General features: G+C 25.0%; 9 protein-coding genes across 14 annotated transcripts in view; 3 read left to right on the forward strand and 6 right to left on the reverse strand.

The window, feature by feature from the left end:
- Positions 1–1150: 1150 nt before the first annotated feature.
- On the forward strand, positions 1151–14781 carry LOC113560906. 2 transcript variants are annotated; one of them, XM_026967030.1, is made up of 9 exons: positions 1151–1381; positions 9998–10242; positions 11608–11897; positions 12246–12458; positions 12516–12824; positions 12893–13117; positions 13215–13544; positions 13608–13811; positions 13992–14781. In XM_026967030.1, the coding sequence occupies exons 2-9, from the start codon at positions 10020–10022 to the stop codon at positions 14184–14186; spliced, it is 1989 nt and encodes a 662-aa protein (XP_026822831.1). In that variant the 5' UTR covers positions 1151–1381; positions 9998–10019; the 3' UTR covers positions 14187–14781. The 2 variants fall into 2 exon arrangements, with proteins under 2 accessions (XP_026822831.1, XP_026822832.1); XM_026967031.1 differs by lacking the exon at positions 1151–1381 and having other exon boundaries at positions 10020–10242; positions 12531–12824; positions 13992–14186.
- Positions 14782–16756: 1975 nt separating this feature from the next.
- On the reverse strand, positions 16757–23182 carry LOC113550241 (thymidine phosphorylase-like). Its single transcript, XM_026951964.1, has 7 exons — positions 22877–23182; positions 20532–20804; positions 20259–20417; positions 20064–20182; positions 17512–17674; positions 17214–17435; positions 16757–17037 (listed from the first exon to the last, which is right to left on the reverse strand). The coding sequence occupies exons 1-7, from the start codon at positions 22989–22991 to the stop codon at positions 16757–16759; spliced, it is 1332 nt and encodes a 443-aa protein (XP_026807765.1). The 5' UTR covers positions 22992–23182.
- A 7859-nt stretch (positions 23183–31041) lies between these two features.
- LOC113550240 (UDP-N-acetylglucosamine--peptide N-acetylglucosaminyltransferase 110 kDa subunit-like) lies at positions 31042–43171 on the reverse strand. Of its 5 annotated transcripts, XM_026951959.1 has the most exons (9): positions 42727–43171; positions 42629–42658; positions 40246–40344; positions 39060–39142; positions 37463–37598; positions 37377–37395; positions 34219–35365; positions 32603–33565; positions 31042–32268 (listed from the first exon to the last, which is right to left on the reverse strand). In XM_026951959.1, the coding sequence occupies exons 3-9, from the start codon at positions 40261–40263 to the stop codon at positions 31167–31169; spliced, it is 3468 nt and encodes a 1155-aa protein (XP_026807760.1). In that variant the 5' UTR covers positions 40264–40344; positions 42629–42658; positions 42727–43171; the 3' UTR covers positions 31042–31166. The 5 variants fall into 5 exon arrangements, with proteins under 5 accessions (XP_026807760.1, XP_026807761.1, XP_026807759.1 ...); XM_026951960.1 differs by lacking the exon at positions 42629–42658 and having other exon boundaries at positions 43014–43171; XM_026951958.1 differs by lacking the exon at positions 42629–42658.
- Positions 43172–45305: 2134 nt separating this feature from the next.
- Positions 45306–45869, reverse strand: LOC113549284 (coiled-coil-helix-coiled-coil-helix domain-containing protein 1). Its single transcript, XM_026950511.1, has one exon. It carries the CDS (start codon positions 45777–45779, stop codon positions 45414–45416), a length of 366 nt encoding a protein of 121 aa, XP_026806312.1. The 5' UTR covers positions 45780–45869; the 3' UTR covers positions 45306–45413.
- A 4647-nt stretch (positions 45870–50516) lies between these two features.
- Positions 50517–62707, forward strand: LOC113561180 (vigilin). Its single transcript, XM_026967454.1, has 24 exons — positions 50517–50670; positions 52872–53178; positions 53318–53533; positions 55292–55498; positions 55580–55795; positions 55994–56177; positions 56238–56368; positions 56492–56660; positions 56765–56877; positions 56986–57139; positions 57209–57387; positions 57453–57584; positions 57652–57798; positions 58644–58799; positions 58867–59217; positions 59351–59569; positions 59649–59867; positions 59943–60072; positions 60330–60490; positions 60593–60721; positions 60982–61092; positions 61450–61650; positions 61736–61966; positions 62061–62707. The coding sequence occupies exons 2-24, from the start codon at positions 52945–52947 to the stop codon at positions 62313–62315; spliced, it is 4245 nt and encodes a 1414-aa protein (XP_026823255.1). The 5' UTR covers positions 50517–50670; positions 52872–52944; the 3' UTR covers positions 62316–62707.
- Positions 62708–75773: 13066 nt separating this feature from the next.
- LOC113549355 lies at positions 75774–86578 on the reverse strand. The gene is made up of 4 exons (XM_026950613.1): positions 86441–86578; positions 81692–81898; positions 79570–79719; positions 75774–76112 (listed from the first exon to the last, which is right to left on the reverse strand). Exons 2-4 carry the CDS (start codon positions 81869–81871, stop codon positions 76032–76034), a joined length of 411 nt encoding a protein of 136 aa, XP_026806414.1. The 5' UTR covers positions 81872–81898; positions 86441–86578; the 3' UTR covers positions 75774–76031.
- Positions 86579–113041: 26463 nt separating this feature from the next.
- On the forward strand, positions 113042–127774 carry LOC113549423 (prohormone-1-like). Its single transcript, XM_026950705.1, has 3 exons — positions 113042–113155; positions 124117–124347; positions 127468–127774. Exons 2-3 carry the CDS (start codon positions 124129–124131, stop codon positions 127621–127623), a joined length of 375 nt encoding a protein of 124 aa, XP_026806506.1. The 5' UTR covers positions 113042–113155; positions 124117–124128; the 3' UTR covers positions 127624–127774.
- Positions 127775–135871: 8097 nt separating this feature from the next.
- LOC113561004 (ATP synthase subunit d, mitochondrial-like) lies at positions 135872–136837 on the reverse strand. The gene is made up of 3 exons (XM_026967169.1): positions 136605–136837; positions 136318–136486; positions 135872–136236 (listed from the first exon to the last, which is right to left on the reverse strand). Exons 1-3 carry the CDS (start codon positions 136724–136726, stop codon positions 135976–135978), a joined length of 552 nt encoding a protein of 183 aa, XP_026822970.1. The 5' UTR covers positions 136727–136837; the 3' UTR covers positions 135872–135975.
- Positions 136838–142779: 5942 nt separating this feature from the next.
- Positions 142780–144179, reverse strand: part of LOC113548502 (UDP-N-acetylglucosamine--peptide N-acetylglucosaminyltransferase 110 kDa subunit-like) — an 11676-nt gene continuing 10276 nt past the window's right edge. Inside the window, exon 5 of the mRNA XM_026949408.1 lies at positions 142780–143854. Within this exon, the coding sequence (XP_026805209.1) occupies positions 142783–143854 (1072 nt within the window). The 3' untranslated portion in view covers positions 142780–142782. The remainder of the gene's footprint in view (positions 143855–144179) is intronic.

A 144179-nucleotide genomic window follows, 5' to 3' on the forward strand; every position in this document is an offset into this window, starting at 1 on the left:
ACTCATAACTTACAAGATTAATAATTAGTAGGTATAGGATTAAGGACTTCTAGATGCTAATATTTACTTAAAAATCTCAATATATGTTTATGCACTAAAAATATATTCAATATTCATTAACTTCAAAATGAATTTTTTTCCTCGAACGAACGAATGAAAATACATCGTAGGTGCGCACAATAATTTCTCGATAAATAGTTTTGACCGACAAATAAAGTTAATTTCCTACATTACTACATTCGCTATACGTTGAATAATATGTACGTATAATAGCAGTGTTATTAGCAATTTTGCTTTATCGGCCCGGACACAATCTCCCATTAGTAAAATTTATGTTATGTTTGTATACATATCAGTAATTTTCCAAATGTGTTTTTATTTGTGCTAACTTCAAACTATTTTAATTAATTACTGAATAATTAATATAATGAATAATGACTAATAGGAGTGTACTGTATAAGTTATCAAATATTAATATATTATATATCATTCTAAAAGCAGGATGATGTATGAACATTATAATATTATGCAAAAATGTATAAATATTTAATGTTTCTATAATATAAATAATATAATAATATATGTTTAACGACACAGATTTGAATGTGTTAAAGACCGCAGTGGTAAACGGTAGTATATTATTATGTGCATTATGTGTAGTTATTACTTATTATTATTTATTATTGTTACGTCAATTGAGAATTACCACGTATAGGTTTATACAATAATTTTTCTAGCATGACTCTTTAATAATAATAATTATTCATTTATTCAAATTGCGTTTTTTTTACTTGTGTTTGGAGAACTTTAAAACTTATAGATAATTATATAAATAGTTAAAAGTTCACTAATTTAGTATACTTTGGTCTTTCTAGTGCTTAATAATATAAAAAGTGTCTTAAAATAGGAAAATCGGGTATTTTAATAAAATTAATAATTAATAAACAATAAAGGAAATTTTCACCAAATGTATATATAATAATATAATCATTTTCTATAGATAATATAATTTTTTAAATATTTCAACTTTTTTGAGTTATTATTAGAAATTTTAAATTTTCGAACATTTTCTTCTGTACCTATAATACGCATGTATAATAATACTGTAAATTATGATATTTATTTATTTAATATATTAAAACAACTCGAAAGCTATTCTATCCTATAGGACTCATCCTGCAGTGACGGCACTTCCAGTTTGAAGACGACTCAAACTGATTTTTCGTTGTTTGTTTTGTCGCCACGTTTGGTACACGCTGTGCGCGTTGCGTGTACAGGCCATAATTTAAGTTCAAACGCGCCGAGTCAGTAGTACGCGTTCGGTTGTCGGCTACCGCGAAAGTTCAACTGCGCTGTTCGCGTGCGCCGCACACACATGCAGGTAAAATCTCATCACGTTTTTCATCCTCAGTTAAATCACTTATATACTAGTATTTATTCATACATGTATATATTAAATTAACCTTGTGTAGCTTATGTATATAGCTTGAATTACGATTTTGTAGGACTATGTATGTACTTATACGTTTTCGCGGGACCAATACACATTATTAATTATTAATATATAATATTATAAAATATATTGTATCTGGAAGATTTTAAATTTAAATATGTCATATTTTCTAGACAAGTCATAGTAATTACCTACATTAAAAAATACCTACATGGTTACGTGAGTGTGATGAGTATTATATAATAATCGTATTGCTTGTGATTAGACTATAATATATAGTATTAACTCATATACTTTAATAATTAGGTAAGTAGGTATAGTGTAAATTTGAAGTTTTTACAATAGGTATATAAGTATTTTGTATTTATCATCAATGTAACAACGCTCAAGCTTCATGCGATCATTGGAAACGTCTGTGTATAATAGGAATACGACTGAATAATGCATATTATTGTTAGAAATCCGTTATATCAACATATTATACCGTGCTATATATTAGATGTATAGGTGCTTTTTTTTACTAAAAATATTAATAAATTATTATTTGTTTGCTATATGTATAGTATAAACATAAATATTTAATTTAGTTTTAGAATAATATGATCAAATATACCTTACAGTCTACAATTAATATGACGAGGCTATGATTTATTATGTAATATATATATATGTATGTATGTATTACTACTATAGTGTTTCAGTGTTGGGTTGATTCGTTAAAGGTCAGATCATCGCACGTGTAATCGTGTAGAACGCTATAATTAGATATACCTAATTATTGAGAATAGAAATTTAATTGGCATCTTGTTGAAATATATGCACGTTTATTTATTGTAATATTATGTTACGCATGTAATGTTTAGAACATGATATAATATTGTTTATAGGTACCTATACTATTGTCAAATTTTATGTGTTAATCTATATTATATATTTATGAAACAAATACATTTACTATCCACCCTATTATTAGTTAGATATTTGATACAATATAATTATAATACAAATTAATGGTAATATAAATTATACCTATATGTGTGTGTATTATACGTTTATTAAATACCTAGTTATGTTTTCATTATTACGTCAATCAAATTTCATGTAACTTAAAATAATGATATATTTAACATTTTATTGAACCATTTTCAAACCCATTATACAAAGTTTTTAGGTTATTGTCATTGAAAATTGGAAACGTTTAAATAAATTAAGTTTTTTTATGTAGATAAGTAAATATATAAAAACCTATATACATTACAATGTTACGCTTAAACACACAGTAAAACGCAAACACACATATATATATATATTGGGTTTCTAATAAATGTGTGTATAATTATATACATATTAATATTATAGTTTATAGTTACTACTTAGTATTTACTAGTTGCTAGTTATGGGTTTCGAGTGAATTTTACTACAATATATATTAGGTATGTAATATATGACATATTATGATATATACATATTACATATTAGTAGTAGTTATCTACTTAAAAATGATAAAATCAGTTCCATTTCATTTGTATTTATTTACAATACAATACAATATACACAGGAAAAAGCTTTTAAATCTGTGCCGACTGCGTTAGATGATAATAAATAATAATAATATAGAAATACATAAAATATTTGCTCACACACACACACACACACACACACACACATATTTGTTTATAATAAATAATAGTGTTAAAAAGTAAATCAAGATTTAAAAAATATGTATATACATAAAACATCCATTAGGAAAAGCTATGTATTAATTAACTTGCTGCAGCGACGGACTGCCTTTGTGGGTCATGCACAGCCGTCTGGCCCAGTAATATTGATCTCGTTTCAGCATTGCCTCTCACCGGTATCTAATCTATTATACGAGTCTCTTTCTTTTATATATAAATATATATACATATATATTTATTGTATGAACAACGAATAATAAATTTACAAATTATAAACATTAGTTTTAAAATCAGTTTTAGTCATTAGAAAAGTATTATATTAGTGTGACATATATTAATAAGTTTGTCATATAGGGGAATTCATCAAGTATCCCTATTTTTCCTTTTAATATAATTTATTTATTTAAATTATTCTAATTTATGGAAATATTAAGTTTATGTCCAATTAAACACCATATTTTAAAATATTTAGTATTTTCATACTCCTTGGTGATATAAAATTATTTTTACAAATTAAAACTACACTTATTTTCTGTATATTTTTAGCAGATGAAGTTTTTTTAAATGTTAACATATATAAATTGAAAATTGTACAAATAATTTTAGAATTATTAAACTGTATAATAGCTATAAAGCCCATCATAATATGATTATATCTATAGGACTGTGAGAGCTGTATTGATTTGAAAATTATAGTAATTACTAATTAATATATACTATTTTAGATAATATTAATGTATTATAGAATTTTATAATATTTTTAAAAATTATCTGAATGTGATATCGAATAAGTTTACTAAACTAAATATTGTATGTAGATTGTAGTTATATATATAGTACACAAAATTAATAATTCAGAAACTACTCGTTTAAATTTTTTCTTAAACAAATAAATATTTTAAAAAAAACATAAAAACATATAAATGATTTTACTTACCAAATAGCCTGTATAATCACCTACGTATGAACGCTCGTATGCTACACTGATAGGTGTACTAAATAATTAAGATTAATGATAACTTAACCTATATCTTTATTTTTCTCGACAGAAGATTTATATTATGCATTTATACGAACCCTTATAACGGGTTAATAAACTTCCTATACGAATATAAATTCTATGGTGCAGTTTTAATATATTTTACTTAAATGATTATTAAATCTCACCAGTCTCCGCTATATAGAAATCTTATAAAATAAACATTAAAATTCCTCATAAATAACATAGTGTGTGTGTGTGTGTGTGTGTGTGTGAATGTGATTTATAAAATTTAATAAATTAATAAAGTTAAAATAACTATCATTTTGTAAACTTTGTAAATTTCTGGTAGTACGCGAGAGTTGTCTTGTTTGTATTGTAGGCCACAGATAATATGTTTGTTTAATCGATAAAAAACGAAAAAAAAATCGAGAAAATTACGCGTTTCAATTTGCGACACAATATATGCATTTGATTATCGAATTACTCTATTGCACGCTATCGGTGGCGCATGTGTATGAAAAATAACTCGGTACTATGTTTTATCGAAAAATAATATTAGTACAACATACCAAAGCATACTATATACATTCATACAAAATATAGCAAATTATATGTATAATACAGTATCGTTGATTGTATCGTATTTATGTAACAAAAATCCCACGTTTTATTCGTACCCATTCCATATGTTTACGGATAAACTATATTTGTACTACAGTATATATAATATTACTATATTACTATAGGTACCTACATAAATCATTATGTTATAATACATTTGAGTACTTAAAAAAAAAACGTTTACTCGTTTCACTCCAAAATGGTATGAGTTAGTGTTAAACAAAACACGACCTATTTTTTTTTAACAGGTCTTAGTGTAGAAAATTTAATCTCGCGCACCGATGCTCCGTAAAATATTTCAGTCATAAGTCAAAATACCAAATTAAATACCCTGTTATTTGGTTTGTAAATATTAAATATGTTTACACTTTGCATGAGTCCTCGACGATGGTTATTGACTGTTTGATTACGAATAATATTCTACATTCGCTGAATCGCTGTTCTTAGAAATCTTATCCAACATTAAATTGTTCATTGTTGTTGTTGGCAGGGGGTAATAATTTTACGAAAATGTAATCGTTATTTTTTTAACGAATATAATAATAATACATAAACTACTAAAAAAATATATATATTTAATCATGTATGTATGTATACACAGGGGTGCACATTCTGAGTGCGTGTGATGACATAACAATAAATGAAAATACTTTAAAATATCTGAATAATGCATACGTAGGATTATATAATAATATGTAGTAATCAGCAACTTCACTAGTAGTAGTTATTTTAATTTATATGTACGCATTTACCCTGTATAATAATAATATTACCAAGTCCCGAGAATAATCGAATTCCTAAGTACCACACGTCCACCCAGACCTTATTAATAAATAGTAAATAAAATAAAAAATGTAAAAAATTCTTGAAATGTAACACCTAATCTTAATACTAACAATATAACTATGTAAAAATCTTATAGGCTAATAACCTTTGCTGTTGAAGCTTTAATTCTTTAATGAAATAATAATATTAGTATTTAATAACTAATATCAATGTATTATATTATATGTAGTATGTACCATCATAGGTCAGTTCCACGACAAAATATCCCCGCAAACATATTCCAAGACAAAATATCATGCGTAAATAATAATTCAAAATGTTAACCTTTTTATAAAAGTTGCGATTACAAGTAATAATCACACTTTATGTAAAGTGAATGTGTGTTGATCGAAGATACCATGAAACTAATAAAAATAAATATTTAAAATAATGCACACTTGATAACTTGATATTATAATAAATACTTAAATTGTTGACAAAAAAACGTAGGTATTTTTTTATTATTTTTTTTTTGTATTCATAATATATTAATAGTAATTGTATTGTATTAATATCTATGTAAATTTTTACTTGTATAAAAAGGTTTACATTAATATTTACGCGGGATATTTTGACGTGTCACGTGTCACCTTGTAGATCATTTAGGTACAGAAATACGACGTATGTAATTTATAAAACATTATGTGCAGCATATTAGTAATGATAAAATAAAATATTTTTTTTAATTAAAATACATAATGAATGTCGTGATAGTTTGTGCGTATGTCCCTAATAATACGGTCCCTAAAGTATTGTTGTCCCGGGCGCATTAAAAAAATATTATTATGAAATAGCTCGCGGGACTGCGGGAAGAACGATCGGCTGCTGACCGGGGGTTGCCTTGAACGCAGTTCTGCGAAAAAGCCACCCCCTTCTGCAGCATAGATTTTATAGGTCACGCAGTATCAGTGTGTATCACCCGTCGACAACCCCGGCACAATATTTCAATATTCATTATATTGTATTACAGTAATATCGTATTTACATACCTGACTTAACCTACATAATATTCTTATTATGTACCGATATAAATATGGCCATATCATGATACTTGAAAGTTTATTATATTATTATATAGGTACTTATAGTTGAAATGTTTGTTTATACTGAACATAAATCTCGCGTTGATCGTTAATATTAATTCTGACATTTCCGTAGTTATTCAAACATTTCAAACTATAGCAGGTACACGGTACACTATAGTAACAATTATAATCAATATTAAATTGAAACATAAATTATAATAAATTATATTCGACAACAAAACAATAGATTTGATAACGAGTAAATTAATATAATACTAATATGACGATTTGAATGGATTTATTAACCGTATTGAATAAAAACAATTTAGTAACGCAGCTTGATAAAATATTTTTTAAACATTTTTAGTATTTTTACGGTACCTATGCTGCAACAATATATTGCTGTCATTTTATTATTTTAATCAAAAACCTTTAAGTTTGTTTAGAACGTATATATAAAGTATATTATGGGTCGCTTATTGGATAATAAAATCGCGGGCGTCGCAAAGTTTTTATATTTAATAAATTTCGGTAGGCATTATTTTTAAGCTATTTATAAACATAATATTATCGTGGTTCATGAATCGGAACACAATAATATGAAATGCAAATATATTTTTAATCTAATATTTCGACCGAAGTCTAAATCAATAAAACGTAAATTAATGTAATATTAATTCAATACAACAAAACACCATGATGTTGTAGGTATATTATGTAGGTCGTAAAGCAATTATTTAAATTATTACTTATTCGTAACACTAGTAATTAACACGGTTTTAGATAAAACAAAAATGTTTTTGATAAATTACTACTTGATTGTATTCTGTAATAATTGTATTCAGCTTAACCTGCCAATCGTTATAGAACTATATAGAAACTATTTTGTCTTATATTTTGTATCATTAATTTATCTCATTGTGTATATGATTATATAAATATGCCGTATAGGCACTTACAATATTATATTTATAAAGTAAACTGTGAAACTTTTTTAATTTTATTTAAAATTATTAATTAATTAATGCAGACATCAATAACCCAATCTTCCTAATCTATAGACAGGTTGTAAATCGTTACACGGAGGACAATCATATAATATTACCAGGTTTCTATTGTAGATATGTATGTATTATTTGAAAGTAGTACTTACGTAGTAGGTACACTTAAATAGTTTTATTAAATCTACATTTAGTTGTTTTATTTCATAGCTACTTTTTATATGGTACATATAATACATTAATACATTTTATTTTATAAATTGAAGCAAAATATTTTCTTGTTATTGTTTTGATTTATTTATATTTTATAGAGAATATTGAATTTATAAGCAATAAAGAGAAAAATAATAATATATATATTTATTTATAAGAATAGAGAATTAGTGTAACTGCATTTTGCAAAGGATGAGGGGAATGGTATATTTATACCGCGATAGTAATAATTCGTCCCATATCTAAACTTTAAAATAAATGCTTTAGTTATAAATAATAGATTATTTGTCAATACTTCCATATTAAATACTACTCACATTGGTTACAACTTAGAATTAAATACTACAATACACTTTCAAACAGCTTTTAGTTATCAAAAATTATTTTATAAACGGTATATAGTAGTTCGTATCATAGACCACTTGTTATAATTTAAAATTACCTACCTATCTTTTATGATAATAATAAGTTACTAAAACAATTTTTTTATAACTTATAAGTAAATACCTAAAAAAAAAAAAATAACACTAATCCATTTTTTATAATGTGTTAGGTACTACCTATAGAACTTCAACGTTAATTTGTCATACCTATTATGAGTATGCTTTAATATTTATAAAAGTGTACTATAATTAATTCGTATAGTATTGCATGTGTATATCCACTTATAGCTTAAACACTATAGTAATGTATTTGCAAATAATTATGATATAATAATTATAATATATATATATCTACCATTATACTAACGTAAAATATGATAATTTTCAATATTACATTATTGACTATAGTAAATATTAAAAGCTACCTGACAACGTCAACTTTTCACCTTCCGAAGGGTTTCTTATTATATGTAAAGTGATGTTTAGTTATGCTATTATAGCCGTATGAATATACGTTTATTGATAACAATCAATTCTATGTATAAGATATTTAATATTTCTATGTAATTCTTTTTTATTGTATGTAAGTAGAATATTTATTCAATTCATAAAAATAGTTCTTAAGAAATAACATTGTAAAAAATTAACACGTAAAACATTTAATTAAATTTATCTTTTTACTGTGTTTTGATAGTGATATTATTGAAATATACATTTATACCTAGGTATTTATAACATTTATAAATTTTATAGTGATAATTGCATGGATTGTATATAAGTAGGGCCAGGATTTTTATGCATTTGCATGTTTTTTCCCTAAGTCCAAATTGATTGGTTGTCAGATATGCCCATGATTCGACTTATTCTTGATTAAATAGAAAATTTTTAGAACTTTAAATTAAACAATTTATAACAAAAACTAAGTAAATGTAATTTATTGTAATATAAATATAATATGTTCATAGCTTTGAATTTAATAATAATTTGAGAAAATAATTGAATTTATACATAAATATTTTGTATATTGTTATAATTTATTTATATTTAAAGTTATACCTATCAAATCAAATAAGAAAATTATTGTTTTTTGATCATCCATAGAACAAAAAGTAGAAAGTATAAAAAAAGTGAGGTTTGTGTAATCTCGAGAGAGGTTTAATTTGTATTTAATTTATGTATTCACGTGATACACAAGTACACAACAAAATACATACATTTGCATTTTAAGTCAAAATTTTAAACCTAAGATTTTGTGATACAGGTATAGTGTGTCTAAGGGCACGGGTACATATATCATGTATGTATCATATTAATGCAAGTACTAAAAGTTTGTGAGTATAAATATGATTTTACTCAAATTGATATTGAATTATATTCGTGCAAACATGATTAAAATTTAAAATAAATGTGATCAGTAAAAGTATAAAAGTTTAAATTTAATTTAATTTACGATTCGCGCTTACACGCACATGCACACACACAAACCAACGTAGCAGTGTATCAAGGTTTAACTTAAGTCTTAAGTGATCTTTACAAAAATTATATGTAATATCACTAGTATCTATAATAAATATTATAAACTTTACTATAACTCATCACTATATGTTGTTTAAAGTGCAATGTATATACTTACATAGTTATTAGCGCACAATAACAAAATAGTATAATATTATTATTTGTAACAAAGCAATATTCTATGCACAAATAAATAATAAAATACATTGAAATTATTTAACTAATCTTATTTTTTGTGTGTGGGTTTTCTTCATTATTTATTTATTATTAATATTATTCCATTTATATTATAATTTTCAGGGAAGTTTCATTTACCACCCCCATGTACTATCAATTACGACGCGGTAGTAGACCGAAACAAAGTCCTATAAGAATATCGTTTAAAAGATATTCTAAAGTATGGAGACTGATTACTGCAAGTTTTATGAAAACTATCAATTTCACTATCAGCTTTCCGATAGTTGTATTATTATTCCTTATCATACCAATCACTCTTGTGTTCAAATGGATCGTGTCTTTGGCTCATAGAATTGCTTGTCTAGGAGGTATGTGCCTATATAAATATAGAATATAGAATATACGAGTAGATTATAAACTCTCTAATACTAATAACTTATAACTTCAATAATGAATTTAAAACAAGTCAAGTATAACAATACCTACTACATGTATTAGCCTTTTTTTTTAAATTTTAATATATTTTATTTAATTTTAAGAATTTTTCAATTTTTGTTTTGATTATATATACTTTAAAATAAATAATGTGAAACTACCTTTTTATAAAAAATTAATTATGGCCATATATGTATATAATATTGTACATTATTTCCTATGGTTATTCTAACCCTAAATTTAGTAAAATTAAGATACTCTGTGTTAAATTTGAATTCAATGATAATCATTGTAATAAAAACGATTCTGAGCGGAGATGATCTATCTGTCTATATCACTAAGTATATTTTTTATTATTATAATTTTTTTTTTTAATATTTCTATTAAACGAAAAATATAAAACTATTTATTTTACTAATACTAATTCAGTAGATTGCATTAATTTTTTCCATTTTGTATTTGAAAATATCATTATTTTGTAAGTATATAAAATATAATTAACGTTTAATGTCTACAGTAACAATGTGTTTATTGAAATATAATAAAATAATAAATATCATTATTCATAGTTTAAATATATAATTTCGTCCAAATCAGAACTTAAATGTTTATAAAGAATACTACTTATATATATTTTTTAAGATTTTTCGATTTCAATATGAACTACTTATGGGGAACTTTTTATTAAATTTTCATGGCTCAGCTAAAAAAAATTAAGCATAATATGATTTTTAAATTTCAAAACAATTTTTAAATTTTTGATGATTTTATATTGAATTTTTATGGATTTTGATCAGGTGAAAATATTTTTATCAACATTTATAGAAATAAAATTAAATAAATGAAAGCCCAAAAGAATTGAAATATTTTGAAAATTGTATTATGTATAAAGAAAAATATGCAAGATACTGTGAAATTTTCAAGTATCTACAGTTATTTGTTTTAAAGTTATATAAAAAAAAAACAAATCAATTTTGTCAAAAACTGAGTTTTCGTAAAAATTTCTGTTTTCTTTATTATTTTTTGGTCTACCCATTATTTTAAAAAGCTCTGAGAATTTTCACTGCTTTTAAAAATGATGACAAATCATAAAAACACACACTGTAAAATTAATCAGATTTAACAATTATTATAGATAATTATGCCTTCATTGTAATTGCATGATGTATATATTGAAATTAGTTGATCTGTAAATTGTAATAAATTTATATTTATTATTATTACAGAGCCACAAAGCTAATGTATATCTATAAAATTACGTTTTTTTAACTAGAAAATGTGTAATTTCTTATTAACAGTTTTAGGAAACGTAATGACCAACAACGAAATACGTTGGTTGGGTGGTTCTTGGCGTCATTCTACCGTGTTCACAATTTTCATTCTTGACAACGAAATGGAATTACAATTTTTACAACAGCTCATCATTAAAAAAGTATTACCACAGTGCCCACGATTAACTGAAAAACCGGTAGTCTTGACAAATCTATTTGGGAATTCATATTGTTGGATGTCTGACCGTAATTCATTCGATATTAACCAACATGTGTTCAAATCGTGTGAAAACACAATGGAAAAACACGAACTTCAAGTAATATATATTTTAATATTTTATATTAAAATGTTAATCATTACACGTAGCTAGGTCATTATAATACTTATCAACTATCGTTTTTCGTTGTACAATTTTGTTTTTGAGCTACGGTACACGATTTTTGCAGTTAATTATAATTAATTAATTAATAACTGTAACTATAATATAATTATTACTTATTAGTTACAGTTTACCTATGATTGGTTTTCGAAAGTATTTTAAAAAAGCATAACTAAAATAAATAAATTAAATATTTCCTGGACAATAATGATCTTTTTTAAGTTAAAAAAATGTTCTATGTATTATGTGTAAAATTTATTAATATTTTTTATACTTAATTTTTAGAGATATATAGGAGAATTAGTTTCTGGAGGTTTATCAATAGACAAACCACCCTGGGAATTGCATTTATTGTCTCAACGTGATGAAGTAATGCCGGGAAAACGGGATGCAGTGATGGTATTTCTTGCTCACCGGTGTTTAGCAGATTGGATATCTTTAGCTAAATTACTGTGCACTTGCTTGTCAGATACAAAACCATACTACCATACTTCAGAAGTAAAAATTTAATGTACCTATTACTTTAATAATGCGACAACGGTGATTAAAATATAGGTAATGGTATTCCAGAATCCAACAAAAATTCGATATTGGACAAGTGTAGCAAGAACAATAATGACTGGACCTGCAGAAATATTATGGAAAATGATTACCCCAATTAATGATGAAAATATAGTGACTCCAGATCCACTATCGTTAAATTATAACATAAGTTGGTCTTGTTTTCAAGGTACTCTATCCAAAGTAAACCGAATTAATCAAGTGACTAAAACTCCAAACAGCTATGTGGTTTTGTCAGCTATTGCCGGATCATTGCATGTCATGATGAAAGTTATTGGACTACAGCAATTAGGAAACATGAATGTATTACAGTATTTTCAATTAAACATATTAATTTAATATTTAAAACTAATTATATTTTTCCTTTATAGATTGTTTACCCTGTGCAAACAGGGAACACTGATCACTCATCACCGGTTCTTATTCGTTTACCAATAGGCATTGAAGGTGCCATACCAAGATTGTGGTTTACTAAGAAAGCAATGCAAAATATGTATCGATCGGATCAAGCTTTATTGCCAGCAATAGTTTCTTTATTAATGCCACTTCATTCTTCGGGGACCAGAACATTGTTATCTGGACTCACAGACAATTTGGTAAAAATATAATACTAAACTATAGCAATGCTATATATGAATGTGTAATGTGCTATATAAATATACACATTTAAAACCTATACATTATTTTTTTAAGGCCTGCTTACAGTTTAGTTGGATATCTGGTCCAAGGTCAAGAATTATAATCAAAGGATCTCCATTAAAAACAGTTTACTCTGTATTGCCGTCTCAACAGACTATTGGTGTTTCAGTTTCAGTATTTACATACACCGATGATATATTTATTAGTGTTAGTGCAGACAGTGCGATTGGTGAAGGGTTTGGTGAAACTTTATTGCTCAACATAAAACGTCAAATTGACCAGATGTACGAGCTATTGAGATACAGAAGAATACCAAAGGATTTAAAGAGCAATTTTTTAATATCAAATCATTTTAAAGATTTATCGTCAATAGATATTGAAGGGGTAAATGTTGAAATAATAATACACTTAGGTATTGCAGTTAAGAATAATATGTATGTATATTAGCTTATAGAGAAAATGAAAGATATTCAGTTACAACTACAAATGGCTAATGAACTAGGTGTCTATAACGATGACGGAATAAGACATGTAAATCAGTTAAAAGGCGAGTACTCGGTTTTACTTCGAGAACTACGTAAAAGAAAACACAAAAATAAAAGACATATTTTACAAAAAATGTTGGGATGTTCAAATCCCTTTAAGTCCAAGGTATTATTATACATTATTATTAATAAAAATAAATATATGCATAAGTATTACATGATATGAATATTAAATATAATATGTATAGTGTATAGGACATAGAACACTGAGATTTAGAAACCGTAATAATTATGCTTCAATAGAATATAATTGGCTAACAAAATTATGTTTTTTCTTTTAATTTAGTTAAGTTGTGAAAAAGAAGAAATTAAAGCAGTACAACCTACAAGAAAATTACAAGAAGCAACTAATATATTTGTCGCACAATCTGCTCAAGATTACCGTCCTAAAATACATATTTGTAGGAGTACTGTTTATGCTAAAGACAATTTTTTAGGATTATCTAAATTACCTAGGGAACAACTGCTCACTCAGATCTAAATGGTGTTTCAAATTTTGAATTATTCTATGTGTAATAAGATTAAACATCTTTTAGTCTGTGCTTCCTTAGCTCAGATATTTTTTCTTAAATTGAAGGGCTAACTCTTTAAAAGACTTATCTAATTTACTTTTGAGTTTTTACCATTATTCTGTAAAACATTTTTGACGTATTTCTATGAATAATGCAAATCATTTAATAGCGTATTGTCAACTAATAAAAGTATGTGTAATTTGATGGCACGAATTCCTCGAAAACTGTTGGTATAATTTCATTAAATTTGTAATTGTGCACATAAAATTTAGATTCTTTTCAGTAGGTTTAAAATTGCAATAATTGCATTAATTATATGCTATCTTATTAGTGCACGAAATACAATTATATAAATTATTTTCAAAAAATTTAAATTTTATGACTTCCACTATGTACTAAGTAGGATATTAAAACCAATCAAACGAAAATGCTCAGATCTTGAATTATTGTTATTTAACACCAATAGTTAAATTTTATTTAAAAACTTTTATCTAATTTAATTTTAAAATAAAAAATAGAATACATAATTCATTGTATAAGGGTACTTTGATAATATATTATACTTATGGTTTGCTTTTTGTAATGTTTCTATTTAAATTAGGTCTCTTATATATATATATTAGGTATTATATATTAAATTGAAAACAAATTTAATATTTTAAATTTTGAAATATATTGTTTTGGTATCTAATGTTTCCTATTAGATTATAATATATTAACTTAATTAACTGCTCATTTTTGAGGAGTCTTCGAGATAATCATTCACTATAGGTACGTATATATATTAACTATGTGTATTATAGGTACCTATTTATATGTAAGATTCAATCTTGTTATTAATTAGTTTACATTATTATTTGTTTCATATAAATTAAATTTGCACACGTAGTGCATGGTGTTTTAAACAACACTTGAAATGTAAAAATCAACTAGTCAAAGTCTAAAAATTGGGGATCAATATCTATTAAATATTTAATGTAGGTAGGTAGTATAAACGGACCTATATAGTATTAATATACCTCTGTAATAACATGTTAATTGTTATATAATTGTAGTAATTTATAAGCGCTTATTACTTACTGCGTTAAGAAAAATGTAGGAAAAATGTGATATTATGTTAAATATAATATAATATATATTATAAGCCATAAGGTCCCTCCACGGACAAACAATGCAATAGGTATAAAAATGTTTTTTTTTTTTATAATTATATTTTACAGTTGTTAAATATTTAAATAAATTTAAATTACCTATATGTCTTTGTTATAGATATGAATCTAATGACTATATTATACTTTTGAAAAAATTAATACATGTATATTTTCTGTTATATAAAATATTATATTATCTATCTAAATAAACTTCTTGGTACCAATGTGATTTGTCCATAAATAAATTAATAAAATTGCTTATAATGCAACCATGTTTTATTGCAATTTGCATATTTATTAAACATCCAAACTTAAAATTATAAATTTATAATATCAGTTCATGCTATTTTAAACTAGTTATTTAATGACTAGAATGTCAATAAAATTAATGATTAGAGCAAAATTAAGATAGACCGCATACTAGCCAATATCTCATATATTATAGATTGTAAATTTGTTATTTTGTTATTCAATTACCTATTCAATAACTTTCTAAATATTTAGAGAATAATTCGCTATAATTGTAACCCTATTTATTCGCTTTTTATTTTTATTTATATTTATATTTTACTTTTGGTATCTAAATCTCTATGAAAATAGGCTAATTTATTTTAACCCAGTGTTAGTATACAATAATGGTACATATTATACAGATTATTGGTATTAAACTCTGTGCGGAGCGATGGATGTATTGATTTTACAATGATGTGTTTTTTTTTGTCTGTCATTAATTTTTAGACTAGTAAAAAAGCTACAATTTTCAACATTGAGGAAGGAAGGATTTTTGGTTGAAAATTAGATCTAATTGGAGTTTCGACCGCTTTGGGGGATTAAGGCTAAAATATTCCTAGTACTTTTAAAAATAACGTATAAAAACCAAGGAAAAGTGGGATATTTTACGCAACAAAATTTATTTTGCTGTTTTAAATAACTCAAATATAAATAACCTTAGATTATTTTCAAAATAATTAGGCTATTTGTAGATATATTTTGAAATTATTGATTTTATTTAGTTTTATTTCGATAAAAATGTTTAAAAAAATTTCACTAGATCAAATAGCTTGAAAACTAAATACCTGCAATTTACATGGTTTGCATAAATGGTCATAATTTTTATTTGTTTAAAAATATTAAAGATATGTGTATCTTTAATATCTGCCCAGCGAGAGAACGCGCCTCAATGATAGGATATTTAATAGCTTAATATTTCAGCAGCGTTATCAATTGTTTATTGGTAACTTATTAAAAAGTATAAACAAAATTTATAATAATAATTCATATTATTTAAATCAAACGTAAAAATAGTATAAATATAATAGTATAAAGTATTATAGTATAATTTATTAGGTCTTAAACAAAATTTTAAATTAAAATTATCACGACAACTATTAATTACAATTAATAACTCCTAGCAAAATATCTTCTGGTTCTACAATTTCATCCACCAATTCAATCGATTGTTGTAATAAAAGTAGATATGATTCATTTAAATCAGTCTCATTGTGATACAAAACCATACAAACAGTATCAATTTCCACATGACTGCCTTTTTTTACAAGTAAACGAATACCAACTGCTGGATCGATTGTTTGATTAGAAAATTGTCTTCCGGCACCCAATTTGTTACAAACATTAGCAATAGTCATACCATTTATGTCGTTCACGTAACCTATAACGGTACATAAAAAGTAGATATATTATAATTTTAAACTGGAAAATGTTTTTGAGCCTACTAGTTTCGTATTCAAAACAGTTTTTAAATAAATACACAAGTAGACTCATCGGTCTCATCGCTCGTATCAATACAAATTTATTAGAAAATTTATAACATTTCATTGTATTTACCTGAAGTTAAAGGCTTTATTTCGATTTCGTATTTGGCCATTGGTAAAACGGCAGTTGTATTACCATAGCATAACTCATTTGCTATCCATTCATTGACTTTCAATTCGATTAACATTTGTTTAAACTTTTCTAAAGCTGTTCCGTTAGTTAACGAGTCGGCCATCCGCTTACGACCTTCATTCACCGAACTTACTTTATGAGTCATTTCTAATAGATGTCCACCTATTAAATTAAGTGTAGTAATAACAATTATATAATCCATTAGTATTAGATATGCTAATAAAAAATGTATAAATACCGATTAGTTCAATGAGAGTTTGTAAATCACTTGGCCCTTTTCCCTTTAAACAATTTATGGATTCTAATATTTCTAAAGAATTACCAACATAATTACCAATTGGAGCTGACATTCTAGTCATCAATACTCTACATTCAATACCCAACAATTTAGCCACTAGAACCTAAAAAATTACATAAATTACGTCATATTATGTAAAGTATGACACATAATATTTAAAATTAAGATATTTTATGTCCTATAACGTCAATATTTTTTTCCTAAGAAACATATACAAATGGAGAAAGTATAAAATTGAATTTAATAATATAAGTACACATTGGTCATTATTTACTTCTCCCTTCCAAATAACCATAATACCTATATTATATCTTGCTAATTTCTATAAATGGGATTGGAATTGGTGATTTGCTTAATGTGTCGTCTCAGTACCTTACACGCGCAGTGCTTATAGGAATATACTTATTATGTTTTTTTTGACGTTTTCAACATAGCGATTGAATTAATCAATAAAAATATATTTTAATGATCATTCTTGTTGTTAGGAAAAATATGGAATCATAAATATATATATAATTTTGATAGAAAAAAAATTTTACATTATTTTTCGTATTTATGTGTAATAATTTGTAATATGTGTTATATAGTAACACATTATGTCACTAATCCCCCCCCCCCAAACATCATTAATAGACAATAATATTATAAGTGTAACAAAAAAGCTTTTTAAAAATGTCAAACAGGCTATTGACGAACATTCAAAAGACATGTTATAATGATATTAAAATGGCTTCAATCAATAATATAGTAAATTCTTTAATTAATTGAAATTAATTTTATGAACAAAATTAAAATTTATTTTACCTTAAGCCTATTATACAGTTTTGTCAATAGTAATATGTCTTTATAGTAAATAACACATTATTATACAGCGACTGCTGTATAAGTATCCTTAACCTTTTCCATAAATAACAATTTATTTGAAATTGACTTTATTTTTGATTTTACCTTTAGTGCTACACCAAAATGAATACAATTATAAATAAAAATTAAAACTTAATTTTTCATTATTTCAAAATCATGTAAATTTTTTCAATTTTTTCAAAACCTAATATAAATAATGGTGACTTAAAATTAACAAGAAAAAGTTCATCCACAATTCACTGTACCTTCACTCTCCAACAGAATATATGCCAGGCACTGACTCTTAACAGGCAATCATACCTATAGGCAATAGCCAAATGTTTACTATATCTTGGTATTCACATCGACCGCCGTCTTACCTGGCTACCTTATACATATTAAAAACAAAGTTCAATCTCTAAATAATTGCATACGCCTCTTTCGTTCCTTGCTAACTTTTAAAAATATAAAACTACCAATCAAATTATTGCTTAGATCCATCTGGACATATGTCATCCAGCCATGGGGTACAGTAAAAATGTATAATACCAACCGTACCCAAAGGATCCAACCAAACATCCTTCGTACTACAAAAAGCTCTATTCTACGTCTCCAATAAATCCCACCACTCCAATTTAAAAATTTCTACAGTCACTGAATTAGTTATACTACATTACAGGAACTTCAATAATCGATTAAACCGTCACCCCAGTCCACTTATTTCTTAACTCGCATCCATAACTATATTTTGGTAATCCTCAAAAGAGACTAAAAAAGCAGTGTTGTCATGGCCTGCTGATATGAATATCAAATACATAATACATAAGTTATTTTATAAAAAAAAATGTAAATATAAACGCATATAAGTTAGTTATAACTATTTCTTGACGATGTACCTTCAGTGGGAAATATTTTCACTCTGTGTTTCTTGTGATGTGTAAATATTGTATCAATTAAGCTTTTTGTTCAATAATTGTTACAGATTGCTAATAAAAAAAAATTAGTTAAAGGAACATTTTTCATTACATTTTTTTTTATAAGCTAAAAAAAATCGAAAATGCGGAAAAATTTATCTCGAGTAGACTTCACGACAAAGATTCAAATCTGTTTTTTAAATGCTTGACACATGATTAAATTGAAAATGATATTTTAAAACGTCTAAATTTCTGTATATTATGCATTTAGTATCGTATATTTGTTTGACATACAGACATAAAACCATCGTTTCCAATTCCCATTCTCTTTAAATATAGCAGTTATTAATACCTATCACGATAAACACTATATTACTAAACATACTATTAAATATATAACCTGTATAAATGTACTTTAATAAATATTGCAAGATGAATAGTATAAATTATACATAATAAATGATCATCTATATTCACAGTAAATTAAGATTCTCTTTCGGTTTTATTATATATGAATTTTATTTAATTAGTTAATTGTTAAATTTAAAACCGACATAAGCCATTATTATTGTATACTATTTTACAATGTTAACAAATATCATATATTTTATTTTGTCTTAACCATTGGACATTGATAGTAGCTCGCTTTATTTGTTTATTAAAAATAAAAGTTGTTTCTCTCTGATTTAAAATATATTCGATTAATGAGTAGATACAATTATTAAAATAACTTACAAATTGCTTTCCAAAGGTTTTAGCTTCATCGATTGACTGGAAAAAACTTGATATTCCTACTTTTAAATCAAGTATTAAATATTTAATACCAGCGGCTGCTTTTTTAGATATTATAGATGCTAGTCAAAGGAGGAAAAACATGTATCATTCAAATAATTTTTATTTTATATTGAATAAAGGTACTAAATAACTTACCTATAATTAATCCAGCATTGTCAACCGTGGCAGTGACATCTCGAGCTTTATAAAGAACAGAATCGGCCGGGGATAAATCGTCAGAACCAACGATAAAACATCCGAAATTATTAGCTATGCCCAGCAGATGTTGATCGTCAAAACTAAACGCAGAAAATCCTAAAATGATGTAATATATTATTATTTATAATATATATTATTATATATATAATATTTGATAGGTATTATTAACAATGATAATAATCGTTAATATATTTAAGCTACTGTTCTAACCAGGAATACTCTCGAGCTTGTCTAATGTGCCACCGGTAAATTCGAGTCCCCTGCCCGACACCATAGGTATGATAAAATCTTCTTGCACGGCGCTCAGTGCAGGTACGAGCGGTATCGAGACTTTATCACCAACGCCTCCGGTGCTGTGTTTGTCCACGACAATTGCGGACGATCTAAATTTAAGTGTTGTGCCCGAATTCGCCATAGCCGTTGTCATATTAGAGACTTCCGCATTAGTCAAGCCGTTTAAATACAAGGCCATTAACATCGCTCCTGCGCAAATAAATACTTAATGATTATTTTATAATCTTTGCATATTGTTGGCCTATAGTCATTTTTTCATCTAGGAATGTTACCACCTACAACTAACCAATTGCGCAGAGTGAAAATAAATAGTCTCTTATTATATAACATTCATACTTGATATATTATATAGGCCTACGTATTGTTTGCATGATAATTTTTTTTTCAAAATCAACATTTATGTTTATAATTTTATAACTTAACAAGTTTTGATGATAAATAAAAAAACTACTAGGTACTATGAAATCGGGTGTAAAATAATGGGATCATGTAACATAATTTGTAACACCAACTCGGGCGTATATCTAGTGTTAAATTAGAAAAAAATGTGTGACACATAATTGTATAGTCACGATTACGGACTAGCTGTTTGGTAATATCTACTCTAGAACTTTAACATTTTACTTTAATTATTATTTTAAATTTTTAATTGTATATGAGTTAAATTGTATTATAATTATATTTTTTTTTTTAAATTAAACGTATATTTATTGAAAAAAATTTAAATTCTCATTCACGACAGCCACATATGTTGTTTTAAAAAAATGTGGTTGTTGCTGTCGTGAATAAGTATTTTAATTTTTTTAATAAATTATATAACCCTTATTTTTTTGGTCAAAACCCTGACACAAAATGTTATAGCTCAAAATTGGAAATGTGTATTAGTAAGTATACATAAAAAAAAAAGGTTTATTTAAGTTGATCCCTTTGCCTTAAAACAACAATGGTGATCCAAAGGCTGCATACTAGTTGCGGTCATGGATTATTTTTGAGTTAAGTACATATAACAGTTGCGGTCACTGCAATTGAAGGTAATATTTAAGTTGCGGTTACAGCAAAGACTGAGCTTTTACAGTGATAATAAAATGAGTTAAATTTAGAATTAAAATTATATATTAGTATTAATTAATATAATATTATAATGAGTATACCTAAAAAAATTTAATTTGAAATTTGAAGCCCACGATTTTTAAGTAGTCCAATCTGGAGATTGTTTTTGTTTTTTGTATGTACAAGTTCCTTGCTTTTATATTGTAGTTGACTTTAGAGCTATTAAATACCATGTTATGTAAGTTTATACTATATAATATACTGTATAGTAATCTTAAATGATTATCAACCGTCACAGTAGTTTGTTTCATAAAAGACGATATGATAATTATAAATTTATAATACTAAACTTAAACTGAAGTCGATTACTGTTGTTTTTGAAATATAAAAATACAATATATTTAAGAAATTTTTATTTATTTTTGTACTTTTATCCCACTATTGAGTTATAAAAGCACAAACAGTGACCGCAATTAGTAAGTAACCTTTTAGTTAGTTGATCGCAACTAGTAAACACCGGATCCAAACATCAAGCAATGAGAATAATGAGAAATCAATAAATCTTGGGTCATTTAATTTTCAAATAAAATATCCTATAGATATATACATACAATTAAGTAACTGTTGACTGCTTAGTTTTTTCTAAGCTTTCAAAATAAAAACAAAACAACTAAGAACCTACCGATATCAATAAGCAAATAAAGCGGGTAACTTTTTTTTAGTTATATAGAAGTTAAACGAGTTATACAAACAGTTACAATTTGTCAGTTTAATATGAAAAGTTGATTATATAGTTTAGATTAATTCACTTTATATGTATATTTATTTTTTAATCAAAAAATAAATTTGAATAATCACAATTTTATTGGCAATTCATTTTCAAAATTTATTTTTAAAATATTAAGGCAATTAGAAGAATAAATTAAAATTTAAGGTAAATCGATTAAATAAATAAAAAGACGGTTTACTTATCATAAAAACTCGATTATAAAATAATGTTCAATATTGTGGAACAAAAATACCCTATTATACATTTAATTACTCCAAAATATATAAAATTAAAAATATACGTTTACATTCAAAAACGAAAAAAATCTTAAAAATGATAGATAAAAAGTAATAATAAATAATTTTTTTTTAAATGTTGTTTAACAATGACCTGAAAGTTATATGAAAAAAATATTTTCAAAAACGTTATAAGTTTACTTTACCGATTTGACATTGATCTATACATCCGTCCACTGTACTTTTTACAAAAAATTTGATCTCATCGTCGGTCAATTCTTTTTTTTGGCATTTTTTTTTTATTATCGCTACGATACTCATCGCGTAATTTTAATGTATATTATAATTGATCAAATAACGTTCGTTTGCAGTAGCCCACGCGATTTAAACTACTATTGAAATAATATTATATAGCATTAGGTAAGTAGGTACGTGTTTGTATCAAGCACCGTCACTATTGGTTGGTGTGGTTAATCTTTTATTGGATTTAATGATAATATATTGTATGTAGGTATGGGCACCAATATGTACACTAATCACGGTCATAAATTATTACAAATATGTTATATCTATATCGATGCATACTTATAATCTGTTCTTGTATTGTATTTTAAGAGATAGTTAATATTCATATAGCTACAGGTTTGTTGTACATTTGATAATATAAAATGTTATCTACATAAATATTAGGTATGCGTATTTTGTTTTCGTTTAAATATAATAATAACAATTTGAATTGAATTATTTTTTTAATATACATATAACATATACTTTTATTTTAAACATTAAGCTCTACCCAGTAATGCACATATGTTTAGTACAAATAGGTATACGTTTGTTATATATAGTTATTAGTTAGATAAGATTATTTATTAATTTTATAATTTAAATGCTGACATAATAATAATATACCGACTACCAATATGTACTATAATATGGTATAGGTACTGTATAGTGCGTGAAGTGAATAAAATAAATTATTATAAAATTTTTATAAAATTAGGTGCATCGCGAATAATTTGGTTTTTGAAAACAGAAGAGTGTGTCAATTAATTAATTTTATAATTAATATACCTTACAGTCAAATATTATTATTAAAATAACTTGGGCTCAACGTTGGTCTGGACGCCCAAATATTTGGTGGAAATAAAGCATCAGGTTCCATGTAATTTGATAAAACGTAGTCCGAAAATATATATCCAATTGCACTTGGACATATTGTCATAAGCTCCACAAATGTATCCTCAACTTCCAGACATGGTATAAACGGTGAACCAAACAACTTTAACCATTGACCGAGTTCATTATTTTGATTATTATAATATCTTACACGCAATTGCGAATCTCAGTTTATCTTTAAATATAAAACTATTATTAGTACTGTTTTATAAAAAAGATACAAACATTTTACTGAAAGATTATATATTATATTATAAATTATATTTAATTAAATTGTTTTATTAATTAAAAACAGATAAGATTTTATTAATTGTATAAATATATTACCTTTCACCACCATGATTGGCCAAGATGAAATCTGCAAGTTTCAATAATTGCATCGGGAAATATATTTTTACTGCCTTATGTGCTCCAATTTCGAATCCAAATGTAACTGTTTGATGATAAAACTACGATTTGAAAGTTTCAAACTTGTCTTCAAAAGAAACCTCCACATTTCAATATATGTTTGTTTTGATTTATCAGACAAAAAGAAATAAACGAGTGGTACGTAAAATTCATATTTGTAACAGTGAATAGTGTATAATTGTAAAAATAATCTAGGTGCATAATCGAACGTCCCATCTACAAAGAACTCCGTGCTCTCCGTTAGTAAATTAATATTTGCTAAAGTTGTTAAGCTAATAATATTTTTATCATCGTGAACATGGACAAATTGATTACCTTTAAATTGAAAAAAATCGTCTTAATGCAAATTTTTTAGACGATCAATAGCTTCATCTAATGATTTCGTAAATGTTGGGTAATGTTTTCGTTTCTTTTCATACATAGTTTTCATCACAGTTTTTATGTCTTCGTTAACTATCTCTGTTACTGTATTATTTAATAGTTTCGTTTTTATTTTTAACGGCTTAGTAGAAAATCTTCTTCACATTTTCTTTTACAATTTTCCCTTATATCTGTCACTCGATTTTTTTGTACAGAGTTCTCAGCGCAGATATGCTCACCGAAAAATTCACAGATCGATTTTTTTATCTGATGTCATCAAAATACTTGCACTACATTACTACAGTCTTTATTAATTATACATAACCATTTTATAATTCCATATTTCCGCAGTCGCCTAAATCGATATTTATCTGTTTTGTGTAGAATTAACTCTTTACCTCGTTCTGATAAAATAATTTGACAGTTTTCCATAGTTTAATAAAATTACTATATAAAAGGACACTATAACAACGAGGTTGCAGCTATTACTGCAGTAATTAACAAAAATGACTTAAAACTGCTTACTAAATTTAATAAGCTTTGAATTTCCACATTCCCACATTATCGAAGTATTATTTATAAATTTGGCAACATGGGTCCGCAATCGTGTAACTTTCGGTATAGTCTAGGAACTATAATCGTTCGCAATCGTGTTATTAAAAAGGTCGCCCCGATAAGAACCGTCCGCAGTCATGTATCGCCGAAAATTATATTTCCTTGGGCCCATATTTCTTAAGTTGGGCTCTAACAAGTTCAAATGAAAAATATAATAAAATAATTAATTATTATTATTACTTTATAGTTTATACACCACATGTGTTAATATTGTGTGATGTAATCTTTATAAAAATTATTTATAATATTAACATTTTAAATGCCGCCCTAAGCGTGTGCCTATGTCATTGTCGCCTACCACTTAAACCGGGCTTGCAACGTAGATACTACATATATTCTTCACCAAATTTTATATCACTGTTAATTGTATATTTATTGTATTCACTTAAGTACAAATTTTTTTTTACTGAAATCTTAAATCTTAATTTCGTGGACTTGGATATACATTAAATACGATTTGACACAAACAAGCAGAATGTCAGAATGGTGTAGTGGTTGTCAACGAAATGATATAGAGTGGTCATACTGGTCATAGAGAGATACACAAGACTATAAAAATTATTTTATCTTGTCAAACAGTAGCGTAATTTGTGGGCAAGGCAGGCATTTGCACCTGTTCAATTTTAAAAGAAGCTCAATGTACCGGGTTCACGGTTGTTACCGTTTAACCATTATTGATGAAAAAATATGCCTATTTTTATAATACTTCATTAAAATAATATATCGTAACTATACTAACTTAAATTTTAATAATTACTTACCTACTTGAATATGCTTTCTATAATAATATAGTCTATATCTATGTAATATTTTAACTTGTTATGTAAGTATAATCAATGGTGTAATGAACGATATACCCATGAATATAGGACAATATTGGTCACCGCAAAAAAACACAGCAAAAGGACAAATAGGCTTTGGTAATAATTGTTTACAGCGTGTTACATATAAAGTTCGGAATTGAACAATGTTGCTGACTTGCTGTACAAAGTTACTACTGACTAGACTAAATGTCTAGATTGTACATTATACAATTCGCGATGTGTACAATAATCATTGTACAAATCATAAAATTTAAAAACATATTCTAAAAATTGTAAATTTTTGTATAAAAAAATAAATTATTATAAAACTACATATTACTAGTCAATAATCACTGCACACATTGTGATATAAAATAAAATACGCAAAACTTTAATAACAGTTATGTTTTAAAAATATTTTTTTAGTAAATATTACATATCAGTATATTATATAAAAATAATTACTCTATGGTTATTATATGGAAGTAACTAAAAATGACATTAATACAACTATTAAGTCGTAATCAATTTTCATCTTGTGATGGGTAAATATATAATAGATTAACAGTATATACCACAGTATCTATATCCGTGAAATGAATCGCGGACGAAAAGTCCGCTTTAATAAAAGTTGGACAAAAAGTCCGGATTCAATTTTTATAGTCGGACAAAAAGTCCGAAAATATAAAATATTTTATATACCTAATCAAGAAAAAAAATCGCTTGCCAAGTCAGAGATCGGCATGTAAACTTCTTGATTTTCAATTTTTAAAAATGTATTAATCGTATGCAATATGTATGTATAATGTATTTTATTTTCATTTTCATTTAGTGAGATAGATCTCTGAAACCGGAGAGCGGATTTTGTTGTTTGGGGTCTTGCATGGGCGTAACTAGGATTTAATAGCTACAGGGGATAGAGTCCTAGAAACCCCCCCCCCTGTAAACATCACTAGCATTTAGTAATCAAAAGAGTCCTCTAAAATCAAAATTAAAAATCAACCATAGAATCAAAGTATAACCTAGTCAATAAAAACAAATTTACATTATAATTTATAACTGTATACGCCTATATTGATGAAAATAGTTTTAAAATATCATCATCGTTTATTCGTTTATCACCAGGGCTCGGAAGTTCTACAAATAAATATTTTTCTTGGTTCGTCCTAGAACATCCAAAGTAAGATACCAATATGTTTCACACTTCTCTGATGTCATATACGAAATTAATATTTTGCTATTTTTTTGCATATTTATGGTGTTCACTGCTATTTTTGGGTATATTTTCACTTAAATACATATTATAGGAGCTATTTTCTTAATTTGGAGTTATAAATGCTGTTTATGAGCATATTTTTAAAAACTAAATTTAGTAAATTACCTACCAAACAGCCGCCTACGAATATGTGAATGAAAACAAATTGTTTTATTTTAAGATGGAACGCATCCGAAATAAACGGCCTTAGACCGTTGTTATCGTCAATTAAATCGGACAATTCCGTTCGTTTCCAATAATTTTTTATGTTTAAAATCGTGTCAGTCACATCGTACTATCGCACTGTAATTGGTTTCGTTGTATTATCGTGCTGCAGTCGTATAAATTCCTGTCGATACCTACCATCATATTCTATGAAAAAAAATTAAAAATCTGTAAAATTAAATATAACTTAAATTTTATGTTTAAAAAAGTTTGTTGAAAATTTTATTTTGCATATTTTCCAATTTTTAGTGCTATTTATAGCGCTGATATTAATGTTTTTATGTGCATATTTAAGCGCTAAAAATTAATTTTTTTAGTGCTATAACTTCCGAACCCTACAGTAATGACATATCACAATATATAAATTATTAGGTATTGGTTTACATAAGGCTAAAACTGGTATATTAGGTATGAATGTACGACGAGGGTATGAGACTTATTATTGTTTATCAGTTGAAAGTTTGAAACATATTTGTATCTTACTTTGGATGTTCTAGGGCGAACTAAGAAAAATATGTATTTGCTAGAACTTCCGAGCCCTGGTCATTAGTATTGATTGACTCAATACAATAAAATTTCTTCCGCGATAACTATAACCAATTATTTATAAATTTGTTTTTGGTACATCCACAATAAAACAATATCAATTATATATGTAAAATTAATTATGAGTTATTTTAAACATTCTTTTTCTTATTTTTTCGGATTTGGGTTTTAGTTACAGGCTCGAGTTGAGGCTAAAACGTAAAGCCTTATAGGGGGGCTAAATACAACTCCAGGGAGGCTAAGTCCCCCCCAGTTACGCCGATGGGGTCTTGTTAGATTCACATTGGCTAGGAGATATACAGTGAAGATTTTCAGAACTTTATCTTTTATAGTTAATTCAATACAGTTTCAAAAAAAAATTAAAACATATTTTATTAGGTGTTTTTTTATGTTTTTCAGCTTTATAGCTTTGGAAGAAGTTAACGATTGAAGTTAAAGTTCTGAAAATATTCACAGCACTTCTCCTAGCCAATGTGAATCAAACAAGACCCCAAATAACTCCAGTTTCGGTAAACTACCACGCTAAATGAAAATCTAGGAAAAATAACTATTTTTTTAACTATGAGTCCGTGAAAATTTAAACAGTTTTTTTTGAAAATTTCTAATCCCACATTTTGTATCTACTTGATAATCCCTTTTTAATGAGCTATTAACCAACTTTTTAGCTAAAATAGTTTTGGAGAAAAGTTAAAAAATAGAAATTTTGAGACTGTTCACGCCGTTTTTGTGAATTAAAATCATTATACCGCTTGGGTGTGATATCGGATCTCTCTCATTAATATTTTATGTCAAAGCTAGCTTAATTATCCACTTACTCATTACAACTGAGTTATATTTTTATCATTTTCCAAAATCATTTTTAACAAAAATTCCGACTTTTTTCATTTCAACAACTATACTTACTTGATTAAAAATCAAGAAAGTAATATAATAATATATATAAAATATAGAATCCCGGAATAAAAATCCCTACACTTCAATTTCTTAAAAGTTATAATTACAAAATTATTTATAACTAATTAAAAACATAGATTTTAATAAAAAAAAAATATATCGTTTACAAAACCAAATAAACCAATGTCTCCAACTCACAATACATATTCTAAAAATTAAAATTATATAAATGATATATTTTGATTTATTAATATCTATATGTTTTTAATTAATTATAAATAATTTTGTAATTAACTTTTAAATGTAGAAAATACATTTATTAACTATTATAATTATTGAATTTATTATTATTTTTTTATGATTTGACGTTTCAATCATTCAAAACTAAGTGTAGGGATTTTTTTTCTTAGATTCTTCGTTGGGGTTTTTTTCCGCCGATTTTTATTCCGATTACTTACTATAACATATAACGTCTACAAACATTTTAAAATTTTTAAAATAAATTTTAATTATATAAAATATTTTGTATTTTCGGACTTTTTGTCCAACTATAAAAATTGAGTCCAGACTTTTTTTAAAACGAACTTTTTGACCGATTGCCCCGTGAAATATATTAATTGTAAATGATAATATGATATACCTACTGATAACATTTCTCTAAGAGCAACAAATACGAAAGATTCAATATTTGAAGGACAAGGAAATCATTGCCTCAAGCTTCAATATATTAAAAGGTTAGGATTTAAAATCAAGTATATTGCTATATATTTTGTGGGTAGGTATTTGATTTTTGATATATTTGCTATTATTCATTTTTTTACTACTTCGGAGCCACTGCCACTACAAACTCCTGTTATTACCTGTATGATATTTAAATTCAAACAAAATATTAAAATACTGATGTAAAATAATGGCATCATAAATACTAGTTGTTCATAAGTAGTATAATATAGTATCACACAAAATATTATATATGGAGCCATATATAATTATTGATAAGTACCTATGAAATTTTAACTACTTTGCAATATACCTCCTTCATTCTTTCAAACCAAGTGGCTGTCAATATTTATGTTTATACCTCTAATCTTATCCAGTCACAAATTAGGTAGTTGGTAAGTTATTCTCACTACACGAACAGGTCTTGAAAGCCAAGTTGTTAAATCCAGAATCAATACAAATAGTTTTATTTTATAGGTCCTAGAAACTTAAACTTGGGTTCAAAAACTAACACAATCAAACACAATATAGCAACATATACATTTATTAAATGATTAACATAGTAATATTTTATATGTAGTACATTATCAACTGTGTAACCCTGTTCTTAAAGGTTGTATATTTAAGATCACAGAAGAAGCGGAGTAGGAGTTGAAACAATTAAATTATTATGATTTATCTATAAGGTATAGGTTATTTAAAAATTTAGAGATAACTGTTATATGATAGTTTCTACTTTGCAATTTAAAATTACTGTTGGTTATGCCAATATAATATACCTATATGAAGCAGAGATCTGGGCAATCTGGCAAATTCTTTATTTTTGAAAGGGAGATCTTAAGAAAAACTTTTAGACTTGTGAAGGATATTATAAAGAATGATTGAAAAATTAGGAAAAACAGAGTTAGAATGATTGTATAATCGAATATTGTTAAAACAATTAGAAATAAGAGACTACAATGGGCAAGGCATGCTTGGAGAAGCCAAAATCCATTACTCTGTACAGTAAAAGAGAAGAAACTAACAGAAAAAAACCATTGGAAGACTGAGAATGAGATGGGAAGATTTAGTGAAGAATGATGTGGAAGAACTAAGAGGAGGAATAGATTGAAAGGTACGAATAGCTGACCAAGATGGATGGAAGGCAGGATGTATGATAGTATAATCCTAAAGAGGCCGCTAAAACCCACCCAAAAAAAGTAAATTCACTGAGTGCAACATGAATGACAAGTAAATTATCAGTAAATTTATTGTTATAACTTATTAGTTTTTTATAATCTAATTTTTAATTAATAAATTATATTAAATATATTTTTACTTTTACTATAGTCTAAAAATAATAAAATGTTACACATTATTTAAAAAACTTATAAATTAAATAAATGAGAATAATTTGTTTTAAAAATAAAACCATTAATATTTATGTATATATATAAAAAAAAAAAGTTGAACTTTGAAACATTTAGAAAAAACCGATTTAAATATTCATTTCTACACGTCCAGTTCATGTATAGACGGATAGTTTTTCCACATCCTTTTTAAGATTAAAATAATTTCTGTTGCATAGGTATTTATATCAAACACATCACTTCGCATTTTAAATTCCCAAATGTTTTTTCTGATATTTTCCAACAATTGTTTGTTTGACCCCAATTGTATTGCAATTTCAATATAATTTTCTTCATTTTGAGCAATAGTATTTAAAATTTGCAAAGTAGTCAACTGTGAAGCTGTTATACGAGATGCGTGTGTTTCTCCAGGTAAAGTTATAACTGGAACTCCTGCCCATAATGCATCCAAGCAAGCTATGTGTCCATTATATAAAAATGTGTCCAGATAAATATCGGCCAACTGGATTCGATTCAAATGTTGATATTTAGGAATAAAGTCAGCAAAAATGATACGTGATGAATCAAAGTTTAAATCATTAGCAAATTTTTTTAAGTTTTCTTCAGCAGCATCATTCAAATGTAGAAGCCATAATACAGACTGAGGAACATTATTCAAAATAGTTAGCCATGTACGGAAAGTAATTGGGTCTATTTTATACAGCTTACTGAAATTACAAAATACAACAACATTTTCGGGTAAGTTGAAACTTGGTCTAGAGTAAGATATCAGAGATGTTGTGGCCGTTGTGGGTTCTTCATCAATATAAATAGTTTCGGCAGAATCCATTTCATTAAAATTGTTTCCATTAAGATAAATATTTTGATGTGAAATATTATTTGTGTTATTTAAATCTTTGAGTTGACATAATTCAGAAAACTTATGTTTATGATCGCCAACAAAAATAGTTCGATTTATATAAGCCAATTTTTCAGTATATACATTTTGAAGTTCAGGAGGAGAACATACTTTATCAGTAATTAAATAATCTATAAATGGTGCACCACTAGTGCTAGGATAACCAAACCATGAAACTTGAATTGGAGCAGGTCTTAAAGCAAATATTTCAGTTTGAAAACCCTTTGTATAACCACACATGTTAACCAATATATGGATTCCATTACTGTTAATAGTTTTAGCAGCATCAATTGCTTTGAGGTGCGATAAATCTGTATAGTGCTGTGAGTTACTTAAATGATTCAACCTGCAATTTAAAAATGATTACATGAAATTATTATTATAAACAATAATCATAGGTGGCTGATTAAATTTTATTAATGAGTTTAATGGTGAAGTCATCAAATACATAAATTAATACTACACAATAAATGCTTTTGAATAAATTAGATAAATTAGTTTATCTTGTAAAGTATAGGAACTACAAGGTAATTTTTTTTAAGAAATCTGAAATTACAAAAAAATGTTTAAGTTATTCTTCTTTTAAAATAATTTTAGTAATAAAATATATTGAAATAAGTCTCAGTTAAAGCCACATTTTTTAAATTTACTAATTAAAATACTTTATATCCAATATTTACCAAGTTGGAATATTATCACATGAAGATGTAGAATAACAAATGACATCTATTTCATAGCCATACAAACTGGATAAGGATTCCATAATTGTTGTTATTGGGTGTTTACTAAAGTTAGTTGATACAAAACCAATCTTTAGATTTCCGACGGATATAGATGTAGGATACGAAAATTTTGGAGGTTCAATTGATCTTTTCAATTTTTCAACACAATGTAGAGCATACTTAGTAGCAATATTTTTTTGTTCTTCAAATGATAACGGTAACAACAATGAATCATGAGGTAATAAGGACAAAACTTTATCATCCTTAAGTTCTTGGTAAACTATTTCTTTTAACTTAATCATGTGAGAATCATAGTCTGACCAGTCACAAATTTTTTGTAAACATTGTACTAAATTACAATATACTTCTGGAAAATCTGGTTTTAGTTTTAATACAGTTTCATAAGTCTGAATCGCATCAATGAAATTATCACTATCTTTTTGTATAAAACCTACATTAACAAAAGCTTCTAAACACTGTGAATCAAGCTGAATTGCCATATGAAAATAACTTAATGCTTTTTCATACATGTTTAATTCGGTGTATATGTTTCCCATACATACATAAATCTCAACAGTTTTATTGTCATATTCCAAAGCTTTTTCATAATGAAAAAGAGCATCAGTAAGATTTCCATTTTCCTTATGCAAAACATTTGCTAAATTCATATGTATATCAAAAGCATCTGAGTCATCAATTTGAAGAATTCTATTAAAGATTTCAACAATATCATCAAATTGGCCCATTTTTTGTTTAAGAAGTGACATATTAATCAAAGCATTTAAATGGTCCGGTTGAAGCTGAAGGGTCATTTTATAATAATCTAAAGCCCTTTCGTAAAGATCATATTTTTCATAAATTATTGCGCTGTCACAGTAAGCATTGGCAAAGTTTGGTTTCACATCAATAGCTTTTCTATACCTGTTAAAAAATAAATTATAATAAAATTACTAATTATGCTCAATTATATTAAATAAACATTTTAAAAAGATAAAAATAGAAATTAATTCTAAGTACTATGTTATAAAAATGAATAATAAAAATGATAAAACCCTAGTTGTCAACTATTCCAATTACAGTATCATTTACTGAAATCTAAAATGAAATAAAACAGTTATAATCTCTTAATCAACAAAATGTAAATTAACATGAAAAATATTTAGTGGTATTAATTTTATAACAGGGAGGCGGGGAGAGCTCTCCAAAATTACGAATATGCTTAAGGCACTAAATTATGTAAATAACCAAAAGAAAAATTAAAAAGTGGGTACAGACTAATAATAAGTAAACAAATATTAAGCTTAGGAAGGCAAAAGTTTACATTAAATAAATATGAAATACAATATAAATTGAGAATAAAAGTCAAGAGAGGGAATAAGACGTATTTATAATTTAGGAGTAGCTAGAATAGATCAAATGAATAATGTAAACAATCTTTTCAATAATGTACTCATTAGTGGAACTCATACTGAAAATTAAAAAGTTTAAACTTAAATTTTTCAAGACACTGTAAAAAGCAATTATATTACATGACAAACATTTATTTTATGATTACTATATTAATTAATAGTTACCTAGATAAAGCAAAATTAAAATGACCCAGTTTATGCATAATGAGTCCAAATTTCCAATAACCAAGTGCATTCTCAGGATTCAAATCCACTGCAGTATTAAATGCATCTATTGCATTTTCTAGATCTAAACGATCCAAATATAAGTCGCCCAACGAAATACAAATATCTGATGCATTTATAGATTTATTTGACTTTTTGTAAACTGTAAAAAGAAGTTTATACAGATCTTCTCTTTGTGAATTCAATTCGATACATTTTTTTAAATAATTTTCAGCTTCTTCATAATCATTGAGGATATTTATGTAGATCAAAGCCAATTCTAAATTAATATCTAAATTATCAGGTTGAACTTTCAAAATTTTTTTGAAGGTTTCTACAGACGATAATATATTTCCTTGATAATAATATATAACTCTTAAATAATTGAAAGCAGAGATATTTTCTGGATCCAATTCAATAGCTTTTTCAAATGCATTAGCTGCTTTTTGGTAGTCTGTTAGTTTGAGATAAGCCATTCCTAAATTAACCAAAGTCATAATCAGATTAGGATTTACTTCTAAAGCTTTATGATAATTTAAAATAGCTTTGTCAAATTTATCAGTCATCAAATAAACATCTCCTAAATTACTCAATGCTTCTTGAGATTCTGGCGCAATTTTCTGAGCAATCTTAAATTGCTGTTTAGCATTTTCTGTTTTATTTAAGGATAGAAGCAATTTTCCATACATATTTCGTACAATATATGAATCCGGTTTTAAATTTAAAATTTGAATATAAACATGTTCAGCAAATTCTATATCATTTGTTTTAATTAATGATTCAGCATAATTAATCCAACCATTACAATATTCAGGTTTCTTTTCAATAGCTTCAGCTAAGTAATATTTTGCTAAATCATATTGGGATTGTTTCCAATAGTTAAATGCAATGTCACTCAACACTTCAAACGAATTTGGATTTAAAGTTCTTGCTGATTCCAAGAAACTATTAGATTTTTCATAGTTTCCACATTTAAAAAATGATCCAGCCATCAGCAAAATTACATTTAAATCATTAGGTTTTTGCTTAAGTAATTCTTCACATATTTCCTGAGTTTTGGTGAAATTTCCATTTTGATTTTCTAATTTTGCAGATTTTAGAAGATCATCTAAGTATAAAAATTATATATATATATATATATATAGAGAACATCGTAATTTTTAATATTAATTTATTTTAATATATAGCAATTAAATTCAAATGGAGTTTCATACTATGAAAAATTGTGATAGAACAGAAGCTAACACAGAATTTAACCTAGTCTTAAGATTTATGGTAAACCTATAAAATATTAAGAAACTATATTGTTCCATTAAGAGATTGTTTTATATTTTTGATTTATTTAATTTAATTTTTTTATTTTAGTTTTAGCATTTTTAATAAAATAATTAAAATTTTTATTATTTGTTTGAACCAGAGGTTTCCAAAATAAAATAAATCAATTCCGGGGTCGATTTAAAAAAAAGCGATCCACAAAAGTTATTAAATCAAAAACGTGTGCATCGTAATTTGTATTAAAAAAATGTGTGCGACAATATGAATGTTAAACAACATTTAACATCAAAGCATCAGACTCACCCCTCTCATCAAAATTATAACTTTTTTTTTATATAATAAGATTTAATTTGCATTTCTTATCGTTTAAATAATTAAAAAATGAAATAAATATTGTCATTATTATAACATTTTCACTCCACAATAAACACTATTCACGCGAATAACTCCGTGTAAGCTATCTAAAAACCAGATTATATTAATTTGTAAAAAATCAAAATTAAGGTTCTAAAAAAATTGAAAAAATTGGCACAAGGTCTCAAAGTTGGTGAATCTCTGATTTAAATAGTGCTTTAAACAGGAAAACAGAAGACATTGTCTTTCTAATTATAATAACATTTTTATAGCTTCTTTAGTTTTAATTCCGATGGATGGTCAATACATTATGTATTAATATAAATAATACAAACAAAGCAAAAAATAATAATAAGAACAACAACAACAACAACAACAAGAATATTTAATAAATGTATACATTATATTTTTTATAAATAATAAAAATTTAAAATACATAATATTATCCTAAATTATATGAAACTCATTTAAGTCCTTATAATTTATTAGCTCAATCAGTATGTTTAATGGAGTACAACCAAGGCCATACTAAGAGAAGGGGGCAAGAGTACTAGAATAGATGAAAAATTAAAAGAATACTAACTCCTAATGTTTATCTCAGTATTTTAAACATTCAACATAGTAAATTTACATTTAGTAGAAACAATTTTTTAGTGTTACTTTAATAATAGAAAGAATTTACCTAGTATTTAAGTTAAAAGCAAAAATATTATTCATGCTTAAAATACATTTTTTTTTTATATTTTAATTTTTAAGCATAATATGAGTATTGTAATATATTAAAAATGCTCAAAATATATAGCTTAAAAATTAAAATATTGAGAAAAAAAACATAGCTTACACATAATAAGCCTTTAGCTTTTATAATAGACAAATTCACTCTAATACAAAAGCTAAAACTAAATGGGTAATGCTAAACAAAAATTTGTTATACCACATGTTTTGATTTTTGTCGGTCTGACGCATGCTCTCTTGATAGATAGAGTATAGCAAGCTAAGCATTAACGAGTTAAAAGTTAAAACGTTCAGTTAATTAACTCACTACATTTATTTCAAATTAACTTTTAACTTAATAAGTTACTTTTTGTCTGAAGAATACAAATATATTATTCAAAGTTTTAGGGTTTATTTTAGAAAATCAGGGTTTTTGATAGCTAATCAGTACTAAGATATATCATTTTAAATTTTCCTGGGAATTTTCTTGAGCGTACAGAAAAACTATCTTATTAACAATATTATGTGTCTGGAATTTTTTATTTTTACAAAATAGAAAATTTTAACTTTAAACTAAGTTAAGTTACTTTTTTTAAAAAAGTTAACTAACTTAATGCGTTAACAAAAAAAATATGAGTAACTTTTAACTTAATTTAACTTAATTCTTTTTAAAATAACTTTACTTAACGAGTTAAAAAAAATCGTTAACTTGCCCAGCCTTGGAGTATAGCATAGAAATTTATAATATTGATAATTACTATTGATAAAAAACTTACCAAGGTGTTCATCATACATCTAAAAAAAGACAAATTATTAAAATATTATTTAAAAAATGTGGAATGTTATTGCTATTAATTCTTACCTCTAAAGCTTTATAAAGCAGTGTTAAAGAATCTCCACACAATTTTATCGAGCTGGCTTTTCCAAAGGTTGTTTGTGCTAAATCTTTTACTTTTGTAAATCCTAATTCTTCAAATTCTTTGGAGATTTTATCTTGCCTTAAAAAAGAGAAGATTAATTATAAAATAAATTGGTAGTAAGGAGACCTGGTACATGTCTCCAGGTCTCCTTATTACCAATTTATTGTTGTTCAATTATTGGAAAACATATTTACTCCTATAAATCTATAACCCTAGAGATTACTACACAACCTACACAATTTTTCTAATAGGTACCATATTTAATATGGTTTTGAATGCGTACTATCTTGTAGCAGAGCTGCATCAAGCCATTTTTTATCCTAAGGTAGAATTTTAGTAATGCGCCACCTGAGTGATGAGGATGACACACTCTTAGTTTTTAATATTTCTTAAAAAAAGTCAGAAATATCTGAAAATTAGTAATTAGGTTTCGAGTAAAACAAAAAATACAATTTTTAGCCACAAATATGTAATTCTCAACAGTATATTCTCAGATCGGTGAAAAATTTTATATTGTAAATAATATTTTTTCCCAAGTTAATTATTTAATATATTTACGCCCTCCAACATTAGGCGCCCAAGGGAAGCGCCCCGCTCGCCTCACCATAGTTACGGCTCTTTACTGTAGTACAAAACATAGTAGGTAAGCATTAGATAATAACTAATAAGTAGGGTTTGGATTTGCAAGCAATATAATAAATAAAAAAAGCATTTAAAATGTGAAAAAGGCAAAAAGAAATAATTTAATTTATATAAAAAAGCAATTACAAAGACATTCACTGATAACTTAAATAGACTAACTAGTTTGTATTAAAAAAAATTCACAACCATGATATCATGTACTTAGATAAGCTGTCTTCAGTAAAATGCTGATGGTTTGGGCTCAAAATATTTTTATGCATAGAAAAAGATCTTTCTACATCTACTGAAGTTATTGAGGCATATTTAATACATAAATAATTATCTAATAAGATTACTAATTCATATTTCATAAGACTTAAGATGACATAGTACCCGCATGTTTTGTCTCCGTCTTACACGCGTGCGACATAGCCAAATTTTTGTTCACCAGTTTCAATATTCTGCTGTTAGTTTTGATATTAGAATGAACTAACCTATTATACAATTTAAAGGCAAGATTATTAACCAAGGCCTCACATAGCCTTTTATTGATATTAATATTTTTAAGTAAGTTATGATCTTTTTGAAACTGTATATTTTAAAATGATCATAACTTACTTAAAAATAATAATATCAATAAAAGGCTTTGTGAGGCCTTGGATAATAATGTTGCCTTTAAATTATATAATAGGTTAGTTCATTCTAATATCAAAACTAACAGCAGAATATTGAAACTGGTGAACAAAAATTTGGCTATGTCGCACGCGTCTAAGGCGGAGACAACAAATGCGGGTTCTATGTCCTTTTAAACAAATATTTATGTATCATACTTTTTATGCATACGTGTATTTAGCTGATTAAAAAAAAAGAAATCTAGATCCTAATATACAATAATATTGCAAACTGTAAATTATTTACTTTATAGGATCATTTTCTGACAAGATTTCTGTAATAACAGATATTGGTGCTTCACAATCTGAATGTTTTGAACAAAACATATGCTGTAAATAATATAAACATTTTAATTAATATAATTTGTTTTACTAGTTTATCAAAAATTAAAGACTAAATAATATTTTTTTTTTAATCAAGATTTTACAAAAATGCTTTTCAAAAGTAAAATATTTATACAACTATCTCATTTAATATTTTAATAAGACCCTCGCATGCATATATGTAAAATGACAAATTCATGTTCAGCAGCTCACACTTAGCTTTATTAATTTACTGTCACTTGCTTGTAATACTAAGACAATAAATGTGGGTGTGGTATTTTCTTAAATATAAATATATTAACATAATTTTTAATTAGTGGAAATTTATATTTCATAATAAAAGAATTTTATGCCAGCGTCTGAAAATCTCAATAACCGTTACACTAGGGTGGCCAGTTGTCCTGTATTATACGGGAAAGTACCATATTTCAACAGTCTGTCCCGTTGTCCCGACATATGTTTCCGGTACACTATATTGCCCCATTTTTTAAAAATATGACTATTATCATATAATAGAAAATATGTAAATAAAATTAAAAATATAATCTTCATCTATCTGTACTAAATATCAATTACGGTCTACGGATTAAATGTATGTCATACATAATTATGCATTTGTAGAATAATAATGATTTGCTAAATTATTATGATAAACAATTAGTAATAGTTTATACTTATAAAGTTATAAGTACAAAAAAATATTTATAATTTTTAAAATTGTGATTAAATATCCAAAAAATATTATTTTAGTAAGTTACATTTATTAGTTATCAATTATTATTAAGATTTAAGACTTTAAATATTTAAGCATTTCATCAAAAATAGATGTTTATTCATCTATGTCTCGTATTTTTGTATTTTATATTTGGCCACCCTACGTTACACATCAAAATAGGAATTCTTAAGGACAAATAATATGAAAAGAATCTACTTTTCATTAAAATGTCTAACAATAAGAACTTATCAATTCAGTAATTAGAGATTTCAAAAATTTTGAATTGTAAAATAGGATTTTACTCATTAACATAAATACATAATAGCATTGTTACAGAAGTACGAAAATCCCAAAAACATCCTGTACACAGCTGAATTATAAATACATTACTTACAGATGGTATCGTATTCATAGCATAAACACACGTGAATTTTCAAATAAAGACAACTTATAATAATCTACATAAGCTTATGACCAGATTTTCGACAATGAACTGCAAATAAACAAAATATATATTGGAATAATTACATTATGGTGAATACAATTTATACACATTTTATTTTTATATTACGATTAACACTAATAAGCTAATAAGCAATAAATAATTTTAAAAAAATGAGTAGATAATAATAAGTACATAACTATTTAACAATGACCATTCAGGACAGTCTGAAAAATTTTGTTTGTCCAAGCTACATTCTTTAACAATATCTCCATGTTACCATTTACGAAATTAGGGGTGTGATAAAAAAGCTTTACAAACTAAAATTTTCAAATATTTTTAATAGATAGGTAATAATAGTTATGGAAACTTGAACATAATTAGATGCAATATAATTTAAAATAACTTAATTATTTTAAAAATTAATATTTAATTTACAGCTGTAAATCATTTATTCTATACTAGAAAATCTTAAAATATAAAAATATTTGAAACAGTCTTCTTGATAAATTTTATCATATTTTATAATTCTTTATATAATTTGAAATTCTTTTAAATGAATACTAGAAATTTTACTTTTAACGTTTGTATTGTTTTTCATTCAAATTTTTTATAAGCTCTTAGCTCAGCGGTTCTCTAACTATGCTTCGCGAGAGTAGTCTAGGGGCTCCATAGCTACCTGGGCATATCTATATTAATTGAATTAAAATTATTATTATATTTCTCAGTTATTGTTGTTTCAAATAGACGTTTTTGATTTTTGGGGCTCCGTAGTTTTTTTTTTAGGCACATAAGGGTTCCACAAATAAAAAAGTTTGAGAATCACTGTCTTAGCTCATAAATAAAATATTAAAAGGTAGTTGGGTTGGTGAACAAAACGAGCAATGCATTAGATAATAATGCTAATTATTAAGATAAATGGTGTTAAATGTTAACAATAGCATAGCAATATTAATCAAGTAAATATATTAAGTGACAAAATTCAAAAAGATGTTTGGTGCCTAAGGTTAATAATTGTAATTTATAATAAATACAATACTAAATAAATCTAAAGAGCATACAAAATAATAAAATATTATTTAAAGTATTTTATGATCAGAACACGACTTTATATGCATTACAAATACAAAAAAAATAATGTTTCTAGTGAAATTGTTGCTTGACAAGATTATGAAAAAGAAAGTCCGCTTTATGTATAGATAAAATTAATATTAACCAACCAAAAAACAATAGGTTCTTAGTCTGTAATATTTATTAGGTACCTATTAGAATTTTCTGAGAAATTTTGTATTCAACAAAGTATTATTTTACACCTTCATAGAATTAAAAAACAATATACAATATATATTTACTTCAATAAATAATGTTAAATTTTGTTAAAATATATAATAAAAATTATTGTCATTTACTTGAACTTATGATGATTTGTAAAGATAATCGACAAAAATCCAAAAATATACAATATATATATATATATAGGTACATAATTCAATAATAGCATAAAAATCTGTGCTCTGTTTGTAATAATTATTTAGATTATGCAGAACTCTAATTATCAACACACATATCATACCATTTTTTGGTCAATGGATGGAGAGAATTCATTCAATTAGACTAATTAGAGGAAATAATACCTACATGAGCTGTCTTCTTTTCACTAACATATATCATACCAAATTTTTGTTCAGTCTAATCCATATTATGGTATTTGCTTTGAAATTAGAGATAATTTACCTATTATCAAACTTATAAATAAAAAAATTATCTAGAGCATCATGTAGGCTATTATTGGTATTTAAATTTTAAAGAGTTATGAACGATTTAAAATTTTGATAATTTACATAACTATAACTCAGTTTAAAATATCAATATATTATATGATTTCTTAGATAATATTGTTATTTTATAATAGGTAAATTGACTTTAACATAAAAGCTAACTGCATGAAATGAATTTTACTGAACACAAATTTGCTATATTGTATGTTAGTTAGACGGAGACAACACGTTTGGATATAACGTCCTCTTGAAAATAAATTCAACATCAACAAACATTGACAAAAAATAACTAATTATGTTAATGACAGTATATTAACCTAACATGTCTATGCTGGAAGACCTATGTACCTACAATTTGTAGTCAATATATCAACATAGAATATCTATGTACAAACACATACTGAATCATTAATTAGTAATGTCTACCTAGTTGAGAACAGTACGTGTGTTATGTATTATTGTTTAAAGTTTTTAATAACTCAATATTCAATCCTGGAGGGTGTTTTAAGAAAAAACCATAGTGGAAAATGCAAAAAAAAATAGAGTTAAGTACCTACCTTATAGGTTTGGTCATTTTATACAAAAATCTAAAAAGATATTTATTTATATTTAGTAAAATAAAACGACTTATGATAACATAAACGTTCATACTTACAAAGAATACATCTTTTTAGAAGTATAATGATAGTAGCACAGAATAGTATACAGCATTAACAATACAATAATATAAAACTCACAAGCTTCAAAGTACACTGCACACACACTAAACTACTGGAAAAGTAGAAAACCTATAATATAAAACTCTCTAGCACACTATAGCTACATTTATAAAAACTGTATGACAGCGATTTACTGACTACAGAACCGCAAATGGAATCACAATTCAAATCACAAGGCACAAAAATATAGAAAGTGTTAAAGATATTCCAGTTCCAGACGTACAAAACGAATTATGGTCCAGGCTCAAGTACACCACCAAGTCAATTATAATTTATTTAAAGTATAAACTATTAAACTATAAAGGAAATAGAAGTCCCAATGAAGTAAACATTTTTTAAGTGTGGACTAAAAACTAAATTAGACATGGAAAATTCATCAATAATGAAATATATAATGAAAATATGAAATGATAGTGATATATGTTCTATTGAATATATATATATATATTGTATACAATTATTATAGTACACTGTGTTTCGCGCCGACAGGCGACAATGCCATGCTGATATAAACAACCAATGAACCAACGCCATTGGCCCGTGAAGTGTAAGCCGGGTGACCCGCCCATAGACATAATTTAAAATAATATATATATGCATAGAACGCTTAGGTTAGGTTAGCCGGGACCAAAATCCCAAGCTCTGAGTGCGGTATAAACCGTGAACTAAGAAGATATCTAGGTGGTATAAACCACGGCTATAGATAGTGTCAAGGTCGATATATTTTTACTATGATAAAAACTTTATGGCCCGCCTCCCGCCAAACGGCCAAACTTTATCCTTTTTATTGCATATATTTTGTATTTTAATTTGTTTAGCTGCGACTCGCGTATTGTGCCTGTGCGGTTTGTGTTAAATAGATATCAGTCTATAAACTTAATATTAGTATTAGTCATTATATAATATATTTAATCGTGATTCCTGTCTCAGTGTCGCCTGTTTAAATTTTGAATAAAGCAGAAGCACCTAATATGGCTAATAATAACTAACAAGTATAGTGCAAATAAAATAATAATATTATCCATGGTAGTAGTTTTCTAGTTTGTAATATAGTTGTTGCCATTGTCAGTTATACACCTAAAGCCATGAAGATCATACATTTACTAATATAATGCTATGATGTACTGTTATCCAAGTATTCAACTCAATAGACTGTTAATGTAGAGAAAATATGACAAGTTTGTTGATTTATAAGATTTATCATATTACCTACTACCATTAATAATAACTAGTAAACTGTAAATCATCCAACCTATTATGACCTGGTGTATTCTGGTTTTAATCATTTAATAAAATATTTTTTATAATATATGTATTTACTTTATTATAAAAGCAATGGTTATAATGTATTTCTGTAAAAGGGCAATTCACTTTGGGTAAATTATTATATTAAGCATAAATAATATAATACTTAAAACAAATATTGAATAATTAATTTAACAAAAACCTAGTTATTTAAACCAGGTAAGTATACGGGAGGGGTCAACCCCCCCCAAAGAATTTTTTGTTGTTGTATATGTGCCCGATTTAAACTATAATTTCTGTACTTACTGGACCAGTAAGGAATTGCTAGGTATGTAAAGACATGACAAGTAATAGGCAGTAGGTTATAAGATGTGGTACCTGCAATATTAATCAGATTTTTTGTTTGAAAAAGATATTGTTAATAATAATTTTCCTAAATTTACATATTTTTTTCTAGAAATAAATTTTCATGTAGGTCATACAATGACATTGGGCATTTAACCCCCCCCCCCCACAATATGGCTATATACTAGCCAAAGTGGCTAGTATATTTGAAAATATAGTAATTAATAAACTCAACATTAGATAACTATATTATAAAATAACATGCCTATTTTTATATGAAAAAAAATTAATTGCCATTTGCCTTATGACACTTCATAATTCATATAAAAAATGTAAGTATTTGAAAATATGATCCTCCTATAACAACCTAAAATTTTGAAATAAAATTCAAAAAATTAAGGCAAATTGAAAATATTTGATGAAACAACATGTATACATTATACAGAGTAGATAGTGGTGTTAATCTTTGTTCAATATTCTACTTTGTAATACTATGTTTACTCATATTCATCCACCCCTTACCTAAAATACACTACTTTAAAATATATAGAAGTAACTTTTGGTAAATACCTTAAATTTTGTTCACAAAAATAAGAATTTTTATCAAAATTATTAAGTATGTAAAGAATCTTATAAATATTACAATTATATAAAGTATATTTTAAAAATATATAAGTTTAGTAAAAGTACATTGACAACAATTAGTACTAATTTGCTATTTTAGTATAGGTATTTAATCTATATGCTCAAGTAATAATTCATTTTAATCAATTTTCTTTATTATTCAGTTTTTTCTTTAAAAAAAAAAAAAAACAAAAAAATAAATTAATGAACCAACGCATAAACTACAAACGTTTTTTGTAATCCATCAGGGCGTCATTAATACATTAATAGCAATATAAATGATATATATTTTATTTTCATATGAAATACAATGCTAACAAATATATTATACATTTTAAATAAATATTAAAGTTTAATTAACTAATATGTAGGTCCTATATACCTAAATACAAATTCTAAAAATCGAGTTTTATGGATTTGGATATTTTTTTAGAAGATAATTGATTTCTCTAGGTGTAAGATTATCCTTCCCCACAGAAATATTTCCTTCTTGCCTGTCTTGTTTTCTTTTAAACTTGTCAGCATAATTTTTAGTTGCACATGCTTGAAACTTGGTAATTTCATCTGAACAAAGAGCTTGGTCAAATTCATTTTTTTTAAAACAGGCAAACATAACAGATATTTCATGAACACATGCTCGTTCTTTGGACCTGTCTCCTTTACCAGATACTTTATCTTTCAATTTAAGCGGTAACAGTTCTTCGAATTTAACTTCAAGAGGATTTTTTGTATATCGACGCATATCGCGAAAATTCAAAACATTGTTTAAACGCATAGTTAAGTAATTATTACACAAGTATTAGAATATACTATATTATTCACAAAAAAAAAAAATGTAAGCACTAAATAACTAATAGGTAATTTTTAAAATGATACTAAATTTGTTGAAATAATAAGATTATTTAATATAATTTTATACTTTTTATGGTTTATTCTTTCACAAGATTTTAGATAATAGATAATATCCACAAGCCATGACTTTATCATATCAGTTATCATAATAAAATAATATGATATTCTAAAAAAATGAGGTTATATAAAATAATTGATAACATAGACGGCATCAGATACTTTTCCTCACGGACCATAATATAGGAACTTAGTTCTTTAGCCATGGTCTGGATCAACTGGTATACCAGTGTGGCCATTTTTATACCGAACAATTTCATTTTTATATAAATAATTTTTTCTATATTTATTATTTTAATTTATTATGACAAAACACTATATCATGATGACTAATTTGTGTTCAATCTTCAGTACGGAAAAGTGTATACCCTTAAAATAATAAAATGTAAAATTCCTTCAAAAAGTCAAAACAATTGTATTACCCTATTAACGGCCCAGCTCAAGCCGATCAAGTGGTATTCGACATACACCCACGCCTAGGGCGGAATTTAACATTTTTGTATTATAAATTTAATGTAGTATTTACATGTAAGGGACGGCAAAACTCAAGTTAGCCTATTTTTTTTATAGTAGTCTTTAAACATTGGTGCTGGTTCTGTCTAATAGTTATTAAGATTCCCCTAAAAAAGTTAATAAAAATAATTTAAATCGCATTTACATTTATTTATTCATAATATATATTTTATTAAATTCCTATACTTTTATTAAATCATCATGCTATTTTGGTGATTTTATAACTGTTGTCTGCAATCTTTTCAATTTATTCATATGGTAACTATAATTGTAATTGGTACACTATGGAAATATATAGTAAATTATCGAGATTTAATCACATTATACTAATAATAACTAATAAGAAAGATTACTAGGCGCCTGGGTTCGTCAGTATTATTTTTTATTCTCACTTGATCAATCAGCTATCACTATTGATAGTTAATAAATTTTGTTTTAATTTATTACATCAATTGTGTTTTATGTTATATTTTAACATAATTTTTAAAAATTTTAAACAGATATATAAAATTACAAAGTATACACAAATAAAATTATTGCTATAATAAATTATTAGCAGCTAATACAAAATTATAAAAAATATAAATAATTAACTACAAGGTACATTTCATAATATAAAAACAGTTTTACATTATTACTTAATCAACAAATAATCAACATAACGAAATAAATAATAATAGCTTTAATTAACTAAAATGATATTGAATATAATTTTTTTTTAGTATAAAATTTGAATAAAGAAGTATATAATATAAAAAATGTAATTAAAAATTGTGAGTATAACCATTAATTATATAATACTACAATAGAATTATAATTCTAAAATCAATGCATGGTATGTTTGACTTAAACTTATAAGTTATTACCTACTATAGAAGTATAGAACAATCTCCACGTAGTATTCTAACCTATCAATAAGTTATTCTTATCGTAGTAAAAAAAAATCAAAAATCGTTAGTCACAATTTTTGTTTATAAGCATTTAAAGTTCAAATGTTTACGAAATATATAAAAATCGCAAAAATTTGCAAGAAATTTTGAAGTTGAAAGTTCATAAAATGTTTGTGATTTATACTTAAGGTTAATAAAACCTAATACAAGGTTATCCATAAGTTTTGCTTCAAGTAACTGTCAAAAAAAAATTCCAGCGTCAATATAGAAAAAATTTTATGAGCATATGAAATCGATTAAAATAACGATATATTAAAATTTAAATATAGATAAATATATAATATATCCTACTAATTATCCTAGACTTACAAATCAATAAATCATCTCCGTTCAGAATCGTTTTTCGTATACAATGATACCTGTCATTGAATTCAAATTTACACATCCATTTTAGTGACCTATTCATCTCCATGTCTATTATACAGCAGAGTGATATCCACTTGCCACCTTTTTTTATATTAAAAGATGACAATCAAAGATAGTAGTACCTATTATAATAATATTAAAATATAATTAATGCAATTTATCACAGAGCAACACTAGGTATTAAAAATAATTTAAAATTTATAGTTGAAATATTATAAAAATTAATATTTATTAAAAAATATGATTCCCAGAAAAGCTACTAATCAGTAGATGCTTTCAAGATTTCATATTTCCCAAGATGTGAAAAATCAAAAAAGTATGTGTAAATAATAATTATTATTACGTTAGGTTAGAAAACATGCTTAAATATAAAAAAATTAAGAGGTATGGTAGTAAAATATGATATTAATATCACTGTATCATATTATTATTTATATTATTATATCGCAAAACAATACAATTATCGAATACGCACAAATGTTCGTAAATAACGATTAAATAATATAATATGCTGTCAGTATTAAGATCGGTATAGGGATGGGTGGTACCTACATATTTTATGCAATTTATTAATTCATTCAATGAAATTACAATAAGAAAATATGTGAATATAATATTATGTATAAATTACTGCCCGAATAAATAGTACCTATAATATTATTATTTTATATCTGAGCGTGTTGTTGACCTAACCTGGGAGTTTTAAATCGCAAATAATATTATATAAAATCAGTCGTTTAATAGGTAGTAGATACGTACTACGCAACGAGCCAACGACACGACATTATGATAACTACAATATAATATAATATGTATTATGTATTATGTATGTTCAATGTACATTATAGTATTATATCATATTGCCATCTATTATAATTTATAGTAGGTAGATTAGTATATACTGTATACATACGTAAACCTACATAACCTATTATTATTCAATATTTGTCGATGTCAATACTCAATAACACACACGCCTTTACTTTAGTAGATATAGGTAGCTTTAGTTTAGTCTGTCAATGATTTGAATAATGCATTTCTACTTTTCACATATATTTGTGTTAGTGCGTTAGTTTCCACGACGAGTGTGTGACATCATTGCGTCGTGGATGGTGGATCCAATGTCGCCACAACCGTTCGTCAATCTGAGCCGTACAAAATATACCGAATAAATCCGAAGTCATGATAATCGACAATTGTACTACAACTACGAATAATTTAGATATTAATTCGTAACTTCCACGTACGAATACGAAAGCTTATTATTTAAAAATAGAGAATTAAACATTTAAACATGAAAATAGCTCGAGATGCCAGATTAAAAGAGAGATAAAGAAGATAACTCTATATTATGTGGAAGGATATGACAAATTTGAATCGCGGACGAAAAGTCTGGGGACCAAAAATCCGCTTTAAAAAAAGTCCAAAAATACAAAATATTTGGTACCTAATTAATATTTATTTTAAAAATTTAAAAATGCTGTACACATATTATTATATTTTCGTATAACTAACAAAAATATAACGGAAATCCACTAAGTAGTATAGTTAGGTATCTAATTTATATTTTTTATTATAATGATGATGTACTATTTTTTTATTTTAGTTTTGTCTAGATTGACGTGTTTATAAATAAAATAAAATTCATTGTTTATTAAAATGTATTTAGTTACAAATACATTTTGATATTGTTGTTCTAATATGTTGTAATAAATTATGTAATTAAAAATGAAAATAGAAATAAATATAACAATATAATGTGTATAATATATAATGTCTATAAACATTTTTAAATTTTTAAAATAAATATTAACTATATAAAATATTTAGTATTTTCAGACTTGTTGTTCGACTATAAAAACTGATTACTTTTTGTCCAACTTTTTTTAAAACGGACTTTTTGACCAATTACCGACAAATTTGGCCGATTCCATAGGAGGGAAAGGTGAAGACTGAAGAAGAATACAATTACACGTGTGAAAATTTTGGAAGAATCGATTTTACTGAATATGAGTGAATGAGTGATGTGTCCATTTACCGTGTATACAGTATTCATTCTTTCATAATATTTAGGACCCGTACAGATTAATGAACTATATTTTTATACTTACTTTCAGTTTTGGGGTAACGCTAGTATAACTATTGTAGTATTGTAGATTGCTACATTACTTTTTTTTTATAGATCTATAATGATGTATTCGTGGGTAATATTGTTGTATTATTATGATGCTTCATTTTTAAAATTAAGTTCCAAGACTAGAAATATTTTGTTCACTGGAAAGTTGGTTTCCAGCTGTACTCTAACAAGCTTCTAAATAAATAAAAATAAATGTGTGAATAATTTACAATTTTATGAAGAAAACAGTAAACATAATATATAATAATATATTATTTAATCCTAGTGCAGTTTTGGGGTCGTGTTTATGTACTCTTTGAGTACACTCACCAACGACGATCGAACCCTAAAGCGGTCGGAGTAACTCACATCGATATAACCATATTATTTTTATAGTGTGTAAAATAGCGCAAAGGGCAAAGCCTTAAAAGGTCGAGTCGGCACCTGGCGGCGGTACTGGTGTTGCGAGTGACGAGTTCCAATAAATAGTTATAATAAATATTAAATTATACAATTCAATGCCGCCACAGTGGAAGGTATTGACGTTGTACATAGTGTCGGCCGGTGGAACGTCGGTGGTCTAAAAATTTCTTTACCGATGTGGTGGCAGCATTGCGGAAAGGTGAAAAAAAAATCTTTTACATGTGTAATGGTTTGATAGCGGTGCGGCGGCTGGTTACTTTACAGTGTTAAAATCGTTTTGGTTTTTGCATCGAATTGTCGTTCGCTCGTTTCGTTCGTGCACACGCGTTTCGCCAATACTTATCCCACACACCGTCTCGTTCTCGCGGCAGGCACACAACGTGATTACAGTAAGTGTTTTTACGTTTATCGATGTTGTTCACCGCCCTGTATGGCGCGGCCCACAGACGGTTGTTAAACCTCATGGCAATGCGATCGGTCTGGGGTTATGCGTGGTCGTGGTGCGGAGCACGAGTACACGCGCACACGTACGCACACGTACGCCAAGCGCGGTGGGTTGACACGTCGACTCCCCGTGGATCGGATCTTTTATTATCTAGGCTGATGGGCCTCCGTTAAACCTGGTCCGTACTTGTCCACTACCACGTATACGTCATCGTCGGGAAGCGTGCCGTTGGCCTTTGGGCCCACCCGCCGTCACCCACAACCCAGTGCGTCACAGGGGCCGTTAAATCTCTTCTATTTGGCTCGTCACCCACTCAACCAAATGTCAAAACCCCTCTTCCTCTGCCAGATTACTGCGATTGTCACTAATCGCGTTTGCCCTTAATTCTAGACCGTCCCACGTTTTTGGTCCTCTGTCATCGAGGTGGTTTGTACCAAAAATAGCAATGATGGTGGATTTGTCAAAATCGTTCAGGATGATGACATCATTAGTTGTATACTTCTGAGTATTTTTCTTGGTCCTTTGATGTAGAGGTATTTGTAGTAGAGACTGATATATGTTGCACTGAGTACATTCATCATTATTTTCGACTATCTGGTAGGGTTGCTTTACTCCTTGGCTGTCTCCATCTCTATTCAATATCCATAAAGATCCATATATCAATGTAGTGAGAATAGCCAAGCTCTACAATCCACTGATTGTAATATTTTTAATAATTTAATTTGTGGTTGATTTTTAATTATTTATTGCCATACACAAATTATACCTATATTTAGTTATTTTCTTAAATTATTAGAATAGTAGAGATTTAAGCCTATCTTCTAACTTAAACAACTTCATAACGCCCATTATTAAAACTTGGGTTAATCTTTGACAATTATTTAAATTGGTAGTCCTAGCAAATAAGTTAAAGCAAAATCTTTTACTCTAGAATAAATCTATAAAATACATTCATCAGTTAAAAAATCCTTAATTACTTATCTATTTAAAAACAGTATAGTTATATTTAATCTAAGTCTGGACTTCTGTCTATACCTATTATTAACACTTGTTAGGCTTTCAAATGTATCTACTTTCTCCAAATATCATGTATTATCAGACTGATTGTACAAAAACCCCATGTTTTGACCTATACTAATTAATATTAATATTAATTTGTTTTGTAACATATTTGCAAAGTATAGGTTGTAAATTTTACACAATTTTAACATAAAAATCTATAACTGTTCAATAATAATCTTTTCTAATCTTCAAATCATATTACTTCTATTTATCACTCAAATAATTTTTTATTTTACTTAATAATTTTTGATTTGCCTTTGTATTTTATATTACATATGTTAGGTGACTTGTATTAATCTTTTTAGGGGTTTTAATTGAATTTTCATGATTATAATCAAATACTCATCTAAATTAAAATGATGACAACTTAATCTTGAAGTATGAACTAGTGTAGTTGTGTCACCTTGTATTATTATTAACATATTTCTGTTGACATTTAACCAGTTATTATGTAATGTATCGGTTTCTAAACTTTTTTCCACGGTGCCTGCTTTTGGACCGAATTCAGCTGTGGTGCTCTGCTGTAAATAAAAGACTGAACAAAAAAAATCTATAAATTTTAAATTATTTATTATGAGTTGTAGACTATGGTACTCTTAGAAAATGCTGACCATGCTCCTAGTATACAATATTACACAGTTTGGGAACCACTGATCTAATTTATTAATACATTTTTCTAAATCTTGTTTACCTACCTTTAATGTTTTAATTATAAATTAATTTGCTTCAAAATTCTCACATGTATTTATATTGAATGCTAAAGGTAGGTAATCTACTTAAGCATTTCAACTAAAATGTTGTTCAAGTATAGTCTTGTTTTTATTCAGAAATAGAATTTGTTGTTTTATTAATTGTAATGTTTTAAAAGGTAAATCTACAGTTAAAATTGTATCAATGACATAATGTTAGATTGGTATTATTTTACTATTTACATTTTATAATTCTGTTGTATTATGTACTTCAATATATTATCTTAATTGATATTAATATAATTATTTTTGTTATTTATAATGCATAATTTACTTTTACTTTATACCTATTCATTTATAATATTAGATATTAATTTTAATTTTAAAATTTTAGTGTTTCAATAAGGAGAGACCTTTGGTACTCGTTTTATTTGGACTAAACGTTTGGTAAGGAAGCTATAGCCATTATGTTGGAGTTGCAGCAGCAAGATATCCCTAAGTTGAAGAGTGAACGCACGGTGTCTAACAACACTGGTCAAGAAGATGGAGGTAACAATGGTAACAGCTATGACCTCGTGTTTCCAGCTTTACCTGATTCAAAAACATTGGTTCCTAAGAACATTGGGGTCAATGGCCAATGTGCATCTTCAAATGTACCACCAAAAGGATGGAACAAAGTTCGGACTTCAACTGTTAATAATGTAAATTTTTATTATTTATTTTAATATTAATTGACCAAAAATAAAATTATAAATTATTAGCAATTTTTAAAGATGAATTCATTTTAAAACATTTTTTTATAAATTAATTCAATTGTAATAGTATGTTAAATCATTTTAGGTATTCACTATTTCTGTTCAAGACCGTAAATCAGATAATAGTGAAAAATTTGGTGAAGGTGAATCTAAACGCATTTGTAGCCAAATTACAAGAGAAACTGGAGCTGAAATTGAGATTTCTACGTCAAAGAATATGAATTTAACGTTTCTTGTAAGAGGTAAAGATGCAGATGTCAATGAGGCTAAACGCAGAATTATTGCAAGCTTTCAAACTCAGGTAAATTGTTGTTCTTTAATATTACTATGCTTCTCATTGATACTTATTTTTTGTAGACATAAGTTAAATTTAAGATTGTTGATTTATAAGTTTCAGTATCAAATGTCGAAAAAAAGGCCACAAGTTATGTCCTAAATGAATGTTCCATTTAAACTATTACCTATAAAAAGTGATTAATTAATTATAAAATAAAATTTAATTGGTTTCTTAGTTAATATTGTTTTATGAAAAAAAAATGTATTAGTCCTAAATCATAATTTATTTATCAATTCAATTATTATTTCAAGTTATTTTAAGAAATATTAAAAAGTACACTTTATTAGTTTAAATGGTCTTCATACTTATAACATTCTAAAAATAAAAATATGAATCTTTTAGGGATTAGGAATGTGTAAAACTGATCATAAGTAATTATTCTTTTCACCTAAAAGTGGCATGCTTAGTGTATTAAAGGATGGCATAGATAAGCACATTAATCAAATAAGTAATTATCTTGACATCATAGTTCTAAAAATAAATATAAATTTTGAAAGAACTACAGATCAACTTTTATAACAATTAGCTATAAAAATAGCTGAATAAATATAAAATCCAGAAATCTTAATTCAAAGTTTAACCATAACAAATCATTATGTTATGGGTGATCTATTGTCATCAGAATAGGGAAATTTTCTAAATTTCATGTTGAATTTTATATCTTGTAATTACTCTTCCTTGGAATACAATGTCATGTATACTCCATACTTCACTTTGGACACTAGTTATCATAACTTAGTCTTAAACTGACTACTAATAATTTGTACAAAAAGAAGTTTTAAAGGTCTTGCTAAAAGTACCATTATATTTACTGATTCAAAATCTTTTCTATCCAAGTTATTATTTATAACTGATTTAAAATTAATATCATGTACATGACAAGTAGATTTTATAAAAAAAAAATAGTTGCTGTTATTACTTTGATTAGTCTTTATTGGTTCAAATTCTTAACTATGAACATCTGAAGGTTGTATTTACTTGTGTTGTCTTCATCTTACTAACATATGATATATCAACATTTATGTTTAGCAGTTTCATTTTTCTACTGATAGCTTATATATTAGAGTGAGGATCCATTCTCAAATTTTAAGGTAAGAATATTATTGAGACATTGAGAGTGTACCTAAATACAATTTTTACTTTTACACTTGATAATATTAATATCACTTTTATATTAAAGTTAACATCATACAATTGAAATTGCTGAACATAAATTTGTTGTATTATCCATTTTTAAGATAAATTATGTTGAAGAAGTATCTAATAATATTGTAGTGTATTATTAAAAGAGTTGTAAACTTGTACCATTTATTACTACCTATCTTCCTTTACTTAATGTACTAAAGATGAATACAGGTATTGACAAATAAGTATCTGGAATGTAGATTGTATAACAATATTTCAACGTTCCTTCAAGCAATAGCTTGTAATCTAAAAACTATTGTGTAATCTTATCTGTGTTTGAAAGTTGGCTTTTTAGAATAATCAATTTTTACTGTTTTATGTATATAATAGTGCAGTTTAAAAATGCTCGTAATTCACTTAAAAACAGAATTATTATAAAATATGAACAGATAAAGTTCTTACTATGAAGTTGTATAATAGATTAATTCAATTTAATATTAAACTTTACTAAGCTAATTATTAATAATTTATTTTATTTATAATTTGGAATTTTTAAAAGATTTATTAATATAATTTTCATTTACTGTAATATTTTAGGCTACTAGTGCAGTCCCTGTTCCAAAGGAACACCATTGTCAAGTTATGGGAAAACAAGGAACTCGTCGCAAGGAAATTGAACAGCGCACTGGTGCGCGTATTCAAATGCCAAGCATTCAAGATACTTCAGATATTATCAATGTTACTGGAACTAGAGATGCAGTGGAGAAAGCTGTTCAAGAAATTCGCATGATTTCAGATGAGTTGGTAAGTTATTCTTTCTATGGAAATAAATGTATACTAATTAATTTGGTATTTATTTTATTAATAAAATATAATTTTTTACAGTCTAAAAAAGCATTTGAAAGGATTGAAATCCCAAAAATTTTCCATCCTTTCATTACTGGTGGTCATAATGAAAAGCTTAATAATTTAATGAAAGAAACTGGTGTTAAAATCCATGTTCCCCCGCCATCTGTTAACAGAGATGAAATTACAATTGCTGGAGATAAAGAAGGAGTTCAATCAGCTATTGAACAGATTAAACAGGTTTATACAAAAATGGTATGTAATATTTTATTAAAAATTCCACAACATCAAATGTTTAACTGTTTAACATACTATTATATTAATCAAAATCAAGTAAAACATAATCCTTAAAATTACAAGAAAAATATAGACATTATTTTCTATCAGTTATATCATTTAAATTATTGTATTATTTTATTAATTAATTTTAAATAATAACAATTTTTATTATAGGAAAAAGAATCAGCAACAGTGTTTGTTGAGATACCAAAACAGAAACATAAATATTTAATGGCACAAAAAGGAAATGGTATTCAAGATATATTATTGGAAACTAATGTTAGCGTGGAAATGCCTCAACAAGATTCAGACAAAGAAACAGTTACTTTAAGAGGGTTATATAAGGATTTAGGCACTGGTAAATATTTTTTTCAATACATTTGGTATATTTAAAATATAATTTATTTTTTAATTTTAGGATTAACGAAGTTGTATGAAAAAGCAAACAGTATGACTGCTGAAACAATCGAGTGTCCTGGATGGATGCATAGATTTTTAATAGGTAAAAATGGTTCTAATTTACGAGAGTTAATTGAAGATAATGAAAAGGTATTTATTAGTTTATAATATTTATTAAACATTTTTGTTAAATTTATTTTCATAACAATAATTACTTAGAATCATTAATTGTTTTACTTAATAAATTTATTACACATAATTACATTTTCAAAGGTACATGTTGAATTTTCTGATGATAATAAGATAATTGTGGAAGGCCCAACTAATATGATTCCTAAGGTAATTGATTCATTAAAAAAAGCTATTGACTGCTATGTTTCTACTGAACTTGTAGTTGATCCAAAGTTTTTCAAGCATATAATTGGAAAAAACGGAAGCAATAGTAAGTAAATATTCATTGTATCTAAATTGCGATGAAATATATTTTTTTTCTTTATAACATTGAAAATAAATAAGTTATTGATAATTAAATATTTACTTATTTAGTTAATCGCGTAAAAAATGACGCCGGTGTTATAATCAATATTTCTGAGTCTGATAATAACTCGAACATTATTCGGATTGAAGGACGAAAAGATGGAGTGGAATTAGCAAAAAGTGTAAGATCTAATTATATTATTTATTAACTAATGAAAATTGTGATTAAAAGTTATTTTTATGTGTTATAAAAACCTATTTATTATTTGTGAATAAATACATTATAATAGGAATTACAAGAAATGATTTATAAGTTAGAGAATGAAGTTGAAAAAGAAATATCAATTGACCAACGTCACCATCGTGCTATAATTGGAGTCAAAGGTGAAAAAGTAAGGGAACTTCAGGAAGCTTTTAACGTTCAAATTACATTTCCTAGTTCAGGTAATATATTGTTAAATTTCATAATTAAATGAAAAAAATATTATTTGTATATTCATAATTCTATTTTAGTTGAAGCTAGAAGCAATTTAGTCAAAATTCGTGGTTTAAATGATGATGTAAATAAAGCATTTAAGTCTTTAGCTAAATTGGCAAAAGAATTAGATGAAGCTAACTATGTATTAGAAATTCCTGTTTTTAAACAATTCCATAAGCTTGTTGTGGGGAAAGGAGGAGCTAATATTAAAAAGGTTTTGTTACTATTTTTACTTAATATTTAATGTATTAAATAAAAATCTTTTTTTTTTTTATATAGATCAGAGAAGAAACTGATACTAGAATTGATTTACCTCGTGAAGGTGAAGATAGTGACACTATCAAAGTCATGGGTAATAAAGAAAAAGTTCTAATTGCTTGTGATATGATAAAGAAAATACAAAATGAAATGGTTAGTAATTTATAAAACAATTTAATTTTAATTTAAATGTTATTTAATAAAATTATTTATTTTTTAGGGAGATATTGTCACAAAAGAAATCGTGTTAGGAAATATTAAAGTACGTAATGTTATTGTAAATCTTGGGAATAAATTTATTCAATCTATCAGAGAAGATTGTGGAGGTAATGTGTCATTAAAGTTACCAGCTGTTAAAGGCGATAATGTAAGTGTTATATATTTTATCTATATTTAAATATAATTAGACTAATAAAATGCATATTACTTGTAGTCTAATTAATCATTAATTTTATAAAATATATTTAATATTCATTCAAAATATTTTAAATTAATTTAATTAACTATATTTTGATTAATAAGTTATTGTACATATTTCTTAAGTAGTGGTATGAATTACATATTGTCTATACGCTATTCGGAATGAGATCGTACCTTGGCAGCAAACAGTTTTCGTCGAGCAGAGGTCAGACAACACTTGTTTGTCCACTCTACTGAGTCAACTATCTGCAGGCCTGCTGTGTAGTAAAGCCACGCCCATGCGCTTAAGCTGGCCATCGAGGTACTATCTCATTCCGAATAGCGTATATGAACAATTAACATGTTTACAATCATGCATAATTTGGTATAATTAAGTCGTTTTATGAAACTACAACATAAAAAATTTATATACCTATAATAAATAATTCTAATGTCACAATTTAGCTGTTAGATTTTAAACTTAATCAATGATTCTGCCATCAGAATAGTAATATGTTGTTTTGTTGTGCAATATTATTTTTAGATTGTCTCAATTATTTTTATCATACTATTTTACAGTATCAATGAAAAATTGATAACTCTTTGAATGTGGGTTTCTATTTAAATTATTAAAGAAAATCCTAATATTTATGTTCTTAGATTTTAAAGTTATAGTATTCATTTATTTTTATTTTTACTGCTCAAACTTTTTAATATTTCAAAATGTATTGCATTTAATACATTTTATTAGGTTTTACTTAAATTATGTAATATTTAAAAATATTTTATTTATTTAAATAATTTATTTTATAGACTATAGTTATCAAAGGACCTGAAGATGATGTAGACAGTGCTATAACACAAATTCAGACCATGGTAGACGAAGTTCATAATTCAGTTATTGATCTAAAAGTAAAGCCAGAGTTTCACAAATATTTGATTGGGAAAAAACGAGCTAATGTCAAAAGGGTATGTTGTTAAAATAATTAGATTCATAAATAGTTGATTATTATTATTACTGTGTATTTGGTTACAGATTCGAGATTTAACAAATACAAGAATTATATTCCCACCCGAAACTGATTCAGTTAATGAAAATATTACTATTGTTGGTAAAAAAGAAAATGTAGACAAGGCAAAATTAGAATTTGAAGTTATGATAACTGATATCAGTAATGTTGTTGAAGACCGTGTAGAAATAAATGAAAAATATCATAAAAATTTTGTGGCTAAACGTGGAGAATTTTTACATAAGTTGGAAGAAGAATGTGGTGGTGTAAAAATATCATTCCCCAAACCTGGCGGTGGGGATAAAGTTGTACTGAAAGGTAGCAAAGCAAATGTTGCTATTGCAAAACAGAGACTTTTAGACCATGCAAAAGTTTTGGTATGTACTTTATTTACATTTATCTAATTACGTTACTGGATTATTAAAATTATCTTTGTTAATAATTTAAATTTACTACAAATTAAATTTATTATTATTCTATTATGATCAATAACTTTATTATTTTATCTAGGAAAATACTATCCAAGTTGAAGTTAACGTTGATCCTAAGTATCATCGTCACTTTGTTGCAAGACGTGGTGAAATTATTAATAGAATCATTGATGATTGTAATGGAGTATCTATAACATTCCCTAAACTAGCATCTAATGATGATGTTGTTATAATCAAGGGTGACAAATCTAATGCTGAAGAAGCAAAGCGTAGAATTGAAGAGATTGTTAAGGATTTGGTAAGCATTCTTAATAAGATTATTCCGCTCTTAATAATTATTAAGTTAAAAAAAATTGTTAATTTGAATTACTGTTTAGGAAAATATTATTGAAATAATTATGAGTGTTCCTCCTAAACACCATCGACATTTTGTTGCTCGCCGTGCTGAAGTTATAAATCAAATTAGTGCTGAATTTAATGGAGTTACTGTAACATTCCCACAAGTTAATTCAAATTCTAGTGAAGTTTTGATTAAAGGTCACAAAGACTATGTTGAAAAAGTCAAAAATAAAATCAATAATATTGTTATAGACTTGGTAATTGAATTGTTTAACTATTGTTTTTGATCATTGGTTTATTAACAATATATTTTTTTTTTATTTTACTTTTAGGAACAACGTATCACTGTTGAAGTAATCATACCTCAAAGGATGCATAGAGTTTTAATGAGAAATCGAGATTTATTGGAAGGCATGAGACGAGATTTAGATGTTTGGATTAAGTTTCCTGAAAGACCTCCAGGTAATAATTATAATTTTAAATATTTTATTGGAAATAGTGATATTGGACGCTCCCTTCTATCCTATCACGTCATCTAGCCTAATAAAAAAATGTTAACTCAATTACTCATTGTATTTATTTTATACAGATTGTATTTTTTTTTAATGTTTTTCATTATTAAAATAGATAAAACTAATATTAGTTAAAATAATATCAAAGCAAATTAATTTTATAAGAGTTAAATTAATATTCTATTTTATGTTTGTCTTGATAAATAGAAGACCAGTTTATTCGCGAGTCTGAAGATGTTAATGTTGGAGAAGAAACTGATGAAAACCGTGCTCCTAGTGTCAATGACATAGTTACAATCTTTGGAAAACCTGAAAATTGTGAAAGTGCTAAACAAATTTTAATTGATAATATACCAAAAACTATTGATGTAAGTTTTTGTTATAAAATGTATTTGAACTACTCATGAATATTTGAATATTCGTTATCATACAGCTCTATTAATTTTTATATTTTTAAATATTGTTTTTAGTTAAATGTACCATCTGAATATCATAGATCATTGATTGGTTCTAAGGGTGCCACGATCCGAAAGCTTAGTGATGATTATAATGTTCAGATTAAAGTTCCAAATCAAGAACAAAATGCTGATATTATAAAGGTAATTTCTATAGTATTTATTAATAATAATTTAAAATAATTTTATTGATTAATATAAATTAATAAATTATTACTCATTAAATTGGTTAGCAAAATGTCCATTTTCCATACCAAAAATTATAAATTTTGAGCTGTAAATTTAAATGTAATAAATTATGTTGCTAAATATTTCTTTTAATAGCATGACAAATTCTTTAAATAAATTATTTTATTATAAAAGTAGTACAATTATAATAAAATGTTGTAACTTTTGTCATTTAGATTACTGGGGTTCAAAAGGATATCGATGAAGTAGTTGCAGCCATTAAAGAAGAAATGAGGTTATATGATGCTGATAAAGAAGATAGACAATTGCGTTCATATGAAATTCAGGTATTTTTATTATGTATATTATTAGTTAGGGTATTTTTAATATCTTAATTGATGGTTAGTTGTCAACCTGTGGTTAACTGATCATCAGAATTATTAATCACATTTTGACATACGCCAATTGACTGCTATTTTCTGTGATTAGAATAGTAGATTATATTGTTGATATGGAGAATATAATATGTGTGAATGACATTTAATGTGGTTTATGTCTATTCTTATTCAGTTATGACTAATGATTTACTAAAGACTTAATAATAACTGCAGTTATTGTATTTAGTACTTGAACAGATCATTTAACTAAATCAATGTTAATTGCTATAAATCATATTGATGAAATGATAAATTTTATAATTTTAGATGACTATTGAACCAGAATTCCATCCTATGATAATTGGTAAAAAAGGAGACACTGTTCGTAACTTACGTAACAAATATGGTGTGCAAGTTAATCTACCTAGAAGAGGTGAAGGAAACAATGAAAACATAGTGACAGTTGTCGGTTACCAAAAAAGTGCTGAATCAGCGAGAGATGAAATTCAAGAAATGGTTGATAAACTTGTAAGTTAGATTTTTTTTTATGCATTTTTAAACTAGTTGTTACATTAATGTATTGTTGACTAATTCAATTTAATATTTTATTTAGAAAAATGTTTATAAGGAAGAAATTTATATTGATAGTAGAATTCATTCAAGATTAATCGGTTTTCGTGGACGTAACATTTCACAAATTATGGATAAATATCATGTAGATATTAGATTTTCAAAATCTGATAGTTCTAATCCAGATTTAGTAACTGTATATGCTCGTGAAGATGCCACCCAGGATGACGTTTTGGATTGTATGGATTATTTAGATATGATTCAACAAGACTATGTAATTTTTTCTATTATATTTTAATAGAGCATATTATTTTTATATTGCCTATGAATTTCAGTACTCAGTAATATTGTAATTTATTTTTTTACAGTTGACAGACTTAGTAGAAAATGAAGCAAGAGCAAACTTGAAACCAAAAACTGAGAGTCAATCTGTTCCCAATGGTAATCATAACTCACAAGGAGGTGCTGGATTTGTTATGGGTAATGGTGCTCCATGGGAAAAAGCTCATCCAGATACAAATAGTACCAGAGATTTTCCATCATTTGCGGGTATTGCGACATCTGCTAACAATGCTGGTTCTGATAAAACCAATCTTCCAAGTTGGGGAAGTGGGCGTCGTTAGTTATTTTTAATCGATTTATAAAATTATTGTTTCCAATAATTAAATATTTTTTGCGATTTCAATTAAAAAATATATATAGTGTCCGGTTGCCACTAAACTGAATTTCTCCCAAGTAATTAAATTACAATATAATTATATTTTAAGAATAGAATATGTTTAGAAAAAATGTGTTATTTAATAGAAAACCAAAAAAAAAAAATACATATATATTTATTTATATATATTTATTTTTTTTTGTAACATTAGGTGGAAAAAAATTCTATATTTTCCAGGCTGTGAAGAAAAATTGCTGTATAAAATAATAGATTGTAACCATTTGGGTCTCATTTTTTCTTGTGTCCGCTATGTTTTTTTTAACAGATTATTATACTAAATAAAATGTTTTTATATCATTATAATGTAATGTTAAGTCTAAAAAAATGTTAACATATTTTGTTATGCTTTTAGCGTTATTTTTTCTCTTTGTTTTTAACATTTTTCTTGATTTTTTTTTAAACTGAATTGAAAAATATTCCGTAAATATTTGTATTTAAAAATTATATTTCATCTGTTTCAACAGATATAGTGACACGGTATTTGTTAAATCGAAGAGGCCCAAATAAAAAGGGTTTTTTCATAGTGAATAATAACATCAAAATATTAATTACCTTTATGAGGTAATTATTATCAGACTTGTCTATTAATTTTATATTTGTTTTTTTACAAACATTTTAGCCTATTTAAGTTTTAATAACACAAATTTCCATGTTACTTCATGTTGTTTTTGTTACAATAATTATTATTTCTTTTTGGATCTGGTTTATAAAAATAGTAGCACAATGTATCTAAATGATTTAATTATTAAGCCAAACAATGACTTTTTCAATAAATTGTACATATTAAATGTAATAATGAATGAAATTTATACGAGATATTGACACATAAACTAAATTTAAATTATGGGATTATTATTTAAATTTCATTTTCCAAATAAATGTTTACTTAATCTACAGTTACCAGTTATGCATTAAATCGCTTAATTTATAGACAATAATTTGAACATCAGTATTTTTTTTTTTTCAGTTTAACATAAATTTTGTTTCATTTTATATGATGAAAAAATTTAATTTCTAACAAATATATATTATATAATATACTGTTAAATGAACTTGTCTTAACCAATTTTGTTTAAAAAAATTTTGTTTTAGGTTATAATTTATTTATCTCAAACCATTGACGTATTACAATTATTTATTAATGTACGTTTGAATTAAATACAGCCACATTTCAAACTAATATTCTAAGTTATAAAATTTAACAGATTTAGTTCAATTTTTTTGTTTTACAATAATATGTGTTACACACACACACACATATATATATATTTATTAATTATCTACTATTTTTATTATCTACATTCTGTATACATTATTTTTCCACCACTGTCCTTTGATTATTTTGTGTGCAAATTATGTAATGTATTTTGAAAACTGTATAATAATAATATAATGTTCAGGGTTGAATATTAATAAATTTATTATTTATAACAATTTCATTTTTATTATTCAATTTATACTTTTGTATCCCAAGGTTTTCTATTATTAAAAGAATCCAAAAATATTTTTTTCATATTTTGATTTATTTAATGATAATAAAATGTTAATAAAACATTTTGATGAATTATTTGAATAACTACAAGTTATTTATAATTATATACACAGGATATTTTTTTTTACTTTATACATTCAATATATTGAAAACTACTTTAGTTAGATTTTTTTCACATTAAAGTAAGTCAAAAAATAACAATTTAAAAAAAAATATGTATATATTTTATTTCTGTAGTTTTTAAGTTTTTTTTTTATATATATATATATGTTTATACTTTTATTTTGTTAATTTCAATAATATTTTTCTGAAATTTTGTGAGTAAAAATCGAATTTCGAACAAGCAGTAAAATTAGTTATAACTTGTAACTACTCATATTTAAAGTTTTGTTGAGCAGAGTGGAGTGGCATAGGATTAAGAAGGGTACATCGCTCATCTAAACTTCAAATAGTGTTAAATTATAACTAATTAATTACTAGTCGTCAAAATAATGTTTCAATAACTTAAAATTTAAAAGGACTTATAAATTAATAAATTATTCTTCAAAATTTTGTGATTTAATGCGTAGATGGGTGTATGCAATATTTCCTATAGATCTATCTTTCTCTATTACACAATAAAAGACTAGTTTTTAATTTTAAAAAACCACGATTAAATTTTAGATAAAATATATTGAATAATATTATGTCACTTAAATATATTTGTATTTATATAAAAATCACAAAAATTCTATCAAGGATAAGATGCGAAATATACATGTCAAGTATTGAATTCGTCCACGATTCACCTGAGATATAAGACTCAATCGCGTATGCAGTGAGAGGGTTAGGGGTTCAACCCCCCCCCTAAAATTTTTTTTAAAGTAAAATCATTAAAAAAATAATTAAATAATGTATTTTTAATTCATGCATTATAAATATTCCTTCCCCCCCGAAAATGTATCCTGAATACGTGCTTGATAGGACTAAGATCAGAAAGATTCACAATAAAAATTTATTTTAAATTTTATTACTTTATTAGTAATGTCTAATTCATAATTGTTATTTTATTGTAGTAGTAGTTAATACCTATAGAAGACATATAGGGTATAGACTATAGCTAGTTAGCCTTTATCGGATTTAGTGATAAATTGATGAACCACAAGTCGAAGGTAAGGTGATATTTATTAAGTCGATTGATATTTGATAATTGATCACATGTATGATAACATTATAAAAAATTTATTTTCGAAAGACTTAAATCCATTGACATGTATATGTATTGTTTACATATGTCTATACCTAAATCAGTATGAATTGATAATATTGAAATTATTTACTAATATTGATTATCAATTATCATAGATTTAAATATATTATTTTTTAATTTAATTTTCAGTATTATCATTGTTATTTATTCAATTAATCTACTGATTCTATAAATAATAAAGAATTGTATTATCCATGACTGGTTCACCCATTAATAGATTTATTGCAAGTAGATAGTTATTTAAAATCTTGAATAATAGGTAAGTAGTAAAAAAGATATGGTAGAAAATTGTTATCCAAAAAGGATAAAATTGTAAGATAAAAAACAATATAGATACTTAATACTAATAATAATTAATGGAACCATTTAAATAAATACCTAGTTAAAAATGGATATTTTTATTTAATTACTTTTAATATCCATTCAGTTAGTTATTATTTATTACTATAATAGATACAGTAAATATTAATTACTAATGTCTTACATTAATTTATTATTTTTTTATTTTTTAAATTGATCCTTCTTAACATTTTTTATATGATTTATACAGTGATATTATAATATGTGAGGACGTAGCCCTCAGGGCAATGGGCATAAGTAACGAGGACGCTCTTTTTTAAAAGTAAATATTCTCCCTGCTTTAATTTTACAAAGTCGAGCACTGCCTATCTACTTACATTAAATCTCAATATTTTCTATCTATTATTATATTAATGATGTGAGTATCATTGTAACCATAATGTTGTCAATTTTCCTACCTCACTCACACTTTGATTCTACGTTTATTAGAAAATTGAGAAATAAATTTTTTTTTTAAATTTTTCGATTTTTTTAAAACTCGCAAATAAGCCATACAAAATGTTATATATAATTTAAATATTAGCTATTTCGTCCAACATTCAATTTAACTGTTTAGTGTTAATGTATCTTAATTATTAGTTAAATTAATATATTATAAGGGACGTGCACATTCAATATTTGTGTTTTTTAGAGTACCTATTACTTTATCCCTTCAGCTGGTGTTTAGTCGTGATTAATTTATTTTAAATCTGGACGACTAGGGATTTTTAAATTCCAATGATAAAATGTTTTTATTTTATACTACCGGATATCTTGCGCGATTGTTCCTCATTGTCTTCACATTATCGTAATGAGTGAAATATAAAAAAAAAAATCGAATTCTCAAAAACCTGATAATCTTGTTCAGAACTTTACCAAGATTAATAATACATAGACTGTAATGGAAGTTTCAACGTATATTTTTGTGGGAACATGACCGATCTATTTAATATTAATTAAATACATTGGATGGATTTTTGTAACAAGTAATTTCATTGTCTTGTTCAATTATCGAATATTCTTTTTGTGCCCTAGAGCACGCATTGTATATATTTTTAAAAAGAAAAAAAAGAACACATAATAATTAAAAACCTAAATATTATTTTTTAGCAATAAACAATTTTTGTTTATGGCTTATTCTGCTAATAAATATCTAACCGTAACTATTATCAGTTACGTTCTGCATATAATAATTATATGTGCCTAATCTAGTATTATTTAAAAAAAAATAGAGAGATAAATGTTTGAAAGTTTATGTCACAGTACTACAATACAGTAAGGTGTAGATAACGGCAAAGACGCAAAGCTCTAAGTTTTATTATTGATTATTATAACATATCTTATAACTATATAAGTACTTTTCTACCTATACTTACTGTATTTTATTGGTACCTGTACCTACTACTGTAGACATTTTAATAAGTAATAGCAGTGGTCTAGCTTAGAAGGTGATATGAATAGACCTTTTTTTTACATACTGTTAGGGAACCTAAAAATATTACTATAAAAGAAATATATATATATATATATATAATGTATGAATTACTATACATTTTGTGGTATAAATATTTGTTCTACTCTTTATAGCTTATGACATTTATTATGAAATACCTATCCGGCTATCCATATTACTTCCCACAAAATGGTCTTAGTTACTCCTCTAACTGTTCTATGTAGTGATAATTAAGGTTTTTATTAACTGTAACTGCTGTAAACCAATGTCCAATACCTTTACCAATTATACAGTTATATGCACGATGTGGTGAACATAATACTATTGATTATATATTTTAATATTTGTAATAAATGATAATACGTATAATGATTTAATCACATCTTTAGGTTGTGTTTAATTTTGTAGTATATAGGTAGTTAGTTTGTCAAGCTTAAAACTGTTAATTAGGTACCTACCTATATAGTTAATAATTACTTATTGTGCGGTGTCAATTACATGATACTTATATACGACCATGGCATAATATATGTATAAGATTAAAGCACATAAATATTTATAATAAAATATTCACCTTAATTATTTATAATTCAAATTAAATTTTAATATTTAAAAATCGAACGTCGATATGCTACCTATCTGTTTTGCTGTTGTATCAAATAACGAAGCAAATTATTATTAATATTATAAAAACGTATCCTTATGTGTACTACAAGTAAATAGCTGGTATTATATTTCCTTCTACTATTATATGTTTAACTTTAAAAAAAAAAAAGCCAGAAAAGTTTTTTATCTATTATGTAGAAAGTTTCACGTGTATATACTTAGCACCTCATCGTTTTAGTCAGTGGCGCTAGTAGGACAGGATAAAGTCCCCTACAAAAATATGAATAGAATAAATAGGTTCCTAATTTTTAATACAAATTATTTTCATAGATAATACTTTGGGTGTCTTTGTAAAATGTTATTTATTTGCGCCAATGTATCATTGAGTAGGATGCTATAATGGATGTGTTAAATCTGAATTTAACAATACCAGTCAACGGCATACGAAAAATATATGCACCTATTTTAATATTTTATAACCTATACTAAAATAACTTTTTAGTTAACCATGTCACCATAAATATTAAAAAGTATAGATTCATATTAAAAAAAAAGTATGTGGTTCTATCGTCTATTATACAACTATTAGATACTAGATAGGTGTCGAGTGTACCCATCTCGTCGTAGTAGGTAAGTGTTTTTTTTGTTTCTTGTTTTTTTCTAATTATTTTAAAAAGTACTAAAAAATATCTATTTTAAGCTCTCTTTGTATTAACCCAATTTGCTACAATAGAACTTCTTAAAAAGGAGTATTTTTTCTACTATAAATAAAAGGTCTACAAACTTAACAAACCTCATCGCTGTAAAATAATACAAATCGCTCCGATCAAATATATATATAATATATATATATATATACAATTATAGAGAGGAGATAGTTCAGTACCGTTTTATATAATACCTACTCGAATTCGATACGTATAGCTAGTAATCATTTTTGCAGAAAAGGATTTTTCTTAGTAACCAAAAGAATTTATTGTAAGCTTATATTGAACTAGAACACCATAGACACAATCGGGAGGTATTTATGTTTTTTTGTAAGCTATAATATTATATAGTTGCTTTCACAGTGTGAGCGTAGAAATTATGGAAGTATACATGTACATGTATTCTATTGTATTCGGTAAAAATTGCTTTTCTTCAGTTAATTGACGTAGTATGTCCCGCCAGCACCATATGTTTAAAAATTAAAAAAAAATTTTTAATAAGCATTTAACATGACTATTAAAGATATTTTCATTTCAAGTTTTGCATCTAAAATGGCAAAAATTGTTGGCTTTTGTTGGAGAAACGTCACTCCAGCATCACCATACTTGAAAAACTATAATTTATATTTAAAAAAAAATGTTATGCCGAAATGTAGCATGTAATTAATGGAAATTTCAGGAAAATATTGTCGTAATTCACACGTGTCTTATTGGAAAAATTGCCTTACGATTTCCTATATGATTTTTATCGATTTTGGTATTCTTGTCGTATGTGGTCTACCGCACACTTGTCATCTACCCACACATGTTTCTATATGTTATACCACACCAGAGTCTACCAGAAATTATGGCAAAAAACTTACTGATCCATGGGTGTTTGGAATGTGCCAAAAAGACGAAAATGGTGTTATCCAGGCAAGATATTTTGTTGTAGGAAAAAGAGACAGACAGACACTGCACGGAATAATTCAAAATGAAATTGAAATTGGTATAGAAATACACTCAGATGAATGGCTTGCATACAAGACATTAGAAACTAAAGGGTACATACATAAAGCCGTAAACCATCCCCAATTTTTTATCGATCCTACCAATGGTGCACACACAGGACACAGCGCATAGAAAGTTTATGGGGAGGTTTAAAACTTCGAATCGTAAAAAAAATGCATGGTACATTACCATCATTGCTATCCTCGTATTTAGCGGAACACTGGTGGCGTATTTGAATGTAAGAGACGTAAAGTTATATTGTACCTAATTTGAATAATAGAAATAAAGATTATATAGACATAGTATAGTATTTTTTGATTATTTTTTTGATACATTGACATATTATATTATTTTATTTGTTTTTATAATTATGTTTCTATACCTATTTTTTTTGTACCTAACTTAACTTAATTTAGGATTAGATCGTGACGTGTATTGTTTTATTGAATTATTTTTAATACATATTGTGTGTCATTAAATTAAATATAATATAATTCTGCCATAATTTAATTACGTATAAAAAGTATGTTATAGACCGCATATAACGCATGGGAGCCCATAGTAATTTGGGGCCTTTGGTTATAGGGTTATATTTGGTATAACAACATTTTTGGGGCCCATTTTTTATTTTTGCGGGGGAGCCCAAATTTTTTAGTTATGCCACTGATATGACGTATAGAAATATTTGTGATAGACGACAATTGTGCGGTAGACCGCATATGACAAACAGAAACGTGAGGTAGACTGCATAATATAATAATAATAATATAATAATATCTATTTTTTTCATAGTTTTTAGAAATAACTATTAAACGCGGCAATTACAAATTAAAAATAATAGTAAAATATATATTATTTATAATTTAAGATCAAACAACAAAACCTGCAGCTTCCCGGATAAACAAAATAACACGGTTTATATAACTCATTGAACAAAATTAAGATGCAGAATGACGGAGGATCGATTATTTATATCAAAATTTTATAGATTCACACGAAATATAAATGAATCAAATTTATCACATCAATTACACTTATATACACAATAATAATAATAGTGTCGAGGTATATTCTGTAAATAGTCGAAATTATTACGCGTATGATGTGACAGTAATAGCAAGTTACTCGGTTTTCAACATTTCATTTTTATAAAATTTGCATTTTTGAAAATATAAGTTAAATTTTTCATGTTCTATACATAATTTCATATAATTATTGTAAGTACACGAAAAATCGTTGTATTATATTACCTTAGTTAAAACAATCAAACATTTTCATATAATATATCTATTCTACCTATAAATTATAATGAAGTTATACTCAAAATATAAAAACAAGTTGTTAATTTGTGTATAGCTTCTGCCGTAGATTGGTTGTAATTTATAAACAACTAGCTGTATAACACGACTTCGCTCGTGAAAAAATGAACAAATATAAATTACGATGTTATATATGGGTGTATCTCGGTTTTAGTTCACCTCAGTTCACGGACAAATCGGCGTGGCGTGGGCATACTTCGAGATTATGTGAACTAATTTTACCGAAATGGGCAACCCACCTGGGGTGGATTGGAATATTGGATATATAACAACCTCGATTTATTTTCGAACGTGGTTTAAACTATACTCTGAGGTTCGTGATATTCTTTTTTAGAATAATTTGAAATTGTCGTCAAAATCGGTCAAGTTATATTAAGTACCTTTATATTATATACTATAACATACTATAAACATTATATATATATTTATATATTATACAAAAGTCTCTTTTATTTTTATAACCAATGGCAAGTGTCAATTGGTATTATAAATAAAATAAAATAGGTACATATTTCTAAACCAAAACAGAATTCACGTGTAATTTCAGATCATCACCCTATGACGGGGTGAAAAAACGAACCTATAAACATTCCCCAAGTCTCAAGAAATATATAATATGCAACATCGTTTCTGTAGTTTCCGAGTCTAAGAGATCCACATAATATACAAACGTGTAGGTACATTTATTTTTATATTTACAGATGATATGTAGTCTTGACTGGGCCGGTTACGAAGTCGTCAGAACGGATTGTTCGCAGAATAAATTGTCTATTGATTCTTATTATCGTGTTTATAATGTTTAGAAGAGTCGGGATACGATGATATATCTATACCTATTTGATTTGTAGTAGTGATATTCTCATTTTATTTCCTTGCTGAACATGGAACTGCCGGGTTTCGGGTTTGGCTTTACATCCGTCTTTCTCTATTGAAGTTTTTTGAACATCATTTTTTCCTTTTCCATTGCTTAACTAAGAGTCTAAATTATTATTATTTTGACGTATGTACTAATCGTACGGACAGCTATTAAATTTTAGAAATTTTATTACTATACAAAGTGATTCATTGAGTGTCTGAGTATGCTCAATCAATTTATTCAAATTATGATTCTCGGTATTTTTAAGTAAATACTTCAGAACCATATTTTAATTTACCTATTTATATTTTGTAAATAATATTAATCTATTAACATATTTTATAATCTGTAAAAATTGTCTAAGTACAATAATTACTAGATTAAATAATACCTATCTAGGGTATATCTATTTTAAATTTTTGTGAAATTATTTTTAAATAATGCTAAAACTATACTACTCGTATAGTTAAACAGTAAACATTTTGATTTAGATACATCGACATTAAAAAAATCATTTATTTAACAATTTATAGAGAAAAAGAGCAACTCTCATTTCAAAAAGGATTTGCCAATTTTCATTATTTTAGATGACAGGTATAAAAAATCTATAAGTTTTTAAAAATATGATCTTTAAGTATAACTACTTAAAGATTTTATTTTTTATAAGAGAAAAATGGGAATAAATATACTTGACGAATAATTCTGTACATAAAACTTTATAGCTGAATAAACTTAAAGAGCGGCATGTCATAATACAGGTTCATTAGTTTTATTTAATTTTTATAAAATGTGAAAAAAAAAGTTAATAAACTCTCTGAATTTAAGTATTCTCTAATTGTATTAAGTATGCTTATTATTTTTGATGCTTATTACTTTTATTTATATTTTCATCCCAAAATAGTAAGATTGTATGAATAATTATTAGTTAAATATTTTAAACTCTACAAATATTATCAGGATTTTATTTATCATTGATAATAATAGGTACTTTTATAAATTAAAATAACAAAATAAAATATAATAATAAAATAAAATAAATACTTTAAATTAAATTGTATACAAGTACAATGTACGAATACGGAATAGGTAACTAGACATGTACACAATTCATAATATTACTTATCACTACATATTTATTACTTATGTGATTATAATTTTACATGATTATTATATTTATGAATTTTATGGAAATTATATATTATATGGTTTGATTATTAGGGTATAATAAGTACCTATTTTTTTTTTTACTTTAGAATTTCAAAATTATATATTTTATACATAGTTTATAAATAATCATATTACGAATTATCAAAAATCAAAATTAAAATTGCTTGCTTTTAAAAGTTAACTGTGGTAAAATATAGTGGTAATTTATTTTATGATTTTACAAAATAGGAATAAATTACAGTTACAATTTACAAAGTGAAATGAAATGTAATTTTTATACATATACCATTTACATTTATAATAATATAATATATACTATGTAGGTATTCAGCTATATTGTTTATCAGTTATTAATAATATTGTGTTATTAACTTTTTTTATATTATTATAAAATAAAGGATTTATATTTTCTTTTGAATTTCACTTATTTTATGGGTACTTAAAAAAATATATATTCACAGAATATGTATGTAATTAATAAGTAGAATAATGAATAGAAATATTTGAAGGTGTATGCATATGTATATTGTATAGTATATAATAACTAATAAATAATAACTATTTATATAAATTATAGTAGTATTTTTACGATAATATTATTATTATTGTAATATCATATTATCATATTGTTATAGATGTCTTGCCGGCTGCAGTCATGTCGCCATCTAAAAGGATAAGCGATCACTTTGTACGGTCCATTGTTTAAATTTTATAACGCGGTCACTTTGTACTATTATATACATAAAGTTTATATTGATGTATATAGTAATATACCTAAGTGTTATGTGTATAATAAAATGTAAAAATCAAATATAAAAAGTAAATTTACTAAAAACGTTATAAAATGTATAGTTTATTAATTTATAGGTAGGTACTATTAGTCAAAATAATCAGTTTAAATCAATTAAAAACGTGTATAATATAATAGACAAATAAACATATGTTAAAAACGAAAAATAATGTTAAAACCAACATACATAATATATGGAATTGGAAAATTTAAAATTATTTCTTTGTTTTGGCGTTGGTTACATAAAGTTAAAAGCTTATTATTTTCACCAGAATTAGATTTTTGCTTCTTTTATGTAGCCTATTGACACATTCGTCCAATTGTATTGCCCGCAAAACTGTCCAAAAACTCAGAGAATGTATAAGATACTTAGATTTAGCAAATAATATTTAAACATAATAACAATTTTAATAAAATTGTATATAATATATACATATGTATATATTTTATGTATATAATAGTACAAAATGTCCGCGTTCTGCAATGTACTTTTTTACCCGACCGCATAAAGTGTCCACGCTTCGCACTTTTGATGCTCGACCATACAAAGTGACTTAGAACCGTCTAAAAGTCTTAAAGTAAAGTTAGATAAAATTTAATTATTTTACGGTTGTAGTTTTGCTCAATTAATATATAGTTATCTATTTACCATAAGATTTCTTTTGGTTTTCATTTTCGACATTAAAATTAAAAGTACGAACAAAAATGTTTTTTATTAGGCGACTACCTATAATTAACCTTATAAAATAACAAGAGAAATAACTATATGGTCTACACCAGTGGTTTTCAACCCGGGGGTCGACAAAAATAATAGACGAAATTATTTTTTCATGTTTTTTAAAAATAAAATAAAGTTATAATTTTTTATTTTGTTCTATATCTATACAATAACATGCCGAGGAGCGTAATCTTATCGATATTATATTATCTACTATAGTCTAATCGCCCTTGCCACAAATTACCATAGTTCACTCCATAAACCAACAGGCTCAATTCACTTCAATCTATACATACGTCCACCAACACAAAGACGTCTAAAACGTGGCCATCCGCATGACTTTATTCGTTAACTATATTAAGTAAATTATAAACTATAATGTTATTATTTATCTACACTAATTTTTTTGTCTGCATTATGTCTAACCAACCTTAACTATGCTATTACTATCGTCGTCTTACTATTGTTATTATCATTATATTACTACTATACTGTTATCATGTTAAAATAGCCAAAAATTAATATTACTTATTTATCCATAGATGTAGATAGCATATAGGCTAGGAATGACTTATTGTAAAAATAATAATAATAATAATAAAAAAAAAGCTATAGTCTATTATAGTGGATATAGATTATTAAATTGTTCGTAACTCGTATCGTATACATAGGTATATATATTTGAACAATTTCACTCGTAAATATTTATAATAATTAGTTTTAAGCCTAGTTGTCATTTGGGTAGTACATATATAAATCAAATTTTGATAAATAAAACAACTTTTTTTTGTAGGGGGTCGCATTACAAAAAAATAAAAATGGTGGTTGCGATCCAAAAAAGGTTGAAAACCACTGGTTTACACGACTATAATACGTATAATTATTTTTTTGTTAATTAAATATTATTTTAATAAATATGAATGATTTAAATATATTATTTTATAATGATATTAAATTTAAATTGGGTAGATATGACAAATAATAGATAAGGTTTATTTATTATTTACGGAAACAATTCACTCAATTTCTTTTACAATAAATTAAATATATCAATTAAGTTGAACTGCTTTTTTTTTAAACGGCTGACGTTAAAAAATGTATCTGAATGAAATTTATTTTGTGCACATGCTTTAAAACGACTTGAACATAATATATCCTACTGATTATATTATGAAGCGTGGGCCTTCAAGTATTAATTACCCCGGGCCCCCAAAAGTTTAAATCGGACACTGTAGTTGACTGTTAATGAAGATGTAGATTGTTATATGCTTTTTCATTAACGTATTGAAAACATGGAAATATTAGTGTTTATATATTACCTTCATAAAGCAAACCGGAATTCAAATTCCAATTGAATTTTAAAGTTTAATATTTTTTAATCGTGTATTTATTTATATTTCATAAATATTTTATTAAAATTCTTTAATTTTAATTTTTTTACTAAAAAGTGTATAAATTTATAATAGCATAGGTGAAAATATAGCCAAAACAACATTTTGATTTAAGTACATGTATGCATTTAATATTTTAATATAATATTATATTTAATATCTCTCTTTGCGTATATAATATAATTATATAAGGTATAAAAGAGTTATATTTATATAATATAGTATTTAATAATACTTATTATAATAGGTATATATTATATTATCATATATATTCGTATTCGTACAACTTTGAATGCATTTTAATTGCATTTTTAAATAACACAACCGTTTTATTGATTTTATCATTATTAATTTATTATGATAAATGAGTATATTTAATTTTAGTACCTAACTAAATATACTCAATATACTCAGTACGTCAGTACCTATTTTAATTGATGAAAAAACAAGCGTATGAAGATGAGGGCGATATAATATTCTGAACTGACATTATGATAAAAAAAAAATATATATATAGGTAGGTAGTTAACAGATTTTATTTCTTCTATTTAAAACAGGACACAGCGTTGAAATAACATCTCCAGTATAGTCGTCCTTTTTGTTGGTTTCGTCTCTGTAGTTCCATCTGAAAATAAACATAATAAATAAACTTACGCTTCAAAATACATTTTTTTTATAAGATTTTATACTTATAGGTAATTCTTGGAAATAAAAAAAATTAAAATTTAGTTAATGATTATTATAAAAAAAATATTTACTATACACAATTAGTGACATTAATTTTTTTTTTTTTTGATCGAAATAAACATCGGAAACACAAGCCATAATATTTTTTTTTACATTATGATGGTTATGAATATAAATATATTACAACAACTACATTTTAAGTAAGGTTATACAAATTACAGGTTTGTTTGATAAAATTGATCAAATCAAGGTTTCGTCCACGATTGGGTTCAAGTGCGGTGTCGAGATAGAGGGATATACACTGTGATTAATCTGGTTTTGATTTAATTTTAAGGAGTCTGCTGTAATGCATTTAAGGATAGTTCGGTTCCACAGGTTCGACACATGAGGTATCCTATCCTGACCATCGGGCGACCGTGAGTAATTCTGGTGTAACCAGCCTATCAATTGAGGACAGTATCTTCTTTACGCTTTAGTTTTGGATTTAATTATCGATTTGTTGCTCTTTTAATCTTGTTTAATTCGGTATTTGTTTGTTCCAAATGCTTAGCCATTTTAATGGTTACATTGATATATTTTTTTTTGAGTGATCATAATATATTTGTTTGATTAAAAGAATTTTATTATTGTTAATAGCAACTGAGGCATGTTCGTCGTCGATTTCGTCACCTAATATTACCAAGTGTCCAAGTATATCCGCACGATGTTAACTTTATACAATGAGAAACGTAGTTTTATTTCGTTTTCGCGAATGGATATAATAATATACACCGATATACCTACTGGATATGTCAGTAGATAATAATATGGTTCAATGCATAGATATTGCTTTTAAATATAATATCATAAAATCGCATAAAAATAATGTAAAAGTGGCTACAATAATTTTACTTTTTAGTTTTTACCTGTATAAAAGTTTATTTTTACATTTGAGATAAACATTTTTTATTGTAATTTTTAGTACACTACTGCAATAAATTGTATCCGTACATTTTTTACTGCGAAAATGTATGAGCCTGTCGTAAGCAATAGTTATTATAGGTACTATTATTAGTTATTACTTATACAATTTAATTAAGTATTTATTTCTTTCCATGAATATTATACATAGTTCATAATGCTGTTTATGCAATATGTAATTATTTAATTATCAATTCAGATGTTATACATATTAATGTTTTACATATTTTTGACACCTATCTAATATTAAGTCATATAACATATCATATAAATTATAAATAAATGTCTTATTTGAAAAAAAAATATTTATTTTATCGATATTATTTTGTATTATTATTTAAAAAGTAATCGCTATTAATCACCACTTTTTCAATCTCGATTGAACATTGATCAAAAATGTGAACAGTTCAAAGTTTAAATAATACATGCAACGTTGGTTGATCGTGAATCATAGGGTTCAGTCTCCAGAATAAATAATAATACATTTTGAATACATTTCACGATACTCAATATTTCACTCCTTGGTAACTTGAATATTATAACCAATTTGATAGATGTTAGTTAGATGTATTAATTTTAATAGGAACATTAGGAACAGCTAACAATTTAAAACCTTAAATCAATATAATATATTATCGTATACATATAGTACTAATACATTTTATAAATTCATAATATGTATTGGGTGATAACAAAAACTAAAGGTCTTTTGTTTAAATATTTTAAAAATTTATTTTAAAGTGGCATACATTAAACATTTAAATAAAAATGTTATTGGTAAGTATGCTGTTGCCCCACAAAGTTCAGGTTATTTTTTTTTTTTACAAAAAATATGTTATTACCTTATCTATTGAGTTTTGTTTTGATAAAATAATTTTAAGAAAAGATTTGAATTCATAAAGAAGTTTATTTTTAAATTGTTGAAGACTGTTTTTGAATAAATTACCATTATTTGATAAACAAGATGTTTATTTTTAGATTTCAATAGTTTTTTTATAGAAATAAAAAAAATGCAATACAACAGTTTAATATGTAGTTTTAGTAAAAACTAAATATGAAAATAGTTTTATGTTCAAGATTTTGAATTGAAAACAGTGTTTAATCATATACATACGTATTCTATCTAAATTTATATCGTATTTCTAAATTGGTTTTTTTTTGTTTTTTATTCAAGACTTAACTTTCATTCAAATTTATATATTTGATTTATTGTAGTTTTAATGTTAAACTAATATAATATATCATACACTACATAAGTTAATTTTTATCGTTATTGAGATTAACTACTTATTTTTTTAAATTACTATAGTAAATTGCTTCATATTACCAACGAAGGTGTTTCGTTACGTTTTACTTTTATTACATTTTTGCTATACGACAAAAGCTATTCTAATTAATATAGAAAATTAATAATAAATTTAAATTGTCAATGTTATACCTAATTGCCCTTAAAATATTAAATTTTTTTTAACCATAGTTATTGTAAAAGTAAATATTTTAGAATTCTAAAAAAAGAAAATTCGGTATGCATATATTATGCCTATCTTAGACGCCGTGTTAGAAAAAGTTTTATCAGTATTCTTACAACTTTTTATCTTATATTAATTAATTAACAAAAATATGATTAAAATAAAATAATTACAATTAAAAAAATTAATAAATATTTAGTTATAAAAATTAAAATATATTTTGAAAGTACATAATTTATTGTAAATATCAGATTTCTGATGAAATTGAAACCAAATTATAATTATAACACTATACAATTAAATGTTTTAATATGGACAAGAAATCCATTTTTCTTTCTTTTTAAACTAAAATTAATTAATATTTATATTAATTTATAATGTCGATTATTATATACATTTATAATTTATACTTAAAAAATACACATAGAATTTTATTAAGTTATAACTTATATGGTTTTTGAGATATTAAAAACGGAAACTTTTTTAAAAATAAATTAGAAATTTGTAGGTAGATAGGTTACATGTATATATAAATATTACCTAATTATAATTAATTATACATATTTATAGTAGAGGTGATTTTCTTTAAAAACATTAAAACGGACGATATATTATATTTTGTGCAGCAGTAATAATTTAATTAAGATTTTTAAATATTTTATTAGTTTTTAAGTTATTATACTTTACAAATATTACCATGATAATTCATGACAAATAACAATATCGATATTAATAAATCTTTAAAACTATGGTTAATGATATGTACTGAAATATTAAAGGTTGTATAAAAATTAAAGGTCATGTTACAAGGTGAGATTAAATTATAAAACTTAGGTGTTCAAATTAAAGATGATATTTCTAATTATTTTCGTGTAGACAGATAATTACAATCTTACGACAATATCCGAAATAATTAAAATTTAGATGGTATAATATTATGAATAATTTACTAGTAAAGTTACTCACTCCTGGGCTTGGTCTAGGAGCTCCGCTAATTGGAATTGATCTTTCTGGATAGTATCCTTTCATATTTCCAGAATTATTTCCATCTACAGCTTTTTGTAATGCCACCATTAGTCTATCCAGTAATAGTGCAGTCCTTTTTGGCACAATCACCTATATATAATAACCACACAATTTCGTTTAAAAATAAGTCGATAATTTTGAAAATTACACAGAACTCTACGATTTTTACCTATTTAATAGCACACAAATAAATGTTTAAACTATTTCACTAGATAGGTACAATATGATATTATAGTAAAATGTCGTCGATAGAAATTTTTTGTTTCGTATAAATGGCTATAAATGAATAGAGTCGACGTTAAGCGTAGAGAACCTCAATACATGTTAATGTTTTATCATATTTATAAATAAATACAATGATTATATATTATTTGATATCTAAGAATTAATTAATTATAATTTTGATTAGTTTCTCCATATTTGCATTAGAAAATTTGATACTATTATTTTTCAAATTTTTGAATGAGAATTCAATCATATATATTTAATGTATAATAAACAAAGTATAGAGTATATTTGTATATTTTTGATATGAATGAAAGAATATTTTTAAATGAGAAGAAGGGTGTTAAAGGCGCATTCATTTTTAACGCTCTGATTAGCAAAATTTTGCCAGGCCTAAGAACTATAGCTGATACTTTGTGTAGTACAAAAATTTCAGGGTGTATTACGAAAGGTTTTAAAGTGTTAATTTGTTTTATGAAATTTTTTTAGTTATTGTAGATAATTATTTAATTTTTAAAAAATACTCAAGGGATTTTGATGATATTATAATAAGACGAGAAAAATAATATTATTCTTGAGAAATTTGAATAAATTAATTTTTTTGCATATGGGGGACTAAAGATTCAGTGTGTACTGTGTAGAATAGTACGAAAAATTGAAAATTGTAGTCTCTGCAGACATATAGAATAAATACATCATGCTATATTAAATATTAATATGATTAATTTATTAACAATATACATAACGCATTCGAATTGTCTAATATAAGCAATTTATTTAAATCACAGTTGTAAATAAATAATGCCAAATTACACTATTTTCAATAAGGTTGTAGAGCTTATACACTCGACCAGTTCAATTTGAATAATTCATGTAAAATCAGCGATTACTTTAAGTGGTAGGTGTCTTGACTTACACATAAATGCAGTGTCTACACGTAGAAACCACCTACACGGATATATATTATCTAATATTGACAGTACATTTACAACATCGAACTTCAGAAAAGCGGAAATGAGTTTCGTATAATATGATCCCGCGAATAAATCAAATCGAAAAATCAAAAGGCGCGTCATGTCGTCGTCATTCGTTATATTTACACTCTCCGCCTATAACTCCACGGTTTTTCGGGTATGAAATCGAAAACTCCGTCCAACGTACATCTATAAAGTCTTATATCTATAGTATTAGTAATGAGAATAACAATTATTGTACTATTATTATTATTATACATTATTTATTTTCACACGCCAGCCATACGCCGACGTCTAGTTTTAGATAAAAATAGAGTATAATATAGACAACGATCTTGCAATTCCAATATTATCGAGACGGACGCAGGCCATAAAAACTGTAGGGCGGCATTTCATTAAAATTTTAAAATGACCAGGACCGTTGGTGTATATATTAATGTGAGAGTGTGAAACGTTTTAACGACTCGAGTTTATTTCGTTTGAAAATTGAAATCGCCGACATAAATAAATGTACCTATACGTCACATATTTGTGTACAATAAATACATTGGTGTATTGTTATCGTATTGTACCGCTATGATAATATTACGTACGTATTTTATGCATAATATGATAGCTGATAGACGGGTAAGGTTAGATGTTATTAGCTTATAAATACACTGTCGCTGTATTCCGTGTGGTCCGCGTTCAGAGTTGTTTTGTCATTAAACAAATTAAATAATATTGTTTAGGCGGTAAAACAATTTTACGACTATATAATTCTTAATAACTACATAATAATACAATCTTATGGTGAAGTAGTTGAATATTTTCAACTATTTGTAATAATATTATTGTAACGTTTATTATGACGATGTACCGACCGGGTATTCGTCGAATTCGACCGATACATTCTTATCGTTGTTCGGCGGCTGGTCTTCAGGCGTCCGTTTGTCGTATCTGAGTAATGTGAAGGGGTCCAATGGTTTTTGGAATGTCGAATCGCACAACGCAACCATACATAACGATATCAGAAATAAAACTATTTTATTCCAAAGAACCATACTGATGATTATTTTATTAAAGTTCACCTGAAAGTCAATGTTGACAATGTAAAAATAGTATAATATTTTTTAACATGTATCCTAATGTGACAAATTGTATGTAACCACATTTACATATAACGTATATATTTCTATGTATAGTTTTTTAATGAAACGTGAGCAGTTAAAAATTTAAAATAAAACCGATAGAGCCAGGTTGCACAAAAAAATTGATTAATTCATTATAGGTTCACTAAAATTTAATGGGTTGCAAAATTATATTTTATTATAGTTACCATTAACTCACTACATTGATTCACTAAATGTTTAATGATTGTTTATGCAACTCGGATACTTGTGCAGCTTATACAAAGGTTACATTAGACCTTACTACATTTTTTTTAAGGGGGGTATACCAGTCACCACAACACAAACATTTAATAATTATTAATATTTAATATTTAATAAAAAGCAATAATTAATTATTTCATATTCTAGGTATGCTTAATAACGTTATTATTTATTTTAGTTATACCTATAATAATAATATCTAGAATGTAATTAAATAATAAATTTAAAAAAACTAATTAGAAATAATCAAACAACTATAATATAGAGTATGCCAATGATTGTTAATTTACGAATATGATGATCGACCAAACACATCAATTTTAGCTAGTGATTAAATTTATTATATTTTTGTATTGTTTAAAATCTTTTTATGCTATTTAAAATTGTTTTATTTTAATTGTATGGTAACAAGTTATTACTTATTGTTAAGGCTCGGGACTTAAAGCATTTGCTTATTTTTGTGGATTGGCTTAAAATGTAGCAGAGTGCTATGGAGATGTATGTCATGTTAAAACGTGGTCAATTATACAATTTGAAAGTGCTTTTTTTGCTTTTTTCAACAATTTTTTAAAAATATGCTTATTTCCAGTTTTTCTGATTATTTTTGCTTTTTTGACCAGTTTTTCTACTTTTTATGGTTTTTTCAGAAAATCCCTCAGAAATTCTATAAACAATAGGGCAAAATGTCTCGAAAGTGAAGTTTGATTTTTTAATTAGAAACGTTTCCTAATCATTTTGTTTCAATATTTTGTGTAGTTCTTAATTATATTATTTTTAGCACAATTACAAATTATGTCGAGTACCTACTTTATCATGTAAAAAGAAAGTTTTTTTCTAATTAAATATTTTTATTTAAGATTTTTAAATGCTTATTTGAGTGCTTATAATGATGTTTTAAGTGCTTTTTTAAGCGCTTATTTTAAAGATTTTAAGTGTAAGTTTCGAGCCCTGCTTATTATTTATTAATTATTGTGTATTGATTGTATCGAAAATCGATTGAAATAAATATTCATCATATTCATCTATTTCAATTTGGGTATTATAGTTTAAATAAAAATTATGTTTAAAAAAAAAACTACATAAAAATAAAAAATTATGAGTATTTAATCCGTTGAACCTAATACAAATTCATTCGTATTTATATAAATGATTATTATTTATAAAGTTTTAAAGAAAAGTATTTACTTGTTCGTTTTAAGTTTTTACTATATTCCAATATTAATTAGGGAATAAATTAGTAGGTATGCAATGTATTTGTATACCATGTACCTATATAAACCTTTCAACTGCTGAGTAAATATTAAATATAGATAAATGTTGAGATATTTTATAAACGATAAGCACATCAAACTTCGACCATGGTACCTATTTGCAAATTACATTTAGAGATTTGAAATGTGTTAGGGATGCGTAGTAGTTATAATATAATCTTAATATACACTTATAAATTATTATGTGATCCATAAACGTCTTTAAGAAAAGCTTTTTAAAAGAGATTTTTTTATGAGAAAAGTAATAAGAGCTGACTATTTATAAAACTTCTAAAATAATTTAATCCGATAGCTTCTCTTATTTTCTTAGCGTCTTAAACGATTATATTTTTACAGTTAAATAAAATTTCGTTATTAACACGCTTTTTACCTATTTGATATTGCATTTATTTTATTTTAATAGTATGTTATGAGCTACTACTTCAATATTCTATGTTAATGTTTATACATATATTTTTATTTTGTGGTTATTATTTAATGTATGGAATAGGGTTTTCATTATGCGAGTAAGCATGAATAGTTTTGCATTGAAATTGTTTGACATGCTTGCGACTATTGATAACACCCATAATAATCATTACAGTTCCAAAATTCAAGGAGGCTTAAAAACGTAACATAACTTATTATTCTATCAAAAAGTTAGGTTAGATTATTAACTATATATATAGTTCATAATTAACGGACTGTCTTGAATAATACAAGTCTGTAAGTACAGACGGTATGCAAAATTAACATCACATATTACATAATAATTGTTCATTAAACAAACCTACCATAAATATAAGTCATACGTATAAAATATAATGCATATTATAATAATAAATACAAAGTATAAAAAACTACATTGCAGATGCTTACATTATGTGTATTAATATTTAGTGTGTTTATTTTGTAAGCTTCATTCAGGGTGATTTTCTCTATTTATATTAAATTGTTGTATGAATTCAATATACACATCTAATTATATCACTCAAGATGGTAACTTAGTTTTAAAACTTGTATAGTGTCATTAATACCTAATATAAGGATTGTAAATGAAAAGTATTATTTTCACAGAGCTTACCTATTTATTAATAATAAAAAAAATGTTGTTGTAAAAATAATCTTAGTTCAAAATAATTATAATAATTAATAAAAAAAAAAAAACATTAAGCGCTATAAGTGTTATCATACTATTAACGCAATATTATAGATAATAATCTAATCTGATTATCGAAATTTCATAGACAAAACGAACATAGGTAGGTAGGTAGGTAAAATAAAATAATACTAAATATTATTAGTGAACTAGTGAAGTATACATGTTTTTTTTAAAATAAATTTCAAAACTGTTTATAACTAGATAAGTTGTCAAAACATAAAAGTCAAAAATAAAAAGATATTTTATTTGAACATAAAATTACCAGGGAATATAATAAATACATTAGGTACATATACAAATTATTGTGCATATATTGGATAGCAATGTAATTTTTGTATTATATTTAAATTCTTCAATTGATACACATATTGTATGCATTATACATACAATAATAATATATTAATTATTTATTAATAATTATTGTACGTACCTATAAATCACTAATAATAATAATAATATTGTAATTTGTGAATGTTTTAATATATTATACGAAGAAATAACAATGAAAATTCATTCAAAATTTACAGTTTAAAATGTTTACATTAATTTATATTTTATAGGTATTTAAATCTGAAAATTAAATATTTAATTTTATAAATTATTTGTTTATTACGAGGAAGTATTTATATTATCATCAAAAATGTCGAATAGTCACCGTCGTAACTATTAAAAATTAAAATTTAAAGGATAGAAATTTAATATAATGATGATAATAATTCTAAATAGTTTTTGTTTTAATAAAAAATTATTTAGTGTAATGGTGGTTTTATTACCATAGCTACAAAAACTGACGTACTTATTTGTTATTAATTTAAGTAATGAGAAATGTGGTTAATGTTAGTTCGACCAATTTATTTTATTTTGACATAGGCCGTTGCTATACTTATTTTTTTCTTTAAACGTTCTTCATTATAATATTTAAAATATTATAATTGTAGTACAAAAACAAAATCAATTGGTGTATGACTATATGAGTGTAACCAATACGTTTTTAAAATAAAATAAATTGAAATATTTAAATATACAATTTTACATTAACAAAAATGAAAATATAGTTAAAACATATACATTTTTGTAGGTACAAATGGTACAATAAGAGTTTTCTTGATGTTTTTACTTGTATCTCCTATTAAAATACATTATTGTTTGTAAATAGTTCCACTTCACCACTTGAAAAAACATACTCGAAATCGTGTTATTTTTGTTTATTCACGTACCTATTTGAAATTTAATAAATGTCAAATATTTTTTCAATAACTGAATATATACCTATTTTTGAAATAATATTACTAACACACTAATAGATATCAATACTATAATTTAATTAACAAAAAATATTATGCCTAATAGTAATGATATTCATTATAATTTAATATAAAAGACTATGAACACAAAACGATTCGCTTACCTTTTAAAATCTATATGAAATTATAATGAAATATAATAATTTTTAATCTTAGTCTTAAGTAAATACAGATTTAGGTAATATATTAAATTTAATATTTTAGATAATGTTTCTTAATTTTTTGCTTTTATAATTTGTATCTACATCTATATTAAATAATATGAATATATTTCATTTAAATCAAAAACGTTTACACATTAGTAATTTATAATTAATAAATTACATTAAATAGTTAAAAATAGTATTTAAAAAATTTTTTCAAATAATTTTCTTGATAATACAAACAAGCATAGTAGTTGATATTAATGCATGTACTTATATTGTAGCAAAGAATATTAATAATGTTTAGAAATACGCTATTTGTCCAATATATTAATTATTATTATTAATTATAAAAAAGTTATATTTTTTTGTGTACTAACCTTGTCGAATAATAATGATTTTATACAACAGCATTGGTGTGCAACTAGAAAATGTATGATCGGTTGCTGGATAAATATTCGTTTGTAGTGCAATGATTCGAAAGCCACAAAACTCACCAACACACGAGACTATAAACAAGTGATTCTTTAGGATCCAAGTTGCGGCGCCACCTACTTACGTCAACTATTTAAACGCCCTCCTTATATTTGCTTCATCATAGTCCCATAATAGTTTATTCGTAAAATTAACAACCGACTAAATTTTTTGTAACTATTTTTTTTTTTTTTTAATGATAAAATTGTTATCTTTTTACAGATGCCCAAATTCTAATGCGTTTGAAAAACTCTATGTTAAGTACATTACCACTATAACTAATTTTAAAATAAAAAAATTAATTAAATCATAAAAATGTGATAATTAAAGTAGTATTGATATTAATCATTCATTCAATATTTGATTTACAATTAATTATAAGTATTAATAAAAAATTGATTTAATACTTAAAACTCATTTTAATTTTACATTTTAAATTAGAATTTTCTATGTATTATATATAAAAATGGTATAAAATTGTTAAAAATAATTATACATTATTTCGTTTAAATGTGACTAATTTAATGTCATATGTTACTTTTTTCAACTAAAAATTATTAACGGAATTTGTATAATTTGGTATTTGTGACGAAAAGTTTAGCCATTAAAATATTACACTATATCACCACATATACAATATTACAATTTACAGTCCATATTATTATTAGGATTCGTATTTATTTGAATTCACATATAACGACTGAAAATAGTTGTAGTTAAGATAACATATTTATTGTTACATATGTGTTGTAACTTATTAGTATTTCAGTATTTGTATAAATAGTGAAAACTATTTAACGAAGAATTTCATTTATATTTTATTAGGTCATCAATTTGTAAAATTATGGATCATAAATTTAACATTATAACAATTAAAAAATATAAATATATATTAAAATATGAAATAAATAGATATTTGTTTAATATTATTTATAATATAATGAAAACTCGATAAGTCTTAAATGAAATATAATAATGTTATAAGTGTGCAAAAAGTATTAAAAGGCAAAATAATTTAACATTTAACAATGGGTACAATAAATATAATATTATTAATTCAATAATGATAAACAATGTAATTTTTTTTTAAATGCGTTTTTCAATAATTAAATGTTTAAACAATAATTAAACCTTGTTTTATGTTTCTTACTCTCATTTCTAAATAAAAAGGCTTCTATTGATTATTTTAATTACTTAATATAGATTATTTGAAATGAGATTTGTAAAAGGTAGTGATTAATTATGAAAACATTAAGTTTAATATGGTTTTATTTTAATTTAATTGTACTTATATATATATAACGTACAAATAAACAAAAATAATACAATAGTTTGAAAATAAATTCCTGTAGTTTTTCTTTGATATTTACCTATTAAATAATACATTTTCTTAAATATTTTGATGTTCATCAATGTTGTAGATAATAACGAACAAACGATTAATAAATATCAAGTATATTATGTTTAATAATGTATACACACATAGTTTCTACATAGAACTTATAATGGTACTTGGTGAACTTTCATAGTTTTATACATTATTTCGTGGGATAAAAAGATGAACCCTAAAATATTATATCAAAGTTGATCGCTATCCAAATTATTCACAAAATGAATATATTAAACGTATATTTTAAAATAGGTAAGTAGTTGATAGTAAAAAATTAACATAGAATTCAAATCCAGTAAATTTAATGCACATTTTAATCATAGAAATTACGCTGCTCTATATATTATGGTTTGAGAATGTATTATATTATATATTATGTTATCTATTTTATATTATTTCGATCTTATGTTTATACTTTAAATAGTATAATTATAATAATTATTATAATATTAATATTGATAATAAACATTTATCAATGGTATTCATGTTGTATACGGATGATATCGACACAGGAGAGATGTTTGACGTCTCATTTAATAAAATACATATTCAATGCATAATTTATTGCATTATTACATTGGCCTATCAAGGAAATTCATGATGATTTGGAGGGAAATTCATGTTTTAAGAAAAAAGAAAAAAGAAAATAGGTTTTCTTGTTTTTATATTTACTTATTATTTATTATTAACTTATACCATGAATTTATAATAAAACAAACACAATTATTTTTTTAAATTAAATACAATTATACGTAGTTATTTTTGCTTAAGTAAAAAAAAAAAATTAAAAATGCAATATTTAAAAAAAGTATATTACTTTATGAAGAACTGAATATTAATTTATGTATCTTCATTGGTATCTTATTAATGAGTCCATTTAATAACGATGAAATTACCAAAATAAAGGTTTACACCATTACAGACATTACATTTTTTCAAAAAAATATCGAATTATAAAATAATTCTATAGTAATAAAAAGGTAAAAAATAAGTTCTTTATAATATAATATAGACTAAAGAAGAGAGGGCTTATCGGTATATTTGCTTGGTATCCCGGTGGGCTTATCTATATTCACTTTCAAATTCTTTATTTTTGCCAATTTTTTTATTACGATGAAAACAATAATGATTAATGAATATGGAGTTCTAAAATAATTACACTATAAATGTAATATTTCCTACCATAAAATGTAAACACTGTAAACTTGTATATTAACTGTATGTTATTTTATTTCGAAATGGACTTTGAATTTTAATAAAAGTATATTAGACATTATTCCAATTTTAGTTTAATGATAATTCATATAAATGTATTTAGGTAGAGATAGATTCGTTTTTAATATGCGTTCTGTTAATTATATTCTATATAAAAATAGCTAGGTGTTAATCAGTTTTATAACTCACATAAGTTATCCGAATAAATCTCACGCGGTATGTATCGTGTAGTCATTATTTTTTTAATTTTTTTATTAAAAAAATCAACACATAATATTACAGAATTAGATGTTATTAAGTTACAATTTTATTGACCTACCTTTAAGTTTTGCAGTTTGTATTGTAGATAGGAAGTTGTTATAATTATTAAAAGTTATAATAGCAAAATAAATATAAACAATATAATATGAACATAATATAAACATAATATAACAAGAAGCAACTAAAAAATAAATAAAACTGTATTGTTAAAGTTGTTCTTCTTCAGTTCTAAAAAATAATATTTATATACTACGCATTTAACAATCATATTATCACCTAATTTTTTTTTTCAATTTAATAGGCATAGAATTTAAGAAACTTGGCTTCGGATAATCAGCAAAAGACTGACCAAAGATATATTGATATATTGAACTGAATTCTTATTTATTACCTAAGTTCTTATAAGAACGATTATCTATTTTAAAATTCTTTACTGAATAGTATATAATAATATTTTTATTTTTTTTTAAATATCTTACTGGTAATTTCATTGTAATTTTCATTCGTAGATCTTATTATAAATCTGTATAGTTAAAAATTTTGTTCAAATAAAGTAATGTTCATATTTTAAATATTATATCATATTCTGAGTTCATATCACAAAAATATTCGATTTTCTCGAATGTCTAAAATATTGTTCTCATAGCTGCCAATTATGTATTTTGTCTTTCCTCGATAAGTTATATTTTAAGTGACGAATAACAAACTTGTACAAATATTAGAATAATTATTTTTTTTGTTTCAGCTTTTAGTAACATTTTTTTATTCAAACTAATATATCTCATTTAAATATAAAAGGTTTACTGCTTACATAATAAAATTCTTGTTAAATGCTAATAAATTTGTATAAAAAATGTTATCAATGAAATAAAATTATTTATTACTTATTTAATATTATTTTATTTTTTTGGTTTGGATATGACTCGTGTAACAAATACTCTCAATAGGTAATAATATATATATATATATATATATGTGGGTGATAATCTAGCCGAACGTTAAGAGTTAAGGTTGATTTCAAAATTATTATTATTTAAGTATAATAATATAATTTGTAATCTATACACAATATACATAACATTTTAATATTTTATTATTTGAAAATAAACAATTGAACTTTAAAACAAAATTAAAATGAATAAGTTAAATGTAGTTATGTTGATAATTTTTAATAGTCAATATTCATTATCTCGATAAGTATTAACGTTTTTGAAAATAATAAAAAAAATTCAGTTTTAATAAAATAAAAATTTCGAAAGAAAAATTGTTCTATAATTATTCTTCATTAAATTAAAAATTCGTGTTTCATTAAAAAAATTAAAACACCTAAATAAATTATGACTATACAAAATAGAATTTTTTTTCAAGAATGTATTATAATAACTTCAAACTATGTAAAAATATATTTTCAAAAAATATTAAAAATTCTGGATATACTTAATGAATTTTGTTAAAATAATCGCTCAACATCGCATAGATATGGTTTTTATGTTTATTGGTTGATAATATTTGGTGTTATAAAAAAATATTTAGCAAATATAGATTGGATAATATATAAAACGTTTTTAATTGATTTTTGTTTTGAAGCATATTTAATTAAAATAATATATTTATTCTTTATTATAATATCACTCATCAATGACAAGTCATCATTAATTTGTTTTATTTTATAAAAAAAAGTTCATCATATTTGTATTATAGAGATTACAGAAGTATTTAGAGAATATAAATAGCGCACAATCATGATAAAACACATATGAAATAAAGAATTTTGATTTCTTAAATAATTTTTATGTACTCGTATTTAAAAAAAGTATAAATTACTTGATTTTAATAGTTTTAAAAAACTCTACAATTATGAAAAAAAAAATACAATAAATAATATTATGAATTGTTGTATTATGTGAGTATATCTTTGTTGATAATATAATACGATTACATTTAAGACCACACAATAATACAATAGAATATAGTTTGATGGAGAATTTTAATCTAAAATATAACATAATATAAGACTATAGAAAATAGATACATCATCGTAACTCATAAGTTCATAACATTCATTAAAATTAAATAGTCACGAATAAAGTATAAGAGTTAGAGTTTAATAAAAATATTCTTTATTAAGAATATCATTGGTACCTAATTCATATATTATTTATGACGAAGAAGAATTAATAAAACCATTGTAAATAGAAAATGAGTTAGTATTAAAATCATTTTTAAAAGCTCAACAAAGCTGAAAATTTATAAATAAAATTAAAAATAAATATATTTTGATACATTAGTATTTTAAATGGTTTTGAAAAATGATATAATAGGACTTAAAGTAGTTTTTTTTTACCAAAAAGTATAAAAGATATAATAGAAATCACAGGTTTTAATATTCTATACAGTAGGGACGGGAAGATATTATTTTTATATTTTAGATTCTTAGCAAAGTAATGAATGTATATTAGTTTAACAATGATTTATGTTTTTTTGCATTTTTCTTAAGTTTGTCATCATATTTTGATACAGTAAAATTGTTGTAGTCTTAAACTTTGAGGGCGATTTTTGGTATCAAATTGAATCTTGTTGGTATTAAGGTGGAGAAAAGAGAATCAAAACATTATTAAAACAAGGAGACAAAATTAAAATTTAAGTATCTGATTGATTACTCTTCACCAGTTTTTGATGAAATTAATTTTATTTTTTGTTTTTACCAGATTCAAAAATGAATAATTGTGGATACTTGAAATTTCCACTATATATCTATGCTAACATTTTCTAGACATGTTATAATTTGAAATATTTTAACATATTTTAAGTTTTTTATATAGTAATTTAAAATGTTCGACCTTTTTAGTTTTTATCTATAAATGCCTTTCGATCAGTAAAAAAACTTATAATACAAGGTTCTTCTCAAGTTTTGTTTATAGACATTAGACATACCATTTTAAAAATCGAAAATATATAGGCATATTTAAAAAAAAGGGTGTCTCTCGTCTGAAGTTCAAATTTGGACAAACTATATTATAATCTATATATGCAATGATTTATGTAAAGATTCATTCATTCTACCATATTATTAATAGAAAAATAAATTTAAAAATATCCTTAGAAATAGACAATACACTATCTCCCCATGGAATCATATTTTTTGTGTGCAATGATTTATTAGTCGAATTCTACTCAATAGCAAAGTATCTTGTCAAGTTTCTCATATAATCTATTCGTTATTATTACTATTTTTACATTTAAAAAAATAGTATTTTAAAGTATTTTTTTTTTTTTTGAATATTATAGCTTCAAGGCTATTGGGCCACGTTAAAAGTTTATTAAATAATTATTTATATTGCGCTTATAATTAAGCGCAATATTAATATATGTAATTATATTTATTACTGTAACTTGTAAGTAACAACAGTTTATTTTTTTTTTTTTTTTTTGCTAATGGCATAGGTATAGTACATAGGTATAACATTTTTTTTTAGATTAGAAGTATTTATAAAAATTTAGAACTCAAAAAATGAACATAGGTATGAATTTAATATCAATTATATATATTGTAGGTATTAAAATATCTATAGTTTACCTGAAAGAAAATTACAAAAATTTGATCGTCACTGAAAATATTTACTAAAATATAGATATAATATTATATATATATTATTATACTATAGAGTTTTAACCTTTTTTATAATATTTTTATTTAGCTATAAACAATATATAAAACGTGTATAAAAAACATTGTAAGTATATATAAATTTTGTATTATCAATTCCATATATTTATTCAGTTCTCAAAAGAAATAAAAATTTCATTTGTGTAATGGAACGTGTTTGTTTTCCAATTTTCAAGATAAAAATTGTATCATCTATTTATGTAAATAATATTGAACTCATTATATCATAATCGTTTTTATTAATAACATTTTTTCTATATTAACACTTAAATTAAACTGTTTAAAGCGACTTTGTAATCTAATTTCGTGGATTCAGCAAAACCTTCGTTATATAAAATAATTGTTTAAAAATATTGCAATCTAATATTTTGTAGGACTTTTATTGAAACATTTAATTTCGAGTACATTAATTAAAATATATATAGTTTAACTTTTGTGTTAGTTGAATTACTCATAATTTTAAACCATCATAATAATACAAGCGTGTGTTATGTACCTGATAGGTACAATTTATATTTAAAACCATCCTTTCCGGAACGGTTTTTCTAAATAAATAACTATTTTTGAAGCCGAAAAAACTCACATTAGTCATTGTCATAACATGTCAGTATCACCAATGGTCGTAATATTTATTTTGATAACTAAAATAACATTCTATTTTTTCATGATATAAAAGAAATTTGGTTTTTGATTAATAAGACATTAACTGCTTACTTAATATTTGTGACGGTTCAATTGAACACTAATTTTTAAAGTCATGATTCGGTTCAAGTGATGTTTAAAAAAAATACATTGAGACTCAGAAGCAATTCGTGTACACCGATCATTGTAGTGAAAACAAAACATTACATTACATTTTATAGGCATAAACTAGTTTGCTGTAACCGATAAAACGTGTAAACAAATAATGCAGTATTTTTTACTTAAACGGACGTTAAAAATCTGTTTTTATTAAATTACTTAAGTGATTTTGACTGTAAATACTACATTATATATATATCGAACAGTTTTTTTATATATATTTTAAGAAATAGTATCATAACACAAAGCACTTGCAATTTACTTTAAATTTAATATAATATGTTATTATATATTTAGACTACAATGTATTAATTTCTAGCCACACTAACGACAGTTTTAGACACATTATTAATATTAGTATATTGTACAATATTAAATTAGTTTTAATTTTAAATGTTGCGTAAAATACGTATATAACCAAACGCTAATAAAATGCCTGCACTGAAAATTACTTATTAACATAATAATTATGACTAGTGACTTCATACGACAAATGACAATCGTCTTTTTTATGAGGTCGTGATATTAAATATTAATCATATTGTTATTATTATAATACAATGCACGTAGGCACTTTTCGTCTTTTCAACATTATTCGCTTGCACAATTTCGTCGAGGTAATGATATTAGCGATTCGTGCATAAAATCGCACTATAGAATGTTGTTTACAATATATAATAATGAGCTTGTTAAGCAGATCGTGTATAGTAATATACGTATTGTAAAGTCGTTATTGTTTAATCCGCGACCGTTCGTGTATACCTAAATACTAGCTATAATAATACTCCTTGCACCTTTGATTGTTCGAGGTTTATTGGTTTTTGGCCTCGAACACATCGATGACCCGCCAGACATAGATTTTACCCCGTCCCTTGTCCATAGTTTCCGATTTCCGTTATCAAACCGAATGCATATTTTGAAGTAATAGAGATATCGAATTACCGACTATGTACCGAAGTTATTAGTATAAATAATGAACGGCAACAAGATTTTAAACGTATAATGTCGCTGTCTTTAAAGCCACAGTATTGATGTCTATAGTGAGCTCGGCTGTTGAGTACACACCGTGATATGGGACCCCTTACTATATATATATATATATATATATTGTAAATATTACTTACGTCTACGGGGCAGCGCTTGATCTTTCATCGCAATTGGAGCGCGTCCAACGTCACTTCTTTGGATTTGTGGAATTCAGATTATATATTGCGAGGATAGGGTTTGCCCATATCACTACGCTGTAGGTATTTGAGTAACTATATCGATCAACTCTCTACATAATACATTGCCGGGGTCGAAATAAAGCGCGAGTTAAGGACGCATGATCGTATTATGTTCTTATTATTCGTATAGACTAGATAATTATAGGTGCCTATCTCGACAGTATAATATATTGCGCGTAGTGTGTATGCATTGATAATGCGACCGTCGAAGTATGTATTTCTACATTTTCTACAGTTTCCGCTCGATTCGCTATCATCGGCAGGGATACATCCTGACTGACGATATTGAGAGTGCACTAATTCAAACATATATTTTAATTTGTAAAATGTTTAAATCCATTAATAACGGCGTTTATAACTGTTAAATTATCATTTAGATATTGTGTAATTTATAGGTATAATAATAATAGTAATAAAAAGAAGAAATAAATAATATCACTATAATTTTTAAGTACACTTTAATACTTAATTTACTAAAAATGTCCAAGATCTAAGTAAAAATATTATATTGGAATAAGTTATTATACCTACAGATACGGGTTAGTGAGATATTTACAACTAAAACGCGGGAATCAATAATTTTTATGTATCTAATTCAAAATTGGAATGAGTGGTTTTTTAGTTGTTAAAAAGTTTATAAGAATTATAGTCCTAAAAGCAATATTACTATAGGGTTCGGATTTTATGGTAAAATAAATCATTTTAAGTAGTCGAAAAAAGCATTTATTTAATTTAAAACGTTTTTTTAATGTTTTTTTAATGCTTCTTATGTTTTCTGCTTATATGTTGTTGAACGTCAAATTTTTCTGTGAATTTATTTTGACTTCACACAATTTACAAAATATAATATTTTCATCAGTCTTAAAAGTTTTTTTTTTAACTTTTAGTATTTTGACATAGAATTTAAATTTTAAATTAAATGTTATAGTACACTATTTACATTGACTGATTGACATTTACTGAAAAACTGAAATATTCGAACTTAGTGAACTTACTATAAAAATAACTTTATTAAACAGTAACAACAATATAATAATATAACAGATAATAAGTTGTAAATTAAACTGTAATTGCGGTCATTTTGATAAAACTACAATTCCGATAATTTCGATACTTATTTTAATAATCTATCATGTATTGTTACGATTAAACTTATTTGTTATAATAACAATATATAGTATAGATAGTAAAATAAAGTTATAGAAATATGTGAAATTTTTATGGAAATTATTTAAAAAGATAAGTGTATAAAACCTGAGCCCTATATTACGAAAATATAAAATACGTGTAATATTGAATTTAGTGTTTATTATACTTTTACTATTTTTATAATACATCAATACTTATAGATTAATTATTAAAATATTTCAAGAATTTGAAAATATGGCCTTAAAATATACTTGAAAATTTCGAAATCAGATTTTAAATAACTGCTTTATTGAAAATAAAAGTAAGTGAGGATGCTTAATGAATCACTTATTTATAATATATATAATTCCGCTTAATTTGTCTTTGTATCAACTATAAAATTCATAAATAATTTAATAACTACTGTTGATCCTTATTCCTTAATTTCTTATTAGTTATTGTAAACACTTATTATGGTTACAGCACAACTTAACACAAACCTGATTTCCATACTTTTCATGGTGTACTTACGACCTACTCTTATAAATAAGCAATATTTAATTTTAATATATTCGTATAAAAATATTTATACAGTGATTTCTTACTTAACATACTAAAAAATAACATTGGAAAAAGTATAATGTATTAAATTAAAAAATAAAAGCGTTATGATTATTTGTTATTTATTAATTTAATTGTACTTTTTTCTACATTGCTTGGCCATTGAACATTTTTATGTCCACTGCATTGTCAGTGTTAAGGTAGTTGACTTGAGAATTGAGATGTAGTGAGTTTGACAATTATGATCTCATAAAAAATATATTTCAAATTTTACGTAACAAATCAACAAAAGTTCAATCGTGATTATTCGTGACCCACGTTTGGAAATATATCTACCTTAATATATATTATTCGATCTGTCACCGCAATCTAATAGTGAACGTTTGTAAGTGGATTCATCTATCATGTTTATTTGTCGAAGATATTTTATGTTATTCTACTATAACTATTATAGGTGCGAAATTCCTATAACTATATGTATCACTTTGATCCTACTTCAATGTGCCTAAATACGTATACTATATCAAAATGACAAAATATTATATATAATATGCTTGTGCAATTTATATTTTTTGGGTTTTTATTTTACATTTTAATATGCCATACAGTATTTTTTCTCTATCTTTTTTTTAAGCGTCCTTTTGGTGTACGCACACTACGTAGTAGAACCCCCTGCCAAGAAAACGTTACAACCGATTAATTACGTCAGTCGTCCGAGCACCCTGCCTGCGTTAAATCTAATTATTTAATGCTCGGAACATTTTCAAGATCATCTCTAATTTGGGCCCAGAAATAACATCACAATTTGTCTACTATTGTTCCAGATGAACGCTTTTGTTGATTCCATAAACGAAAACAATATTGTGTTACATAAACAAGCGCAAAAAGAAAATTATAGAAAAATATTATTATTTTTTTTAATAGGCAGTTTACATATAGATGTTGAATGTTAATCTCTTATTATTTTAGATTGAAAATTAATTATAGTCGGTAGAAAAAACTATAAAATATTTACAAAAATTTTATAAAACGTATTAGAAGTTAGAACAGTTATATGGGAGTGTAAAATACAGTTATTATAACATTATTTTCAAATATATGATTAACGTGCATTTGAATACATTCACACAATTTTCTAATAAGACTTTTGTGTAGGATTTATTTCGCGCTAAAAAACCAAAATCAATGTTAACTCGAAATTTTTGAAAGTATATTTCACTTAAGATATGAACATATGATACACACGTACATTGTAAAATATTCTTTAAATCTATATTCATTTTACATACATCATAATTAAACTAAATAGTTACATATTTTCTTTGTGAATCTAATTCTCAAATTCAAAATTATTCCAGTCCTCGTCATATAAGACCTAAATTATAGTTGAATATTGACATAATATAATGTGTTATAGCAGGCACGATGAAGTTTGAATTGTCTATTTATAAATCAATAATTTTATAATAATCCATAGTTGTATTTGTCTATAAGACTATACTAAATTATGTGTAAAACAGTTATTTATAAGTATTTATATTACAAGTTTATCACTTGTATACAAGCGATATAAGTTATATTACATAGGTACGCGATCATCCGAAATTATAATTCAACAAGTATTGGAAATTTTTAGTTTATAAACGATATGAATCGCGTTATATTTACTTCTTAAAAAAATAAATATTCATTTATTTTCTTTAGGTATTTGACTTTAATTCCTAATATAAACTATAAACATTTAGGTGTATTCAACCTATAATTTAGTTCATATTACGTATTAAGCAAATCAAACGACCGAATTTTGATCTGCGATTATAGATTTTAACTAATATTTTTATTCCGTATTTTAAATATCACATAATATACATAATTCATTATTGGTAGCGTAAATCGTAAATCTATTAAATTTAGGAAAACCAAAAGAAAAAAGTTGTTTTTATGACGTGTGTACGTTACAGTGTATACACTGCATGACGCATATTACTGCCTCCAACCGAGTTTACATCGAAAAAGACTTTTCACCCATTAGCTATAAATATCCCCTGCCGATTTGATTAAAATGTCTCTCACTAACATCATCATAACCTAATGAAATGTTCATTCATTGTTATTTAGTAAGAAAACAATTTCTCCAGCTAGACCATAATATGTAATATACGAGTTATATCTAGTACTGCAGTTTTATAATATTGTATACTAAGTACATAGGTCATATAGTCTTATACGCATATTCGCATGAATATATTAAAATTAAATCATAATAAATTTCGTACAACTTTTCAAAGTACTAAATTATTTAAGGGACTGTTAAATTAATTTAAAACTTAACGTATTAAAATAAAAATATAGGTTGATAAATAATATTATATTGACAAACGCTATAAGTTTGAAGTTTCAATAAAAAAAGAGTGAAAATTATTAAGTCTCTATATATAACTAGGTATATATTTAACAAAGCTTTCATATTGGAAAAATTTTTATAATTTTTAATTTTACGAAAATATTCTGTATACACATATTTGGTCCGAAACCGTACAAGTGTAAATTTCAGAGAAAAAACTGAATTTATCTTGCATTAAGATATATCATTGCTAATTTAAAAACCAATTTAAAATTTAATATTATGAAATGAAAATATGAGATAGTATTATGCTGAAATGTTAAAAACTATATACGTAACTAAATTGTTAAAAACAACTAATTATCGCTGTTCGATTACAAACAGACAAACAAAAAAATTTTGAATTTTATACCGAACATACAAGAGTCGAGCCAGCAATTAAAAGTTATACTTATAAGTAAATTAAAATCTTATCTTATAAGTACTTATAAGACTGAGAAAATATTGTTTTTATAAACCTTTATATTATTTGAGTCGTACTATGCAACTATATATCATTTTTTTTATTATTGTAGATCAGTGGTTTAAATTTTTGAAATTACAAATAAGAAAAGATGAGTTAGGTGAAGCCGGACTACCCACTAGTTACGCTTCTGCTTTCATCACTTTCATCATATAGGAAAAATAAATAATCTTAGTATGCAGAAACTTCAACAACGCTATGCGATTAATTCTATAGGTACTATCATATTATTATTATCTTTGGCTTATAAGTTTATAATATTGTATCACTATACAGACTTGTGGAGGCATACCGATCAATTGAATAATCAAATGTTTTGTAAGCAACTTATTTTTATTTCTTGCATAGCAATATGAAAAAATATACTAAGTATGGTGTATACACTTATTTATATAAGTGTAAATACTTTTATAAAAAATTTAAATCTTTACATAAATGAAAACTTGTACAGGCATTATAAAAAATATTTATGATAATAAATTAAAAAATGATGATGTCCTACACGAGCTATAATTTTCTTGATTAATGATTTTAAATAATAGGTTATCAATCTCACAGATTTTTGAATTGAAATAGTTGATATCCACTTAAGCGATTCTCGCCTTCTATTTACTCATTTTTGTCTCACATTGTTTAATAAATTGCAGTACTAGTGTACCAATGTACCTTTCACTCTCATCATTTACAACAGCAGCAGAACTTCTTGCTGACCTTGAGGATATGCCATTCGAGTAATGATAAGAACGACTTAGTACTTACTAATGCTATGATGACTGTGATGTAGTCATTTAGCTGCTGTCAAATTTACTTGAACCGTTGTCGGTGGCTTCAACCCGTCGCCGTCACTTCCAGCTGTTCCTTCCGGAACTCTGCAGACATCCAACACCGCAAATCACGTAGACGAGAACTGCAACTGTCCACGTGCGTTTTCTAAACGAATGTGTGACAAATTTGACTAACCCGGAACTCTATAGTATCCTGCCACGGTTCACACATCTGCAAGAGACTTTAATTCTTCATTCATATCGCGGGTCAAACCTTTATTGTTGCTCTTTTATGATAGAATAGGACGCTGAACTCAAACGATCAAGACCCTCCAAATTTGAAACGCCATACCTATATTGTCTATGGTGGATAAAACGTTTAAATCAAAACTTACCAACATAACTTAATATCTCTAAATATCATTAACAAGGTTTAACTGTTTTCATTTTAATCACAATTTTGCATTGATACAGTTTTGCAAACATAAAGAGCGCCAATATCAAATCGACAACGTCTATAACATATAATGTCATATGTATACTTACAGCATGTTAATTAATTGGACAGCCAGTAACCCTTGTTTATGATATTGTGTATAGTGCGAATATTTTAGTGTAGTTTTTTTGTTTTTAATGTAATATAATATATTTATATATCACATATCACACGTTGTATGACAACATAAAGGTACCGTGATTAAAGGCAAGCCATTTTTTTAAGTACATTATATTTAAAAAAAAAAAAAAGGCACTAAAATAGTTTTACTACGTCCTGAACTATAGGGTTAATTACTTACTCAACTAATTAATATACTGCGGTATATCTGTATAGTAATTAATAAAATTAAAAATTCAGCATTTGTGTTAAGGGAATCGTTTATGATACTTATTTACATAGTTTGAACGAATGAAACGTGCAATGCTCTCTAACAGTATAAAATTCAACTAAACATTCAATAAGTTCTTTGACGATTAATAATATTCAAAGATTGCGCGATGTTGTTCCTTTTTAATAAATATATGCTTATTATTGTAGAATTAAATACGTTTCTGTGATGGATAATTAAAACTTATTTTAGTTAACTCATTTTTTATATCAATTCATCTATAATATTAAAAAACAGTTTTTAGATTTTAAGAACATTAATTTGCTGTTTTGTGATTTTAATTTTTTTTTTCTAATTTAACAGGTATACCTATTTAACACATACCTACCTGGCTTATGTTAGGTTAGGTTGGTAAGCTACTTATTTTTACATTTCAAAACAATATGAATGTTTAAATTTCATTTATCTTACACTTGTTTGGTGACAATAGAACTTGTGCTTTTATTTTGCTCTGATTTTTAAAACTACTCAACATTTTTATGTTTTTGTGCATGCAGGTTAAAAAAATTTGCTATTAATTATACATGCTATGTAACACATAATACTTTATTATTTTTATTTTATTATTATCACATTGGTAACAGATTAAAAAAACTTTTTTCGTCTTTGGAGTTTTCGCTGCTATCTTCACTCTCGATTATTTTGTTTTTACCAAACGCTTTAAAGAAAACCCTTTTAAAATAACTCTGTTCCTTTCTTTTTGTTGTCTTAAGAATTCTATGATGTTTATTTTTACACGTGTTCAACGGTGAACTGTGTCCCTAGGATTACAACCGTGGAATATTATAATATATTTATATAAGTTTCATAGGTTTTATATTTAGACATTTATAGTGAAGTATAACTGAATATAAAATTAAACAAAACAATAATAAATATGCCAATAACACAGAAAATTCATGGTTTTTACATACTGACTAAATTGGTTTTTAGAACTGCCCACTTTAATTTAGAAATACCCGTTAATGCAAACTCTGGGTTACAGTAAACGTAAATTAATATTGGTATAATTTTAATATATTAACAAGTCTACATATTAATAATTTAATTTTCAAACATATATAATGCTTTTTATGTACTTTAGTAGTTTAGTTAAATATTTATAGCCTTAAAACACAAACGGACTACCTATAGACTATATAGTATACATATAGTATTTATAAACTATTTTTCCAATAAACTCAAAAGCTTTAATACCATGTTAGTGTTTTTTATGCAAAGAGTATTAGGTTAAACATATTTTTTACGGTTTAAAATTTTATAAATACTCCCACACTATTTTTTTTTTGTATACTTAATTTAAGGATCCTTTACTTCGTATTCTTATATGTAAATTCAACAAAAAATCCTTTGGCAGCTGAATGCATTAATATTTTATTTAAAGATACTCTTATTCATTCCTAATTCCTATAGCCTATAGATAGTAGATAGGTACCCACTTTTATGTTACAAATATTTATGATATAACAGAAATAAATGACAAAATGTATTCATTTATTTATAATAAGATTCGTAACTACTCATCAATATTAAATATATAATTAACAACAATCATATAATATCTGTGTTGAAATCTTTTTTGTAAATGTTAAGAATAATATTATAGTAATCTATTACATAAAATAGTTAATTAACCAATACTCGTATGATAACTAATTACTCTCATCAGTTCTTACAGCTACCCTTTATATATGATTGAATAAACACCAAATCTTATTGAAAATAAATAAAATACAGTATTATTCTTTATTTAAAAAATTAAATATTTAAATTATTTTGATTCGTATTTTGTGAAATAAAATTATCTAAATTTTAGTTACGCTGTACTGTTTGAGACGTTCGATTATAGATAGTTTTTTACTATCATATCAGAATATTGCTTATTGGCTATTACAACATGTTTAAAAAAAGCATTATTTTTAATAAAAGTTATTTTAAATTACCAAGTACAGTGTTTTACTAATTTTAAATGTAATTTTTGTGTAATAACCAAATTCAGTTAAATAAAAATGCCCCTTATGACTATTCTCATTTTTTCAATTATAACTTTTTATTAATAATTATGAGTTATGACACATAATGTCACACATTTTTGACACTTTAAACACAATCTGTCTTAGATTCGGCATTGACAATTTTATAAGTATAATATGCATTTTATTGGAATTAAAACAGAACGTTTAGCATTAAGCCACGTTCATTTTTTAGAAAACAAAGTAGAATGATGAAATATGATGAAATCAGCTACACACACGCCTAATAACGACTTATCTTCAATAAATATTATTATAATTTTATTGTTGTTATAATATATTAATCTTAATATTAAAAATGTTATTAAAATAAAATATTTTCCAGGATAATTTGGATAGAAGAACCTAATTTCACTAAGTATATGGAGTCAAGGAGTAAAAAATATTTGATGATCAATTTTTCAATTCAGTGATCAGTAAACAAGAATAATTTAGTGAGTATATTATAGTGTGATTAAACTAATCATGTTCATCCTTCTATTTAAACTAGTTTTTAAAAATTCTGAAAGACCATATTTAAAAATACTTAATTTTAAGGAGAGTAATATTTTTCCTTAATATTATTATCTGAATAAATGTTATTAATTTTAAGGATTAATTTCTTAGTTATCAAGTTATCTAAATAGCTAATTTAATATAAGCTTTTTTATAAAAAAAATATATTAACCAAATGTTGTATTTTACCTCTTACTAAAATACTCAATGTCCCTGCTAAACTGTAAATAGAGTATAGACTTGCCTCATATGGTTTTATTCTTACAAAATGTATATATTCAAAAAGAGGTTAATACTCATGAAATATATTACTAGAATTTAAAGTACTTATAGCAGGTACCTACTATATAGATTATAGGTTTTTAATAAATTTATCAGTGTCAATGACGAAAAAAAATAGAAAAAATGTATTTAAAAATAATTCAGAATTAAAAAAAAATTATAACAACTATAACATCACTTTCCAATCTTAAAATTTCCAAAAAAAAATCAGAATTCCAATCAACTTAATATTAAAGGAAAACATGTCGGTAAGATTACCTGGCGAATTACCCTGCATATAGCAGTATATGCCGCGATGTCTACGTTACATATTTAATAAATAATGATTAACAAGCCATTGTTTTAATTAAACGTTTAATTAAAACATAATTTATTATAATTTAAAGTGCATATCGTATATACTAACAATATAATGTATAAAAAGCTATACAAGCTCATTAAGTCTAAACCGAAAACTATTGTGCTACCTATACATAATAATTGATGTCTAATACAATGGTGAATGAGTCTTTTTTGTTGTGCATATGTGTATACAACAAAAAAAAAGTGTTTTTTTGAAATTATTATTAGATTTTAAATTATTGTAATCAGAACTATTTAAAATAATTTAGTCAAAATATAATGTAAAACAAAAATAAATATTATTTAAGGACATAGGTATTAAGATATTTGTAGTAATTACGTGTTATTTAGGCCACGGGCTCTACATAATTGTCCATCTTACTCGTATAAAAGTTGTTCGCTTTACACAATGATTTACCAACTTAAAAATTGGATATTTTGGATATTTGATATAATATGTATAAAGTATAAATGTGTATTTTTTTTTTTTAATATTAAAAATAATAAAAAAGTTATTCTCACCTAACATGCACCTGTGCCTGTAATCACATTGGCGCAACTTTACAAAAATTAATATTATAAGATTTTAAATATTTCCAAAAAACTAAACACTTAAAAAAATTCTAGTTCCACTAACGTCTTCAGTACATAAAAACATATTACATTTTGTTCAATTAGAAACTAGTTTAAATTTAGGTAAATAATTGTGTAAAGCGAGTAATTTTTACGATTTGCATGTATAAAATAGGCAATTACAGAAAACTTGGCTCAATGACGTCACGCGCTTTTTCCATTTAATGATAAATTAATGATAAATCGACACCGTTTCTCTTAGAATTAAACATTGTTTAAAATTTAAAAAAAATTTTTTTCTGTGTTTTGTGCTCTTTAAAAAAGGTTAAAAACTAAACATTATAGACATCGTAAAAAATATTTAAATATTTTAGAAATGTTATATGGCAGGATTTTATTTTATGTTAAGTTCAAAAATTGTATTTGTAATCTTATTTATTCGTGCGTACTTGAAACTTTGAACGTATTTTATTTTATTTTTTTTATGATGTTATTTTTTAATAACATTTTTCAATGCATGTTTTCAACTAAAACTCAACTCAATCTACTATATTACAGATAGTAAAATAAATTATTTTAATAGAATTATAAAATATACTTGATAATAATATAGGTCTTTTCTCAGGTTCGTATTTTGTATTCAATGATTTATCATAGAACTCAAAATTAACATCATATACATTACATTGAATAATAACTGACTTGATTCTCATTGATGGCATATACTTGATACTTACTATACAGCAGAGTGGTTCCTTACTTTCCCTCTTTTTAAACTTTAAAATGCGACGGGGGCTGAAAAATATGTAATATTTAAATATATTATCATTAATGAACATAATGCAATTATATATTTTATATTATAATATACACTGTTATAATGTATATGTATTTACTCGCCCTCGTGAGAAGAGAAAACATTGTTTAAACAATTTATATTTTTCAATAATAAATAATACACAGAAATGAGAGCACATCTATATACTATGTAAACAAAATAAATATATATACCTATATATTATAATATAAAGTGACGAAATGTACATACCTCACGTACATATATTACAAGTCTTATCCGTGTACAAATTACACATAAAATAATTTAAAATTATTGAACGAATTAATAAGTACTATGTCACCATACAAATATATTAATATATATATATACGGGGTAATCTATTTAATATAAGACAATCATTATTTCAGAAAACACCAACGTTTTTTCATAACATTATTTTAAGTTGCAATAAAAAAAAAAAAATTTGAAAAATTATATCTTTTACTATTTTTATGGTTACATACGTTATACATTTTTAATTTCATGTTTCAATGTAAAATACTATTTGCAGTATTTCGATCTATAAAAATCAAATTTCAGACAAGTAGCTTATTAGTTATAAGTACATATTATTTAAAGTTCAGATGATCGGATTAGTGGATCAATATATTATGGGGTACTTGTACTTCACTTCACTCATTTATATTTTAAATACTAAAAACTCATAAACTAAACGTATAAAATTCAATTTTTACATATGGAAGTACTTCAACCAATATTCTATTTATGGATAAAAAATTCACAGTGTCATTAAAAGTTACTAAAAAAATAAATAAAATAATAACATTAAAAATAATAAAAAAATTTATTTAAAAAAAGTAGTTTTTTAAAATGTTAATAGTTATTAGAATAGTGTCTTATGTTAGGTATGTATCACCCGATATATACACATTATGACGAAAATGCAACCACTGATATGAATAGGTACACTATATTATAACATGTCCATCATCGATGTAGAGAAACACAAGTATATATTATCTTGTCAAACAATGAAATACTGCGTTGCAATATAAATGTGGATTAAGCATATGGCTGGCGCCTCGTCGCGATGATTTATGCAGGACTAGACCATTTTTAAATTATTTTCTTTGACAATAACATGAAAACTAAAACAGTATAGTTGTTAATCTAGCCTATACATACAGAGTGATAATTTTAGAGGTAACAAGCTCGTTTTATCGAAAAGTTTTAATGTTTTTGGAAACATTTATTTTTAGATAGCTTTAAGTCATTACAAAACAATATTTTTCTACTATTATTTATCTGTATTATTGTTTATCATTCCTGCAGAGTATGAAAATTAAAATGTACATAGTTATTCAAAAATTTAAAACGTTAAAAATAACAAAATATATAATGGTTTGTTAAAAATGTTGTTTTATGATTACTTCAAACTATTTAAAAAAATATTTTTTTATAAAGTTGAAACTTTTTAAGAAAATGAGTGGTTACTTTTAAAAGAATTATTCTAGCTGTATATAAAATACTTAACATTTATATTTTAAATTAAAAAAATATTTTACATTTTTACGTCTATGCGTTTTAACTTAAACAATTTTGTAATGTAAGTGTAACAAATAAAATACGTGTACTTCACGATAATCTCCAAATTCTATTTTTTTTTTTTTTTTTTTGAAACAGTTAAAACCATTTAAAAAAGGTTTATGAAAAAATTCAATCGTCTAATCAAATACAAATCTCATCTATCTATAATTTATAAAAATATTCTGGCTATAAAAGAATTAGACTAAATAGTAAATACATATTTTACATATTTTTCATATTTGAAATCATTATACCAAGGGTTATAGTATATAAGTAGACTTAATACTTGAAGTCAAATAAATCAGAAACTATTCATTAGATTTTCAATTTAGATAGGTCGATATTTTCAAAAAATCATCTTATATACAATTACAGTAAAAAAGTTTTATTTTCTTTTGAAAAAGAAGTTTGTATTACTACAGGATACCTACTTCTAAAATAGTAAATAGCACTTGATATAAGCATAGTCTTTCGAGTATATTTAAAAATTACAAAAATCAGAAATTGAATTAATTTATTATTTATGGATATAAAAGTTGAGTAAGTGGTATATTTTCCATCTGTTCAATTCAGTAGCATTATTTATATTTTATGTACAAATAATGTTTACACTTTATAATACCTGCATATTATGATTTTCTGTATTTATCAAGGGGTGCTACTAATCCACATGTTTGGTCTACGTCTTACAAACGTACATCACAAATCTGGGTACATAAGAATCCATTATTTGTTGTTATAGTTTAAATATCATATAATAAATTTATATAAATAAAAATATTATCTCAAGTAACTCGATGCTTTAATTGATATCTATTATAAATTTTAAGTGAGTATTATAATTTATAACTGTTAAATATTTCAATTTTCAAATGATCATAACTTAATGTGGGTATAATTTATAATATAAATATAAATCTATATGTCTTTCTCTAGATATGATTAGTTAAAAATCTGATAAAATATCCAATCAAATTAATATTAAAATTCATGACCCAAAATGGATTAGGTTAGGTTAGGACTAATTTTGCTATATTAGAAGTTCGTAAGACAAAAACAACTGTATATGTGGGTGTAACGTCCTTTTAAGAAAATTCAATATCTTGAGTAGAATAATTTAGAAGTTTCTTCAACCATCAATTTATGCATTGTAATTTGTGTTTTTGAAAAGTATTTTAAAATATAGATTTTTTTTAAATAGTTGTTAAAGATACATTATTTATATTGTTTTTTAAAATAAGCGTACAAATGAAGGCAGTTTAACTAATTAGACAACATAAATCTATTTTGTGAACATGAAACCAAAATTTATTCTAAGGCTTGGAGGAATTTTTTTAATATATTTACCTAATTACTAAATAATTATTATACTATCATTAATATTAAAAAATATTATGTGGAAAGAATATTATTAATGGGCGCTTAGGGAGTTTCTGTCGATAGTGTAAGGACAATAAAACATACTAGTGATGAAAGACGTAAAATTAAATAGGAAGGATAGATACTTCTAAAAGGGACATAAATACATTTGCAACATAGAATGACAGATGAATAAGAGGACAGAGACTACAGTGAAAAATGTGAAATTGACTTTTAAGTAATCCACGAAGAGCTTATTATAGACCGTATAGAAGGGATTTTTAGATTTATTTTAATAGAATTTGTAGTTTAGGGTATTATGCCTTGAAATTTTAATACGAGGTTACTCTTATAATATTCATTATTATGTTCAGTAAATACGTATAGGTACTATATATAATTTCGAAAAACATCCAGTACATAAGGTTTTACTCAATATCGTTCTATGAATTTGATGATTCAACAAACTTTCAAATTGAATATAATAACCCAAACTTTGGTGTAGACGTGCAGTTTTGTCGCACAATTACATAATGCTTTTTTTAGTTTTTTGGAATATTATATACATATACAAGTAATAGCATATTAGTATAGTAGATGTAAAAAAAAAATTAACAAAATTAAATATTATAGATATATTATAATCAATGCATATGTAAATGTATAATATATTTTTAATTTTCTCATTACTCTCCGGGTTACAGATTGTGTTGATTTCATAAACAAATTATAAGATAAAATATTTCTCGGGAAAAAATACGTACATAATATATATTATATATTTTTAAATTCAATTATAAACTTACAAATAAATTTTTAAAATTAATTAGTGATGTTTAAATTAAAAAATTATAATTATATTTATTTATTTTCTTCCAGTACAATATATTTATGCATAACTTTATTTGGAATAAATTATTAATATTTATGAGCAAAAATTACTTTTATAATAAATACGATGTTAAAGATGTGAGGACAGAATCCAGGAACAGGGTGTTGAATACTTGTCTCACTTCGTTTACCTCGGTACAGCACAGTGTTGATGTATTGTTATAAATTTGGAAATATCTAATGATTAATCATTGTTTTCTATCATCACTGATTCTGAGCAGATCTCAGTTTACTATAAAATTTATGTCATTATCCAAATTTTAAGTGTTCATAAAAAGTATAGGAATAACAGATATAACGACGGTACAAAAGACCCAATTATTCTGTGTCAAATTACCAATCGATAGAACGCTGTATGAAACTTTAAGACCACATGCCATTTTTACCCAATGGTACAATTATAAATAAAAACTACACTTTGCAATATGACCAAGCTTCTTTGATCATATTTAAAATTTTAATATATAATAGCAAATAATAATTAATTTGAATAATATATCCATAAATATGAGCAGAAAAATAACTGCAGTATAACACCATAATAAATCATTGCAATGCATTTTCGACGTAATTAAAACTCATTTAAAATGTTTTGTTCAGTATTTTTAAAAAGTGATAAAAAATATTAATTTTGTGGATAGCTAAATTTAAAATTATACGTAATATTACTTACAAGAAAGTTTTTGAATACTTTTATACCGTTAAAAAGTATTTTATTTAATAAACTAATTAATAATTATCGAAAATCTCAAATATTTTATTTATAGTTTAACAAAATATATAGCGAATAATTCCAGTATTTAACAAAAACTATTTGATCAACTAGGTTGAAGCATAAACTTTATTTTTCTAGGAATTTAAAAGCTTGATTATTTTTATTAAAATGTATTCATAGAAATTAAGATTAATTTTAAAATGAACTAATCTATATTCTAACCAATAACTTTACGTATTTGATGTATTCTACATCGTGTAAAATGCAAAACTCAATAAAAATATAATATTGAACATTCATTTAACATAAATTTAACATTGATTGATTTTAAATGAGTCTTTGAATTCGCTATCACTGATTTTTAAACCATATTAAAAATAAAATACAAATAGAAATTACATAATAAAATATATGTATATATTTAAGTTATTATCTAACATAAATGGGTACTTGAGTCGTTTTTTGATTTTAATAAATACAATTGAAAAATATAATTTTTTTTTAAGTGGGAGGTAAGTTTATAAATCATATTAATACATATAAATAGTAAATTAAATTTATAATATATAAATTAAAAGTGTATTTTCATTTAACTGATTAATATAATAAATAACATTGATAAATAATGATAATACTAATTAATAAAACATAAACTACTTTAGTCGCTTGATGGGTGACCATTCATCGTAACCTAAACATCCATTAACAGTACCTACCCAAAGAGTTTATTATTTTCTTTTTTAATTATAACTAATAAATTAATTTTTTTAAGGTAGAGTGTTTTAAGAAATTGAAATTAAAATAAAACATTGTTTTTATTGAATATTATATTAAATTGAAAATAAAGTTAATTTACAGTTAGTTAAGTTGTTGTTAAAGTAACTGAAAATTGATTATCATTATAGTATCGACATAAAATTATGTATGATGTTTGATTTGTCACATATTATCACAAAGTGTCAATTGTAAGCCTCAACGTACACTTAAATATTTGAGTGATCGTATAGTGTACCTATATGAAAATTTAACAGAGTATTTATTACTAAATCCTGTACGAATTTTGTGGTAATATATCATATTACCTTGTTAGTTGGGCTAATTTTAGATTTCAATACATGACAAAGTATATTGCTGGTGAAGGCTTTTATATTGATGTAATGATGTGATTCAGTATATTATAGTATATAAATAGTAAGATTGTGAGATCGAGTTAATTTCTTATCAAATATTAGTATATTACACACTAAGGTGATAACTTAAAAATTTAATATTATTATTGAGTTATTATTTTGTGGGGGAGATGGGTCATCATCACACCCGTGGAAAGTAAAATAACGTTGACGGATTTGTGATAATTTATTTTAATTTTCTTGTTAAATGCTCTACGTGAAAATTTGGTTTAAGTATGATTGCATTTTTTCAGTCATTTTACGGGGGTCATTTTTTTTTCAAGATCAATTAGTCGTGTCAGCACGTCAACAAAATGTAGGTAGTAAGTTAAATGCTGATTGTCATCGTAGGTTGTGGATATTAAGTATAATAAACTAGAAAGACAATTATTTAAGGGATTTGAGACTCGATTGGACGATAGAGATAGAGTTTTAATTGGTATATAGTTAATTATATATAGTATATAGTAATAAGATACTTTTAAAAGATTAATTATTGATAAATGATTTTACAAGTAGGTTTAAGAAAAGAGTACGAAACATTTCAGTTTAATAGATAAAGTAATGTATTATGGCTCTTGTCGTGCCGAAACTAATCAAAAGCTAGATAAAACATAATATTTTGTATAATAAATATTTTTTTTTCTCGGGAAAAGCTATATTTTAACAGTTATTCGATTAATTTTATTATGATTTGATTTAACGTAAAATCATAATTTGACCGATTGTTATATTTAAAATTCAATAAAACTAATTAATTTTATATGATATTATACGATAATAATTTATCAAAAGTGGAAAGTATATAAATTGTGAATGGTTCTATAAAATTTTTTTACAAATATGAACTATTGTTATTGTGCCACATAATTATATAAAATATACTAAATAAAGAATAAAGAATATTAAATATACGAACAATGGTAAAAACTATCGATTCATATGAAAAATGATAAATACAATGATGAAACTAAGCCGTATATTTTAATTTTAAAAAATTAGTTGTAACTTTTTAGTTTATATGAATGTAACATATTAATATTTCATAAACAACTAGCAAATTATAATTCAAAGTAGTATAATTTAGAAAAATAAAAAAATATCATGTATTTCGTTTAGTTTATTTTTATAAGAAAACTTTTTTCTGATACTACAAAAATTGTATATAACATGTGGTTATCTGTAAAGTACATTTGATTTATATTTTATAATTTATTAGTGTCTAAAGCGTAATATATTTGTCTTGAAATCTATTATCAGCCAACAATACTGCAAATATGTATATACCATATAGGTATAAAATATATTGGTTGATACGTTTTTTTTTGTAATATTATCAATATTTTAAAATAAAACAGTGGACCGAATTTGAATTTGGTAAATTGTTATTAATAACAGAAAATTACTTAATGCCGTACATAATGTATATTTTTATTGTGTACATCGAATTGAAAAAGGCGTATTTCAGTCGGTAGATAGTGTTTAGCTTGAAGAACATGCGCGACACCCCTATATGAGGTTCCGCGCCCATTTGGTGCTTATAAAACGTCTCATCCATTCATTTTGTTTTACTTTTACACTAAACTCGGCCGTCGACTATTCATAAAAGGTACGTATGCTGCACAAGTATTTAATAGTAATATATAATTAGTATTATTATGAATATATTATATTATTATGTAGGTATAAAATTTAACTACACGATTTTCTTTAACTGTTACAATAGTATACTTATGTTTGCATTATTTTTTTTCCATTTAATACCGACAATAATTATAATACAGGATATTATATTTTCAATATGAGTCAATACTAAACATAAAAAATTATTTTACGTTTAATCATCAATACAAACCGCATTAATAGTGTTTTTAACATTGCAATTTCGTTTCAGTTATTTATTAATTTTTATTTTATTCTATCCTAATAATATCAAATCTAAAATTTCGTTCTAACCCATATAGCATACATGTATTTACTAACTAATTTTTTAGTCATTTTTGTGCTAATTAATCTTGAAAGTTGAAATTCAAAGCCCTTAATAATAGACTAGATAATCACAAAAGTACCTGTAAATAAAATATTCCTCTATTTTGTGAACGGATAGGTTAATTGTGCGTGTTACCGTACTTAACTGTAATATAATTATAACAAAATTATGAAAACCATGGTTTTTATAAACACCAAAATATTTTTGAGATATTCCGTTTTTTTAATAAGAGGAACAGAAATCACGCATTGACAATGTACAAAACTGTAGATAGGCCATAGACCTGATTAGGCCTATATTAATTATAAATTATAGAAAATATGAACTTTAATAAAAAAAAAAATAATAATATAGAATATTTGACGATATTTTAATTAGATATAACAATCAAATTATAACAAAGTTTTGCATGCATACATTAAACTTATATTAACTTATTTTTGTCAATAGTTGTATGATAACATTAAAATAATATTATAATGATCCTAAATAAACTCTTTGGTCGTATACATAACATTATGTTAAAATATCATCACATTAAGAATAACTTAATCAATTCATTGTCTTTATTGACTTATGCGAATAAACATTATTACAACTTTATATGAAATTTATATTTCGACGATTTCTTGTAGTTATTTATTATTATTATCATCATTATTCAATTATCATTATCCTCAATTGTTACGTGGTTTAAAATGTATTCATTTGTACACATTTAATATGTATATATTATATAGTTCAAATTTAAAATGGAAATTTTATTATTATAACCGTATAATGTAATATTGTAAGATAATAATTTTTTATTATTTATAACATAAATGAATAATTCATTTTTTTAAATTAATATAATTTTACTTTACTAGTAGTTAAATCGGTATATAGAAATTCAACATGTATACTTTTCTTTAATGCTTAATGTTATAGAAATACGAATATACTTATACTAGTTATAGTTATAGCTTTATAGGCCAACAAAAACTGAGGTACATTAATTTTTAAATTCTACTTTCTTAGAACATCATATTATATTATATAATTTCTATTCACGATTCTCAAAATTCAACCAAAAACCTAAGAATTAAATTAAAGTAATTTATTAATAACCAAAACACTTGCACAAATTAATATTTCTCTGATGAATATAGTTATTATTTTTATTCTATTACATAAAATACTTCTATAATTCTTAAATATATATTTCTAATAATAATTTTATCTTATATTCACAAGCTGCAGAGCAAGCATAACCAAGAAAAAAATAACTAGACAATATAAAAAATATATATATGCAAAATAGGCACTCAAGTATTGATCTCTCAAAAAATCAGAAGTATATGGGTATATACTGATAGAGCTGTAATTAAATTTATTTTGATATATATATATATATATATAAGTCTCCTGTTAAGATCGGATTATTACAAATTGATTTTTATGTTTTACTTGATACCATACTGATCGGCAAACTCCTTCGAAATTTTTTTTTCCGATTTTTAACGATGACACGCTTTGTTAGAGTAACGAGAGTTTATGTCGGTTTATTTTTTGAAAATGTGTAGAAAATAGTTTTTGCTATGATATAAACTATAATTGACGGTCCTGGGTTAGTATCATATAAACGTATTAGTGTATCCACTGGCTATACGCATTCTGTTCTACATCATATATGCTTGATACAATATACCTCGGGGAACTTATTTTTATTTAGTCTCAAAAGACCATGCACGTAGTATACCACCTACATATTTTCGTTTACTCCTTAAATTGTACCCTTCGAAATAATTTCTATCTTCTATCAAATGTTACATGATAAGAAAAATATATTTTTAAGAAGTATTGCTTGGATATACTGATATAAGGTGTTTAATAATATATCATATTATAATATGTAAAGAATTTGTATTCATGGGATTTATGGAAATTTGTTGTTTAGCTTTTGAACTGAACGAAAAATGCATGTTTATTTTTACGCTTATTTTGGTTAGTCTTTCATCTGTGTAACAATATACTTTTTCTGGTAGAATAATTCAAAAATGCCTTAAAGCCTTTGTTTACAACGAAAATTTAACAATATATAACTCATAAAAGTTATATTTGATTGTTGAAATGTTGAATTATTTTCATTAAAATAGTTTGAAACATATTATTATGAACCAAATCGAATTAAAAAATGATTGTTGATGTATTGAATTTATAGTTTATGCTTTAGTTCATGAAAAAATGAATCCAATAAAAAATACGCTATAGATAATAGATTCTTGCTAATTAGTCATTCCAATTAATTCCATTTATGAAAAAATGTCATTTTAATATGAATTACACAAAAAAAAAGATAAATATAATTAAATTTGGTTAACTGTTAAAGAATATTTTATAAATCATATTTCAAAAAAAATTATTTGAGAAAAATATTGGCGTTAGGTTACACACTAAAATCTAATATTCAATAAACCTTTAATAATTAGATGTTTCAGTAGATGATTAAAATTTGAAGCTTTTAATTAATATATAACAAATGTATTGACAACTTAACGATTAAACAGAGTAACAATGATTTAGTTTATATCTAATTTTTACTTTTGTAAATCTGCCAGTTTAATTTTCACATACTAGGCTACAATAGTGGTTGGTTATTATACCTTTTATACCTATAGATAATTATTGATATTGTTAATAAAATAATTATTCTTGTTCTGTTAGGCATTTTAAATACCATTAAGGTCAGTCACCGCAACAAAATTGTGACTCCAGTTGACTATATTTTTTTTTCATTTAATAATTTATTTTATTTTTACTTCAAAAATCATCGTTTGGATTTTGTTTGTAATAATGAATAATTTTTATCAGTTGTTTAGTCTACATTAATCAAATACAATAAATTATTAGAAGCTTTTATTCTTAAACCAAAATAAACAATTACTAATTTGTTCAAGAAATTGGAAACTTTATTGTTTGAAACAAGATCTTATTGTAAAACAAGTCGGTAACATTTTAATGATCTGAAAATCTTTATTCAACTGTTTGTTAAATTAAAAATAAAGTTTAAAGATCGACTATCAAATTTCGTTTTAATAATGTTTTTCTTATTCATTTTTTATTTTATACTTATAATAATTCAATAATATACCGAACCTTATAATAACTATTATAAAGTACCTAATAACTATTTATGCATATATTTTTTTTATTTAAACAATTAGGTTGATATTTTTCATAACTAATATTCTAAAGTTTTAACCAGTACATAATATTTATTTACAATAATAAGCACATTTATAAAATGTAATTATAATTGAGTTTTTAGTAGAAATTCTAAAACAAAATAAAAATATTATGTTACAAATAATCAATATAATGTAATTTATCGAAATATGAAAACAGAATATTCATATTGTGTAGTCTGTTATTCACTGGGGAATGAATTATATTATACGAGTAATATGTTTAGGCACCAAAGTTTTTCATCAAAATAGTTCATGTTTTATTTTATGAAATTATTTCAAATAAACAATGTTTAAGTCTTATTATCCGTGTTATAGAACACATTGAACTTATAACTATATAATTACAAAAAATACTTCATATTAAGACATTGAAAACATACTTAAATAACTTTTAATATATATTCATATAAAACATTATTTTTTGAGCAATTCAAAATACCTAAATCAAAAATTTTAATCGGTCGTTTTAAATTTAAATAATCATACACGCACCTATATTCGTACATAATATAATTGATGTATACTTACATCAAATAACAAATTAAAAAAATTTTTGAATAGGTACGCTGTAAAAAAAAAGGTTGTACATTAGTCTAATTATTTTATTGATTCTTAATTGATTATAACAATATGATACTATGTTTTTTTAGCGGTCAAGTATATCGGTTAAATTGTTAAAATTTAAAACACACTTATACTGTATCAATATTATTATTACACCAAATCATCTATGGAAAACTGTTTTTCCATCATTATTAATTGACAGTAAGAGCTAAACTACAGTAAAACATTTTTTTCCATTTTTTTTTTTTACGAAGAATCAATATAAATATTAACTGTGGACTAGTGGACGCCTCGCAATAATAAATACCTTTGTCACATTCGTACTCGCGCGTATAGCCAAAAAATTATGTTACGTGAAATCAAAACATTTATAGACTTTATAATATTATGAAACTATATTATAGTTTTTAGTTTTGTGTTATTAAGATTATAGAGCTAGGGTTTACGACCATTCGATTTGTTTAACGATTAAAGATCGGTCGCAATAAAATGTTTTCATAACATACCCTAATTGGTTGATCGCGTTTATAATCTAAATAAATTATTATTCATGAAATTAAAATATATCGATGAAAATTTAATCAATGGGATTTAAATTACCTACTATATAATATATAACTACTACCTATGTATTCCGCAGTGGTTTCGGTGGTCTAACTAAAATTCAGCCGAGATATTTTTCGATTGTCAGTTATACAACTCGATTTTCATAAATCACAAAGCCGTCATAATTATAATACACATCGATACATGATACATTTAGTATATGTACATTGAATTTTACAAATAATACACCGTTAAATATTTAAAAATAAAATAGGGTCGATCATTGTAGAAATTTATAATGTTAAATGTATAGCAACCGCTATAATTGAAAAAATTTCAGGGATCTATATACTGTATATTCTAGGTTTAACTAAAAACAGCTAGACGGCACTTAAGTGTTGTAATCATTATTATTATGTACTTGTATGTCTATATTTTTTTTATATTATGGGCCTATCTATTTTACACGTAATTGTTCACAATATTCACTGTAGGATGCAATAAGTAAAGATAATCAGGTGAAGAACGTGTCAATATACACAATAATAGACATAGATGAATGAAGAGAAATATAAGAAAAATCTAATAGTATTGTTCAGAATATTGGGAAATAAATATTATATAAACGTATATAATATAATACATACGTGTACCTATATATTTGTAAATTGACTTAAAATTAAATTCAAAATAGTGAATACATTTTCTATATGGTTTAACAGATGGATTTATTATTAATATATAGTCATATTTTATGTTTGTGCCTGACAAAATATACTTTTTTATAAGAATATGTTTCAAACTGAATTTTAAAATTAAAATACAATGGCGGATAATATTTTAAGGTTTTATTAAATATTTTTCTATTTGAATTTTATATTATCACTAATCGAATTATTTCATGCACTTAGTTTTTATTATTATAACGAATCAATAAATTTTCATTATAAATGATTATGACTTATATCAATTTTAACGACAAGCCAAGTATAAAATAATAATGATTTAAATCCCTTGTTTTAGATTTACAGACAGTTATTTCCTCACTTTACTAGAAAGAAAAGCAAAAATAACAATGAATAGCATCTTCTTAGTATACTTTAACATACTACGTCTAAGTCGTCTATATCTTATTTTTATAAGGTTGGTTTCATTATTGCCTACGTTGAGTACTATATAAAGCATATAGAATAGTGGAATCTTATTAGTGGAAAGTGACATTTATAAAAACAGACAAAAACGAACTTTTAATGAGATTTTCACTAATCCTAAATAAAACATTTAATAACTTCAATAAATACACTAAAATTACAATGCTAAATTAATTGATTTTTTTAATTAGTTCATTTCAATAATACATTTACAAAATTAAAATTATATTTTAAATATATTTCTATAGCAATTTAAAATATTAAATATATAATAAATAATAGGTAATTTAGTATGGACCACCATGATTTCTATTATAGTTATATGGTTTTATCTTAATTTAAAAACAGTGCAATCTGTCAAATATCTAAATTTTCCTCAATTCATGTTATAAATGTTACTATAAACTATATGCCTTTATATCATTCCATCCTAAATATTGCTGATATATAATATGTTTGCCTGTTACATTTTATGATAATACTAAAATATTTTAATCCATTTAAGAGCATATTAGACAATATATCACATTGCTTAAATCGTATATGAAAAAAAAATTCATTGAGATTTTTCGTGTTCCTATATAAGAACTTGAAAATTTAATAAGGTAGGTACATGAATACCTAATATAACACCAATATTCCTATTTTATTCCAGATTTGAATAATGAACAAGTTAAATAATAAAACATTATATACATCAGCGTGTCACCTTTACTAAAAGAATGAATTTACTATCAATCTTTCTCTTAAATCATTTATCACAATTCCAAATAAGTAGTATTTTAACGTGATATATCACGTATGTTCATTTAATGGTTGAAACAAATTTTCCGATTAATTATTTAATCTTTAATAAGTATTTTAAAGCAAATAAATTAATTAAACAACCTTATGTTTAATTACATTATATTATTATTCAGGGTGATTTATCAAGTATCAAGATTTACCAAGTTAATTTCAATAAATAATGTAGTGATTCAAAATTTTGATTTAGCGAAATTTTTTAGTAGGAACCTATGATCAAAGATATTTAAAGATATTTTACAAATATTTATAAATATTATACCATTTAAAGAATTCTATTTTACGGTAAAAACTTTTAATGAGAACCATCTTTTATATTTATAAGGCTATAAATAATTAATTGAATAATTTGTTATTAGGTATTTAATTGTATGTAAGCAGTGGCGCAACCAAGGGGGGTATTTTGAGTGTCTGGACACCCCCTTGAACCGTAACTTTTGTCCATAGTAAACTAACAAATTTAGAAATGTATTGGGGAACTACTGTACATGCTACTGGCGGACACACCCCTTGAAAACTGGTTGCGCTACTGTATGTAAGTAAATAAAATTCATAATATTGGTTTCAAATTATATACAAAATATATATGTTACATTTAGTCAAAATATTTTTTACAAAATATGAAATTTTAATATACATCATTATTATAAATGTATTTAAAATACTACAACTTTAAAATGTTCATAACTCATTTTAAAACGATAATATCAATGTGACATTGTCTAGATAATATTCTTGCCTTTAAATTTAATGATAAGTAAATTAAACTAATATTAAAACTAACATCACAAAACGTGTTTTGCTGAATGCAAATTTGGTATGATGTACATTAGTAAAACAGCAGAGACAACGTCTTCTTAACTATTTGTTCAAATATTGAATTATACATTTCAACATTTTCAACAAAATAATCTGCTTAAAAATTTACAATAAAAAAATGTGGTTATCGTTTAAAAGTTGAAAAAAAGAAGATTGTACCGTCACCGGGCATTGCTTAAATGGCATATAAAATATCTATTTGAAAATAATCTTCTAATATACCTATGTCATAAAATTAAAAAAAAAATCAAAATTAGAATAAATTCATTATTAAAGAAAAAAGTGAAAGTATACATGCCTGGTGAATCACAATGTATATTAGTAACGTTTTTGTAAAATAAACAATTCATTATTAATACTTTACAAAAACTCATTTAAATTTTAAATTACACTAATATTTCAACAAAAACAATTATAATCTTTTAAAGTTTTACACTTCAAATAACTTCATCAACTTATAAGCATTTTTTATAGTATTTTTATATTATTAACTTCAATACAATTTTTGTTTTAAAGAAATGAAATATATAAAAATTGTACAAAAAATAAATTTGTCACAAGTTAACTGATTAGTTAGATCTCCGGAATTTACGATTAAAAGAGAATAAATTAACAATTAAACTTCACAGTGCTATAAATTACAGAGCAACTGCACTATTTAGTATGTATATATATATATATATATATATATAAATGTGAAAATGGAAATCTTTGTCACGCATTCTCTGAAACTATTCATCCGATTATCTTGATTTCTTAATGAAAGTACATCGCTGTGAATGTTTTAAGCCTATTTCTAATTCTATAAGTTAATGAAAAATCAAGTTATTAATTTTTCAAATAATCAAAAAATACGCATATAAAGATTTTTTTCATCCATGTTACCAATTATTAGTTACCATGATAAATTAGTATTTTAGTGAATAGTTGATGTAATATAACATTACAAAACGTTTACATTTTTATTGTTTATAGAATTAATTAAAAAACAAAAGTTATGCCTAATCGGTACACATGCGCAAACTAAAACGTAGGTAGTAGCAACAAATAATAATTGTATATAAATAAAATATATATTATAATACTTAACAACAACGCAATGCGATCGATCAAACAATTGTTCAATAAAATAATTTGTAGGTACATCATTTAATAAAAGTTCTAACTAATAAATTCACAATAGTCAATAAATAAATATTGTAAAAGTAAAACATTAGAATTTATGACTTATGTAGAAATTAAATAATTTTTAAATATTCTCAATTAATTTCAAGATAACATAAATAGGTAGGTAGGTTAATTATTTATTATTATTATTTATTTAATTTCTATCGATTGAAACTGTCGATCAGCCATACGAATATTGCTTACTGCACTTTTTATCAGTTTATCAACATTTAACACTACCTCTTTTGATCATTTATGTGAAACAGAGCTAGGGCACAGATTATAATAAAGCTTTTATTGGGGTTATTAGATTTTTATACGTACCATTATACTAATCGAACCATTAAAATTAATAAATAGATATATATAGATTTTTTTTAAAGAATATCGTTTACACATAAACGCCATTTAAGTATAGAATAATATTCTGTATAGCCGTTAGTGAGGATTTTCTTAATTATATAAACTGCACGACGAAATATTAAAAACTCGATAATTTAAAATTATGATTCTGGTCTTGAGCAAGAACCTTTTTTTTAATAATTTTAATAGCACGGCGTATCGTGGTCTAGACTCTAGAGGTATAGTTGCTATAGCGGTTAACCTGTTAAGAGCGAAACGAATTTTACTCGGTGGAAAAAACATCATTAAAACACCAACATATATATATATATATATAGCTTCATATTATTTCCATCAGGAATCCAAAAAGGCACACGTATTTAATGGAGGATGCTATTACAAAATTGAAATAATTATTAAAAGTGACGTAATAGTTCAAATTGGTATTAAAGAATATGTTTGCCATACGGGAATATCGGTAATCCCATTAATGTATGCCTTTAGCGTACTAGGGATTACAATGTAATATAATATGCAATGTGACAACGAGAACTGTTCAAAAATTAAAAGGATGTTTTATAAAATTTGCAGTTAATATTTTAATCTAGATTTAGGAAAATCTCAAATATATTTCGTATTCGTTTTCCCCAGCACGTCGTATGGATACGAATATTTAATTAATGAATAAAGGTCGAATCCCTCAACCGTTTGTTTTTCTACTATGTAGAGATTAATACTCTTTAATTACGTATGCGTAAGCATGTAAGGAAATTAAATATTTAATGTGCAAGTTGAAAAAAATGGATTTAATGAACTCGGTAATGTTATTGAGAATTACTTGTTTTATAGTGTATAAATATATGTATATATTATTTTATCCTACCCAGTACCCGGGGTGTTTTCGAATAGAGATTAATGCAAATTATTATTCTAAACTCTCGGTTAGTATATTATATACGCTCGTGTGGCGTGTTTACAGTTTAAAATACAACAAACGTTTCTTTTCATCATTTAAAATTATTAGATGTGTTTATATTTAAAAATATTAATAAAATATCAGACTCAACTGCACTTCGACTTGCATTCCAATGTTATTTTTGCTTTAACAGATAATAAAAATACTTTATATCCGATATCGTTTAGTGACTTAATGGTAAGTATTAAAATGAATGAAAAAAAAGTACCTATTTCTATTTCATTTTTTGTAATTTTAAATATTTAAGTGTAAACAAAACATTAAGCTTGTAAACAATGTAATTTTATGTGTATACTTAAAATTTAAATGAATGATTAAAGAGTTTTCAAAATCATAAAGTCAAAGTCAAAGCATAGACTTGTGTTTTTACAACGCAACGGCGTTAAAATAGAGTACAATCTAATTTTTAAAAGCCATATATTATGTTTAATTATTATAATTATAAATAAAATTAATTATAACGGATAATTTTTTTTAAAGTAAATAATATACTCATAATATAGGTATTAAACAATTTTTATTATCAAGTATATTGTTCTTAATGATCATAATTAATTTTTGGATAAAAGATTTTAACTCCTTTGGCTTAAAACCTAATTTTGATGGATTATTTTAGGTATATGTATAATATATAAGTAAAATTTAACAAATTAATAGAAACTTGATTTCTAATTATTTTATTAAAATAGTGCCTACCTACCGTCTATTGAATTGTTTACATGTACCTAATTTTTTTTCACTAAATACTTAACACATTAGATATATATATATATTTATACATAATATTATCTGTATGATTGTGTTATTGTAATAACTATAATAACTAAAGCTTATATTATTTAGTAATATTTACTAAAATATTTAACTTTTATATGTCGATATTCATTCATGTTATTTATTATACTTAAAAATTATTCAATTTTAATGTACCTATTAATTTTACATTATATATTTTCTATCTAATCATAAAATTATTTTCAGATATACTTTAAAATGGCTACACAAATGGGATTCATATCTTATGGAGTAATTTTGACACTTACAGTCTTAACTGTGTTATTGCCAATACTAACCACAGGAAACGTCATAGATCAAAGAGTACTGCAGAGAGAACTTGGAGAAAATTCTCCTGAAATAATGTCGATGGGTGACAAAGATGATTTCCGTGAAATTGAAGAACCTTCTGTCGATGATTATACCATAAAAAATAAGGTTTTTAATTTGATAAATAATTGTGCATCATTAAATAACTCCTTATTAACTTTTAACAGGATATTGAAAAGTTAAAAACCATTACGATTCTTTTTTAGTGTTACTATATTTTAAACACTACCTACGTTAAACGTGGCGTAATGGACTAACGATTTCAATAAATTTATTACAAAAATATTGACATTCAATTACTAGTTTACTACATCACATTACGTACAAAATAACAGAAAATTATTATTATTTGTGTCGCTCTTTTTATAACCTATGTAATTTGAATATTGTAATTTAAGAATTTCTAAATAATGACATAACATAATCATAAGTATCAATTAATTTTAAAATAATTCAGTAAATAAAAGATAATACATTTAGTAGTGTTTAAATAGACAAGGCTAATTTATATGTGGAACAATGTGTACATAAAGCAAAATATTAACTTTTCATTAAAATAAAAGGGATCAATATCAATAAATAATAATAAAAAAAAACCATTAGAAAATTAATATTTGTACTCCAAAAGTGTTATACATGGACATAATATTATGTAGGTACATTCAGAGTTATTAATTTATCATTTTGTAATAAGTTATAATATCATGGATTCGATATGCCTCACATATTATATTTCTTTAACAAATAGGACTATTTGTAAACAGCTTTTCATAATAATTAGGTGAGTAGTATAAATTAATGTTAACACTCAAAATAATTGGTGTAGGTTACCTACTCGTAATATATAGCCGCGTAACAAAAATAAAAATACAGTTTAAACATATAAAATGTGTATTGTACACTGACTGGTATGAACTTTATGTGTTATAATACTAATAACATGTTAAAATATTTTAATAAACAATATATTATATTTTGTACAAATAATCAAATCGTACACGACTGGACAGAAGGCAGTAAAAAATTAATTATTACAATTATTAAAACGGTATGTCTTAATAATTATTGTCGTAAAGCTATAGGTAGGTATATCAAGATAAATAAAAATAAAAATTAAGTGTATATCATATAGGTAGGAATGCACATTTTATGTTTAAACACCATCGTAATATACATTTAATATAGGCACATTAGATAATACTGGTAATAGCTATTATAGCTTATATAGATACCTATATGTAGCTTTTTTTGCTTTTTATTATAAAGTCCTTAAGTTTATTGAACTTGATTTGAGAAGATTTTATTTAGACATTTTGATGTGTAGAACCTATTTAAAGTTCGACAAAATCATAAACATGCCTTAACTATAATTTTTTTTTTTTAATTAAAAATGTGTAGTTTCATTTATGCATAATACAACGCTTAAGAATATAGGTATGAAATTTATAAATTGTAGATTGCCATCTTGTTTCTTATCCTTACCGTAAACTGTTACATTATATACTTATTTTGTTTTACACAACATTCAATCAAACTTCCAACTTATCATTAGATCAATATTTAACCCTTGACACTTTTTCTTATTCAACAATATAACGTCCGTCCACTGCAGATTCATTCTTCGTGATGTTCCACATAGATAACCAAGGGCTGGACTACTTTTTACACTTAACACTTATAAAATGTATAAAACAAGATTTTTTTTTTTATTAATAATTAAAAATAAATGAAGAGAATTTTTTTAATTAAAAATATAAAAAGGGAAGAATAGATAATATATTCTCAATAATATGTATTTAACGTCTTCTACAGGTACACTACGTCACTGCCTATCAACCTTAAAAACTTTTTCACAATTAGTCCCTAATTAAATTTAGTTATTCATTTTTATATTTTATGTATAAAATATAGTACATTCATGTCCCCTTATCTATTATGTTATCTACTCAAATCGTTCTAATAGTTAGTCGCACTAAAGCATATATAGGAATATAATTATATCATATTACAATGATGAAATTACATATTATATTGTTCGTCGTGTTCCGGTGAAAATGAAGTGCAATCCTTTTAGAATTCAAAGAAATAATTATTTTTACTCAGCCTATAATTATTAGGCACACTATTATTATTATTATCCTTTGATGTATCTGCGTAACTCAGTTTTTATTTCTTAAACATTAGTTGTGTGTAATTTAAGTGCAATTTGAGAGTTTGTTGATAAGGTTAAAGGATATCAAAATCATCTCAATTCTCAATTACTTAAATCTAGATTCTAGAATAATATAATATTTTAAAATAAAAATGATCCTAATGAATCATAATTAATAACCCATAGACGGAAATTGGGTACAAATGAACAATTAAGCAAAACTAAAAACTGAGAGAATAAAAAATAAAATTTACAAACAAACTACCTAATTAATTGGTAATACAATTAGGATAATTATTACTATCAACTGTTTGAAATACATTTTATATAACTAACAATTATAATTTTTCTTCCACAGTCTACTATTATAAATGCATTTAAATTGACCACTGCCATAATTGCCTAGTTATATTTGATATATTACTTTCAATGTATGCAAAGCACTAAATTTATAATCCTCTATTTTAACTCATAGTCAGTTAAACTTGACTAAGCTATGTCTTGACAAAGAAAAGTTTTCGACAATAATGGTATAATAATATAATGAGCTGTATACTTTCCTTTAAAACTGTTACAATAATAATGTGCTTGAGCGTTTGAATAAAACTATTCCTATTTCCTGCGAAATTAAAAAAAAAATGTAGTGCCTATTTAGATATAATAATTATTATGTACCTTTCCTACCAAAACATTTAATCTGAACTAGTCGTCTTCAACAAACAATGGATATAGATTGTTAAAATATGGAAAACGCCAAAAAAATAGACGATCGGATGCATTAATAATAATTAATATATTAATATACCCAGCGAAAGAATAGCGAAATTATATTAATTATACTAATTACTACGTATATTATGTATTTAAGTAAAATTATTTTATGTTTCAAGATTTGTTCTGAAGTCAATATAAGACAATAGGCACAATATATATTTGGTATTTAAGGTATTTTATACAAAATATAATAATTTATTATTGTTACCTATAATATCCTGTGGGTTATGGTCATATAATATCATATATAGAATAAATCGACACAAAATATTGTAATTTCGTATGATTTACACATGTTACAGAGTGATGATCAGAACCTCGAGATTGCGCTGATCGACTATCTGTTTACCAAACAAATGATAAACAAAATCCGCGCCCGGACGGATTCGTATCGCGCACAGAAGAAGAGAAGTTATTGGAAGCAATGCGCTTTCAACGCGGTGTCATGCTTTGGTTAAATCTAACGTGTGTACGCAATGTCCACATATCTAATATTATTCAACATAAAATATAATTTACGGCAGGATATTAGCCCTTAATATAATAATAAAATAATAATATAAAAAGCTTTTTAATATTCAACTATTTATTTCGATTATAATTATATTATAGGTAACTATAATAGTTATTTATCGATATAGTTTTTAATACCCCAAGAATCCACCTATTTTATTAAATTTTTCTCGAGTTGAAAAAACAATATTAATAATAATGATAAAAAAAATATATAATATTATGTTATAATACCTATACTACACACATATTAAATTGTCATGATTAATAATTATTAATATTAAAATATATATATACGTTTGTTTATATTTCCTACAGTATTAATATATTATAATAATAAACATTATATTGATCTAAAATAATACTGTAAAATAGTTTAAATAATATAATAAAGTTGATAAAGTTGAATAAAAATTCGTTTTAATTTGTTGTATAGAATATAGATACTTACCTCATATGAATTAATTATCTTCGATGCTTATAACTATGGGTCGAACTTAATTGCATTTACAACTGTTTTTCCTCGCTACAACTTCTTGTGCTGTATAAGTTATAAATGTGTTCTGTGAAAAATACAGTCATTTTGAATACAATTGTTGAATTGTATGTTGTATGTACATCTCATGATGCAGTTTTTAAAACTTATTACGTGTATTAATAAATTTAGCTATATATTTTCATGATGAGACAACAAAAATGAAATATTTTTTAGTTGTAACCTTTTATAGTCTTATATTTTTTTGTATAATTGTGAAGAACACTGTGATCATCTGTGATTGGCAAATTGGAAATGAGAGTTGCCGAATTGGTTCCCATTATTAGACCAAATTGATACCCGTTTGAAAACAGATATTTTATTAAGGAAAGTTGGATTTGTTCCAATTTGCATTTGGAATGTACCCAGTCGAGTTGGTTTCCAGCTTCCCACTTTTTGCTGTGACATATTATACAAGTCAAATATTCGTAAATTTTTTTACCCTGTGTTTACAGTCTTACTAGTCTTAGGAGTTAGGACTGCGTAGGATGTATGATAATTTATTATATTATTATTATTATTTATTATTATTTTATTAAAATGATAATAATTCAATATTAATATTCATTTTATATAAAGTGGATAATTATTTAAATTTTAGACAGAAATAAAGGAATGAAAAGCTAAGCTTCGCAAATATATCATAAACTCTCTAAAAAATTATTAAAAATATAATGTTATATTTTAGACTTATTGATATTCACACAATATTGATATTAAAAATGTTAGTCTCCTGAAACTTTGATGGATTTTTACCAATAAATATGAAATATTAATAATATATTGCGTATAAAAAATGAATACAACTATTTTAATATTAAAGTTTATATTCAAGTATTTTAATAATAATTACTATATCATAATAATATGACATGTACAATAAATATAAATATTATAAGTAATACTTTCCAGTGAAGTTGTATTAAATATAAAAACTATATACATAATTAATTTCTACGTATTAGATATATAATACCAACGTGATTTTACATTGCATTTTATATTGGATACATGTAATTGCTCCAAATCAAATTAAAATTTAACTTTAAAATCAAACCTACAAACTTAAAGCCAAAATTATGTATTAATCAGAACCAATTAGGTAACAGTCTTAGAAATAAATAGGCCAAATTTTACTCAAATCTGAAATAGATATATAGCCGAAAACACTAATTTCGTGATGATTTAAAACTATTTTTAGTTTATTATAGATTATTAGGTATAAATAAAAAGTAAGACTTTACATTTCGATTAATAAACTTTAACGTTTAACTATATACAATACAAAACGATATTTTATAATGTAATTTTTAGTACCAGCAATTTTAATCAATTTTTAGTGCATCAAAGTTCATAAATCCTATATTTATATTAACTACAAAAATAGTGGTAGAAAAAAATAATGGTTCCATAGTAGTATATAATACCATAAGTAGTAGGTACGGTAGTACTCTACATGACGTCTCGCGATGTTCATCATTATTTTTTCTTTATTATTTTTTGGCGATGAGTTAATAGATTCACCATATTATAACCGTACACCGTAACGTTACTTAAAAAAAATAAACCTAACACTACGGGACACTCTATATATACTTACATAATATATGGTACCGACATTATCACAGTGCGCACACCGTAATAGGGAATGATTCGGCGTAGGTGTTCCTATAATAAGTACGTAACAAATACCTACCTATATAATAACAATTAATAGTATCTATGTCATACATGTAATATTATAGAAATAAATATGATATAACGTTTTAAAAATAAATTATAAACAAAATCGATGAACAATACATTTTTTTTTACTTTATTGGAAAAATTAACAGTCTGTATCAATTTCAAACATAGTAAGTAAACACGATAATGCACATAGTAATAATAATAAATAACGTATAGAAAAAACAACATGATGTGGGAAGCGCTCCATTGATAGAACTATTCAGCCATTCATGGTTTGTGTGAATTGATAGTCTGGATCTAAATATAGGACGAACCGGACGAGCCAGGCGAAGGCGATTATTCAACATTTTATGTTCGGATCTTAAATGAGCTATGACTCTATGAGAACCCTCATTTGTCCAACATAACTTCCAGATATTTAAGCTGAGACGTATAGTATCGATTGGTAACTCAACTAGGTGCATGTAAACTCACTACAAGTACCTTTTGGCTTTTTTTAATGTAAGCTCCGCCAAGAATAAATTGCAGGCAAAATTGAGTTCATGTAAACTTCGTCAGAAAAAAAAATCAGATAAAATTAATACCTATAATATATTATTATTAAAACAATCATAATTTTATATATATTATAAAAATAACAATAATTACTAATTGTAATAATCGTCCAAATTAAAAAAAAAGTTACGTATAATATATCCACTAAAAATATATAAAACTTAAAAATAAAAATTGTATGTAATTAAACATATAAAATTACATATCTATAACAGTATAATGTATAAATTTGATATAACATAAGTAATACAAAATAATAATTTGTATAACAATAATTGTCCACATTAATGAATAATAGTTACGTATGAGTGTGTAGTAGATATGTCAAAAAATATATATAACTTAAAAATAAAAATAATAATTGTCTGAACAAATCAATGACACAAATTGTAATGCGTATAACGTCAAATAATCGTAATAACTAATAATCATAAAATATGTAGGTAATAGGTTTTTAATACTAACTTTGTCAATTTTGACATATGAAATCGCAACGGATGTAAACGTATATTAAATACGCATTTACATTAAGTAGGGAGGTTTTAACACTGGTGGACTTTCCGTGTACCCATTACAGGTAAGAAAATAAAACTGGCGGAGCTTAGATTATACTTTTTCATTACCTTTTTATCTAACCGGTATTGTGCCATTCTGGCGGAGTTTACAATCGCCCATCTCAACTCGTCAAAGTTGGTCTGAAGGAATTTTCGGGGTACTTGTATAGTTTATTGGAATTCTCCACCTATAGTTGCCCAGATTTTAATGAAGTCGAGGTCATTTTTAAGATCGCTTGACGCTTGAACGGAGTTTGAGTTGGAGACCAGTTAGCTGTACCATCAGTAGCCACCTATTATAAGGGTTGCCAATTTGCCATAGTCGTGTTTTGCTGTTTTATGGATATCAGATGATGTATATTATAGCTATAGGTATATAATTGTAAATTAACAAAATTTAAGTCATACCTACAACTTAATAATTTATTTTAGATTATATACAATTGGATTGCTAAGATTAGCATTCAACAATATCATAGTAGTTACTAATTAGGAAGTAGTAGTTGACAAATAATTGCAGAGAAGGGAGAAGTGGAGTAAATCTAACCTATGTCCAAAAAAATAATATGTGTTATAAAGTACACATTTTATAATGTCCCAAAGAATAAAAAAAGTGAAGTATATCGTTTATGAAAAATTAATTAAGGGAAGACACAACCCTGTGTGCTGTAAAATGATGAATATTATAGTTCTCGGCGATGGTGTTTTTAACTCTTAATCGCAACCACACAATTATTTAACTTCTATAGTTGATTTTACATTTTAAAATAATTATTTATGATGTTATGTATAAGAAATATAATAATTATGATATTATATTATAATTGTAAAAATACCTGGTGACACAATTAAATAAATGAATAAAAAAAAATATTGATTTAAAATTTAACTTCTCCAGGTAATCAATTTATTTTAAGTTAACTTCATAACATATAATTAATAGCACATAAACATAAGCTCGCATACTACTCAGTCGCAATAACATTTAAAATATAACGTCTTCAGGTTGTCGCAAAATTTATAAATAATTAATTTAAATGTATTACAAATTATACTTGGGACATTTGGACTTGTAATTTTTAAATAGTGAAAATAATTAATTATATTTATAAATCTATTTTTAATTAATTTAAAAAAATTAAATTTGAATTTATTTAAGGTTAAACCTAACCTTAAGGTATTTTAGTCTCTAGTCTCTAAAAAAATCAAAAGCCTACTGACACTTATGTTAATATAGTTAATAGTACTTACCTATATAAAATATAAAGGTACCGCTACTATCATATTAGCTTTGGCTTTTCACAATTTAAGTCTCATTTTATTAATTAATTCGTATCGTCGGTATCGTCGTGTGAATCTAGCATATGTCAGCAGTATACAAGATTGCCAAGATATAGGTAGGTAAATCAATAACGATGTACAGGCATGCCGACAAAATATCGCCGGTAATGATAAATTGCGTGACCAAAATATTGCAACTAAAATATCATGAAACTAATATATCGCATAGAATAAAATATCTCCAGTATAAATATAGCAGCAATTTAATTATAATAAAACATATACAACTAAAATAGACAATTTTTTAATTGTATATATATTTCAAAGGATATATTGTGATATTAATATAATATTATAGTAATTAGTATTGATAAAAATATAATAAAATTGATGTAAATAGTAAAATTAAAAGTGTAGGTACTGATATTAATGTGAGTAGATATTAAAAGCAAAAGCTTGAATATAGTTTTCGAACTCTCGATTTGGAGAACAAAATTATATGCTTCGAAATATTTAAGATTGTTTATTTGAGTTTTATATATTTTATTATAATTAAATTGCTGCTATATTTATACTGGCGAATGGCGATTTTATAATCTATTGGTTCCGAGATATTTTATCGGTAATTCCAACGTAAACATGTTTACAACAAATGGCATTTAAAAATGTGTTTTAATTTATGAAATATTTTATAGAGGATAATTTATTACTCATTATAGTAATAATCTCGCCTAATTTTTATAAAAAGTAATTTAATAATTTCAAAAAATGTCATGGCTGCATCGTAATTATTATTAGTCTCTACTTTATAAATTTCATAAGAAGTGATTTTACTTTAAAATATTTCACATTTCAAAACAATCAGAAAAAAAATAAAAGTATTTGGTATGAGAAAACTAGAATATCTACACAATTAGTAGATACCAGTCTTTTATCAAATTTATTTTGTTATTTGGTTGTAATTTTTATTTCTGTGCATTATTTAATTTTTTACTAATTAATAACATTTTTTTCCATATCGAAATGCTTGAAAAATAACAAGGGATTTTAATTCTTCATAAATTGTTCATTCAGTAAGTAATTAAAAGAAATAGAAAATATATAGGTAGTCAGAATTTTAAGGTTTAAGTTGACATTTTGTAGTTAATAAATAATCATAGATTTATAATTTTAATACCTAAGATTGAAGTTCGACAACAAGTAACAATTTGTTATTTTGTTATAGTTAAAAAAATATTAATCATACTAACTTAAAAAGACACTATTATTAGTTACATTATGATCTTGTATACAAAATATTATTTTCAGAACATTTAAACTTATTTTAAATTACCTCCTAAGTGGATATAGGCTTTTGAATTTTTGATTTTAATTTATAGACCTATCTACACTGTTTTAGTATACATAGTATTAATTACAAAATTTAAAATTTAATTACAAAAGTTAATAATAATATATTATAGTTAATCATATAAAATAATATGTGATGTTAAGAGTTTAAGACAAAAATTAGTTCAATGAACTGTAAGTACTAGGTACTAACACTAATTATTGTAGTTATTTAATACAAATTATTTGTAAAATACTCTTAGAAATAGAGACTACATACCATTTTCACTTAGAATTGTTTTTCAAAAGTAATAATTTATTATTAAATTCAAATTAATACATCCATTACAATGAGTTACTCAGCAACAAAGTATACTCAAACCTTCTATAAAGCACAGCATTTTAATTTATAGTTATATTACAAAATACTTGTTTAATTTTATCAGATCTATAATGATTTATGAATTTGGCACCTGATAACTTAATAAAATATAATCATTTGTACTTAAAAATTATCAAATTTAGATGGATGACTTATTGAACTTAACCAATATTAAATGTATATGTGTATATGTTAGCGGTAATGTATGTAATATGTTATTTTATTAAATAACTAGTTATTCTATAAAATTCCTAAATATACTCATCAATATATAAATTACACTGTTTAACTAGTTGATATTTAAAATAACAATTGGGTTTTTGCTAATGTATAAAATTTATATAATTAGGTAGATGATGACCGAGACTGGATTAGATAACATACAAGATTTGTTACCGTTGTCGTTTTATTAATCAAAATAATAAGATAAGATAATATTGAACCAAATGTTTTTTAAATGCACATGCCAACTAAAGTGCACCACAAAACAGTGCATATGTTTAAAAAATAATTTACTTTGTAACTCTAAATGCCATCCAAAAAGTTCCTGTACTAATAAATAAATTGAAAATTGTAAAAATATAATAATTTAATAATTATAACTATAATAATAAATTTTTTTTATTTTATTTTATAATTTGTTTAAGATTTTAATAATTATTCTAATAAATTGACGTGCAATAAATTAAATATCTTTTATAATAATGTAAGGTGTGTTTAACTTAATACTAACATTTGAATTAAAAATGTAGATTAACTATCATTGCTGATATTTAACCTGGATTAATATTACATTTGAAACATTTAAACAATTAGCAAAAAATATGTTGGAAATTTAAAAATAATAAAATGTTTATACTATTAAATTACTTATTACTTTATTCGTGATATTATGCGCATTTAAATTATCCTTAAAGCATTTATTATTATTATTGTTTTTATTTGTAAACTAGGGATATTGTTATACACATTATCAAGAATGCTTCTTTCATAATAAATTATTTTATGCTTCAAAACAATATATTATTTAAGCCCAGACCTGCAAGTTGTCAACTGTTATTATCATCATAACATATTTGTAATAAAAAACCGTATGATATAACGAGTCTATTCCATAAAATTTGCAACTTAAAAGATTGTATTGTTCCATTTTATTCTAGTGATTGAGTTGGTAAATATTATGAACATTAGTATTTATATCTATTGCCTTATGCATTAGTAGGAACATAAAAATTGATTCCATAATAGATTTTAGTTATTTTTTAAGATCAACCATAATTTTACCTATTAAGAGAATGTCATACCCACATATGTTGTCTCTACCTTACAAATACGGAACATTGAAAATTTATGCTCAGCAGATTATGTTTAGCTCCGTTAGTTTAAAAATTAGAGTGAATCGAGCTATTATGAAACTTGATGGTAAGAACATTATCTGTATTTGTTTGTTGATTTTTAACAATTGTTCAATTTTTTAGCAAGTTATGCGTATATAAATAGCGTAAATTATAACTCGCTTAAAAACTGAGTAATTGTAAAAATAACAAACATACAAACACAAATAATGTTCTTACCATCAAGTTTCATAATAGGACGATTCACTTTAATTTTTAAATTAACGGAGCTAAATCCGATCTGCTGAGCGTAAATTTGCAATGTTACATACTTATAAGATGAAGATGATACATGCAGGTATGGCGTCCTCTTAATCAGTAAAATATAAATAAAATAATAAATGGAAATTTTATTTTCTTTCATAATTTATTCAACACGGTATTATAAAGTTCAAAGCAATGTTATTGTACTTTTGTTCTTACAAAATTGATGTATAACAGAACTCTAAATAAAACATGAAAAAAAATCTAAAATTTTAACCATGAATTTATATATAGGTATATAAATATATTTCTAAATGTTTATGGAAAAACCATGATGTAAAATAGAACTGAAAACTAAGAATCATTTTATTTATTTAATGAGCTGCATCAATTTTTTTCTGTTCTTCAATTTGTGGAGTTTCTGCTTCTGGTTCATCATGAACATAATCAATTTCTTGATGCGGCCAGAATGATGGTTTGTTCTCCAAGTCCAATGTTAATTCAGGTTGAATATAAGCAGCATCTTCAAAGGTCATTTGGCCAAATGGCAATAAACTATTTATTTCCGCAATCCTCTTTTCAGCTTCTTTGATTATTACTTCCGATTCAGCTTTGAATTCTTCAATACCTTTTTTCTAAAAATTAAAATTAATACACTATACATATTATGACTTGCTAATAATGTCAACGGTATAAGTAACAGAAAAATAAATTACAATTTCCTTTTCGTGTTTATCAATAGCAGCACTGTATTTATCTTCTGGATATGGAATTTTAATTGCATTGTACAATTTCTCAAAATTGTCAACTAACCCGGGTACTGCCACTTTATTTTTGTATGCAGCCCAATCGATTTTCAATGGTTCGGCTGGAGAGGCCAACATTCTAAAATCATTTATTAAACAATTAAGAATCTAACAAAAATAACAGTTTTACAAATATTATAAGTTAATAAAAATAATTTTAACACTGAATGTGTGGCCTTTAAATGACCTTAACGTACTTGCGAAGATATCCATCGGACTTAGCTTTAAACGCCAAATAGGACGCTTTGTCCGCTTCCGGTACTCGTTCAGCAATCGCAGCCCAGTTCACAGAAGATTGAGCAATACGTTTGGAAGCCATCTTCAATCAAAATTAAACAGGAAAATTTAAACAGAAAAATCACAGGTAGCGAGAGAACCTTCGAGAAATTATGAGTTGTGACACTAGAATATGGTTAATGCCTTAATGGTTATCTGTAAAATTTATTTGTATTATCAAATTTGCAGCTGAGTTGAAGAAATATCAGTTTCAACACTTTGAGAAAAATAAAGTTATCTACAATAGTTATGATTGTTGTTAACCCACTATCTCTCGACTACGAGAACTAAATAACCGCGGTTTTAGATATTGGGAATAAATAGTATGATTGCAGGACAAGTGCCACGCCCTGTATGATTGCAGGATGCTAGATGATGTAGTAAATTCTACAGGACGACGGATATATATACTTGTGTATTTTACGTTATATAATCCATGATTATTATGAACAATTTTGAAATTTTGCCCCCCCCCCCCCCAAAAAAAAAAAACTAAAATTTCTAGCTACGCCACTATATACGTTTATAAAAATATTGTAAATATACATTTTTTTAAATTTTTAATGAGTAAATTAACAACTTATTAAGAAAGTATTAATTCAATTTTCAAGGATTTTGACCCATTTATCAATTTTTACAATTAAAAAACACTAATAAAGCACGCAAATATAATTGTCTATAAAGAGCTCAACATTAATTACAAATATTTGAAAATTATACCATTTATAGAATAAATGATGAAATAAATACTTAGTAAGCATTTTAAATTTTACGGCTATTCGTTTTTGAATTTTAAGAAAATAAAAAATGACTTTTGTTGAAAACTGGTTAGCGTAAAACATTAAGAACATAATGATTTTAGAGGAATTGTAGCCTATGGTTAATAAAATCCAAATGTGTACAATCACATATTTAAATGCAAACATTTGTATTTTATTATAAGACACAAATACCTACGTAACCAATGGGTCAGTAAATTAGTAAAATATGAAGTTTCAAATTTACATAAAATAAAAATAAAATCATTAATAAAATACACTATAATTAGTAAATAAAAATATGTGTAAATTCAATGTAAATTAATCTAATTAAACTAAACATTATTATTACATTATTCAATGTAATTTAAAATTGACCTGCTTTTATTAGTGTCATTGTAAAATAAGAACTAATATGACTACTTGAAGTCTTTTTATAACAAGTCAAAAAATATTTTTTTTTCAAAACTAATATCTTGATATAAATAATTATTTAATTGGTATTTAATAAAAAAATTTAAGCAAGGTAACTTTAAGATAAAAATAATAGTGTTAGGTAATTTTCCACACCACCTTTATTATTAAACGACGTACAATAACATTGTCCGTATTGTTTAATAACTTTATGAGGTATTACACGAGACGCGTTTTTTTTATTGTGGTGTCCCCAGTAGGCATAATCCACATCGTAAGCGAGAACGCAACATATGCAGGGGGGTATTTAAGTAGGGGCTTTGGGTCCAGTCACAACAAATGTGTGCCATAGAGGCATAGAATACTATAGTATTTATATAACATGGTGTTCTATGGTATTAACAGTCTCACCATTTCGCGGCGTAGAAGTTTTTTAGTTTTTTTTTTTACTAGGGGGGAGGCGGCAAAATATGTGTTGCCCTTATCCTAAAATTCCTAAATACGCCACTGATCATATGAATGCATTCAAATAATAATAAAAAAAAAAATACAACAACTAAAACTACGTAGATACCAATAATACTATATAATTTGTTTCAATAAAGAAACCTAGGAATAAAAATACGATTTTCACTATTGTACAAACTACAAAAACGGGTAATGTGTATAATATGTGTGTTGCCGGCCGGCGATAGTCAATGTGTTGGATAAGTGGATGAGAGATGAGCGCTGACGCGTAAGGGGACAACTAAATAAAAATTTTTATAATATAATATAAAAAAAATATTAAATAAATGTAAAGTAATAAAATACTTATATATTATATACTACACCATTACAACTACAATACATACTAAAAATAATTTAAAAGTCTATGTACTAAGTCCTTTTACTTATACTTAGGTATATATATATATATATATACACAGTCGACACATTTTCAGCTCAATGACAAATTCTTCGTCGGTGGATAGTCCATGATCCAGTCAAATGTTTGGTTCCTATAAAACTTCAACCAATGTGCAGATTAAATGTAATTTAAACTTATAGTGAAAACAATTTTAATGTGTTGGTGTTCTTTTATTTTTGAATTTATATTTTATTTTCATAATTTATCAGTTAAAAAATTTAAACAAGAAAATTATAGTATAGTGCCATTTAACTTTCTATTCGGTGGCCAATTTAAACATACACAAAGACGAACTAGTTATGTGATAAGAAAAAAAATTGAAACATTTGGTAATTTATTAATGTATTATTAAAATAAAATAAAAGAACACCAAAAACCGTAGTACAGTATATTATCTGAAAAAAACCATAAAAGTTAAATACAACTTAAGTAAATATTCATAATATACTGTACTACTGTTCAAAAAATTATACTATAAAACAAACACATCCTGGCAACACTTGATATTGAGATGAGCTTCTTTTTAATGCTGCAAATCTTCTTCCGGGTTAAGTCAGCTAACACATTTTCCATCAGCTTTGTGAAAAATTCTTCTTCACTAATAAATATTATATATTTATCTATAGTATACTGTACCTACAGTAAAATATAAAAATTATAATATAATACAAACAAATCCTTTCGACAGTTGATATTAAGATGAGCTTCTTATTAATGCTGCAAATCTTTCACCGGGTTGAAACGAAGCCGAGTGCCGACACATTTTCCATCAGCTCAATGACAAATTCATCGTCGGTGAGTAGTCCACGATCTAGCTAAATGTTTAATTCCTATAAAACTTCAACTAATGTACAGATTAAATGCAATTTAAACTCATAGAAAAAACAATTTTAATATTTTAGAAATCTATGTTGGTGTTCTTTTATTTTTGAATTTAAATTAATTTTAAATTTTATATTCATAATTTATCAGTTAAAAATGTAAATAAGAACTAAGAAGATTATAGTATATTGCAGTTAAACTTTCTGTTCGGTGGCCACCTTTTAAATTCCTCACTCTCTTTTAAAAGAAAGTTAAACAGCACAATAACTATAAAAAATATAAATTTAAACATACACAAAGACGAACTAGCTATGTGATAAGAAAAAAAATTGGTAATTTATCAAAGTATTATTAAAATAAAAAGAACACCTAAAACCGTAGTACAGTAAATTATCTAAAAAAAAACCATAAAAGTTAAACATTCATAATATACTGTACTACTGTTCAAAAAATTATAGTACTTAACAAACACAGCCTTGCGACACTTGTTATTCAGATGAGCTTCTCATTGATGCTGCCAATCGTCCTCCGGGTTGAAATTATACAAGGATATAGCGTAATTATTTTAGTTTTTTTGTTTTTCCGATATTATGGCAAGATCTGAAATGTTTTGTTTTATTTTACTATTTACCACCCAAACTACCTAATAGATCATATTTACTACAAATTCGTGACAAACAGAAAATAAACTACATAATTGTAAAATCATTATACATTTTTCGCTACGTCCAGGATCTAAGGTGTACTTAACGATAACTTTATTATATTCTTGGCAATTTCATCATTAATGCATGGTCGATAACCTTTTTGAACTCTCGGGCCACATTCACAAATTAAAAACAGCTTGTGTACCAGATAAAAAAAAAATTTTATATTCTTAAATTATTTATTATGGAAAAAAATATTGCCTAGAACTTAAAAATAATAAAATAGAAATAAAAAAAAAATTTCATTGTTTTAGAATTTAAAACGAGTCATATGTACAATAACCCGCCGGTTGCCGACCACTTCATTGGACTGGACGATCGGAAATAAAATATAGGTCTGTCATCTCAACTTCTAAAATTCAATAAAAGTTATTACCTTATATTGCATTATACATTTTGTCGTTTTGTCAAATCGATAGTATAAATCAGGAACGTACGCAGAAAAAAGTTTTGGGGGTATTTTTGAAAAGTAGAACTTTTTTTACCATACAAAAACCCAAGTATTTCGGGGGGTATTTAAACACCTCACTGTGTACGTGCCTGTTATAAATTTCACACAATGACTAATAATTTGAAATCATGCGATTTACGAAATAATATGAAATAAAATGAAGAACAAGACAATTCAAATAAATGTCTTATAGATATACCACTAATAATTTACGATTAGTAATAGGCCAATAGACAATAGTTAGACTTAAAATTTATACATTTAGGGCTGGCGGTATTTCAAATGTTGATACCGGTATCCGATATTTGTTTATTACGGATACGGTATTATTGGCAAATAGCAATACCGTATTTTGGTATTTTCGGTAAATTTAGAGGTGTTCATTAAATGTAGGTAATTACATAAATTTTAATATTATAATTTTTTAATATTTGTGTATACTAACTGTACACCGAAAATACCGTCAGCCCTGGTTATAATAGTATATTTACTATATTCTTTGTACTATACTTAGGGTCTGATTTAATAAAATTAGGGCCAAGTGCACAATTTTTTTGGGGGCCCTCGAGTCAAAAAAATGTTCTAGAAAAAATCTACATAGAGGGGGGATGTTGATAATAAAAAAAAAATATTTATATTTTAAAAGCATAGAGTATACTCTATATGGTTAAAAGTGTTAAATGCCAAAATACCTCTCAAAACTCATAAAATATTTGCATGTTATTTCATGTATTATAAATATAATTTAGTTACTTAGTTTAGTAAATTAAGGACATTAAAAAGACAATACTAATTAAATAACATAACAAAATTTTACTATATTAAAATATTAAAAATACTTAAGGATTTTATTATATGAATTAAAATTAAAATAATTAATTTTCAGTCTGCCATAAAATTATAAAAATGGAAAATAACTTATTAATTTAACAATTTATTTTATATAATTAAAATGAAATAAAAAATGACCAATTTCTATAATTTATATTTTTTATAACATTTTATCATAAAAAAAGTTTAAATTAGTTATTAGGTATCAAATATTTCTGATGTTCAAACAATTTTCTATTATTAATATTATTTTAATATTTTGTAATGGTAACTGATTAGCACTGGGGTGTGGAATGACAAAAATAACTAAGATTCAACTGACAATGTAATGATAAGAATATATTAAACTTTGAACATTGACAGTTGGTATTACATTTTAAAAATACATTTTTGTGGAATTAATTAAAAAAAAAACAATTTTCTACAACTTACAGAGACTGGGGGCCCCCAGAAATTGGGGGCCAAGTGCAAGTGCTCCATCTGCACTTGCATAAATCAGGGCCTGACTATACTACTATGTATCAGTCATTAATTAAGTAATATGTTGAAATTAAAACGGAACTACTTTTTAGTTTAGTAACAACATTATTCAGATAAGCCTATTTACCAATGAGCCATTTATACAATTTGTTTTAAATTCATTATAACATGTACAATTTTATGATATTACAATCATATTAAATGTAATGATTTAACACAGGTAGCGGTGGATAGTAGGTACCTACATTTCATAACTTCAGTGCCAATATAATTAATTATTATAATCTCCTATTAACACCAATTTAAAGAAAAAAAATGGCAAAACAAATTTTGTAAAATTACATCACAAGTACCAATATATTACTTCTTACTAAGTCACATAATATATAATATATAATAAAACAAGATATTAAATGCAACAATATGATAAATAAGTATTTTTAACTAGGTATTTTAGTGGTTTATGAATTTTTTATAACTTAACAACAATATAAAATAGAATTAGGTACTTTAAAGTTGTGTACCTATTACAAAACGTTTTATAAATAAATCACATTTCATATATTTTTATCTTTACAATAGTCTAAAAATAATAAAATAATACACAACTACACAAAATATGTAAAACTAACGAATAAATTAAAAATTGATTTTAAAACCAATAATAATAATAAAATGAAAAAAATTTTAAACAATTTGTAATAAATATACATTTCTGCATGCCAATTATTTAATTTCCCATGCATTTATTAGGCATTCCATAATTTCATTTGTATACAAATCTATTTTAAACAAATTACCAAGTACTTTTAAATCCCAAATTTTGTTTTTTATGTCTTCCAATAATTTTTTGTTCATCCCTAATTTTATTGCAATTTCAATATAGTTTTCTTCATTTTTAGCTATAGTATCAACAAATCCTAAAGCAGATAATTGTGAAGCCGTTACACAGGATAAAAATGTTTTTCCCGGTAATGTTATTACCGGAACTCCTGCCCATAATGCATCCAAACAAGCCATATGCCCATTGTATAAATATGAATCCAAATATACATCAGCTAACTGAATTCGATTCAAGTGTCGATATTTGTCAGTTAATTCAGAAAAAATAATACGTGATGAATCAATCTTTAAATCATTAGCAAATTTTTTTAAGTTTTCTTCAGCAGCACCATTCAAATGTAAAAGCCATAATACAGAGGAAGGAACTTTATCTAAAATAGTTAGCCACATACGGAAAGTAAATGGGTCTATTTTATAGAGTTTACTGAAATTACAAAAAACAATAGCATCATCTGGTAAGTTGTATAATGCTCTCACATATTCTTTTAAGGGTTCTTCTTGAATATATATATCATGAAAATGCATATCATCTTGATTATCAAAATCGGATATAGAAGTCAAACATACATTTTTTGTATCTAATATATTAAATATATTTTCTTTAACTTTACGTTGAATTAATTTTGGAAATCTCAGCATGTGATTACCAGGAAAAATAGTTGAACGTAAGTTAAACAATTTTCCATTATATTCATTTGGGGGATTAATAGAAGAATATGAATTAAATCTAAAAAAATAATCTATAAAAGTCACATTACTAGTACTAGGATTATTAAGCCATGAAACTTGAATTGGAGCCGGTCTCAAAGCAAATATTTTAATTACGGAACTCTTAGTATAACCACACATGTCAACTAATACGTGAATTTCATTACTATTTATAACTTTTGCAGCATCATTTACTCTATGTTGTGACAAATCTTCAAAGTTTAAGTTTTCTGAGGTAATATTCATCCTGAAATAAAAAAAAAATGATTTTATAATAATTAATTTTATCATAAATTAAGTGTTTAATAGTAAAATAATATGTAAATGCATAATTTAATACTATTCAACGAGTGCTTTTGAAGAAATAATATTATCTGTATGTTAAATACAAATTATAGAAATTACAAGGTATTTCTTTTTATGGAACAGAGCTTAACTTAGGGGGGAGACGAGGCTCAAGCCCCTGTTGATGATTCAATATTAAAGTTGAATTGTCAAAAATTTTGTGATATTATTGCTTTAATTAAACATTTACATGATATGATGAATATCAGAAAACACTAATTAATACT

Source organism: Rhopalosiphum maidis, chromosome 4, assembly GCF_003676215.2.
Source record: "Rhopalosiphum maidis isolate BTI-1 chromosome 4, ASM367621v3, whole genome shotgun sequence".
NCBI classification, from domain to species: Eukaryota; Metazoa; Arthropoda; class Insecta; order Hemiptera; family Aphididae; genus Rhopalosiphum; species Rhopalosiphum maidis.

Coding starts and splice junctions, on each gene's coding strand:
- LOC113560906 (XM_026967030.1), top strand. CDS start 10,020: ATGTACTATCAATTACGACGCGGTAGTAGACCGAAACAAAGTCCTATA. Junction 12,825..12,892: donor AGCAATTAGGAAACATGAAT/GTATTACAGTAT, acceptor TTTCCTTTATAG/ATTGTTTACCCTGTGCAAAC. Junction 13,812..13,991: donor CAAATCCCTTTAAGTCCAAG/GTATTATTATAC, acceptor CTTTTAATTTAG/TTAAGTTGTGAAAAAGAAGA.
- LOC113550241 (XM_026951964.1), bottom strand. CDS start 22,991: ATGAGTATCGTAGCGATAATAAAAAAAAAATGCCAAAAAAAAGAATTG. Junction 20,805..22,876: donor TATAGATCAATGTCAAATCG/GTAAAGTAAACT, acceptor TTATTTGCGCAG/GAGCGATGTTAATGGCCTTG. Junction 17,436..17,511: donor AACTCTCATTGAACTAATCG/GTATTTATACAT, acceptor TTAATTTAATAG/GTGGACATCTATTAGAAATG.
- LOC113550240 (XM_026951960.1), bottom strand. Junction 37,599..39,059: donor TCAGAAAATGATCCTATAAA/GTAAATAATTTA, acceptor CTCTTTTTTAAG/GCAAGATAAAATCTCCAAAG. Junction 32,269..32,602: donor TGTGATAATATTCCAACTTG/GTAAATATTGGA, acceptor TTTAAATTGCAG/GTTGAATCATTTAAGTAACT.
- LOC113549284 (XM_026950511.1), bottom strand. CDS start 45,779: ATGCGTTTAAACAATGTTTTGAATTTTCGCGATATGCGTCGATATACA.
- LOC113561180 (XM_026967454.1), top strand. CDS start 52,945: ATGTTGGAGTTGCAGCAGCAAGATATCCCTAAGTTGAAGAGTGAACGC. Junction 60,491..60,592: donor ATATACCAAAAACTATTGAT/GTAAGTTTTTGT, acceptor TATTGTTTTTAG/TTAAATGTACCATCTGAATA. Junction 61,651..61,735: donor AAGAAATGGTTGATAAACTT/GTAAGTTAGATT, acceptor TATTTTATTTAG/AAAAATGTTTATAAGGAAGA.
- LOC113549355 (XM_026950613.1), bottom strand. CDS start 81,871: ATGGTTCTTTGGAATAAAATAGTTTTATTTCTGATATCGTTATGTATG. Junction 79,720..81,691: donor TCGAATTCGACGAATACCCG/GTCGGTACATCG, acceptor TATTATATATAG/GTGATTGTGCCAAAAAGGAC. Junction 76,113..79,569: donor CTCCTAGACCAAGCCCAGGA/GTGAGTAACTTT, acceptor GTTTATTTTCAG/ATGGAACTACAGAGACGAAA.
- LOC113549423 (XM_026950705.1), top strand. CDS start 124,129: ATGGCTACACAAATGGGATTCATATCTTATGGAGTAATTTTGACACTT. Junction 124,348..127,467: donor ATTATACCATAAAAAATAAG/GTTTTTAATTTG, acceptor CACATGTTACAG/AGTGATGATCAGAACCTCGA.
- LOC113561004 (XM_026967169.1), bottom strand. CDS start 136,726: ATGGCTTCCAAACGTATTGCTCAATCTTCTGTGAACTGGGCTGCGATT. Junction 136,487..136,604: donor TCCGATGGATATCTTCGCAA/GTACGTTAAGGT, acceptor AAATGATTTTAG/AATGTTGGCCTCTCCAGCCG. Junction 136,237..136,317: donor ATAAACACGAAAAGGAAATT/GTAATTTATTTT, acceptor TTTAATTTTTAG/AAAAAAGGTATTGAAGAATT.